We start from the raw sequence: 140,104 nt of genomic DNA, 5'->3' as shown, positions 1-140,104 counted from the left end.
TTATGCTGTGCTTGGTCTTCAAGATGGCACGGCAGGTTCAGGTCTAGGTTAGGGGGCCTCACAGTGTTTTACCTTGTGGTTGGGCTCCACTATGGCACAGCAGGTACAGGTCTAGGTTGGGGGTCTCACAGTGTGTTATGCTGTGCTTGGGCTCCACTATGGCACAGCAGGTTCAGGTCTAGATTAGCGGGTCTCGCAGTGTTTTACGCTATGCTTGGGCTCCACTATGGCAAAGCAGGTTCAGGTCTAGGTTAGGGGGTTTCACAGTGTTTTATGCTGTGCTTGGGCTCCACTATGGCACAGCAGGTTCAGGTCTAGGTTAGGGGGTCTCGCAGTGTTTTACCTTGTGCTCCACTATGGCACAGCAGGTTCAGGTCTAGGTTAGGGGTTCTCACAGTGTTTTATGCTGTGCTTGGGCTCCACTATGGCACAATAGGTTCAGGTTTAGGTTAGGGGGTCTCTCAGTGTTTTATGCTGTGCTTGGGCTCCACTATGCCGCAGCAGGTTCAGGTCTAGGTTAGGGGGTCTCATGTTTTTATGCTGTGCTTGGGCTCCACTATGGCACAGCAGGTACAGGTCTAGGTTGGGGGTCTCACAGTGTGTTATGCTGTGCTTGGGCTCCACTATGGCACAGCAGGTTCAGGTCTAGGTTAGGGGGTCTCATTGTTTTATGCTGTGCTTGGGCTCCACTATGGCACAGCAGGTACAGGTCTAGGTTGGGGGTCTCACAGTGTGTTATGCTGTGCTTGGGCTCCACTATGGCACAGCAGGTTCAGGTCTAGATTAGCGGGTCTCGCAGTGTTTTACGCTATGCTTGGGCTCCACTATGGCAAAGCAGGTTCAGGTCTAGGTTGGGGGGTCTCACATTGTTTTATGAAGTGCTTGGACTCCACTATGGCACAGCAGATGCAGTTCTAGGTTAGGGGGTCTCACAGTGTTTTATGCTGTGCTTGGGCTCCACTATGGCACAGCAGGTTCAGTTCTAGGTAAGGGGGTCTCACAGTGTTTAATGCTGTGCTTGGGCTCCACTATGGCGCAGCAGGTTCAGGTCTAGGTTTGGGGGTCTCTCTGTGTTTTATGCTGTGCTTGGGCTCCACTATGGCACAGCAGGTTCAGGTCTAGGTTAGGGGGTCTCTCAGTGTTTTATGCTGTGCTTTGGCTCCAGTATGACACAGCAGGTTCAGGTCTAGGGTAGGGGGTCTCACAGTGTTTTACGCCGTGCTTGGGCTCCACTATGGCACAGCAGGTTCAGGTCTAGGTTAGGGGCTCTCACAGTGTGTTACCTTGTGCTCCACTATGGCACAGCAGGTTCAGGTCTAGGTTAGGGGGTCTCCCAGGGTTTTATGCTGTGCTTGGGCTCCACTGTGGCACAGCAGATTCAGGTCTAGGTTAGGGGGTCTCACAGTGTTTTATGCTGTGCTTGGGCTCCACTATGGTGCAGCAGCTTCAGGTCTAGGCTCGGTCGTCTCATAGTGTTTTATACTGTGCTTTGGCTCCACTATGGCGCAGCAGGTTCAGGTCTAGGTGAGGGAGTCTCACAGTGTTTTGTGCTGTGCGTGGGCTCCACTATGGCACAGCAGGTTCAGGTCTAGGATAGAGGGCCTCACAGTGTTTTATGCTGTTCTTGGACTCCACTATCGCGCAGCAGGTTCAGGTCTAGGTGAGGGGGTCTCATACTGTTTTATGCTGTGCATGGGCACCACTATGGCACAGCAGGTTCAGGTCTAGGTTAGGGGGTTTCACAGTGTTTTATGCTGTGCTTGGGCTCCACTATGGCACAGCAGATTCAGGTCTAGGTTAGGGGGTCTCATAGTGTTTTATGCTGTGCCTGGGCTCCACTAGGGCACAGCAGGTTCAGGTCTAGGATAGAGGGTCTCACAGTGTTTTATGTTGTGCTTGGACTCCACTATGGCGCAGCAGGTTCAGGTCTAGGTTAGAGGGTCTCATAGTGTTTTATGCTGTGTATGAGCTCCACTATGGCACAGCAGGTTCAGGTCTAGGTTAGGGGGTCTCACAGTGTTTTATGCTGTGCTTGGGCTCCACTATGGCACAATAGGTTCAGGTTTAGGTTAGGGGGTCTCTCAGTGTTTTAAGCTGTGCTTGGGCTCCACTATGCCGCAGCAGGTTCAGGTCTAGGTTAGGGGGTCTCACAGTGTTTTATGCTGTGCTTGGGCTCCACTATGGCGCAGCAGGTTCAGGTCTAGGTTAGGGGGTCTCACAGTGTTTTATGCTGTGCTTGGGCTCCACTATGGAGCAGCAGGTTCAGGTCTAGGTTAGGGGATCTCACAGTGTTTTATGCTGTGCTTGGGCTCCACTATGGCACAGCAGGTTCAGGTCTAGGTTTGGGGGTCTCTCTGTGTTTTATGCTGTGCTTGGGCTCCACTATGGCAGCAGGTTCAGGTCTAGGTTAGGGGGTCTCTCAGTGTTTTATGCTGTGCTTTGGCTCCAGTATGACACAGCAGGTTCAGGTCTAGGGTAGGGGGTCTCACAGTATTTTACGCCATGCTTGGGCTCCACTATGGCACAGCAGGTTCAGGTCTAGGTTAGGGGGTCTCACAGTGTTTTACCTTGTGCTCCACTATGGCACAGCAGGTTCAGGTCTAGGTTAGGGGGTCTCCCAGGGTTTTATGCTGTGCTTGGGCTCCACTGTAGCACAGCAGATTCAGGTCTAGGTTAGGGGGTCTCACAGTGTTTTATGCTGTGCTTGAGCTCCACTATGGTGCAGCAGCTTCAGGTCTAGGGTCGGTCGTCTCATAGTGTTTTATACTGTGCTTTGGCTCCACTATGGCGCAGCAGGTTCAGGTCTAGGTGAGGGAGTCTCACAGTGTTTTGTGCTGTGCTTGGGCTCCACTATGGCACAGCAGGTTCAGGTCTAGGATAGAGGGCCTCACAGTGTTTTATGCTGTGCTTGGACTCCACTATCGCGCAGCAGGTTCAGGTCTAGGTTAGGGGGTCTCATACTTTTTTATGCTGTGCATGGGCTCCACTATGGCACAGCAGGTTCAGGTCTAGGTTAGGGGGTTTCACAGTGTTTTATGCTGTGCTTGGGCTCCACTATGGCACAGCAGATTCAGGTCTAGGTTAGGGGGTCTCATAGTGTTTTATGCTGTGCTTGGGCTCCACTATGGCGCAGCAGGTCCATGTCTAGGTTAGGGAGACTCATAGTGTTTTATGCTGTGCCTGGGCTCCACTAGGGCACAGCAGGTTCAGGTCTAGGATAGAGGGTCTCACAGTGTTTTATACTGTGCTTGGACTCCACTATGGCGCAGCAAGTTCAGGTCTAGGTTCGGGGGTCTCATAGTGTTTTATGCTGTGCATGAGCTCCACTATGGCACAGCACGTTCAGGTCTAGGTTAGGGGGTCTCACAGTATGTTATGCTGTGCTTGGGCTCCACTATGGCACAGCAGATTCAGGTCTAGGTTATGGGGCCTCATAGTGTTTTATGCTGTGCTTGGTCTTCAAGATGGCACGGCAGGTTCAGGTCTAGGTTAAGGGGCCTCACAGTGTTTTACCTTGTGGTTGGGCTCCACTATGGCACAGCAGGTACAGGTCTAGGTTGGGGGTCTCACAGTGTGTTATGCTGTGCTTGGGCTCCACTATGGCACAGCAGGTTCAGGTCTAGATTAGCGGGTCTCGCAGTGTTTTACGCTATGCTTGGGCTCCACTATGGCAAAGCAGGTTCAGGTCTAGGTTAGGGGGTTTCACAGTGTTTTATGCTGTGCTTGGGCTCCACTATGGCACAGCAGGTTCAGGTCTAGGTTAGGGGGTCTCGCAGTGTTTTACCTTGTGCTCCACTATGGCACAGCAGGTTCAGGTCTAGATTAGGGGGTCTCACAGTGTTTTATGCTGTGCTTGGGCTCCACTATGGCACAATAGGTTCAGGTTTAGGTTAGGGGGTCTCTCAGTGTTTTATGCTGTGCTTGGGCTCCACTATGCCGCAGCAGGTTCAGGTCTAGACTAGGGGGTCTCATTGTTTTATGCTGTGCTTGGGCTCCACTATGGCACAGCAGGTACAGGTCTAGGTTGGGGGTCTCACAGTGTGTTATGCTGTGCTTGGGCTCCACTATGGCACAGCAGGTTCAGGTCTAGGTTAGGGGGTCTCATTGTTTTATGCTGTGCTTGGGCTCCACTATGGCACAGCAGGTACAGGTCTAGGTTGGGGGTCTCACAGTGTGTTATGCTGTGCTTGGGCTCCACTATGGCACAGCAGGTTCAGGTCTAGATTAGCGGGTCTCGCAGTGTTTTACGCTATGCTTGGGCTCCACTATGGCAAAGCAGGTTCAGGTCTAGGTTAGGGGGTCTCCCAGGGTTTTATGCTGTGCTTGGGCTCCACTGTGGCACAGCAGATTCAGGTCTAGGTTAGGGGGTCTCACAGTGTTTTATGCTGTGCTTGGGCTCCACTATGGTGCAGCAGCTTCAGGTCTAGGCTCGGTCGTCTCATAGTGTTTTATACTGTGCTTTGGCTCCACTATGGCGCAGCAGGTTCAGGTCTAGGTGAGGGAGTCTCACAGTGTTTTGTGCTGTGCTTGGGCTCCACTATGGCACAGCAGGTTCAGGTCTAGGATAGAGGGCCTCACAGTGTTTTATGCTGTGCATGGGCTCCACTATGGCACAGCAGGTTCAGGTCTAGGTTAAGGGGTTTCACAGTGTTTTATGCTGTGCTTGGGCTCCACTATGGCACAGCAGATTCAGGTCTAGGTTAGGGGTCTCATAGTGTTTTATGCTGTGTTTGGGCTTCAAGATGGCACAGCAGGTTCAGGTCTAGGTTAGGGGGCCTCACAGTGTTTTACCTTGTGGTTGGGCTCCACTATGGCACAGCATGTTCAGGTCTAGGTTAGGGGGTCTCACAGTTATTTATGCTGTGCTTGGGCTCCACTATGGCGCAGCAGGTTCAGTTCTAGGTTAGGGAGTCTCACAGTGTTTTATGCAGTACTTGGGCTCCACTATGGCGCAGCAGGTTCAGTTCTAGGTTAGGGGGTCTCACAGTGTTTTATGCTGTGCTTGGGCTCCACTATGGCACAACAGATTCAGGTCTAGGTTAGGGGGTCTCATAGTGTTTTATGCTGTGCTTGGGCTTCAAGATGGCACAGCAGGTTCAGGTCTAGGTTAGGGGGTCTCACAGTGTTTTATGATGTGCTTTGGCTCCACTATGGCTCAGCAGGTTCAGGTCTAGGTTAGGGGGTCTCACAGTGTTTGATGCTGTGCTTGGGTTCCACTATGGCACAGCAGGTTCAGGTCTAGGTTAGCGGGTCTCACAGTGTTTTATGCTGTGCTTGGGCTCCAGCATGGCACAGCAGGTTCAGGTCTAGGTTAGGGGGTCTCTCAGTGTTTTATGCTGTGCTTGGGCTCCAGTATGGCACAGCAGGTTCAGGTCTAGGGTAGGGGGTCTCACAATGTTTTATGCTGTGCTTGGGCGCCTCTATGGCACAGCAGGTTCAGGTCTAGGTTAGGGGGTCTCACAGTGTTTTACCTTGTGCAAAACTATGGCACAGCAAGTTCAGGTCTAGGTCAGGGGGTCTCACATTGTTTTATGAAGTGCTTGGACTCCACTATGGCACAGCAGGTGCAGTTCTAGGTTAGGGGTCTCACAGTGTTTTATGCTGTGCTTGGGCTCCACTATGGCACAGCAGGTTCAGTTCTAGGTAAGGGGGTCTCACAGTGTTTAATGCTGTGCTTGGGCTCCACTATGGCGCAGCAGGTTCAGGTCTAGGTTTGGGGGTCTCTCTGTGTTTTATGCTGTGCTTGGGCTCCACTATGGCACAGCAGGTTCAGGTCTAGGTTAGGGGGTCTCTCAGTGTTTTATGCTGTGCTTTGGCTCCAGTATGACACAGCAGGTTCAGGTCTAGGGTAGGGGGTCTCACAGTGTTTTACGCCGTGCTTGGGCTCCACTATGGCACAGCAGGTTCAGGTCTAGGTTAGGGGCTCTCACAGTGTGTTACCTTGTGCTCCACTATGGCACAGCAGGTTCAGGTCTAGGTTAGGGGGTCTCCCAGGGTTTTATGCTGTGCTTGGGCTCCACTGTGGCACAGCAGATTCAGGTCTAGGTTAGGGGGTCTCACAGTGTTTTATGCTGTGCTTGGGCTCCACTATGGTGCAGCAGCTTCAGGTCTAGGCTTGGTCGTCTCATAGTGTTTTATACTGTGCTTTGGCTCCACTATGGCGCAGCAGGTTCAGGTCTAGGTGAGGGAGTCTCACAGTGTTTTGTGCTGTGCTTGGGCTCCACTATGGCATAGCAGGTTCAGGTCTAGGATAGAGGGCCTCACAGTGTTTTATGCTGTGCTTGGACTCCACTATCGCGCAGCAGGTTCAGGTCTAGGTTAGGGGGTCTCATACTGTTTTATGCTGTGCATGGGCTCCACTATGGCACAGCAGGTTCAGGTCTAGGTTAGGGGGTCTCATACTGTTTTATGCTGTGCATGGGCTCCACTATGGCACAGCAGGTTCAGGTCTAGGTTAGGGGGTTTCACAGTGTTTTATGCTGTGCTTGGGCTCCACTATGGCACAGCAGATTCAGGTCTAGGTTAGGGGGTCTCATAGTGTTTTATGCTGTGCCTGGGCTCCACTAGGGCACAGCAGGTTCAGGTCTAGGATAGAGGGTCTCACAGTGTTTTATGTTGTGCTTGGACTCCACTATGGCACAGCAGGTTCAGGGCTAGGTTAGGGGGTCTCATAGTGTTTTATGCTGTGCATGAGCTCCACTATGGCACAGCAGGTTCAGGTCTAGGTTAGGGGGTCTCACATTGTTTTATGCTGTGCTTGGGCTCCACTATGGCACAATAGGTTCAGGTTTAGGTTAGGGGGTCTCTCAGTGTTTTAAGCTGTGCTTGGGCTCCACTATGCCGCAGCAGGTTCAGGTCTAGGTTAGGGGGTCTCACAGTGTTTTATGCTGTGCTTGGGCTCCACTATGGCGCAGCAGGTTCAGGTCTAGGTTAGGGGGTCTCACAGTGTTTTATGCTGTGCTTGGGCTCCACTATGGAGCAGCAGGTTCAGGTCTAGGTTAGGGGATCTCACAGTGTTTTATGCTGTGCTTGGGATCCACTATGGCACAGCAGGTTCAGGTCTAGGTTTGGGGGTCTCTCTGTGTTTTATGCTGTGCTTGGGCTCCACTATGGCACAGCAGGTTCAGGTCTAGGTTAGGGGATCTCTCAGTGTTTTATGCTGTGCTTTGGCTCCAGTATGACACAGCAGGTTCAGGTCTAGGGTAGGGGGTCTCACAGTATTTTACGCCATGCTTGGGCTCCACTATGGCACAGCAGGTTCAGGTCTAGGTTAGGGGGTCTCACAGTGTTTTACCTTGTGCTCCACTATGGCACAGCAGGTTCAGGTCTAGGTTAGGGGGTCTCCCAGGGTTTTATGCTGTGCTTGGGCTCCACTGTGGCACAGCAGATTCAGGTCTAGGTTAGGGGGTCTCACAGTGTTTTATGCTGTGCTTGAGCTCCACTATGGTGCAGCAGCTTCAGGTCTAGGTTCGGTCGTCTCATAGTGTTTTATACTGTGCTTTGGCTCCACTATGGCGCAGCAGGTACAGGTCTAGGTGAGGGAGTCTCACAGTGTTTTGTGCTGTGCTTGGGCTCCACTATGGCACAGCAGGTTCAGGTCTAGGATAGAGGGCCTCACAGGGTTTTATGCTGTGCTTGGACTCCACTATGGCACAGCAGGTTCAGGTCTAGGTTAGGGGGTCTCACAGTGTTTTATGATGTGCTTGGGCTCCAATATGGCACAATAGGTTCAGGTTTAGGTTAGGGGGTCTCTCAGTGTTTTAAGCTGTGCTTGGGCTTCACTATGCCGCAGCAGGTTCAGGTCTAGGTTAGGGGGTCTCACAGTGTTTTATGCTGTGCTTGGGCTCCACTATGGCGCAGCAGGTTCAGGTCTAGGTTAGGGGGTCTCACAGTGTTTTATGCTGTGCTTGGGCTCCACTATGGAGCAGCAGGTTCAGGTCTAGGTTAGGGGATCTCACAGTGTTTTATGCTGTGCTTGGGCTCCACTATGGCACAGCAGGTTCAGGTCTAGGTTAGGGGGTCTCTCAGTGTTTTATGCTGTGCTTTGGCTCCAGTATGACACAGCAGGTTCAGGTCTAGGGTAGGGGGTCTCACAGTATTTTACGCCATGCTTGGGCTCCACTATGGCACAGCAGGTTCAGGTCTAGGTTAGGGGGGCTCACAGTGCTTTACCTTGTGCTCCACTATGGCACAGCAGGTTCAGGTCTAGGTTAGGGGGTCTCCCAGGGTTTTATGCTGTGCTTGGGCTCCACTGTGGCACAGCAGATTCAGGTCTAGGTTAGGGGGTCTCACAGTGTTTTACCTTGTGCTCCACTATGGCACAGCAGGTTCAGGTCTAGGTTAGGGGGTCTCCCAGGGTTTTATGCTGTGCTTGGGCTCCACTGTGGCACAGCAGATTCAGGTCTAGGTTAGGGGGTCTCACAGTGTTTTATGCTGTGCTTGAGCTCCACTATGGTGCAGCAGCTTCAGGTCTAGGCTCGGTCGTCTCATAGTGTTTTATACTGTGCTTTGGCTCCACTATGGCGCAGCAGGTTCAGGTCTAGGTGAGGGAGTCTCACAGTGTTTTGTGCTGTGCTTGGGCTCCACTATGGCACAGCAGGTTCAGGTCTAGGATAGAGGGCCTCACAGGGTTTTATGCTGTGCTTAGACTCCACTATGGCACAGCAGGTTCAGGTCTAGGTTAGGGGGTCTCACAGTGTTTTATGCTGTGCTTGGGCTCCACTATGGCACAATAGGTTCAGGTTTAGGTTAGGGGGTCTCTCAGTGTTTTAAGCTGTGCTTGGGCTTCACTATGCCGCAACAGGTTCAGGTCTAGGTTAGGGGGTCTCACAGTGTTTTATGCTGTGCTTGGGCTCCACTATGGCGCAGCAGGTTCAGGTCTAGGTTAGGGGGTCTCACAGTGTTTTATGCTGTGCTTGGGCTCCACTATGGAGCAGCAGGTTCAGGTCTAGGTTAGGGGATCTCACAGTGTTTTATGCTGTGCTTGGGCTCCACTATGGCACAGCAGGTTCAGGTCTAGGTTAGGGGGTCTCACAGTGTTTTGTGCTGTGCTTGGGCTCCACTATGGCACAGCAGGTTCAGGTCTAGGATAGAGGGCCTCACAGTGTTTTATGCTGTGCTTGGACTCCACTATCGCGCAGCAGGTTCAGGTCTAGGTTAGGGGGTCTCATACTTTTTTATGCTGTGCTTTGGCTCCAGTATGACACAGCAGGTTCAGGTCTAGGGTAGGGGGTCTCAAAGTATTTTACGCCATGCTTGGGCTCCACTATGGCACAGCAGGTTCAGGTCTAGGTTAGGGGGCCTCACAGTGTTTTACCTTGTGCTCCACTATGGCACAGCAGGTTCAGGTCTAGGTTAGGGGGTCTCCCAGGGTTTTATGCTGTGCTTGGGCTCCACTGTGGCACAGCAGATTCAGGTCTAGGTTAGGGGGTCTCACAGTGTTTTATGCTGTGCTTGAGCTCCACTATGGTGCAGCAGCTTCAGGTCTAGGCTCGGTCGTCTCATAGTGTTTTATACTGTGCTTTGGCTCCACTATGGCGCAGCAGGTTCAGGTCTAGGTGAGGGAGTCTCACAGTGTTTTGTGCTGTGCTTGGGCTCCACTATGGCACAGCAGGTTCAGGTCTAGGATAGAGGGCCTCACAGTGTTTTATGCTGTGCTTGGACTCCACTATCGAGCAGCAGGTTCAGGTCTAGGTTAGGGGGTCTCATACTTTTTTATGCTGTGCATGGGCTCCACTATGGCACAGCAGGTTCAGGTCTAGGTTAGGGGGTTTCACAGTGTTTTATGCTGTGCTTGGGCTCCACTATGGCACAGCAGATTCAGGTCTAGGTTAGGGGGTCTCATAGTGTTTTATGCTGTGCTTGGGCTCCACTATGGCGCAGCAGGTCCAGGTCTAGGTTAGGGAGACTCATAGTGTTTTATGCTGTGCCTGGGCTCCACTAGGGCACAGCAGGTTCAGGTCTAGGATAGAGGGTCTCACAGTGTTTTATGCTGTGCTTGGACTCCACTATGGCGCAGCAAGTTCAGGTCTAGGTTCGGGGGTCTCATAGTGTTTTATGCTGTGCATGAGCTCCACTATGGCACAGCAGGTTCAGGTCTAGGTTAGGGGGTCTCACAGTATGTTATGCTGTGCTTGGGCTCCACTATGGCACAGCAGATTCAGGTCTAGGTTACGGGGCCTCATAGTGTTTTATGCTGTGCTTGGTCTTCAAGATGGCACGGCAGGTTCAGGTCTAGGTTAGGGGGCCTCACAGTGTTTTACCTTGTGGTTGGGCTCCACTATGGCACAGCAGGTACAGGTCTAGGTTGGGGGTCTCACAGTGTGTTATGCTGTGCTTGGGCTCCACTATGGCACAGCAGGTTCAGGTCTAGATTAGCGGGTCTCGCAGTGTTTTACGCTATGCTTGGGCTCCACTATGGCAAAGCAGGTTCAGGTCTAGGTTAGGGGGTTTCACAGTGTTTTATGCTGTGCTTGGGCTCCACTATGGCACAGCAGGTTCAGGTCTAGGTTAGGGGGTCTCGCAGTGTTTTACCTTGTGCTCCACTATGGCACAGCAGGTTCAGGTCTAGGTTAGGGGTTCTCACAGTGTTTTATGCTGTGCTTGGGCTCCACTATGGCACAATAGGTTCAGGTTTAGGTTTGGGGGTCTCTCAGTGTTTTATGCTGTGCTTGGGCTCCACTATGCCGCAGCAGGTTCAGGTCTAGGTTAGGGGGTCTCATGTTTTTATGCTGTGCTTGGGCTCCACTATGGCACAGCAGGTACAGGTCTAGGTTGGGGGTCTCACAGTGTGTTATGCTGTGCTTGGGCTCCACTATGGCACAGCAGGTTCAGGTCTAGGTTAGGGGGTCTCATTGTTTTATGCTGTGCTTGGGCTCCACTATGGCACAGCAGGTACAGGTCTAGGTTGGGGGTCTCACAGTGTGTTATGCTGTGCTTGGGCTCCACTATGGCACAGCAGGTTCAGGTCTAGATTAGCGGGTCTCGCAGTGTTTTACGCTATGCTTGGGCTCCACTATGGCAAAGCAGGTTCAGGTCTAGGTTAGGGGGTCTCACATTGTTTTATGAAGTGCTTGGACTCCACTATGGCACAGCAGATGCAGTTCTAGGTTAGGGGGTCTCACAGTGTTTTATGCTGTGCTTGGGCTCCACTATGGCACAGCAGGTTCAGTTCTAGGTAAGGGTGTCTCACAGTGTTTAATGCTGTGCTTGGGCTCCACTATGGCGCAGCAGGTTCAGGTCTAGGTTTGGGGGTCTCTCTGTGTTTTATGCTGTGCTTGGGCTCCACTATGGCACAGCAGGTTCAGGTCTAGGTTAGGGGGTCTCTCAGTGTTTTATGCTGTGCTTTGGCTCCAGTATGACACAGCAGGTTCAGGTCTAGGGTAGGGGGTCTCACAGTGTTTTACGCCGTGCTTGGGCTCCACTATGGCACAGCAGGTTCAGGTCTAGGTTAGGGGCTCTCACAGTGTGTTACCTTGTGCTCCACTATGGCACAGCAGGTTCAGGTCTAGGTTAGGGGGTCTCCCAGGGTTTTATGCTGTGCTTGGGCTCCACTGTGGCACAGCAGATTCAGGTCTAGGTTAGGGGGTCTCACAGTGTTTTATGCTGTGCTTGGGCTCCACTATGGTGCAGCAGCTTCAGGTCTAGGCTCGGTCGTCTCATAGTGTTTTATACTGTGCTTTGGCTCCACTATGGCGCAGCAGGTTCAGGTCTAGGTGAGGGAGTCTCACAGTGTTTTGTGCTGTGCGTGGGCTCCACTATGGCACAGCAGGTTCAGGTCTAGGATAGAGGGCCTCACAGTGTTTTATGCTGTTCTTGGACTCCACTATCGCGCAGCAGGTTCAGGTCTAGGTTAGGGGGTCTCATACTGTTTTATGCTGTGCATGGGCACCACTATGGCACAGCAGGTTCAGGTCTAGGTTAGGGGGTTTCACAGTGTTTTATGCTGTGCTTGGGCTCCACTATGGCACAGCAGATTCAGGTCTAGGTTAGGGGGTCTCATAGTGTTTTATGCTGTGCCTGGGCTCCACTAGGGCACAGCAGGTTCAGGTCTAGGATAGAGGGTCTCACAGTGTTTTATGTTGTGCTTGGACTCCACTATGGCGCAGCAGGTTCAGGTCTAGGTTAGAGGGTCTCATAGTGTTTTATGCTGTGTATGAGCTCCACTATGGCACAGCAGGTTCAGGTCTAGGTTAGGGGGTCTCACAGTGTTTTATGCTGTGCTTGGGCTCCACTATGGCACAATAGGTTCAGGTTTAGGTTAGGGGGTCTCTCAGTGTTTTAAGCTGTGCTTGGGCTCCACTATGCCGCAGCAGGTTCAGGTCTAGGTTAGGGGGTCTCACAGTGTTTTATGCTGTGCTTGGGCTCCACTATGGCGCAGCAGGTTCAGGTCTAGGTTAGGGGGTCTCACAGTGTTTTATGCTGTGCTTGGGCTCCACTATGGAGCAGCAGGTTCAGGTCTAGGTTAGGGGATCTCACAGTGTTTTATGCTGTGCTTGGGCTCCACTATGGCACAGAAGGTTCAGGTCTAGGTTTGGGGGTCTCTCTGTGTTTTATGCTGTGCTTGGGCTCCACTATGGCAGCAGGTTCAGGTCTAGGTTAGGGGGTCTCTCAGTGTTTTATGCTGTGCTTTGGCTCCAGTATGACACAGCAGGTTCAGGTCTAGGGTAGGGGGTCTCACAGTATTTTACGCCATGCTTGGGCTCCACTATGGCACAGCAGGTTCAGGTCTAGGTTAGGGGGTCTCACAGTGTTTTACCTTGTGCTCCACTATGGCACAGCAGGTTCAGGTCTAGGTTAGGGGGTTTCCCAGGGTTTTATGCTGTGCTTGGGCTCCACTGTAGCACAGCAGATTCAGGTCTAGGTTAGGGGGTCTCACAGTGTTTTATGCTGTGCTTGAGCTCCACTATGGTGCAGCAGCTTCAGGTCTAGGGTCGGTCGTCTCATAGTGTTTTATACTGTGCTTTGGCTCCACTATGGCGCAGCAGGTTCAGGTCTAGGTGAGGGAGTCTCACAGTGTTTTGTGCTGTGCTTGGGCTCCACTATGGCACAGCAGGTTCAGGTCTAGGATAGAGGGCCTCACAGTGTTTTATGCTGTGCTTGGACTCCACTATCGCGCAGCAGGTTCAGGTCTAGGTTAGGGGGTCTCATACTTTTTTATGCTGTGCATGGGCTCCACTATGGCACAGCAGGTTCAGGTCTAGGTTAGGGGGTTTCACAGTGTTTTATGCTGTGCTTGGGCTCCACTATGGCACAGCAGATTCAGGTCTAGGTTAGGGGGTCTCATAGTGTTTTATGCTGTGCTTGGGCTCCACTATGGCGCAGCAGGTCCAGGTCTAGGTTAGGGAGACTCATAGTGTTTTATGCTGTGCCTGGGCTCCACTAGGGCACAGCAGGTTCAGGTTTAGGATAGAGGGTCTCACAGTGTTTTATACTGTGCTTGGACTCCACTATGGCGCAGCAAGTTCAGGTCTAGGTTCGGGGGTCTCATAGTGTTTTATGCTGTGCATGAGCTCCACTATGGCACAGCAGGTTCAGGTCTAGGTTAGGGGGTCTCACAGTATGTTATGCTGTGCTTGGGCTCCACTATGGCACAGCAGATTCAGGTCTAGGTTACGGGGCCTCATAGTGTTTTATGCTGTGCTTGGTCTTCAAGATGGCACGGCAGGTTCAGGTCTAGGTTAGGGGGCCTCACAGTGTTTTACCTTGTGGTTGGGCTCCACTATGGCACAGCAGGTACAGGTCTAGGTTGGGGGTCTCACAGTGTGTTATGCTGTGCTTGGGCTCCACTATGGCACAGCAGGTTCAGGTCTAGATTAGCGGGTCTCGCAGTGTTTTACGCTATGCTTGGGCTCCACTATGGCAAAGCAGGTTCAGGTCTAGGTTAGGGGGTTTCACAGTGTTTTATGCTGTGCTTGGGCTCCACTATGGCACAGCAGGTTCAGGTCTAGGTTAGGGGGTCTCGCAGTGTTTTACCTTGTGCTCCACTATGGCACAGCAGGTTCAGGTCTAGGTTAGGGGGTCTCACAGTGTTTTATGCTGTGCTTGGGCTCCACTATGGCACAATAGGTTCAGGTTTAGGTTAGGGGGTCTCTCAGTGTTTTATGCTGTGCTTGGGCTCCACTATGCCGCAGCAGGTTCAGGTCTAGACTAGGGGGTCTCATTGTTTTATGCTGTGCTTGGGCTCCACTATGGCACAGCAGGTACAGGTCTAGGTTGGGGGTCTCACAGTGTGTTATGCTGTGCTTGGGCTCCACTATGGCACAGCAGGTTCAGGTCTAGGTTAGGGGGTCTCATTGTTTTATGCTGTGCTTGGGCTCCACTATGGCACAGCAGGTACAGGTCTAGGTTGGGGGTCTCACAGTGTGTTATGCTGTGCTTGGGCTCCACTATGGCACAGCAGTTTCAGGTCTAGATTAGCGGGTCTCGCAGTGTTTTACGCTATGCTTGGGCTCCACTATTGCAAAGCAGGTTCAGGTCTAGGTTAGGGGGTCTCCCAGGGTTTTATGCTGTGCTTGGGCTCCACTGTGGCACAGCAGATTCAGGTCTAGGTTAGGGGGTCTCACAGTGTTTTATGCTGTGCTTGGGCTCCACTATGGTGCAGCAGCTTCAGGTCTAGGCTCGGTCGTCTCATAGTGTTTTATACTGTGCTTTGGCTCCACTATGGCGCAGCAGGTTCAGGTCTAGGTGAGGGAGTCTCACAGTGTTTTGTGCTGTGCTTGGGCTCCACTATGGCACAGCAGGTTCAGGTCTAGGATAGAGGGCCTCACAGTGTTTTATGCTGTGCTTGGACTCCACTATCGCGCAGCAGGTTCAGGTCTAGGTTAGGGGGTCTCATACTGTTTTATGCTGTGCATGGGCTCCACTATGGCACAGCAGGTTCAGGTCTAGGTTAGGGGGTTTCACAGTGTTTTATGCTGTGCTTGGGCTCCACTATGGCACAGCAGATTCAGGTCTAGGTTAGGGGGTCTCATAGTGTTTTATGCTGTGTTTGGGCTTCAAGATGGCACAGCAGGTTCAGGTCTAGGTTAGGGGGCCTCACAGTGTTTTACCTTGTGGTTGGGCTCCACTATGGCACAGCATGTTCAGGTCTAGGTTAGGGGGTCTCACAGTTATTTATGCTGTGCTTGGGCTCCACTATGGCGCAGCAGGTTCAGTTCTAGGTTAGGGAGTCTCACAGTGTTTTATGCAGTACTTGGGCTCCACTATGGCGCAGCAGGTTCAGTTCTAGGTTAGGGGGTCTCACAGTGTTTTATGCTGTGCTTGGGCTCCACTATGGCACAACAGATTCAGGTCTAGGTTAGGGGGTCTCATAGTGTTTTATGCTGTGCTTGGGCTTCAAGATGGCACAGCAGGTTCAGGTCTAGGTTAGGGGGTCTCACAGTGTTTTATGATGTGCTTCGGCTCCACTATGGCTCAGCAGGTTCAGGTCTAGGTTAGGGGGTCTCACAGTGTTTGATGCTGTGCTTGGGTTCCACTATGGCACAGCAGGTTCAGGTCTAGGTTAGCGGGTCTCACAGTGTTTTATGCTGTGCTTGGGCTCCAGCATGGCACAGCAGGTTCAGGTCTAGGTTAGGGGGTCTCTCAGTGTTTTATGCTGTGCTTGGGCTCCAGTATGGCACAGCAGGTTCAGGTCTAGGGTAGGGGGTCTCACAATGTTTTATGCTGTGCTTGGGCGCCTCTATGGCACAGCAGGTTCAGGTCTAGGTTAGGGGGTCTCACAGTGTTTTACCTTGTGCAAAACTATGGCACAGCAAGTTCAGGTCTAGGTCAGGGGGTCTCACATTGTTTTATGAAGTGCTTGGACTCCACTATGGCACAGCAGGTGCAGTTCTAGGTTAGGGGGTCTCACAGTGTTTTATGCTGTGCTTGGGCTCCACTATGGCACAGCAGGTTCAGTTCTAGGTAAGGGGGTCTCACAGTGTTTAATGCTGTGCTTGGGCTCCACTATGGCGCAGCAGGTTCAGGTCTAGGTTTGGGGGTCTCTCTGTGTTTTATGCTGTGCTTGGGCTCCACTATGGCACAGCAGGTTCAGGTCTAGGTTAGGGGGTCTCTCAGTGTTTTATGCTGTGCTTTGGCTCCAGTATGACACAGCAGGTTCAGGTCTAGGGTAGGGGGTCTCACAGTGTTTTACGCCGTGCTTGGGCTCCACTATGGCACAGCAGGTTCAGGTCTAGGTTAGGGGCTCTCACAGTGTGTTACCTTGTGCTCCACTATGGCACAGCAGGTTCAGGTCTAGGTTAGGGGGTCTCCCAGGGTTTTATGCTGTTCTTGGGCTCCACTGTGGCACAGCAGATTCAGGTCTAGGTTAGGGGGTCTCACAGTGTTTTATGCTGTGCTTGGGCTCCACTATGGTGCAGCAGCTTCAGGTCTAGGCTCGGTCATCTCATAGTGTTTTATACTGTGCTTTGGCTCCACTATGGCGCAGCAGGTTCAGGTCTAGGTGAGGGAGTCTCACAGTGTTTTGTGCTGTGCTTGGGCTCCACTATGGCATAGCAGGTTCAGGTCTAGGATAGAGGGCCTCACAGTGTTTTATGCTGTGCTTGGACTCCACTATCGCGCAGCAGGTTCAGGTCTAGGTTAGGGGGTCTCATACTGTTTTATGCTGTGCATGGGCTCCACTATGGCACAGCAGGTTCAGGTCTAGGTTAGGGGGTCTCATACTGTTTTATGCTGTGCATGGGCTCCACTATGGCACAGCAGGTTCAGGTCTAGGTTAGGGGGTTTCACAGTGTTTTATGTAGGCCTGGGCGGTAAATTCCGTTCCGCTCGCGGAATTTGCGGAATTTGGGTAATTTCGCGTTCCGCGGAGAACGCGAAATTGCCCAAAAATATGCGTTCCGCGATTTCGCGAAATTTTTTGCTTGTTCGCGTTCTCAATATGCGTGTTCGCGAGATATTTTACCCCGAGCACGCAAACAGCGATCGCGAACAGGAAAAAAGTACCGCGAACAAGCAATTCCGCGTGTTCGCGGAATTTCTGCGTGTTCGCGGAGATTTTTTACCGTTTCGCGGAGATTTGCGTAACGCGATTACGCAAATTCCGCCCACCCCTAGTTTTATGCTGTGCTTGGGCTCCACTATGGCACAGCAGATTCAGGTCTAGGTTAGGGGGTCTCATAGTGTTTTATGCTGTGCCTGGGCTCCACTAGGGCACAGCAGGTTCAGGTCTAGGATAGAGGGTCTCACAGTGTTTTATGTTGTGCTTGGACTCCACTATGGCACAGCAGGTTCAGGGCTAGGTTAGGGGGTCTCATAGTGTTTTATGCTGTGCATGAGCTCCACTATGGCACAGCAGGTTCAGGTCTAGGTTAGGGGGTCTCACATTGTTTTATGCTGTGCTTGGGCTCCACTATGGCACAATAGGTTCAGGTTTAGGTTAGGGGGTCTCTCAGTGTTTTAAGCTGTGCTTGGGCTCCACTATGCCGCAGCAGGTTCAGGTCTAGGTTAGGGGATCTCACAGTGTTTTATGCTGTGCTTGGGATCCACTATGGCACAGCAGGTTCAGGTCTAGGTTTGGGGGTCTCTCTGTGTTTTATGCTGTGCTTGGGCTCCACTATGGCACAGCAGGTTCAGGTCTAGGTTAGGGGGTCTCTCAGTGTTTTATGCTGTGCTTTGGCTCCAGTATGACACAGCAGGTTCAGGTCTAGGGTAGGGGGTCTCACAGTATTTTACGCCATGCTTGGGCTCCACTATGGCACAGCAGGTTCAGGTCTAGGTTAGGGGGTCTCACAGTGTTTTACCTTGTGCTCCACTATGGCACAGCAGGTTCAGGTCTAGGTTAGGGGGTCTCCCAGGGTTTTATGCTGTGCTTGGGCTCCACTGTGGCACAGCAGATTCAGGTCTAGGTTAGGGGGTCTCACAGTGTTTTATGCTGTGCTTGAGCTCCACTATGGTGCAGCAGCTTCAGGTCTAGGTTCGGTCGTCTCATAGTGTTTTATACTGTGCTTTGGCTCCACTATGGCGCAGCAGGTACAGGTCTAGGTGAGGGAGTCTCACAGTGTTTTGTGCTGTGCTTGGGCTCCACTATGGCACAGCAGGTTCAGGTCTAGGATAGAGGGCCTCACAGTGTTTTATGCTGTGCTTGGACTCCACTATGGCACAGCAGGTTCAGGTCTAGGTTAGGGGGTCTCACAGTGTTTTATGCTGTGCTTGGGCTCCACTATGGCACAATAGGTTCAGGTTTAGGTTAGGGGGTCTCTCAGTGTTTTAAGCTGTGCTTGGGCTTCACTATGCCGCAGCAGGTTCAGGTCTAGGTTAGGGGGTCTCACAGTGTTTTATGCTGTGCTTGGGCTCCACTATGGCGCAGCAGGTTCAGGTCTAGGTTAGGGGGTCTCACAGTGTTTTATGCTGTGCTTGGGCTCCACTATGGAGCAGCAGGTTCAGGTCTAGGTTAGGGGATCTCACAGTGTTTTATGCTGTGCTTGGGCTCCACTATGGCACAGCAGGTTCAGGTCTAGGTTAGGGGGTCTCTCAGTGTTTTATGCTGTGCTTTGGCTCCAGTATGACACAGCAGGTTCAGGTCTAGGGTAGGGGGTCTCACAGTATTTTACGCCATGCTTGGGCTCCACTATGGCACAGCAGGTTCAGGTCTAGGTTAGGGGGGCTCACAGTTTTTACCTTGTGCTCCACTATGGCACAGCAGGTTCAGGTCTAGGTTAGGGGGTCTCCCAGGGTTTTATGCTGTGCTTGGGCTCCACTGTGGCACAGCAGATTCAGGTCTAGGTTAGGGGGTCTCACAGTGTTTTATGCTGTGCTTGAGCTCCACTATGGTGCAGCAGCTTCAGGTCTAGGCTCGGTCGTCTCATAGTGTTTTATACTGTGCTTTGGCTCCACTATGGCGCAGCAGGTTCAGGTCTAGGTGAGGGAGTCTCACAGTGTTTTGTGCTGTGCTTGGGCTCCACTATGGCACAGCAGGATCAGGTCTAGGATAGAGGGCCTCACAGTGTTTTATGCTGTGCTTGGACTCCACTATCGCGCAGCAGGTTCAGGTCTAGGTTAGGGGGTCTCATACTTTTTTATGCTGTGCATGGGCTCCACTATGGCACAGCAGGTTCAGGTCTAGGTTAGGGGGTTTCACAGTGTTTTATGCTGTGCTTGGGCTCCACTATGGCACAGCAGATTCAGGTCTAGGTTAGGGGGTCTCATAGTGTTTTATGCTGTGCTTGGGCTCCACTATGGCGCAGCAGGTCCAGGTCTAGGTTAGGGAGACTCATAGTGTTTTATGCTGTGCCTGGGCTCCACTAGGGCACAGCAGGTTCAGGTCTAGGATAGAGGGTCTCACAGTGTTTTATGCTGTGCTTGGACTCCACTATGGCGCAGCAAGTTCAGGTCTAGGTTCGGGGGTCTCATAGTGTTTTATGCTGTACATGAGCTCCACTATGGCACAGCAGGTTCAGGTCTAGGTTAGGGGGTCTCACAGTATGTTATGCTGTGCTTGGGCTCCACTATGGCACAGCAGATTCAGGTCTAGGTTACGGGGCCTCATAGTGTTTTATGCTGTGCTTGGTCTTCAAGATGGCACGGCAGGTTCAGGTCTAGGTTAGGGGGCCTCACAGTGTTTTACCTTGTGGTTGGGCTCCACTATGGCACAGCAGGTACAGGTCTAGGTTGGGGGTCTCACAGTGTGTTATGCTGTGCTTGGGCTCCACTATGGCACAGCAGGTTCAGGTCTAGATTAGAGGGTCTCGCAGTGTTTTACGGTATGCTTGGGCTCCACTATGGCAAAGCAGGTTCAGGTCTAGGTTAGGGGGTTTCACAGTGTTTTATGCTGTGCTTGGGCTCCACTACGGCACAGCAGGTTCAGGTCTAGGTTAGGGGGTCTCGCAGTGTTTTACCTTGTGCTCCACTATGGCACAGCAGGTTCAGGTCTAGGTTAGGGGGGTCTCACAGTGTTTTATGCTGTGCTTGGGCTCCACTATGGCACAATAGGTTCAGGTTTAGGTTAGGGGGTCTCTCAGTGTTTTATGCTGTGCTTGGGCTCCACTATGCCGCAGCAGGTTCAGGTCTAGGTTAGGGGGTCTCATTGTTTTATGCTGTGCTTGGGCTCCACTATGGCACAGCAGGTACAGGTCTAGGTTGGGGGTCTCACAGTGTGTTATGCTGTGCTTGGGCTCCACTATGGCACAGCAGGTTCAGGTCTAGATTAGCGGGTCTCGCAGTGTTTTATGCTATGCTTGGGCTCCACTATGGCAAAGCAGGTTCAGGTCTAGGTTAGGGGGTCTCCCAGGGTTTTATGCTGTGCTTGGGCTCCACTGTGGCACAGCAGATTCAGGTCTAGGTTAGGGGGTCTCACAGTGTTTTATGCTGTGCTTGGGCTCCACTATGGTGCAGCAGCTTCAGGTCTAGGCTCGGTCGTCTCATAGTGTTTTATACTGTGCTTTGGCTCCACTATGGCGCAGCAGGTTCAGGTCTAGGTGAGGGAGTCTCACAGTGTTTTGTGCTGTGCTTGGGCTCCACTATGGCACAGCAGGTTCAGGTCTAGGATAGAGGGCCTCACAGTGTTTTATGCTGTGCTTGGACTCCACTATCGCGCAGCAGGTTCAGGTCTAGGTTAGGGGGTCTCATACTGTTTTATGCTGTGCATGGGCTCCACTATGGCACAGCAGGTTCAGGTCTAGGTTAGGGGGTTTCACAGTGTTTTATGCTGTGCTTGGGCTCCACTATGGCACAGCAGATTCAGGTCTAGGTTAGGGGGTCTCATAGTGTTTTATGCTGTGTTTGGGCTTCAGGATGGCACAGCAGGTTCAGGTCTAGGTTAGGGGGCCTCACAGTGTTTTACCTTGTGGTTGAGCTCCACTATGGCACAGCATGTTCAGGTCTAGGTTAGGGGGTCTCACAGTTATTTATGCTGTGCTTGGGCTCCACTATGGCGCAGCAGGTTCAGTTCTAGGTTAGGGAGTCTCACAGTGTTTTATGCAGTACTTGGGCTCCACTATGGCGCAGCAGGTTCAGTTCTAGGTTAGGGGGTCTCACAGTGTTTTATGCTGTGCTTGGGCTCCACTATGGCACAGCAGATTCAGGTCTAGGTTAGGGGGTCTCATAGTGTTTTATGCTGTGCTTGGGCTTCAAGATGGCACAGCAGGTTCAGGTCTAGGTTAGGGGGTCTCACAGTGTTTTATGATGTGCTTGGGCTCCACTATGGCTCAGCAGGTTCAGGTCTAGGTTAGGGGGTCTCACAGTGTTTGATGCTGTGCTTGGGTTCCACTATGGCACAGCAGGTTCAGGTCTAGGTTAGCGGGTCTCACAGTGTTTTATGCTGTGCTTGGGCTCCAGCATGGCACAGCAGGTTCAGGTCTAGGTTAGGGGGTCTCTCAGTGTTTTATGCTGTGCTTGGGCTCCAGTATGGCACAGCAGGTTCAGGTCTAGGGTAGGGGGTCTCACAATGTTTTATGCTGTGCTTGGGCGCCACTATGGCACAGCAGGTTCAGGTCTAGGTTAGGGGGTCTCACAGTGTTTTACCTTGTACTCCACTATGGCACAGCAAGTTCAGGTCTAGGTCAGGGGGTCTCACATTGTTTTATGAAGTGCTTGGACTCCACTATGGCACAGCAGGTGCAGTTCTAGGTTAGGGGGTCTCACAGTGTTTTATGCTGTGCTTGGGCTCCACTATGGCACAGCAGGTTCAGTTCTAGGTAAGGGGGTCTCACAGTGTTTAATGCTGTGCTTGGGCTCCACTATGGCGCAGCAGGTTCAGGTCTAGGTTTGGGGGTCTCTCTGTGTTTTATGCTGTGCTTGGGCTCCACTATGGCACAGCAGGTTCAGGTCTAGGTTAGGGGGTCTCTCAGTGTTTTATGCTGTGCTTTGGCTCCAGTATGACACAGCAGGTTCAGGTCTAGGGTAGGGGGTCTCACAGTGTTTTACGCCGTGCTTGGGCTCCACTATGGCACAGCAGGTTCAGGTCTAGGTTAGGGGCTCTCACAGTGTGTTACCTTGTGCTCCACTATGGCACAGCAGGTTCAGGTCTAGGTTAGGGGGTCTCCCAGGGTTTTATGCTGTGCTTGGGCTCCACTGTGGCACAGCAGATTCAGGTCTAGGTTAGGGGGTCTCACAGTGTTTTATGCTGTGCTTGGGCTCCACTATGGTGCAGCAGCTTCAGGTCTAGGCTCGGTCGTCTCATAGTGTTTTATACTGTGCTTTGGCTCCACTATGGCGCAGCAGGTTCAGGTCTAGGTGAGGGAGTCTCACAGTGTTTTGTGCTGTGCTTGGGCTCCACTATGGCACAGCAGGTTCAGGTCTAGGATAGAGGGCCTCACAGTGTTTTATGCTGTGCTTGGACTCCACTATCGCGCAGCAGGTTCAGGTCTAGGTTAGGGGGTCTCATACTGTTTTATGCTGTGCATGGGCTCCACTATGGCACAGCAGGTTCAGGTCTAGGTTAGGGGGTTTCACAGTGTTTTATGCTGTGCTTGGGCTCCACTATGGCACAGCAGATTCAGGTCTAGGTTAGGGGGTCTCATAGTGTTTTATGCTGTGCCTGGGCTCCACTAGGGCACAGCAGGTTCAGGTCTAGGATAGAGGGTCTCACAGTGTTTTATGTTGTGCTTGGACTCCACTATGGCGCAGCAGGTTCAGGTCTAGGTTAGGGGGTCTCATAGTGTTTTATGCTGTGCATGAGCTCCACTATGGCACAGCAGGTTCAGGTCTAGGTTAGGGGGTCTCACAGTGTTTTATGCTGTGCTTGGGCTCCACTATGGCACAATAGGTTCAGGTTTAGGTTAGGGGGTCTCTCAGTGTTTTAAGCTGTGCTTGGGCTCCACTATGCCGCAGCAGGTTCAGGTCTAGGTTAGGGGGTCTCACAGTGTTTTATGCTGTGCTTGGGCTCCACTATGGCGCAGCAGGTTCAGGTCTAGGTTAGGGGGTCTCACAGTGTTTTATGCTGTGCTTGGGCTCCACTATGGAGCAGCAGGTTCAGGTCTAGGTTAGGGGATCTCACAGTGTTTTATGCTGTGCTTGGGCTCCACTATGGCACAGCAGGTTCAGGTCTAGGTTTGGGGGTGTCTCTGTGTTTTATGCTGTGCTTGGGCTCCACTATGGCAGCAGGTTCAGGTCTAGGTTAGGGGGTCTCTCAGTGTTTTATGCTGTGCTTTGGCTCCAGTATGACACAGCAGGTTCAGGTCTAGGGTAGGGGGTCTCACAGTATTTTACGCCATGCTTGGGCTCCACTATGGCACAGCAGGTTCAGGTCTAGGTTAGGGGGTCTCACAGTGTTTTACCTTGTGCTCCACTATGGCACAGCAGGTTCAGGTCTAGGTTAGGGGGTCTCCCAGGGTTTTATGCTGTGCTTGGGCTCCACTGTGGCACAGCAGATTCAGGTCTAGGTTAGGGGGTCTCACAGTGTTTTATGCTGTGCTTGAGCTCCACTATGGTGCAGCAGCTTCAGGTCTAGGCTCGGTCGTCTCATAGTGTTTTATACTGTGCTTTGGCTCCACTATGGCGCAGCAGGTTCAGGTCTAGGTGAGGGAGTCTCACAGTGTTTTGTGCTGTGCTTGGTCTCTACTATGTCACAGCAGGTTCAGGTCTAGGATAGAGGGCCTCACAGTGTTTTATGCTGTGCTTGGACTCCACTATCGCGCAGCAGGTTCAGGTCTAGGTTAGGGGGTCTCATACTGTTTTATGCTGTGCATGGGCTCCACTATGGCACAGCAGGTTCAGGTCTAGGTTAGGGGGTTTCACAGTGTTTTATGCTGTGCTTGGGCTCCACTATGGCACAGCAGATTCAGGTCTAGGTTAGGGGGTCTCATAGTGTTTTATGCTGTGTTTGGGCTTCAGGATGGCACAGCAGGTTCAGGTCTAGGTTAGGGGGCCTCACAGTGTTTTACCTTGTGGTTGGGCTCCACTATGGCACAGCATGTTCAGGTCTAGGTTAGGGGGTCTCACAGTTATTTATGCTGTGCTTGGGCTCCACTATGGCGCAGCAGGTTCAGTTCTAGGTTAGGGAGTCTCACAGTGTTTTATGCAGTACTTGGGCTCCACTATGGCGCAGCAGGTTCAGTTCTAGGTTAGGGGGTCTCACAGTGTTTTATGCTGTGCTTGGGCTCCACTATGGCACAGCAGATTCAGGTCTAGGTTAGGGGGTCTCATAGTGTTTTATGCTGTGCTTGGGCTTCAAGATGGCACAGCAGGTTCAGGTCTAGGTTAGGGGGTCTCACAGTGTTTTATGATGTGCTTGGGCTCCACTATGGCTCAGCAGGTTCAGGTCTAGGTTAGGGGGTCTCACAGTGTTTGATGCTGTGCTTGGGTTCCACTATGGCACAGCAGGTTCAGGTCTAGGTTAGCGGGTCTCACAGTGTTTTATGCTGTGCTTGGGCTCCAGCATGGCACAGCAGGTTCAGGTCTAGGTTAGGGGGTCTCTCAGTGTTTTATGCTGTGCTTGGGCTCCAGTATGGCACAGCAGGTTCAGGTCTAGGGTAGGGGGTCTCACAATGTTTTATGCTGTGCTTGGGCGCCACTATGGCACAGCAGGTTCAGGTCTAGGTTAGGGGGTCTCACAGTGTTTTACCTTGTACTCCACTATGGCACAGCAAGTTCAGGTCTAGGTCAGGGGGTCTCACATTGTTTTATGAAGTGCTTGGACTCCACTATGGCACAGCAGGTGCAGTTCTAGGTTAGGGGGTCTCACAGTGTTTTATGCTGTGCTTGGGCTCCACTATGGCACAGCAGGTTCAGTTCTAGGTAAGGGGGTCTCACAGTGTTTAATGCTGTGCTTGGGCTCCACTATGGCGCAGCAGGTTCAGGTCTAGGTTTGGGGGTCTCTCTGTGTTTTATGCTGTGCTTGGGCTCCACTATGGCACAGCAGGTTCAGGTCTAGGTTAGGGGGTCTCTCAGTGTTTTATGCTGTGCTTTGGCTCCAGTATGACACAGCAGGTTCAGGTCTAGGGTAGGGGGTCTCACAGTGTTTTACGCCGTGCTTGGGCTCCACTATGGCACAGCAGGTTCAGGTCTAGGTTAGGGGCTCTCACAGTGTGTTACCTTGTGCTCCACTATGGCACAGCAGGTTCAGGTCTAGGTTAGGGGGTCTCCCAGGGTTTTATGCTGTGCTTGGGCTCCACTGTGGCACAGCAGATTCAGGTCTAGGTTAGGGGGTCTCACAGTGTTTTATGCTGTGCTTGGGCTCCACTATGGTGCAGCAGCTTCAGGTCTAGGCTCGGTCGTCTCATAGTGTTTTATACTGTGCTTTGGCTCCACTATGGCGCAGCAGGTTCAGGTCTAGGTGAGGGAGTCTCACAGTGTTTGGTGCTGTGCTTGGGCTCCACTATGGCACAGCAGGTTCAGGTCTAGGATAGAGGGCCTCACAGTGTTTTATGCTGTGCTTGGACTCCACTATCGCGCAGCAGGTTCAGGTCTAGGTTAGGGGGTCTCATACTGTTTTATGCTGTGCATGGGCTCCACTATGGCACAGCAGGTTCAGGTCTAGGTTAGGGGGTTTCACAGTGTTTTATGCTGTGCTTGGGCTCCACTATGGCACAGCAGATTCAGGTCTAGGTTAGGGGGTCTCATAGTGTTTTATGCTGTGCCTGGGCTCCACTAGGGCACAGCAGGTTCAGGTCTAGGATAGAGGGTCTCACAGTGTTTTATGTTGTGCTTGGACTCCACTATGGCGCAGCAGGTTCAGGTCTAGGTTAGGGGGTCTCATAGTGTTTTATGCTGTGCATGAGCTCCACTATGGCACAGCAGGTTCAGGTCTAGGTTAGGGGGTCTCACAGTGTTTTATGCTGTGCTTGGGCTCCACTATGGCACAATAGGTTCAGGTTTAGGTTAGGGGGTCTCTCAGTGTTTTAAGCTGTGCTTGGGCTCCACTATGCCGCAGCAGGTTCAGGTCTAGGTTAGGGGGTCTCACAGTGTTTTATGCTGTGCTTGGGCTCCACTATGGCGCAGCAGGTTCAGGTCTAGGTTAGGGGGTCTCACAGTGTTTTATGCTGTGCTTGGGCTCCACTATGGAGCAGCAGGTTCAGGTCTAGGTTAGGGGATCTCACAGTGTTTTATGCTGTGCTTGGGCTCCACTATGGCACAGCAGGTTCAGGTCTAGGTTTGGGGGTGTCTCTGTGTTTTATGCTGTGCTTGGGCTCCACTATGGCAGCAGGTTCAGGTCTAGGTTAGGGGGTCTCTCAGTGTTTTATGCTGTGCTTTGGCTCCAGTATGACACAGCAGGTTCAGGTCTAGGGTAGGGGGTCTCACAGTATTTTACGCCATGCTTGGGCTCCACTATGGCACAGCAGGTTCAGGTCTAGGTTAGGGGGTCTCACAGTGTTTTACCTTGTGCTCCACTATGGCACAGCAGGTTCAGGTCTAGGTTAGGGGGTCTCCCAGGGTTTTATGCTGTGCTTGGGCTCCACTGTGGCACAGCAGATTCAGGTCTAGGTTAGGGGGTCTCACAGTGTTTTATGCTGTGCTTGAGCTCCACTATGGTGCAGCAGCTTCAGGTCTAGGCTCGGTCGTCTCATAGTGTTTTATACTGTGCTTTGGCTCCACTATGGCGCAGCAGGTTCAGGTCTAGGTGAGGGAGTCTCACAGTGTTTTGTGCTGTGCTTGGTCTCTACTATGTCACAGCAGGTTCAGGTCTAGGATAGAGGGCCTCACAGTGTTTTATGCTGTGCTTGGACTCCACTATCGCGCAGCAGGTTCAGGTCTAGGTTAGGGGGTCTCATACTTTTTTATGCTGTGCATGGGCTCCACTATGGTACAGCAGGTTCAGGTCTAGGTTAGGGGGTTTCACAGTGTTTTATGCTGTGCTTGGGCTCCACTATGGCACAGCAGATTCAGGTCTAGGTTAGGGGGTCTCATAGTGTTTTATGCTGTGCTTGGGCTCCACTATGGCGCAGCAGGTCCAGGTCTAGGTTAGGGAGACTCATAGTGTTTTATGCTGTGCCTGGGCTCCACTAGGGCACAGCAGGTTCAGGTCTAGGATAGAGGGTCTCACAGTGTTTTATGCTGTGCTTGGACTCCACTATGGCGCAGCAAGTTCAGGTCTAGGTTCGGGGGTCTCATAGTGTTTTATGCTGTGCATGAGCTCCACTATGGCACAGCAGGTTCAGGTCTAGGTTAGGGGGTCTCACAGTATGTTATGCTGTGCTTGGGCTCCACTATGGCACAGCAGATTCAGGTCTAGGTTACGGGGCCTCATAGTGTTTTATGCTGTGCTTGGTCTTCAAGATGGCACGGCAGGTTCAGGTCTAGGTTAGGGGGCCTCACAGTGTTTTACCTTGTGGTTGGGCTCCACTATGGCACAGCAGGTTCAGGTCTAGGTTAGGGGGTGTCCCAGGGTTTTATGCTGTGCTTGGGCTCCACTGTGGCACAGCAGATTCAGGTCTAGGTTAGGGGGTCTCACAGTGTTTTATGCTGTGCTTGGGCTCCACTATGGCACAGCAGGTTCAGGTCTAGGTTAGGGGGTCTCGCAGTGTTTTACCTTGTGCTCCACTATGGCACAGCAGGTTCAGGTCTAGGTTAGGGGGTCTCACAGTGTTTTACCTTGTGGTTGGGCTCCACTATGGCACAGCAGGTACAGGTCTAGGTTGGGGGTCTCACAGTGTGTTATGCTGTGCTTGGGCTCCACTATGGCACAGCAGGTTCAGGTCTAGATTAGCGGGTCTCACAGTATTTTACGCTATGCTTGGGCTCCACTATGGCAAAGCAGGTTCAGGTCTAGGTTAGGGGGTTTCACAGTGTTTTATGCTGTGCTTGGGCTCCACTATGGCACAGCAGGTTCAGGTCTAGGTTAGGGGGTCTCGCAGTGTTTTACCTTGTGCTCCACTATGGCACAGCAGGTTCAGGTCTAGGTTAGGGGGTCTCACAGTGTTTTATGCTGTGCTTGGGCTCCACTATGGCACAATAGGTTCAGGTTTAGGTTAGGGGGTCTCTCAGTGTTTTATGCTGTGCTTGGGCTCCACTATGCCGCAGCAGGTTCAGGTCTAGGTTAGGGGGTCTCATTGTTTTATGCTGTGCTTGGGCTCCACTATGGCACAGCAGGTACAGGTCTAGGTTGGGGGTCTCACAGTGTGTTATGCTGTGCTTGGGCTCCACTATGGCACAGCAGGTTTAGGTCTAGATTAGCGGGTCTCGCAGTGTTTTACGCTATGCTTGGGCTCCACTATGGCAAAGCAGGATCAGGTCTAGGTTAGGGGGTCTCACAGTGTTTTATGCTGTGCTTGGGCTCCACTATGGCACAGCAGGTTCAGGTCTAGGTTAGGGGGTCTCGCAGTGTTTTACCTTGTGCTCCACTATGGCACAGCAGGTTCAGGTCTAGGTTAGGGGGTCTCACAGTGTTTTATGCTGTGCTTGGGCTCCACTGTGGCACAGCAGGTTCAGGTCTAGGTTAGGGGGCCTCACAGTGTTTTACCTTGTGGTTGGGCTCCACTATGGCACAGCATGTTCAGGTCTAGGTTAGGGGGTCTCACAGTTATTTATGCTGTGCTTGGGCTCCACTATGGCGCAGCAGGTTCAGTTCTAGGTTAGGGAGTCTCACAGTGTTTTATGCAGTACTTGGGCTCCACTAAGGCGCAGCAGGTTCAGTTCTAGGTTAGGGGGTCTCACAGTGTTTTATGCTGTGCTTGGGCTCCACTATGGCACAGCAGATTCAGGTCTAGGTTAGGGGGTCTCATAGTGTTTTATGCTGTGCTTGGGCTTCAAGATGGCACAGCAGGTTCAGGTCTAGGTTAGGGGGTCTCACAGTGTTTTATGATGTGCTTGGGCTCCACTATGGCTCAGCAGGTTCAGGTCTAGGTTAGGGGGTCTCACAGTGTTTGATGCTGTGCTTGGGTTCCACTATGGCACAGCAGGTGCAGGTCTAGGTTAGCGGGTCTCACAGTGTTTTATGCTGTGCTTGGGCTCCACTATGCTGCAGCAGGTTCAGGTCTAGGTTAGGGGGTCTCACAGTGTTTTATGCTGTGCTTGGGCTCCACTATGGCGCAGCAGGTTCAGGTCTAGGTTAGGGGGCCTCACAGTGTTTTACCTTGTGGTTGGGCTCCACTATGGCACAGCATGTTCAGGTCTAGGTTAGGGGGTCTCACAGTTATTTATGCTGTGCTTGGGCTCCACTATGGCGCAGCAGGTTCAGTTCTAGGTTAGGGAGTCTCACAGTGTTTTATGCAGTACTTGGGCTCCACTATGGCGCAGCAGGTTCAGTTCTAGGTTAGGGGGTCTCAGAGTATTTTATGCTGTGCTTGGGCTCCACTATGGCACAGCCGATTCAGGTCTAGGTTAGGGGGTCTTATAGTGTTTTATGCTGTGCTTGGGCTTCAAGATGGCACAGCAGGTTCAGGTCTAGGTTAGGGGGTCTCACAGTGTTTTATGATGTGCTTGGGCTCCACTATGGCTCAGCAGGTTCAGGTCTAGGTTAGGGGGTCTCACAGTGTTTGATGCTGTGCTTGGGTTCCACTATGGCACAGCAGGTTCAGGTCTAGGTTAGCGGGTCTCACAGTGTTTTATGCTGTGCTTGGGCTCCACCATGGCACAGCAGGTTTAGGTCTAGGTTAGGGGGTCTCTCAGTGTTTTATGCTGTGCTTGGGCTCCAGTATGGCACAGTAGGTTCAGGTCTAGGGTAGGGGGTCTCACAATGTTTTATGCTGTGCTTGGGCGCCACTATGGCACAGCAGGTTCAGGTCTAGGTTAGGGGGTCTCAGAGTGTTTTACCTTGTGCTCCACTATGGCACAGCAAGTTCAGGTCTAGGTCAGGGGGTCTCACATTGTTTTATGAAGTGCTTGGACTCCACTATGGCACAGCAGGTGCAGTTCTAGGTTAGGGGGTCTCACAGTGTTTTATGCTGTGCTTGGGCTCCACTATGGCACAGCAGGTTCAGTTCTAGGTAAGGGGGTCTCACAGTGTTTAATGCTGTGCTTGGGCTCCACTATGGCGCAGCAGGTTCAGCTCTAGGTTTGGGGGTCTCTCTGTGTTTTATGCTGTGCTTGGGCTCCACTATGGCACAGCAGGTTCAGGTCTAGGTTAGGGGGTCTCTCAGTGTTTTATGCTGTGCTTTGGCTCCAGTATGACACAGCAGGTTCAGGTCTAGGGTAGGGGGTCTCACAGTGTTTTACGGCGTGCTTGGGCTCCACTATGGCACAGCAGGTTCAGGTCTAGGTTAGGGGCTCTCACAGGGTGTTACCTTGTGCTCCACTATGGCACAGCAGGTTCAGGTCTAGGTTAGGGGGTCTCCCAGGGTTTTATGCTGTGCTTGGGCTCCACTGTGGCACAGCAGATTCAGGTCTAGGTTAGGGGGTCTCACAGTGTTTTATGCTGTGCTTGGGCTCCACTATGGTGCAGCAGCTTCAGGTCTAGGCTCGGTCGTCTCATAGTGTTTTATACTGTGCTTTGGCTCCACTATGGCGCAGCAGGTTCAGGTCTAGGTGAGGGAGTCTCACAGTGTTTTGTGCTGTGCTTGGGCTCCACTATGGCACAGCAGGTTCAGGTCTAGGATAGAGGGCCTCACAGTGTTTTATGCTGTGCTTGGACTCCACTATCGCGCAGCAGGTTCAGGTCTAGGTTAGGGGGTCTCATACTGTTTTATGCTGTGCATGGGCTCCACTATGGCACAGCAGGTTCAGGTCTAGGTTAGGGGGTTTCACAGTGTTTTATGCTGTGCTTGGGCTCCACTATGGCACAGCAGATTCAGGTCTAGGTTAGGGGGTCTCATAGTGTTTTATGCTGTGCCTGGGCTCCACTAGGGCACAGCAGGTTCAGGTCTAGGATAGAGGGTCTCACAGTGTTTTATGCTGTGCTTGGACTCCACTATGGCGCAGCAGGTTCAGGTCTAGGTTAGGGGGTCTCATAGTGTTTTATGCTGTGCATGAGCTCCACTATGGCACAGCAGGTTCAGGTCTAGGTTAGGGGATCTCACAGTGTTTTATGCTGTGCTTGGGCTCCACTATGGCACAATAGGTTCAGGTTTAGGTTAGGGGGTCTCTCAGTGTTTTAAGCTGTGCTTGGGCTCCACTATGCCGCAGCAGGTTCAGGTCTAGGTTAGGGGGTCTCACAGTGTTTCATGCTGTGCTTGGGCTCCACTATGGCGCAGCAGGTTCAGGTCCAGGTTAGGGGGTCTCACAGTGTTTTATGCTGTGCTTGGGCTCCACTATGGAGCAGCAGGTTCAGGTCTAGGTTAGGGGATCTCACAGTGTTTTATGCTGTGCTTGGGCTCCACTATGGCGCAGCAGGTTCAGGTCTAGGTTTGGGGGTCTCTCTGTGTTTTATGCTGTGCTTGGGCTCCACTATGGCACAGCAGGTTCAGGTCTAGGTTAGGGGGTCTCTCAGTGTTTTATGCTGTGCTTTGGCTCCAGTATGACACAGCAGGTTCAGGTCTAGGGTAGGGGGTCTCACAGTGTTTTACGCCGTGCTTGGGCTCCACTATGGCACAGCAGGTTCAGGTCTAGGTTAGGGGGTCTCAAAGTGTTTTACCTTGTGCTCCACTATGGCACAGCAGGTTCAGGTCTAGGTTAGGGGGTCTCCCATGGTTTTATGCTGTGCTTGGGCTCCACTGTGGCACAGCAGATTCAGGTCTAGGTTAGGGGGTCTCAAAGTGTTTTATGCTGTGCTTGAGCTCCACTATGGTGCAGCAGCTTCAGGTCTAGGCTCGGTCGTCTCATAGTGTTTTATACTGTGCTTTGGCTCCACTATGGCGCAGCAGGTTCAGGTCTAGGTGAGGGAGTCTCACAGTGTTTTGTGCTGTGCTTGGGCTCCACTATGGCACAGCAGGTTCAGGTCTAGGATAGAGGGCCTCACAGTGTTTTATGCTGTGCTTGGACTCCACTATCGAGCAGCAGGTTCAGGTCTAGGTTAGGGGGTCTCATACTTTTTTATGCTGTGCATGGGCTCCACTATGGCACAGCAGGTTCAGGTCTAGGTTAGGGGGTTTCACAGTGTTTTATGCTGTGCTTGGGCTCCACTATGGCACAGCAGATTCAGGTCTAGGTTAGGGGGCCTCATAGTGTTTTATGCTGTGCTTGGTCTTCAAGATGGCACGGCAGGTTCAGGTCTAGGTTAGGGGGCCTCACAGTGTTTTACCTTGTGGTTGGGCTCCACTATGGCACAGCATGTTCAGGTCTAGGTTAGGGGGTCTCACAGTTTTTTATGCTGTGCTTGGGCTCCACTATGGCACAGCAGGTACAGGTCTAGGTTGGGGGTCTGACAGTGTGTTATGCTGTGCTTGGGCTCCACTATGGCACAGCAGGTTCAGGTCTAGATTAGGGGGTCTCGCAGTGTTTTACGCTATGCTTGGGCTCCACTATGGCAAAGCAGGTTCAGGTCTAGGTTAGGGGGTCTCACAGTGTTTTATGCTGTGCTTGGGCTCCACTATGGCACAGCAGGTTCAGGTCTAGGTTAGGGGGTCTCGCAGTGTTTTACCTTGTGCTCCACTATGGCACAGCAGGTTCAGGTCTAGGTTAGGGGGTCTCACAGTGTTTTATGCTGTGCTTGGGCTCCTCTATGGCACAATAGGTTCAGGTTTAGGTTAGGGGGTCTCTCAGTGTTTTATGCTGTGCTTGGGCTCCACTATGCCGCAGCAGGTTCAGGTCTAGGTTAGGGGGTCTCACAGTGTTTTATGCTGTGCTTGGGCTCCACTATGGCGCAGCAGGTTCAGGTCTAGGTTAGGGGGTCTCACAGTGTTTTATGCTGTGCTTGGGCTCCACTATGGAGCAGCAGGTTCAGGTCTAGGTTAGGGGATCTCACAGTGTTTTATGCTGTGCTTGGGCTCCACTATGGCGCATCAGGTTCAGGTCTAGGTTTGGGGGTCTCTCTGTGTTTTATGCTGTGCTTGGGCTCCACTATGGCACAGCATGTTCAGGTCTAGGTTAGGGGGTCTCACAGTTATTTATGCTGTGCTTGGGCTCCACTATGGCGCAGCAGGTTCAGTTCTAGGTTAGGGAGTCTCACAGTGTTTTATGCAGTACTTGGGCTCCACTATGGCGCAGCAGGTTCAGTTCTAGGTTAGGGGGTCTCAGAGTGTTTTATGCTGTGCTTGGGCTCCACTATGGCACAGCAGATTCAGGTCTAGGTTAGGGGGTCTTATAGTGTTTTATGCTGTGCTTGGGCTTCAAGATGGCACAGCAGGTTCAGGTCTAGGTTAGGGGGTCTCACAGTGTTTTATGATGTGCTTGGGCTCCACTATGGCTCAGCAGGTTCAGGTCTAGGTTAGGGGGTCTCACAGTGTTTGATGCTGTGCTTGGGTTCCACTATGGCACAGCAGGTTCAGGTCTAGGTTAGCGGGTCTCACGGTGTTTTATGCTGTGCTTGGGCTCCACCATGGCACAGCAGGTTCAGGTCTAGGTTAGGGGGTCTCTCAGTGTTTTATGCTGTGCTTGGGCTCCAGTATGGCACAGTAGGTTCAGGTCTAGGGTAGGGGGTCTCACAATGTTTTATGCTGTGCTTGGGAGCCACTATGGCACAGCAGGTTCAGGTCTAGGTTAGGGGGTCTCACAGTGTTTTACCTTGTGCTCCACTATGGCACAGCAAGTTCAGGTCTAGGTCAGGGGGTCTCACATTGTTTTATGAAGTGCTTGGACTCCACTATGGCACAGCAGGTGCAGTTCTAGGTTAGGGGGTCTCACAGTGTTTGATGCTGTGCTTGGGCTCCACTATGGCACAGCAGGTTCAGTTCTAGGTAAGGGGGTCTCACAGTGTTTAATGCTGTGCTTGGGCTCCACTATGGCGCAGCAGGTTCAGGTCTAGGTTTGGGGGTCTCTCTGTGTTTTTTGCTGTGCTTGGGCTCCACTATGGCACAGCAGGTTCAGGTCTAGGTTAGGGGGTCTCTCAGTGTTTTATGCTGTGCTTTGGCTCCAGTATGACACAGCAGGTTCAGGTCTAGGGTAGGGGGTCTCACAGTGTTTTACGGCGTGCTTGGGCTCCACTATGGCACAGCAGGTTCAGGTCTAGGTTAGGGGCTCTCACAGGGTGTTACCTTGTGCTCCACTATGGCACAGCAGGTTCAGGTCTAGGTTAGGGGGTCTCCCAGGGTTTTATGCTGTGCTTGGGCTCCACTGTGGCACAGCAGATTCAGGTCTAGGTTAGGGGGTCTCACAGTGTTTTATGCTGTGCTTGGGCTCCACTATGGTGCAGCAGCTTCAGGTCTAGGCTCGGTCGTCTCATAGTGTTTTATACTGTGCTTTGGCTCCACTATGGCGCAGCAGGTTCAGGTCTAGGTGAGGGAGTCTCACAGTGTTTTGTGCTGTGCTTGGGCTCCACTATGGCACAGCAGGTTCAGGTCTAGGATAGAGGGCCTCACAGTGTTTTATGCTGTGCTTGGACTCCACTATCGCGCAGCAGGTTCAGGTCTAGGAGGGGGTCTCATACTGTTTTATGCTGTGCATGGGCTCCACTATGGCACAGCAGGTTCAGGTCTAGGTTAGGGGGTTTCACAGTGTTTTATGCTGTGCTTGGGCTCCACTATGGCACAGCAGATTCAGGTCTAGGTTAGGGGGTCTCATAGTGTTTTATGCTGTGCCTGGGCTCCACTAGGGCACAGCAGGTTCAGGTCTAGGATAGAGGGTCTCACAGTGTTTTATGCTGTGCTTGGACTCCACTATGGCGCAGCAGGTTCAGGTCTAGGTTAGGGGGTCTCATAGTGTTTTATGCTGTGCATGAGCTCCACTATGGCACAGCAGGTTCAGGTCTAGGTTAGGGGGTCTCACAGTGTTTTATGCTGTGCTTGGGCTCCACTATGGCACAATAGGTTCAGGTTTAGGTTAGGGGGTCTCTCAGTGTTTTAAGCTGTGCTTGGGCTCCACTATGCCGCAGCAGGTTCAGGTCTAGGTTAGGGGGTCTCACAGTGTTTTATGCTGTGCTTGGGCTCCACTATGGCGTAGCAGGTTCAGGTCCAGGTTAGGGGGTCTCACAGTGTTTTATGCTGTGCTTGGGCTCCACTATGAAGCAGCAGGTTCAGGTCTAGGTTAGGGGATCTCACAGTGTTTTATGCTGTGCTTGGGCTCCACTATGGCGCAGCAGGTTCAGGTCTAGGTTTGGGGGTCTCTCTGTGTTTTATGCTGTGCTTGGGCTCCACTATGGCACAGCAGGTTCAGGTCTAGGTTAGGGGGTCTCTCAGTGTTTTATGCTGTGCTTTGGCTCCAGTATGACACAGCAGGTTCAGGTCTAGGGTAGGGGGTCTCACAGTGTTTTACGCCGTGCTTGGGCTCCACTATGGCACAGCAGGTTCAGGTCTAGGTTAGGGGGTCTCACAGTGTTTTACCTTGTGCTCCACTATGGCACAGCAGGTTCAGGTCTAGGTTAGGGGGTCTCCCATGGTTTTATGCTGTGCTTGGGCTCCACTGTGGCACAGCAGATTCAGGTCTAGGTTAGGGGGTCTCAAAGTGTTTTATGCTGTGCTTGAGCTCCACTATGGTGCAGCAGCTTCAGGTCTAGGCTCGGTCGTCTCATAGTGTTTTATACTGTGCTTTGGCTCCACTATGGCGCAGCAGGTTCAGGTCTAGGTGAGGGAGTCTCACAGTGTTTTGTGCTGTGCTTGGGCTCCACTATGGCACAGCAGGGTCAGGTCTAGGATAGAGGGCCTCACAGTGTTTTATGCTGTGCTTGGACTCCACTATCGAGCAGCATGTTCAGGTCTAGGTTAGGGGGTCTCATACTTTTTTATGCTGTGCATGGGCTCCACTATGGCACAGCAGGTTCAGGTCTAGGTTAGGGGGTTTCACAGTGTTTTATGCTGTGCTTGGGCTCCACTATGGCACAGCAGATTCAGGTCTAGGTTAGGGGGTCTCATAGTGTTTTATGCTGTGCTTGGGCTCCACTATGGCGCAGCAGGTCCAGGTCTAGGTTAGGGAGACTCATAGTGTTTTATGCTGTGCCTGGGCTCCACTAGGGCACAGCACGTTCAGGTCTCGGATAGAGGGTCTCACAGTGTTTTATGCTGTGCTTGGACTCCACTATGGCGCAGCAGGTTCAGGTCTAGGTTAGGGGGTCTCATAGTGTTTTATGCTGTGCATGAGCTCCACTATGGCACAGCAGGTTCAGGTCTAGGTTAGGGGGTCTCACAGTATGTTATGCTGTGCTTGGGCTCCACTATGGCACAGCAGATTCAGGTCTAGGTTAGGGGGCCTCATAGTGTTTTATGCTGTGCTTGGTCTTCAAGATGGCACGGCAGGTTCAGGTCTAGGTTAGGGGGCCTCACAGTGTTTTATGATGTGCTTCGGCTCCACTATGGCTCAGCAGGTTCAGGTCTAGGTTAGGGGGTCTCACAGTGTTTGATGCTGTGCTTGGGTTCCACTATGGCACAGCAGGTTCAGGTCTAGGTTAGCGGGTCTCACAATGTTTTATGCTGTGCTTGGGCTCCACTATGGCACAGCAGATTCAGGTCTAGGTTAGGGGGCCTCATAGTGTTTTATGCTGTGCTTGGTCTTCAAGATGGCACGGCAGGTTCAGGTCTAGGTTAGGGGGCCTCACAGTGTTTTATGCTGTGCTTGGGCTCCAAATTGGCACAGCAGGTTCAGGTCTAGGTTAGGGGGTCTCTCAGTGTTTTATGCTGTGCTTGGGCTCCAGTATGGCACAGCAGGTTCAGGTCTAGGGTACGGGGTCTCACAATGTTTTATGCTGTGCTTGGGCGCCACTATGGCACAGCAAGTTCAGGTCTAGGTCAGGGGGTCTCACATTGTTTTATGAAGTGCTTGGACTCCACTATGGCACAGCAGGTGCAGTTCTAGGTTAGGGGGTCTCACAGTGTTTTATGCTGTGCTTGGGCTCCACTATGGCACAGCAGGTTCAGTTCTAGGTAAGGGGGTCTCACAGTGTTTTATGCTGTGCTTGGGCTCCACTATGGCGCAGCAGGTTCAGGTCTAGGTTAGCGGGTATCACAGTGTTTTATGCTGTGCTTGGGCTCCACTATGGCGCAGCAGGTTCAGTTCTAGGTTAGGGGGTCTCACAGTGTTTTATGCTGTGCTTGGGCTCCACTGTGGCGCAGCAGGTTCAGGTCTAGGTTAGCGGGTCTCACAGTGTTTTATGCTGTGCTTGGGCTCCACTATGGCACAGCAGGTTCAGGTCTAGGTTAGGGGGTCTCTCAGTGTTTTATGCTGTGCTTGGGCTCCAGGATGGCACAGCAGGTCCAGGTCTAGGTCAGGGGGTCTCACATTGTTTCATGAAGTGCTTGGACTCCACTATGGCACAGCAGGTTCAGGTCTAGGTGAGGGGGTCTCACAGTGTTTTATGCTGTGCTTGGGCTCCACTATGGCACAGCAGGTTCAGGTCTAGGTCAGGGGTTCTCACAGGGTTTTATGCTGTGCTTGGGCTCCACTGTGGCACAGCAGGTTCAGGTCTAGGTTAGGGGGTCTTACAGTATTTTATGCTGTGCATGAGCTCCACTATGGCACAGCAGGTTCAGGTCTAGGTTAGGGGGTCTCACAGTATATTATGCTGTGCTTGGGCTCCACTATGGCGCAGCAGATTCAGGTCTAGGTTAGGGAGTCTCACAGTGTTTTATGCTGTGCTTGGGCTCCACTAGGGCACAGCAGGTTCAGGTCTAGGATAGAGGGTCTCACAGTGTTTTATGCTGTGCTTGGACTCCACTATGGCGCAGCAGGTTCAGGTCTAGGTTAGGGGGTCTCGTAGTGTTTTATGCTGTGCATGAGCTCCACTGTGGCACAGCAGGTTCAGGTCTAGGTTAGAGGGTCTCAAAGTAGTTTATGCTGTGATTGGGCTCCACTATGGCACAGCAGATTCAGGTCTAGGTTAGGGGGCCTCATAGTGTTTTATGCTGTGCTTGGTCTTCAAGATGGCACGGCAGGTTCAGGTCTAGGTTAGGGGGCCTCACAGTGTTTTACCTTGTGGTTGGGCTCCGCTATGGCACAGCATGTTCAGGTCTAGGTTAGGGGGTCTCACAGTTATTTATGCTGTTCTTGGGCTCACTATGGCACAGCAGGTACAGGTCTAGGTTGGGGGTCTCACAGTGTGTTATGCTGTGCTTGGGCTCCCACTATGGCACAGCAGGTTCAGGTCTAGGTTAGGGGGTATTGCAGTGTATTACGCTGTGCTTGGGCTCTACTATGGCACAGCAGGTTCAGGTCTAGGTTCGGGGGTCTCACAGTGTTTTATGCTGTGCTTGGGCTCCACTATGGCACAGCAGGTTCAGGTCTAGGTGAGGGGGTCTCGCAGAGTTTTACCTTGTGCTCCACTATGGCACAGCAGGTTCAGGTCTAGGTTAGGGGGTCTCACAGGTTTTTATGCTGTGCTTGGGCTCCACTATGGCACAATAGGTTCAGGTTTAGGTTAGGGGGTCTCTCAGTGTTTTATGCTGTGCTTGGGCTCCACTATGCCGCAGCAGGTTCAGGTCTAGGTTAGGGGGTCTCACAGTGTTTTATGCTGTGCTTGGGCTCCACTATGGCGCAGCAGGTTCAGGTCTAGGTTAGGGGGTCTCACAGTGTTTTATGCTGTGCTTGGGCTCCACTATGGAGCAGCAGGTTCAGGTCTAGGTTAGCGGATCTCACAGTGTTTTATGCTGGGTCTTGGGCTCCACTATGGCACAGCAGGTTCAGGTCTAGGGTAGGGGGTCTCACAGTGTTTTACGCCGTGCTTGGGCTCCACTATGGCATAGCAGGTTCAGGTCTAGGTTAGGGGGTCTCACAGTGTTTTACCTTGTGCTCCACTATGGCACAGCAGGTTCAGGTCTAGGTTAGGGGGTATTGCAGTGTATTACGCTGTGCTTTGGCTCCACTATGGCGCAGCAGGTTCAGGTCTAGGTTAGGGAGTCTCACAGTGTTTTATGCTGTGCTTGGGCTCCACTATGGCACAGCAGGTTCAGGTCTAGGATAGAGGGCCTCACAGTGTTTTATGCTGTGCTTGGACTCCACTATCGCGCAGCAGGTTCAGGTCTAGGTTAGGAGGTCTCATACTGTTTTATGCTGTGCATGGGCTCCACTATGGCACAGCAGGTTCAGGTCTAGGTTAGGGGGTCTCACAGTGTTTTATGCTGTGTTTGGGCTCCACTATGGCACAGCAGATTCAGGTCTAGGTTAGGGGGTCTCATAGTGTTTTATGCTGTGTTTGGGCTTCAAGATGGCACAGCAGGTTCAGGTCTAGGTTAGGGGGCCTCACAGTGTTTTACCTTGTGGTTGGGCTCCGCTATGGCACAGCATGTTCAGGTCTAGGTTAGGGGGTCTCACAGTTATTTATGCTGTTCTTGGGCTCCACTATGGCACAGCAGGTACAGGTCTAGGTTGGGGGTCTCACAGTGTGTTATGCTGTGCTTGGGCTCCACTATGGCACAGCAGGTTCAGGTCTAGGTTAGGGGGTATTGCAGTGTATTACGCTGTGCTTGGGCTCTACTATGGCACAGCAGGTTCAGGTCTAGGTTCGGGGGTCTCACAGTGTTTTATGCTGTGCTTGGGCTCCACTATGGCACAGCAGGTTCAGGTCTAGGTGAGGGGGTCTCGCAGAGTTTTACCTTGTGCTCCACTATGGCACAGCAGGTTCAGGTCTAGGTTAGGGGGTCTCACAGTGTTTTATGCTGTGCTTGGGCTCCACTATGGCACAATAGGTTCAGGTTTAGGTTAGGGGGTCTCTCAGTGTTTTATGCTGTGCTTGGGCTCCACTATGCCGCAGCAGGTTCAGGTCTAGGTTAGGGGGTCTCACAGTGTTTTATGCTGTGCTTGGGCTCCACTATGGCGCAGCAGGTTCAGGTCTAGGTTAGGGGGTCTCACAGTGTTTTATGCTGTGTTTGGGCTCCACTATGGCACAGCAGATTCAGGTCTAGGTTAGGGGGTCTCATAGTGTTTTATGCTGTGTTTGGGCTTCAAGATGGCACAGCAGGTTCAGGTCTAGGTTAGGGGGCCTCACAGTGTTTTACCTTGTGGTTGGGCTCCGCTATGGCACAGCATGTTCAGGTCTAGGTTAGGGGGTCTCACAGTTATTTATGCTGTTCTTGGGCTCCACTATGGCACAGCAGGTACAGGTCTAGGTTGGGGGTCTCACAGTGTGTTATGCTGTGCTTGGGCTCCACTATGGCACAGCAGGTTCAGGTCTAGGTTAGGGGGTATTGCAGTGTATTACGCTGTGCTTGGGCTCTACTATGGCACAGCAGGTTCAGGTCTAGGTTCGGGGGTCTCACAGTGTTTTATGCTGTGCTTGGGCTCCACTATGGCACAGCAGGTTCAGGTCTAGGTGAGGGGGTCTCGCAGAGTTTTACCTTGTGCTCCACTATGGCACAGCAGGTTCAGGTCTAGGTTAGGGGGTCTCACAGTGTTTTATGCTGTGCTTGGGCTCCACTATGGCACAATAGGTTCAGGTTTAGGTTAGGGGGTCTCTCAGTGTTTTATGCTGTGCTTGGGCTCCACTATGCCGCAGCAGGTTCAGGTCTAGGTTAGGGGGTCTCACAGTGTTTTATGCTGTGCTTGGGCTCCACTATGGCGCAGCAGGTTCAGGTCTAGGTTAGGGGGTCTCACAGTGTTTTATGCTGTGTTTGGGCTCCACTATGGCACAGCAGATTCAGGTCTAGGTTAGGGGGTCTCATAGTGTTTTATGCTGTGTTTGGGCTTCAAGATGGCACAGCAGGTTCAGGTCTAGGTTAGGGGGCCTCACAGTGTTTTACCTTGTGGTTGGGCTCCGCTATGGCACAGCATGTTCAGGTCTAGGTTAGGGGGTCTCACAGTTATTTATGCTGTTCTTGGGCTCCACTATGGCACAGCAGGTACAGGTCTAGGTTGGGGGTCTCACAGTGTGTTATGCTGTGCTTGGGCTCCACTATGGCACAGCAAGTTCAGGTCTAGGTTAGGGGGTATTGCAGTGTATTACGCTGTGCTTGGGCTCTACTATGGCACAGCAGGTTCAGGTCTAGGTTCGGGGGTCTCACAGTGTTTTATGCTGTGCTTGGGCTCCACTATGGCACAGCAGGTTCAGGTCTAGGTGAGGGGGTCTCGCAGAGTTTTACCTTGTGCTCCACTATGGCACAGCAGGTTCAGGTCTAGGTTAGGGGGTCTCACAGTGTTTTATGCTGTGCTTGGGCTCCACTATGGCACAATAGGTTCAGGTTTAGGTTAGGGGGTCTCTCAGTGTTTTATGCTGTGCTTGGGCTCCACTATGCCGCAGCAGGTTCAGGTCTAGGTTAGGGGGTCTCACAGTGTTTTATGCTGTGCTTGGGCTCCACTATGGGGCAGCAGGTTCAGATCTAGGTTAGGGGGTCTCACAGTGTTTTATGCTGTGCTTGGGCTCCACTATGGAGCAGCAGGTTCAGGTCTAGGTTAGGGGATCTCACAGTGTTTTATGCTGTGCTTGGGCTCCACTATGGAGCAGCAGGTTCAGGTCTAGGTTAGGGGGTCTCTCTGTGTTTTATGCTGTGCTTAGGCTCCACTATGGCACAGCAGGTTCAGGTCTAGGTTAGGGGGTCTCTCAGTGTTTTATGCTGTGCTTTGGCTCCAGTATGACACAGCAGGTTCAGGTCTAGGGTAGGGGGTCTCACAGTGTTTTACGCCGTGCTTGGGCTCCACTATGGCATAGCAGGTTCAGGTCTAGGTTAGGGGGTCTCACAGTGTTTTACCTTGTGCTCCACTATGGCACAGCAGGTTCAGGTCTAGGTTAGGGGGTCTCCCAGGGTTTTATGCTGTGCTTGGGCTCCACTGTGGCACAGCAGGTTCAGGTCTAGGTTAGGGGGTCTCACAGTGTTTGATGCTGTGCTTGGGCTCCACTATGGTGCAGCAGCTTCAGGTCTAGGCTCGGTCGTCTCATAGTGTTTTATACTGTGCTTTGGCTCCACTATGGCGCAGCAGGTTCAGGTCTAGGTTAGGGAGTCTCACAGTGTTTTATGCTGTGCTTGGGCTCCACTATGGCACCGCAGGTTCAGGTCTAGGATAGAGGGCCTCACAGTGTTTTATGCTGTGCTTGGACTCCACTATCGCGCAGCAGGTTCAGGTCTAGGTTAGGGGGTCTCATACTGTTTTATGCTGTGCATGGGCTCCACTATGGCACAGCAGGTTCAGGTCTAGGTTAGGGGGTCTCACAGTGTTTTATGCTGTGTTTGGGCTCCACTATGGCACAGCAGATTCAGGTCTAGGTTAGGGGGTCTCATAGTGTTTTATGCTGTGTTTGGGCTTCAAGATGGCACAGCAGGTTCAGGTCTAGGTTAGGGGGCCTCACAGTGTTTTACCTTGTGGTTGGGCTCCACTATGGCACAGCATGTTCAGGTCTAGGTTAGGGGGTCTCACAGTTATTTATGCTGTGCTTTGGCTCCACTATAGCACAGCAGGTACAGGTCTAGGTTGGGCTCTCACAGTGTGTTATGCTGTGCTTGGGCTCCACTATGGCACAGCAGGTTCAGGTCTAGGTTAGGGGGTCTCAGAGTGTTTGTATGCTGTGCTTGGGCTTCAAGATGGCACGGCAGGTTCAGGTCTAGGTTAGGGGGCCTCACAGTGTTTTAGCTTGTGCTTGGGCTCCACTATGGCACAGCATGGTCAGGTCTAGATTAGTGGGTCTCACAGTTATTTATGCTGTGCTTAGGCTCCACTATGGCACACAGGTACAGGTCTAGGGTGGGGGTCTCACAGTTTGTACTGCTGTGCTTGGGCTCCACTGTGGCACAGCATGTTCAGGTCTAGGTTAGGGGGTCTCACAATGTTTTATGCTGTGCTTGGGCTCCACTGTGGCACAGCAGGTTCAGGTCTAGGTTAGGGGGTCTCACAGTCTTTTGCCTTGTGCTTGGGCTCCACTATGGAACAGAAGGTTCAGGTCTAGGTTAGGGCGTCTCACGGTGTTTTATGCTGTGCTTCGGCTCCACTATGGCACAGCAAGGTCAGGTCTAGGTTAAGAGGTCTCAAAGTGTTTTATCTTGTGCTTGGGTTCTAGTATTGCACAGCAGGTTCAGGACTAGGTTGGGGGTCTCACAGTGTGTTATGCTGTGCTTGGGCTCCACTATGGCACAGCAGGTTCAGGTCTAGATTAGGGGGTCTCGCAGTGTTTTACGCTATGCTTGGGCTCCACTATGGCACAGCAGGTTCAGGTCTAGGTTAGGGGGTCTCACAGTGTTTTATGCTGTGCTTGTGCTCCACTATGGCACAGCAGGTTCAGGTCTAGGTTAGGGGGTCTCACAGTGTTTTATGCTGTGCTTGGGCTCCACTATGGCACAATAGGTTCAGGTTTAGGTTAGGGGGTGTCTCAGTGTTTTATGCTGTGCTTGGGCTCCACTATGCCGCAGCAGGTTCAGGTCTAGGTTAGGGGGTCTCACAGTGTTTTATGCTGTGCTTGGGCTCCACTATGGCGCAGCAGGTTCAGGTCTAGGTTAGGGGGTCTCACAGTGTTTTATGCTGTGCTTGGGCTCCACTATGGAGCAGCAGGTTCAGGTCTAGGTTAGGGGATCTCACAGTGTTTTATGCTGTGCTTGGGCTCCACTATGGCGCAGCAGGTTCAGGTCTAGGTTTGGGGGTCTCTCTGTGTTTTATGCTGTGCTTGGGCTCCACTATGGCACAGCAGGTTCAGGTCTAGGTTAGGGGGTCTCTCAGCGTTTTATGCTGTGCTTTGGCTCCAGTATGACACAGCAGGTTCAGGTCTAGGGTAGGGGGTCTCACAGTGTTTTATGCTGTGCTTGGGGTCCACTATGGTGCAGCAGCTTCAGGTCTAGGCTCGGTCGTCTCATAGTGTTTTATACTGTGCTTTGGCTCCACTATGGCGCAGCCGGTTCAGGTCTAGGTGAGGGAGTCTCACAGTGTTTTGTGCTGTGCTTGGGCTCCACTATGGCACAGCAGGTTCAGGTCTAGGATAGAGGGCCTCACAGTGTTTTATGCTGTGCTTGGACTCCACTATCGCGCAGCAGGTTCAGGTCTAGGTTAGGGGGTCTCATACTGTTTTATGCTGTGCATGGGCTCCACTGTGGCACAGCAGGTTCAGGTCTAGGTTAGGGGGTCTCACAGTGTTTTATGCTGTGTTTGGGCTCCACTATGGCACAGCAGATTCAGGTCTAGGTTAGGGGGTCTCATAGTGTTTTATGCTGTGTTTGGGCTTCAAGATGGCACAGCAGGTTCAGGTCTAGGTTAGGGGGCCTCACAGTGTTTTACCTTGTGGTTGGGCTCCACTATGGCACAGCATGTTCAGGTCTAGGTTAGGGGGTCTCACAGTTATTTATGCTGTGCTTTGGCTCCACTATGGCACAGCAGGTACAGGTCTAGGTTGGGGGTCTCACAGTGTGTTATGCTGTGCTTGGGCTCCACTATGGCACAGCAGGTTCAGGTCTAGGTTAGGGGGTCTCAGAGTGTTTGTATGCTGTGCTTGGGCTTCAAGATGGCACGGCAGGTTCAGGTCTAGGTTAGGGGGCCTCACAGTGTTTTACCTTGTGCTTGGGCTCCACTATGGCACAGCATGGTCAGGTCTAGATTAGTGGGTCTCACAGTTATTTATGCTGTGCTTAGGCTCCACTATGGCACACAGGTACAGGTCTAGGGTGGGGGTCTCACAGTTTGTACTGCTGTGCTTGGGCTCCACTGTGGCACAGCATGTTCAGGTCTAGGTTAGGGGGTCTCACAATGTTTTATGCTGTGCTTGGGCTCCACTGTGGCACAGCAGGTTCAGGTCTAGGTTAGGGGGTCTCACAGTCTTTTGCCTTGTGCTTGGGCTCCACTATGGAACAGAAGGTTCAGGTCTAGGTTAGGGCGTCTCACGGTGTTTTATGCTGTGCTTCGGCTCCACTATGGCACAGCAAGGTCAGGTCTAGGTTAAGAGGTCTCAAAGTGTTTTATCTTGTGCTTGGGTTCTAGTATTGCACAGCAGGTTCAGGACTAGGTTGGGGGTCTCACAGTGTGTTATGCTGTGCTTGGGCTCCACTATGGCACAGCAGGTTCAGGTCTAGATTAGGGGGTCTCGCAGTGTTTTACGCTATGCTTGGGCTCCACTATGGCACAGCAGGTTCAGGTCTAGGTTAGGGGGTCTCACAGTGTTTTATGCTGTGCTTGGGCTCCACTATGGCACAGCAGGTTCAGGTCTAGGTTAGGGGGTCTCGCAGTGTTTTACCTTGTGCTCCACTATGGCACAGCAGGTTCAGGTCTAGGTTAGGGGGTCTCACAGTGTTTTATGCTGTGCTTTGGCTCCAGTATGACACAGCAGGTTCAGGTCTAGGGTAGGGGGTCTCACAGTGTTTTATGCTGTGCTTGGGCTCCACTATGGCACAATAGGTTCAGGTTTAGGTTAGGGGGTGTCTCAGTGTTTTATGCTGTGCTTGGGCTCCACTATGCCGCAGCAGGTTCAGGTCTAGGTTAGGGGGTCTCACAGTGTTTTATGCTGTGCTTGGGCTCCACTATGGCGCAGCAGGTTCAGGTCTAGGTTAGGGGGTCTCACAGTGTTTTATGCTGTGCTTGGGCTCCACTATGGAGCAGCAGGTTCAGGTCTAGGTTAGGGGATCTCACAGTGTTTTATGCTGTGCTTGGGCTCCACTATGGCGCAGCAGGTTCAGGTCTAGGTTTGGGGGTCTCTCTGTGTTTTATGCTGTGCTTGGGCTCCACTATGGCACAGCAGGTTCAGGTCTAGGTTAGGGGGTCTCTTAGCGTTTTATGCTGTGCTTTGGCTCCAGTATGACACAGCAGGTTCAGGTCTAGGGTAGGGGGTCTCACAGTGTTTTATGCTGTGCTTGGGGTCCACTATGGTGCAGCAGCTTCAGGTCTAGGCTCGGTCGTCTCATAGTGTTTTATACTGTGCTTTGGCTCCACTATGGCGCAGCCGGTTCAGGTCTAGGTGAGGGAGTCTCACAGTGTTTTGTGCTGTGCTTGGGCTCCACTATGGCACAGCAGGTTCAGGTCTAGGATAGAGGGCCTCACAGTGTTTTATGCTGTGCTTGGACTCCACTATCGCGCAGCAGGTTCAGGTCTAGGTTAGGGGGTCTCATACTGTTTTATGCTGTGCATGGGCTCCACTATGGCACAGCAGATTCAGGTCTAGGATAGAGGGCCTCACAGTGTTTTATGCTGTGCTTGGACTCCACTATCGCGCAGCAGGTTCAGGTCTAGGTTAGGGGGTCTCATACTGTTTTATGCTGTGCATGGGCTCCACTATGGCACAGCAGGTTAAGGTCTAGGTTAGGGGGTTTCACAGTGTTTTATGCTGTGCTTGGGCTCCACTATGGCACAGCAGATTCAGGTCTAGGTTAGGGGGTCTCATGGTGTTTTATGCTGTGTTTGGGCTTCAAGATGGCACAGCAGGTTCAAGTCTAGGTTAGGGGGCCTCACAGTGTTTTACCTTGTGGTTGGGCTCCACTATGGCACAGCATGTTCAGGTCTAGGTTAGGGGGTCTCACAGTTATTTATGCTGTGCTTGGGCTCCACTATGGCGCAGCAGGTTCAGTTCTAGGTTAGGGAGTCTCACAGTGTTTTATGCAGTACTTGGGCTCCACTATGGCGCAGCAGGTTCAGGTCTAGGTTAGGGGGTCTCACAGTGTTTTATGCTGTGCTTGGGCTCCACTATGGCACAGCAGGTTCAGGTCTAGGTTAGGGGGTCTCGCAGTGTTTTACCTTGTGCTCCACTATGGCACAGCAGGTTCAGGTCTAGGTTAGGGGGTCTCACAGTGTTTTATGCTGTGCTTGGGCTCCACTATGGCACAATAGGTTCAGGTTTAGGTTAGGGGGTGTCTCAGTGTTTTATGCTGTGCTTGGGCTCCACTATGCCGCAGCAGGTTCAGGTCTACGTTAGGGGGTCTCACAGTGTTTTATGCTGTGCTTGGGCTCCACTATGGCGCAGCAGGTTCAGGTCTAGGTTAGGGGGTCTCACAGTGTTTTATGCTGTGCTTGGGCTCCACTATGGAGCAGCAGGTTCAGGTCTAGGTTAGGAGATCTCACAGTGTTTTATGCTGTGCTTGGGCTCCACTATGGCGCAGCAGGTTCAGGTCTAGGTTAGGGGGTCTCACAGTGTTTTATGATGTGCTTGGGCTCCACTATGGCACAGCAGATTCAGGTCTAGGTTAGGGGGTCTCATAGAGTTTTATGCTGTGCTTGGGCTTCAAGATGGCACAGCAGGTTCAGGTCTAGGTTAGGGGGTCTCACAGTGTTTTATGATGTGCTTGGGCTCCACTATGGCTCAGCAGGTTCAGGTCTAGGTTAGGGGGTCTCACAGTGTTTGATGCTGTGCTTGGGTTCCACTATGGCACAGCAGGTTCAGGTCTAGGTTAGCGGGTCTCACAGTGTTTTATGCTGTGCTTGGGCTCCACCATGGCACAGCAGGTTCAGGTCTAGGTTAGGGGGTCTCTCAGTGTTTTATGCTGTGCTTGGGCTCCAGTATGGCACAGCAGGTTCAGGTCTAGGGTAGGGGGTCTCACAATGTTTTATGCTGTGCTTGGGCGCCACTATGGCACAGCAGGTTCAGGTCTAGGTTAGGGGGTCTCACAGTGTTTTACCTTGTGCTCCACTATTGCACAGCAAGTTCAGGTCTAGGTCAGGGGGTCTCACATTGTTTTATGAAGTGCTTGGACTCCACTATGGCACAGCAGGTGCAGTTCTAGGTTAGGGGGTCTCACAGTGTTTTATGCTGTGCTTGGGCTCCACTATGGCACAGCAGGTTCAGGTCTAGGTTAGGGGGTCTCACAGTGTTTTATGCTGTGCTTGGGCTCCACTATGGCACAATAGGTTCAGGTTTAGGTTAGGGGGTCTCTCAGTGTTTTAAGCTGTGCTTGGGCTCCACTATGCCGCAGCAGGTTCAGGTCTAGGTTAGGGGGTCTCACAGTGTTTTATGCTGTGCTTGGGCTCCACTATGGCGCAGCAGGTTCAGGTCTAGGTTAGGGGGTCTCACAGTGTTTTATGCTGTGCTTGGGCTCCACTATGGAGCAGCAGGTTCAGGTCTAAGTTAGGGGATCTCACAGTGTTTTATGCTGTGCTTGGGCTCCACTATGGCGCAGCAGGTTCAGGTCTAGGTTTGGGGGTCTCTCTGTGTTTTATGCTGTGCTTGGTCTCCACTATGGCACAGCAGGTTCAGGTCTAGGTTAGGGGGTCTCTCAGTGTTTTATGCTGTGCTTTGGCTCCAGTATGACACAGCAGGTTCAGGTCTAGGGTAGGGGGTCTCACAGTGTTTTACGCCGTGCTTGGGCTCCACTATGGCACAGCAGGTTCAGGTCTAGGTTAGGGGGTCTCACAGGGTTTTATGCTGTGCTTGGGCTCCACTGTGGCACAGCAGATTCAGGTCTAGGTTAGGGGGTCTCACAGTGTTTTATGCTGTGCTTGAGCTCCACTATGGTGCAGCAGCTTCAGGTCTAGGCTCGGTCGTCTCATAGTGTTTTATACTGTGCTTTGGCTCCACTATGGCGCAGCAGGTTCAGGTCTAGGTGAGGGAGTCTCACAGTGTTTTGTGCTGTGCTTGGGCTCCACTATGGCACAGCAGGTTCAGGTCTAGGATAGAGGGCCTCACAGTGTTTTATGCTGTGCTTGGACTCCACTATCGCGCAGCAGGTTCAGGTATAGGTTAGGGGGTCTCATACTGTTTTATGCTGTGCATGGGCTCCACTATGGCACAGCAGGTTCAGGTCTAGGTTAGGGGGTTTCACAGTGTTTTATGCTGTGCTTGGGCTCCACTATGGCACAGCAGATTCAGGTCTAGGTTAGGGGGTCTCATAGTGTTTTATGCTGTGCTTGGGCTCCACTATGGCGCAGCAGGTCCAGGTCTAGGTTAGGGAGACTCATAGTGTTTTATGCTGTGCCTGGGCTCCACTAGGGCACAGCAGGTTCAGGTCTAGGATAGAGGGTCTCACAGTGTTTTATGCTGTGCTTGGACTCCACTATGGCGCAGCAGGTTCAGGTCTAGGTTAGGGGGTCTCATAGTGTTTTATGCTGTGCATGAGCTCCACTATGGCACAGCAGGTTCAGGTCTAGGTTAGGGGGTCTCACAGTATGTTATGCTGTGCTTGGGCTCCACTATGGCACAGCAGATTCAGGTCTAGGTTAGGGGGCCTCATAGTGTTTTATGCTGTGCTTGGTCTTCAAGATGGCACGGCAGGTTCAGGTCTAGGTTAGGGGGCCTCACAGTGTTTTACCTTGTGGTTGGGCTCCACTATGGCACAGCATGTTCAGGTCTAGGTTAGGGGGTCTCACAGTTTTTTATGCTGTGCTTGGGCTCCACTATGGCACAGCAGGTACAGGTCTAGGTTGGGGGTCTGACAGTGTGTTATGCTGTGCTTGGGCTCCACTATGGCACAGCAGGTTCAGGTCTAGATTAGGGGGTCTCGCAGTGTTTTACGCTATGCTTGGGCTCCACTATGGCACAGCAGGTTCAGGTCTAGGTTAGGGGGTCTCACAGTGTTTTATGCTGTGCTTGGGCTCCACTATGGCACAGCAGGTTCAGGTCTAGGTTAGGGGGTCTCGCAGTGTTTTACCTTGTGCTCCACTATGGCACAGCAGGTTCAGGTCTAGGTTAGGGGGTCTCACAGTGTTTTATGCTGTGCTTAGGCTCCACTATGGCACAATAGGTTCAGGTTTAGGTTAGGGGGTCTCTCAGTGTTTTATGCTGTGCTTGGGCTCCACTATGCCGCAGCAGGTTCAGGTCTAGGTTAGGGGTCTCACAGTGTTTTATGCTGTGCTTGGGCTCCACTATGGCGCAGCAGGTTCAGGTCTAGGTTAGGGGGTCTCACAGTGTTTTATGCTGTGCTTGGGCTCCACTATGGAGCAGCAGGTTCAGGTCTAGGTTAGGGGATCTCACAGTGTTTTATGCTGTGCTTGGGCTCCACTATGGCGCAGCAGGTTCAGGTCTAGGTTTGGGGGTCTCTCTGTGTTTTATGCTGTGCTTGGGCTTCACTATGGCACAGCAGGTTCAGGTCTAGGTTAGGGGGTCTCTCAGTGTTTTATGCTGTGCTTTGGCTCCAGTATGACACAGCAGGTTCAGGTCTAGGGTAGGGGGTCTCACAGTGTTTTACGCCGTGCTTGGGCTCCACTATGGCACAGCAGGTTCAGGTCTAGGTTAGGGGGTCTCACAGTGTTTTACCTTGTGCTCCACTATGGCACAGCAGGTTCAGGTCTAGGTTAGGGGGTCTCCCAGGGTTTTATGCTGTGCTTGGGCTCCACTGTGGCACAGCAGATTCAGGTCTAGGTTAGGGGGTCTCACAGTGTTTTATGCTGTGCTTGGGCTCCACTATGGTGCAGCAGCTTCAGGTCTAGGCTCGGTCGTCTCATAGTGTTTTATACTGTGCTTTGGCTCCACTTTGGCGCAGCAGGTTCAGGTCTAGGTGAGGGAGTCTCACAGTGTTTTTATGCTGTGCTTGGGCTCCACTATGGCACAGCAGGTTCAGGTCTAGGATAGAGGGCCTCACAGTGTTTTATGCTGTGCTTGGACTCCACTATCGCGCAGCAGGTTCAGGTCTAGGTTAGGGGGTCTCATACTGTTTTATGCTGTGCATGGGCTCCACTATGGCACAGCAGGTTCAGGTCTAGGTTAGGGGGTTTCACAGTGTTTTATGCTGTGCTTGGGCTCCTCTATGGCACAGCAGATTCAGGTCTAGGTTAGGGGGTCTCACAGTGTTTTATGCTGTGCTTGGGCTCCACTATGGCACAGCAGATTCAGGTCTAGGTTAGGGGGTCTCATAGTGTTTTATGCTGTGTTTGGGCTTCAAGATGGCACAGCAGGTTCAGGTCTAGGTTAGGGGGCCTCACAGTGTTTTACCTTGTGGTTGGGCTCCACTATGGCACAGCATGTTCAGGTCTAGGTTAGGGGGTCTCACAGTTATTTATGCTGTGCTTGGGCTCCACTATGGCGCAGCAGGTTCAGTTCTAGGTTAGGGGGTCTCACAGTGTTTTATGATGTGCTTGGGCTCCACTATGGCTCAGCAGGTTCAGGTCTAGGTTAGGGGGTCTCACAGTGTTTGATGCTGTGCTTGGGTTCCACTATGGCACAGCAGGTTCAGGTCTAGGTTAGCGGGTCTCACAGTGTTTTATGCTCTGCTTGGGCTCCACTATGGCACAGCAGGTTCAGGTCTAGGTTAGGGGGTCTCTCAGTGTTTTATGCTGTGCTTGGGCTCCAGTATGGCACAGCAGGTTGAGGTCTAGGTTAGGGGGTCTCATAGTCTTTTTTGCTGTGCTTGGGCTTCAAGATGGCACAGCAGGTTCAGGTCTAGGTTAGGGGGTCTCACAGTGTTTTATGATGTGCTTGGGCTCCACTATGGCTCAGCAGGTTCAGGTCTAGGTTAGGGGGGTCTCACAGTGTTTGATGCTGTGCTTGGGTTCCACTATGGCACAGCAGGTTCAGGTCTAGGTTAGGGGGTCTCCCAGGGTTTTATGCTGTGCTTGGGCTCCACTGTGGCACAGCAGATTCAGGTCTAGGTTAGGGGGTCTCACAGTGTTTTACCTTGTGCTCCACTATGGCACAGCAGGTTCAGGTCTAGGTTAGGGGGTCTCCCAGGGTTTTATGCTGTGCTTGGGCTCCACTGTGGCACAGCAGATTCAGGTCTAGGTTAGGGGGTCTCACAGTGTTTTATGCTGTGCTTGGGCTCCACTATGGTGCAGCAGCTTCAGGTCTAGGCTCGGTCGTCTCATAGTGTTTTATACTGTGCTTTGGCTCCACTTTGGCGCAGCAGGTTCAGGTCTAGGTGAGGGAGTCTCACAGTGTTTTTATGCTGTGCTTGGGCTCCACTATGGCACAGCAGGTTCAGGTCTAGGATAGAGGGCCTCACAGTGTTTTATGCTGTGCTTGGACTCCACTATCGCGCAGCAGGTTCAGGTCTAGGTTAGGGGGTCTCATACTGTTTTATGCTGTGCATGGGCTCCACTATGGCACAGCAGGTTCAGGTCTAGGTTAGGGGGTTTCACAGTGTTTTATGCTGTGCTTGGGCTCCTCTATGGCACAGCAGATTCAGGTCTAGGTTAGGGGGTCTCACAGTGTTTTATGCTGTGCTTGGGCTCCACTATGGCACAGCAGATTCAGGTCTAGGTTAGGGGGTCTCATAGTGTTTTATGCTGTGTTTGGGCTTCAAGATGGCACAGCAGGTTCAGGTCTAGGTTAGGGGGCCTCACAGTGTTTTACCTTGTGGTTGGGCTCCACTATGGCACAGCATGTTCAGGTCTAGGTTAGGGGGTCTCACAGTTATTTATGCTGTGCTTGGGCTCCACTATGGCGCAGCAGGTTCAGTTCTAGGTTAGGGGGTCTCACAGTGTTTTATGATGTGCTTGGGCTCCACTATGGCTCAGCAGGTTCAGGTCTAGGTTAGGGGGTCTCACAGTGTTTGATGCTGTGCTTGGGTTCCACTATGGCACAGCAGGTTCAGGTCTAGGTTAGCGGGTCTCACAGTGTTTTATGCTGTGCTTGGGCTCCACTATGGCACAGCAGGTTCAGGTCTAGGTTAGGGGGTCTCTCAGTGTTTTATGCTGTGCTTGGGCTCCAGTATGGCACAGCAGGTTGAGGTCTAGGTTAGGGGGTCTCATAGTCTTTTTTGCTGTGCTTGGGCTTCAAGATGGCACAGCAGGTTCAGGTCTAGGTTAGGGGGTCTCACAGTGTTTTATGATGTGCTTGGGCTCCACTATGGCTCAGCAGGTTCAGGTCTAGGTTAGGGGGGTCTCACAGTGTTTGATGCTGTGCTTGGGTTCCACTATGGCACAGCAGGTTCAGGTCTAGGTTAGCGGGTCTCACAGTGTTTTATGCTGTGCTTGGGCTCCACTATGGCACAGCAGGTTCAGGTCTAGGTTAGGGGGTCTCTCAGTGTTTTATGCTGTGCTTGGGCTCCAGTATGGCACAGCAGGTTCAGGTCTAGGGTAGGGGGTCTCACAATGTTTTATGCTGTGCTTGGGCGCCACTATGGCACAGCAGGTTCAGGTCTAGGTTAGGGGGTCTCACAGTGTTTTACCTTGTGCTCCACTATGGCACAGCAAGTTCAGGTCTATGTCAGGGGGTCTCACATTGTTTTATGAAGTGCTTGGGCTCCTCTATGGCACAGCAGATTCAGGTCTAGGTTAGGGGGTCTCACAGTGTTTTATGCTGTGCTTGGGCTCCACTATGGCACAGCAGATTCAGGTCTAGGTTAGGGGGTCTCATAGTGTTTTATGCTGTGTTTGGGCTTCAAGATGGCACAGCAGGTTCAGGTCTAGGTTAGGGGGCCTCACAGTGTTTTACCTTGTGGTTGGGCTCCACTATGGCACAGCATGTTCAGGTCTAGGTTAGGGGGTCTCACAGTTATTTATGCTGTGCTTGGGCTCCACTATGGCGCAGCAGGTTCAGTTCTAGGTTAGGGGGTCTCACAGTGTTTTATGCTGTGCTTGGGCTCCAGTATGGCACAGCAGGTTCAGGTCTAGGTCAGGGGGTCTCAAATTGTTTCATGAAGTGCTTGGACTCCACTATGGCACAGCAGGTTCAGGTCTAGGTCAGGGGGTCTCACAGGGTTTTATGCTGTGCTTGGGCTCCACTGTGGCACAGCAGGTTCAGGTCTAGGTTAGGGGGTCTCACAGTATTTTATGCTGTGCATAAGCTCCACTATGGCACAGCAGGTTCAGGTCTAGGTTAGGGGGTCTCACAGTATATTATGCTGTGCTTGGGCTCCACTATGGCGCAGCAGATTCAGGTCTAGGTTAGGGAGTCTCACAGTGTTTTATGCTGTGCTTGGGCTCCACTAGGGCACAGCAGGTTCAGGTCTAGGATAGAGGGTCTCACAGTGTTTTATGCTGTGCTTGGACTCCACTATGGCGCAGCAGGTTGAGGTCTAGGTTAGGGGGTCTCACAGTGTTTATGCTATGATTGGGCTCCACTATGGCGCAGCAGGTTCAGGTCTAGGTTAGGGGGTCTCGTAGTGTATTATGCTGTGCATGAGCTCCACTATGGCACAGCAGGTTCAGGTCTAGGTTAGGGGGTCTCACAGTGTTTTATGCTGTGCTTGGGCTCCACTATGGCACAGGAGGTTCAGGTCTAGGTTAGGGGGTCTCGCAGTGTTTTACGCTGTGCTTGGGCTCCACTATGGCACAGCAGGTTGAGGTCTAGGTTAGGGGGTCTCACAGTGTTTATGCTATGATTGGGCTCCACTATGGCGCAGCAGGTTCAGGTCTAGGTTAGGGGGTCTCGTAGTGTATTATGCTGTGCATGAGCTCCACTATGGCACAGCAGGTTCAGGTCTAGGTTAGGGGGTCTCAAAGTAGTTTATGCTGTGCTTGGGCTCCACTATGGCACAGCAGATTCAGGTCTAGGTTAGGGGGTCTCATAGTGTTTTATGCTGTGCTTGGTCTTCAAGATGGCACGGCAGGTTCAGGTCTAGGTTAGGGGGCCTCACAGTGTTTTACCTTGTGGTTGGGCTCCACTATGGCACAGCATGTTCAGGTCTAGGTTAGGGGGTCTCACAGTTATTTATGCTGTTCTTGGGCTCCACTATGGCACAGCAGGTACAGGTCTAGGTTGGGGGTCTCACAGTGTGTTATGCTGTGCTTGGGCTGCACTATGGCACAGCAGGTTCAGGTCTAGGTTAGGGGGTCTTGCAGTGTATTACGCTGTGCTTGGGCTCTACTATGGCACAGCAGGTTCAGGTCTAGGTTCGGGGGTCTCAGTGTTTTATGCTGTGCTTGGGCTCCACTATGGCACAGCAGGTTCAGGTCTAGGTGAGGGGGTCTCGCAGTGTTTTACCTTGTGCTCCACTATGGCACAGCAGGTTCAGGTCTAGGTTAGGTGGTCTCACAGTGTTTTATGCTGTGCTTGGGCTCCGCTATGGCACAATAGGTTCAGGTTTAGGTTAGGGGGTCTCTCAGTGTTTTATGCTGTGCTTGGGCTCCACTATGCCGCAGCAGGTTCAGGTCTAGGTTAGGGGGTCTCACAGTGTTTTATGCTGTGCTTTGGCTCCAGTATGACACAGCAGGTTCAGGTCTAGGGTAGGGGGTCTCACAGTGTTTTACGCCGTGCTTGGGCTCCACTATGGCATAGCAGGTTCAGGTCTAGGTTAGGGGGTCTCACAGTGTTTTACCTTGTGCTCCACTATGGCACAGCAGGTTCAGGTCTAGGTTAGGGGGTCTCCCAGGGTTTTATGCTGTGCTTGGGCTCCACTGTGGCACAGCAGGTTCAGGTCTAGGTTAGGGGGTCTCCCAGTGTTTTATGCTGTGCTTGGGCTCCACTATGGTGCAGCAGCTTCAGGTCTAGGCTCGGTCGTCTCATAGTGTTTTATACTGTGCTTTGGCTCCACTATGGCGCAGCAGGTTCAGGTCTAGGTTAGGGAGTCTCACAGTGTTTTATGCTGTGCTTGGGCTCCACTATGGCACAGCAGGTTCAGGTCTAGGATAGAGGGCCTCACAGTGTTTTATGCTGTGCTTGGACTCCACTATCGCGCAGCAGGTTCAGGTCTAGGTTAGGGGGTCTCATACTGTTTTATGCTGTGCATGGGCTCCACTATGGCACAGCAGGTTCAGGTCTAGGTTAGGGAGTCTCACAGTGTTTTATGCTGTGTTTGGGCTCCACTATGGCACAGCAGATTCAGGTCTAGGTTAGGGGGTCTCATAGTGTTTTATGCTGTGTTTGGGCTTCAAGATGGCACAGCAGGTTCAGGTCTAGGTTAGGGGGCCTCACAGTGTTTTACCTTGGGTTGGGCTCCACTATGGCACAGCATGTTCAGGTCTAGGTTAGGGGGTCTCACAGTTATTTATGCTGTGCTTTGGCTCCACTATGGCACAGCAGGTACAGGTCTAGGTTGGGGGTCTCACAGTGTGTTATGCTGTGCTTGGGCTCCACTATGGCACACAGGTACAGGTCTAGGGTGGGGGTCTCACAGTGTGTACTGCTGTGCTTGGGCTCCACTGTGGCACAGCATGTTCAGGTCTAGGTTAGGGGGTCTCACAATGTTTTATGCTGTGCTTGGGCTCCACTGTGGCACAGCAGGTTCAGGTCTAGGTTAGGGGGTCTCACAGTCTTTTGCCTTGTGCTTGGGCTCCACTATGGAACAGAAGGTTCAGGTCTAGGTTAGGGCGTCTCACGGTGTTTTATGCTGTGCTTCGGCTCCACTATGGCACAGCAAGGTCAGGTCTAGGTTAAGAGGTCTCAAAGTGTTTTATCTTGTGCTTGGGTTCTAGTATTGCACAGCAGGTTCAGGTCTAGGTTAGGGGGTCTCACAGTGTTTTATGCTGTGCTTGGGCTCCACTATGGCACAGGAGGTTCAGGTCTAGGTTAGGGGGTCTCGCAGTGTTTTACGCTGTGCTTGGGCTCCACTATGGCACAGCAGGTTGAGGTCTAGGTTAGGGGGTCTCACAGTGTTTATGCTATGATTGGGCTCCACTATGGCGCAGCAGGATCAGGTCTAGGTTAGAGGGTCTCGCAGTGTTTTACCTTGTGCTCCACTATGGCACGGCAGGTTCCGGTGTAGGTTAGGGGGTCTCACAGGGTTTTATGCTGTGCTTGGGCTCCACTATGGCACAATAGGTTCAGTTCTAGGTTAGGGGGTCTCTCAGTGATTTATGTTGTGAATGGGCTCCACTATGGCACAGCCGGTTCAGTTCTAGCTTAGGGGGTCTCACAGTGTTTTATGCTGTGCTTTGGCTCCACTATGACGCAGCAGGATCGGGTCTAGGTTAGGGGGTCTCACAGTGTTTTTTGATGTGCTTGGGCTCTACTATGGCGCAGCAGGTTCAGTTCTAGATTAGGGGGTCTCACAGTGTTTTATGCTGTGCTTGGGCTCCACTATGGCGCTGCAGGTTCAGGTCTAGGTTAGGGGGTCTCACAGTGTTTTATGCTGTGCTTGGGCTCCACTATGGCACAGCAGGTTCAGGTCTAGGTCAGGGGGTCTCACAGGGTTTTATGCTGTGCTTCGGCTCCACTGTGGCACAGCAGATTCAGGTCTAGGTTAGGGGGCCTCATAGTGTTTTATGCTGTGCTTGGTCTTCAAGATGGCATGGCAGGTTCAGGTCTAGGTTAGTGGGCCTCACAGTGTTTTACCTTGTGGTTGGGTTCCACTATGGCACAGCATGTTCAGGTCTAGGTTAGGTGGTCTCACAGTTATTTATGCTGTGCTTGGGCTCCACTATGGCACAGCAGGTACAGGTCTAGGTTGGGGGTCTCACAGTGTGTTATGCTGTGCTTGGGCTCCACTATGGCACAGTAGGTTCAGGTCTAGGTTAGGGGGTCTCACAGTGTTTTACGCTGTGCTTGGGCTCCACTATGGCACAGCAGGTTCAGGTCTAGGTTAGGGGGTCTCACAGTGTTTTATGCTGTGCATGGGCTCTACTATGGCACAGCAGGTTCAGGTCTAGGTTCGGGGGTCTCACAGTGTTTTATGCTGTGCTTGGGCTCCACTATGGCACAGCAGGTTCAGGTCTAGGTTAGGGGGTCTCGCAGTGTTTTACCTTGTGCTCCACTATGGCACAGCAGGTTCAGGTCTAGGTTAGGGGGTCTCACAGTGTTTTATGCTGTGCTTGGGCTCCACTATGGTACAATAGGTTCAGGTTTAGGTTACGGGGTCTCTCAGTGTTTTATGCTGTGCTTGGGCTCCACTATGCCGCAGCAGGTTCAGGTCTAGGTTAGGGGGTCTTGCAGTGTATTACGCTGTGTTTGGGCTCTACTATGGCACAGCAGGTTCAGGTCTAGGTTCGGAGGTCTCACGGTGTTTTATGCTGTGCTTGGGCTCCACTATGGCGCAGCAGGTTCAGGTCTAGGTTAGGTGGTCTCACAGTGTTTTATGCTGTGCTTGGGCTCCACTATGGAGCAGCAGGTTCAGGTCTAGGTTAGGAGATCTCACAGTCTTTTATGCTGTGCTTGGGCTCCACTATGGCACAGCAGGTTCAGGTCTAGGTTAGGGGGTCTCTCAGTTTTTTATGCTGTGCTTTGGCTCCAGTATGACACAGCAGGTTCAGGTCTAGGGTAGGGGGTCTCACAGTGTTTTACGCCGTGCTTGGGCTCCACTATGGCACAGCAGGTTCAGGTCTAGGTTAGGGAGTCTCACAGTGTTTTACCTTGTGCTCCACTATGGCACAGCAGGTTCAGGTCTAGGTTAGGGGTCTCCCAGGGTTTTATGCTGTGCTTGGGCTCCACTGTGGCACAGCAGGTTCAGGTCTAGGTTAGGGGGTCTCACAGTGTTTTATGCTGTGCTTGGGCTCCACTATGGTGCAGCAGCTTCAGGTCTAGGCTCGGTCGTCTCATAGTATTTTATAATGTGCTTTGGCTCCACTATGGCGCAGCAGGTTCAGGTCTAGGTTAGGGAGTCTCACAGTGTTATATGCTGTGCTTGGGCTCCACTATTGCACAGCAGGTTCAGGTCTAGGATAGAGGGCATCACAGTGTTTTATGCTGTGATTGGACTCCACTATCGCGCAGCAGGTTCAGGTCTAGGTTAGGGGGTCTCATACTGTTTTATGCTGTGCATGGGCTCCACTATGGCACAGCAGGTTGAGGTCTAGGTTAGGGGGTCTCACAGTGTTTTATGCTGTGCTTGGGCTCCACTATGGCACAGCAGATTCAGGTCTAGGTTAGGGGGTCTCATAGTGTTTTATGCTGTGTTTGGGCTTCAAGATGGCACAGCAGGTTCAGGTCTAGGTTAGGGGGCCTCACAGTGTTTTACCTTGTGGTTGGGCTCCACTATGGCACAGCATGTTCAGGTCTAGGTTAGGGGGTCTCACAGTTATTTATGCTGTGCTTGGGCTCCACTATGGCGCAGCAGGTTCAGTTCTAGGTTAGGGAGTCTCACAGTGTTTTATGCAGTGCTTGGGCTCCACTATGGCGCAGCAGGTTCAGTTCTAGGTTAAGGGGTCTCACAGTGTCTTATGCTGTGCTTGGGCTCCACTATGACGCAGCAGGTTCAGGTCTAGGCTAGGGGGTCTCACAGTGTTTTATGATGTGCTTGGGCTCCACTATGGCTCAGCAGGTTCGGGTCTAGGTTAGGGGGTCTCACAGTGTTTTATGCTGTGCTTGGGCTCCACTATGACGCAGCAGGTTCAGGTCTAGGTTAGGGGGCCTCACAGTGTTTTATGCTGTGCTTGGGCTCCACTATGAAGCAGCAGGTTCAGGTCTAGGTTAGGGGATCTCACAGTGTTTTATGCTGTGCTTGGGCTCCACTATGGCGCAGCAGGTTCATGTCTAGGTTAGGGGGTCTCTCTGTGTTTTATGCTGTGCTTGGGCTCCACTATGGCACAGCAGGTTCAGGTCTAGGTTAGGGGGTCTCTCAGTGTTTTATGCTGTGCTTTGGCTCTAGTATGACACAGCAGGTTCAGGTCTAGGGTAGGGTGTCTCACAGTGTTTTACGCCGTGCTTGGGCTCCACTATGGCACAGCAGGTTCAGGTCTAGGTTAGGGAGTCTCACAATGTTTTACCTTGTGCTCCACTATGGCACAGCAGGTTCAGGTCTAGGTTAGAGGGTCTCCCAGGGTTTTATGCTGTGCTTGGGCTCCACTGTGGCACAGCAGGTTCAGGTCTAGGTTAGGGGATCTCACAGTGTTTTATGCTGTGCTTGGGCTCCACTATGGTGCAGCAGCTTCAGGTCTAGGCTCGGTCGTCTCATAGTGTTTTATACTGTGCTTTGCCTCCACTATGGCGCAGCAGGTTCAGGTCTAGGTTAGGGAGTCTCACAGTGTTTTATGCTGTGCTTGGGCTCCACTATGGCACAGCAGGTTCAGGTCTAGGATAGAGGGCCTCACAGTGTTTTATGCTGTGCTTGGACTCCACTATCGCGCAGCAGGTTCAGGTCTAGGTTAGGGGGTCTCATACTGTTTTATGCTGTGCATGGGCTCCACTATGGCACAGCAGGTTCAGGTCTAGGCTAGGGGGTCTCACAGTGTTTTATGCTGTGCTTGGGCTCCACTATGGCACAGCAGATTCAGGTCTAGGTTAGGGGGTCTCATAGTTTTTTATGCTGTGTTTGGGCTTCAAGATGGCACAGCAGGTTCAGGTCTAGGTTAGGGGGCCTCACAGTGTTTTACCTTGTGGTTGGGCTCCACTATGGCACAGCATGTTCAGGTCTAGGTTAGGGGGTCTCACAGTTATTTATGCTGTGCTTGGGCTCCACTATGGCGCAGCAGGTTCTGTTCTAGGTTAGGGAGTCTCACAGTGTTTTATGCAGTGCTTGGGCTCCACTATGGCGCAGCAGGTTCAGTTCTAGGTTAAGGGTTCTTACAGTGTCTTATGCTATGCTTGGGCTCCACTATGGCGCAGCAGGTTCAGGTCTAGGTTAGGGGGTCCCACAGTGTTTTATGATGTGCTTGGGCTCTACTATGGCTCAGCAGGTTCAGGTCTAGGTTAGCGGGTCTCACAGTGTTTTATGCTGTGCTTGTGTTCCACTATGACACAGCAGGTTCAGGTCTAGGTTAGCGGGTCTCACAGTGTTTTATGCTGTGCTTGGGCTCCACTATGGCACAGCAGGTTCAGGTCTAGGTTAGGGGGTCTCACAGTCTTTTACCTTGTGCTCCACTATGGCACAGCAAGTTCAGGTCTAGGTCAGGGGGTCTCACAGTGTTTTATGCTGTGCTTGGGCTCCACTATGGCACAGCAGGTTCAATTCTAGGTAAGGGGGTCTCACAGTGTTTTATGCTGTGCTTGGGCTCCACTATGGCGCAGCAGGTTCAGGTCTAGGTTAGCGGGTCTCACAGTGTTTTATGCTGTGCTTGGGCTCCACTATGGCGCAGCAGGTTCAGTTCTTGGTTAGGGGGTCTCACTGTTTTTATGCTGTGCTTGGGCTCCACTATGGCGCAGCAGGTTCAGTTCTAGGTTAGCGGGTCTCACAGTGTTTTATGCTGTGCTTGGGCTCCACTATGGCACAGCAGGTTCAGGTCTAGGTTAGGGGGTCTCTCAGTGTTTTATGCTGTGCTTGGGCTCCAGTATGGCACAGCAGGTACAGGTCTAGGTCAGGGGGTCTCACATTGTTTTGTGAAGTGCTTGGACTCCACTATGGCACAGCAGGTTCAGGTCTAGGTGAGGGGGTCTCACAGTATTTTATGCTCTGCATGAGCTCCACTATGGCACAGCAGGTTCAGGTCTAGGTTAGGGGGTCTCACAGTATATTATGCTGTGCTTGGGCTCCACTATGGCGCAGCAGATTCAGGTCTAGGTTAGGGAGTCTCACAGTGTTTTATGCTGTGCTTGGGCTCCACTAGGGCACAGCAGGTTCAGGTCTAGGATAGAGGGTCTCACAGTGTTTTATGCTGTGCTTGGACTCCACTATGGCTCAGCAGGTTCAGGTCTAGGTTAGGGGGTCTCGTAGTGTTTTATGCTGTGCATGAGCTCCACTATGGCACAGCAGGTTCAGGTCTAGGTTAGGGGGTCTCAAAGTAGTTTATGCTGTGCTTGGGCTCCACTATGGCACAGCAGATTCAGGTCTAGGTTAGGGGGCCTCATAGTGTTTTATGCTGTGCTTGGTCTTCAAGATGGCACGGCAGGTTCAGGTCTAGGTTAGGGGGCCTCACAGTGTTTTACCTTGTGGTTGGGCTCCACTATGGCACAGCATGTTCAGGTCTAGGTTAGGGGGTCTCACAGTTATTTATGCTGTTCTTGGGCTCCACTATGGCACAGCAGGTACAGGTCTAGGTTGGGGGTCTCACAGTGTGTTATGCTGTGCTTGGACTCCACTATGGCACAGCAGGTTCAGGTCTAGGTTAGGGGGTCTTGCAGTGTATTACGCTGTGCTTGGGCTCTACTATGGCACAGCAGGTTCAGGTCTAGGTTCGGGGGTCTCACAGTGTTTTATGCTGTGCTTGGGCTCCACTATGGCACAGCAGGTTCAGGTCTAGGTTAGGGGGTCTCGCAGTGTTTTACCTTGTGCTCCACTATGGCACAGCAGGTTCAGGTCTAGGTTAGGGGGTCTCACAGTGTTTTATGCTGTGCTTGGGCTCCACTATGGTACAATAGGTTCAGGTTTAGGTTACGGGGTCTCTCAGTGTTTTATGCTGTGCTTGGGCTCCACTATACCGCAGCAGGTTCAGGTCTAGGTTAGGGGGTCTTGCAGTGTATTACGCTGTGCTTGGGCTCTACTATGGCACAGCAGGTTCAGGTCTAGGTTCGGGGGTCTCACAGTGTTTTATGCTGTGCTTGGGCTCCACTATGGCGCAGCAGGTTCAGGTCTAGGTTAGGTGGTCTCACAGTGTTTTATGCTGTGCTTGGGCTCCACTATGGAGCAGCAGGTTCAGGTCTAGGTTAGGAGATCTCACAGTCTTTTATGCTGTGCTTGGGCTCCACTATGGCGCAGCAGGTTCAGGTCTATGTTAGGGGGTCTCTCAGTGTTTTATGCTGTGCTTGGGCTCCACTATGGCACAGCAGGTTCAGGTCTAGGTTAGGGAGTCTCACAGTGTTTTACCTTGTGCTCCACTATGGCACAGCAGGTTCAGGTCTAGGTTAGGGGTCTCCCAGGGTTTTATGCTGTGCTTGGGCTCCACTGTGGCACAGCAGGTTCAGGTCTAGGTTAGGGGGTCTCACAGTGTTTTATGCTGTGCTTGAGCTCCACTATGGTGCAGCAGCTTCAGGTCTAGGCTCGGTCGTCTCATAGTATTTTATAATGTGCTTTGGCTCCACTATGGCGCAGCAGGTTCAGGTCTAGGTTAGGGAGTCTCACAGTGTTATATGCTGTGCTTGGGCTCCACTATGGCACAGCAGGTTCAGGTCTAGGATAGAGGGCATCACAGTGTTTTATGCTGTGATTGGACTCCACTATCGTTCAGCAGGTTCAGGTCTAGGTTAGGGGGTTTCATACTGTTTTATGCTGTGCATGGGCTCCACTATGGCACAGCAGGTTGAGGTCTAGGTTAGGGGGTCTCACAGTGTTTTATGCTGTGCTTGGGCTCCACTATGGCACAGCAGATTCAGGTCTAGGTTAGGGGGTCTCATAGTGTTTTATGCTGTGTTTGGGCTTCAAGATGGCACAGCAGGTTCAGGTCTAGGTTAGGGGGCCTCACAGTGTTTTACCTTGTGGTTGGGCTCCACTATGGCACAGCATGTTCAGGTCTAGGTTAGGGGGTCTCACAGTTATTTATGCTGTGCTTGGGCTCCACTATGGCGCAGCAGGTTCAGTTCTAGGTTAGGGAGTCTCACAGTGTTTTATGCAGTGCTTGGGCTCCACTATGGCGCAGCAGGTTCAGTTCTAGGTTAAGGGGTCTCACAGTGTCTTATGCTGTGCTTGGGCTCCACTATGACGCAGCAGGTTCAGGTCTAGGCTAGGGGGTCTCACAGTGTTTTATGATGTGCTTGGGCTCCACTATGGCTCAGCAGGTTCGGGTCTAGGTTAGGGGGTCTCACAGTGTTTTATGCTGTGCTTGGGCTCCACTATGAAGCAGCAGGTTCAGGTCTAGGTTAGGGGATCTCACAGTGTTTTATGCTGTGCTTGGGCTCCACTATGGCGCAGCAGGTTCATGTCTAGGTTAGGGGGTCTCTCTGTGTTTTATGCTGTGCTTGGGCTCCACTATGGCACAGCAGGTTCAGGTCTAGGTTAGGGGGTCTCTCAGTGTTTTATGCTGTGCTTTGGCTCTAGTATGGCACAGCAGGTTCAGGTCTAGGGTAGGGTGTCTCACAGTGTTTTACGCCGTGCTTGGGCTCCACTATGGCACAGCAGGTTCAGGTCTAGGTTAGGGAGTCTCACAATGTTTTACCTTGTGCTCCACTATGGCACAGCAGGTTCAGGTCTAGGTTAGGGGGTCTCCCAGGGTTTTATGCTGTGCTTGGGCTCCACTGTGGCACAGCAGGTTCAGGTCTAGGTTAGGGGATCTCACAGTGTTTTATGCTGTGCTTGGGCTCCACTATGGTGCAGCAGCTTCAGGTCTAGGCTCGGTCGTCTCATAGTGTTTTATACTGTGCTTTGCCTCCACTATGGCGCAGCAGGTTCAGGTCTAGGTTAGGGAGTCTCACAGTGTTTTATGCTGTGCTTGGGCTCCACTATGGCACAGCAGGTTCAGGTCTAGGATAGAGGGCCTCACAGTGTTTTATGCTGTGCTTGGACTCCACTATCGCGCAGCAGGTTCAGGTCTAGGTTAGGGGGTCTCATACTGTTTTATGCTGTGCATGGGCTCCACTATGGCACAGCAGGTTCAGGTCTAGGCTAGGGGGTCTCACAGTGTTTTATGCTGTGCTTGGGCTCCACTATGGCACAGCAGATTCAGGTCTAGGTTAGGGGGTCTCATAGTTTTTTATGCTGTGTTTGGGCTTCAAGATGGCACAGCAGGTTCAGGTCTAGGTTAGGGGGCCTCACAGTGTTTTACCTTGTGGTTGGGCTCCACTATGGCACAGCATGTTCAGGTCTAGGTTAGGGGGTCTCACAGTTATTTATGCTGTGCTTGGGCTCCACTATGGCGCAGCAGGTTCTGTTCTAGGTTAGGGAGTCTCACAGTGTTTTATGCAGTGCTTGGGCTCCACTATGGCGCAGCAGGTTCAGTTCTAGGTTAAGGGGTCTTACAGTGTCTTATGCTATGCTTGGGCTCCACTATGGCGCAGCAGGTTCAGGTCTAGGTTAGGGGGTCCCACAGTGTTTTATGATGTGCTTGGGCTCTACTATGGCTCAGCAGGTTCAGGTCTAGGTTAGCGGGTCTCACAGTGTTTTATGCTGTGCTTGTGTTCCACTATGACACAGCAGGTTCAGGTCTAGGTTAGCGGGTCTCACAGTGTTTTATGCTGTGCTTGGGCTCCACTATGGCACAGCAGGTTCAGGTCTAGGTTAGGGGGTCTCACAGTCTTTTACCTTGTGCTCCACTATGGCACAGCAAGTTCAGGTCTAGGTCAGGGGGTCTCACAGTGTTTTATGCTGTGCTTGGGCTCCACTATGGCACAGCAGGTTCAATTCTAGGTAAGGGGGTCTCACAGTGTTTTATGCTGTGCTTGGGCTCCACTATGGCGCAGCAGGTTCAGGTCTAGGTTAGCGGGTCTCACAGTGTTTTATGCTGTGCTTGGGCTCCACTATGGCGCAGCAGGTTCAGTTCTTGGTTAGGGGGTCTCACAGTTTTTATGCTGTGCTTGGGCTCCACTATGGCGCAGCAGGTTCAGTTCTAGGTTAGCGGGTCTCACAGTGTTTTATGCTGTGCTTGGGCTCCACTATGGCACAGCAGGTTCAGGTCTAGGTTAGGGGGTCTCTCAGTGTTTTATGCTGTGCTTGGGCTCCAGTATGGCACAGCAGGTACAGGTCTAGGTCAGGGGGTCTCACATTGTTTTATGAAGTGCTTGGACTCCACTATGGCACAGCAGGTTCAGGTCTAGGTGAGGGGGTCTCACAGTATTTTATGCTCTGCATGAGCTCCACTATGGCACAGCAGGTTCAGGTCTAGGTTAGGGGGTCTCACAGTATATTATGCTGTGCTTGGGCTCCACTATGGCGCAGCAGATTCAGGTCTAGGTTAGGGAGTCTCACAGTGTTTTATGCTGTGCTTGGGCTCCACTAGGGCACAGCAGGTTCAGGTCTAGGATAGAGGGTCTCACAGTGTTTTATGCTGTGCTTGGACTCCACTATGGCGCAGCAGGTTCAGGTCTAGGTTAGGGGGTCTCGTAGTGTTTTATGCTGTGCATGAGCTCCACTATGGCACAGCAGGTTCAGGTCTAGGTTAGGGGGTCTCAAAGTAGTTTATGCTGTGCTTGGGCTCCACTATGGCACAGCAGATTCAGGTCTAGGTTAGGGGGCCTCATAGTGTTTTATGCTGTGCTTGGTCTTCAAGATGGCACGGAAGGTTCAGGTCTAGGTTAGGGGGCCTCACAGTGTTTTATGCTGTGCTTGGGCTCCACTATGGCGCAGCAGGTTCAGTTCTTGGTTAGGGGGTCTCACAGTTTTTATGCTGTGCTTGGGCTCCACTATGGCGCAGCAGGTTCAGTTCTAGGTTAGCGGGTCTCACAGTGTTTTATGCTGTGCTTGGGCTCCACTATGGCACAGCAGGTTCAGGTCTAGGTTAGGGGGTCTCTCAGTGTTTTATGCTGTGCTTGGGCTCCAGTATGGCACAGCAGGTACAGGTCTAGGTCAGGGGGTCTCACATTGTTTTATGAAGTGCTTGGACTCCACTATGGCACAGCAGGTTCAGGTCTAGGTGAGGGGGTCTCACAGTATTTTATGCTCTGCATGAGCTCCACTATGGCACAGCAGGTTCAGGTCTAGGTTAGGGGGTCTCACAGTATATTATGCTGTGCTTGGGCTCCACTATGGCGCAGCAGATTCAGGTCTAGGTTAGGGAGTCTCACAGTGTTTTATGCTGTGCTTGGGCTCCACTAAGGCACAGCAGGTTCAGGTCTAGGATAGAGGGTCTCACAGTGTTTTATGCTGTGCTTGGACTCCACTATGGCGCAGCAGGTTCAGGTCTAGGTTAGGGGGTCTCGTAGTGTTTTATGCTGTGCATGAGCTCCACTATGGCACAGCAGGTTCAGGTCTAGGTTAGGGGGTCTCAAAGTAGTTTATGCTGTGCTTGGGCTCCACTATGGCACAGCAGATTCAGGTCTAGGTTAGGGGGCCTCATAGTGTTTTATGCTGTGCTTGGTCTTCAAGATGGCACGGCAGGTTCAGGTCTAGGTTAGGGGGCCTCACAGTGTTTTACCTTGTGGGTGGGCTCCACTATGGCACAGCATGTTCAGGTCTAGGTTAGGGGGTCTCACAGTTATTTATGCTGTTCTTGGGCTCCACTATGGAACAGCAGGTACAGGTCTAGGTTGGGGGTCTCACAGTGTGTTATGCTGTGCTTGGGCTCCACTATGGCACAGCAGGTTCAGGTCTAGGTTAGGGGGTCTTGCAGTGTATTACGCTGTGCTTGGGCTCTACTATGGCACAGCAGGTTCAGGTCTAGGTTCGGGGGTCTCACAGTGTTTTATGCTGTGCTTGGGCTCCACTATGGCACAGCAGGTTCAGGTCTAGGTGAGGGGGTCTCGCAGTGTTTTACCTTGTGCTCCACTATGGCACAGCAGGTTCAGGTCTAGGTTAGGGGGTCTCACAGTGTTTTATGCTGTGCTTGGGCTCCACTATGGCACAATAGGTTCAGGTTTAGGTTAGGGGGTCTCTCAGTGTTTTATGCTGTGCTTGGGCTCCACTATGCCGCAGCAGGTTCAGGTCTAGGTTAGGGGGTCTCACAGTGTTTTATGCTGTGCTTGGGCTCCACTATGGCGCAGCAGGTTCAGGTCTAGGGTAGGGGGTCTCACAGTGTTTTATGCTGTGCTTGGGCTCCACTATGGAGCAGCAGGTTCAGGTCTAGGTTAGGGGATCTCACAGTGTTTTATGCTGTGCTTGGGCTCCACTATGGCGCAACAGGTTCAGGTCTAGGTTAGGGGGTCTCTCTGTGTTTTATGCTGTGCTTGGGCTCCACTATGGCACAGCAGGTTCAGGTCTAGGTTAGGGGGTCTCTCAGTGTTTTATGCTGTGCTTTGGCTCCAGTATGACACAGCAGGTTCAGGTCTAGGGTAGGGGGTCTCACAGTGTTTTACGCCGTGCTTGGGCTCCACTATGGCATAGCAGGTTCAGGTCTAGGTTAGTGGGTCTCACAGTGTGTTACCTTGTGCTCCACGATGGCACAGCAGGTTCAGGTCTAGGTTAGGGGGTCTCCCAGGGTTTTATGCTGTGCTTGGGCTCCACTGTGGCACAGCAGGTTCAGGTCTAGGTTAGGGGGTCTCACAGTGTTTTATGCTGTGCTTGGGCTCCACTATGGTGCAGCAGCTTCAGGTCTAGGCTCAGTCGTCTCATAGTGTTTTATACTGTGCTTTGGCTCCACTATGGCGCAGCAGGTTCAGGTCTAGGTTAGGGAGTCTCACAGTGTTTTATGCTGTGCTTGGGCTCCACTATGGCACAGCAGGTTCAGGTCTAGGATAGAGGGCCTCACAGTGTTTTATGCTGTGCTTGGACTCCACTATCGCGCAGCAGGTTCAGGTCTAGGTTAGGGGGTCTCATACTGTTTTATGCTGTGCATGGGCTCCACTATGGCACAGCAGGTTCAGGTCTAGGTTAGGGGGTCTCACAGTGTTTTATGCTGTGTTTGGGCTCCACTATGGCACAGCAGATTCAGGTCTAGGTTAGGGGGTCTCATAGTGTTTTATGCTGTGTTTGGGCTTCAAGATGGCACAGCAGGTTCAGGTCTAGGTTAGGGGGCCTCACAGTGTTTTACCTTGTGGTTGGGCTCCACTATGGCACAGCATGTTCAGGTCTAGGTTAGGGGGTCTCACAGTTATTTATGCTGTGCTTTGGCTCCACTATGGCACAGCAGGTACAGGTCTAGGTTGGGGGTCTCACAGTGTGTTATGCTGTGCTTGGGCTCCACTATGGCACAGCAGGTTCAGGTCTAGGTTAGGGGGTCTCAGAGTGTTTGTATGCTGTGCTTGGGCTTCAAGATGGCACGGCAGGTTCAGGTCTAGGTTAGGGGGCCTCACAGTGTTTTACCTTGTGCTTGGGCTCCACTATGGCACAGCATGGTCAGGTCTAGATTAGTGGGTCTCACAGTTATTTATGCTGTACTTGGGCTCCACTATGGCACACAGGTACAGGTCTAGGGTGGGGGTCTCACAGTGTGTACTGCTGTGCATGGGCTCCACTGTGGCACAGCATGTTCAGGTCTAGGTTAGGGGGTCTCACAATGTTTTATGCTGTGCTTGGGCTCCACTGTGGCACAGCAGGTTCAGGTCTAGGTTAGGGGGTCTCACAGTCTTTTGCCTGGTGCTTGGGCTCCACTATGGAACAGAAGGTTCAGGTCTAGGTTAGGGCGTCTCACGGTGTTTTATGCTGTGCTTCGGCTCCACTATGGCAGAGCAAGGTCAGGTCTAGGTTAAGAGGTCTCACAGTGTTTTATGCTGTGCTTGGGCTCCACTATGGCACAGGAGGTTCAGGTCTAGGTTAGGGGGTCTCGCAGTGTTTTACGCTGTGCTTGGGCTCCACTATGGCACAGCAGGTTGAGGTCTAGGTTAGGGGGTCTGACAGTGTTTATGCTATGATTGGGCTCCACTATGGCGCAGCAGGATCAGGTCTAGGTTAGAGGGTCTCGCAGTGTTTTACCTTGTGCTCCACTATGGCACGGCAGGTTCCGGTCTAGGTTAGGGGGTCTCACAGGGGTTTATGCTGTGCTTGGGCTCCACTATGGCACAATAGGTTCAGTTCTAGGTTAGGGGGTCTCTCAGTGATTTATGTTGTGAATGGGCTCCACTATGGCACAGCCGGTTCAGTTCTAGCTTAGGGGGTCTCACAGTGTTTTATGCTGTGCTTTGGCTCCGCTATGACGCAGCAGGATCAGGTCTAGGTTATGGGGTCTCACAGTGTTTTTTGATGTGCTTGGGCTCTACTATGGCGCAGCAGGTTCAGTTCTAGGTTAGGGGGTCTCACAGTGTTTTATGCTGTGCTTGGGCTCCACTATGGCGCTGCAGGTTCAGGTCTAGGTTAGGGGGCCTCACAGTGTTTTACCTTGTGGTTGGGCTCCACTATGGCACAGCATGTTCAGGTCTAGGTTAGGGGGTCTCACAGTTATTTATGCTGTTCTTGGGCTCCACTATGGCACAGCAGGTACAGGTCTAGGTTGGGGGTCTCACAGTGTGTTATGCTGTGCTTGGGCTCCACTATGGCACAGCAGGTTCAGGTCTAGGTTAGGGGGTCTTGCAGTGTATTACGCTGTGCTTGGGCTCTACTATGGCACAGCAGGTTCAGGTCTAGGTTCGGGGGTCTCACAGTGTTTTATGCTGTGCTTGGGCTCCACTATGGCACAGCAGGTTCAGGTCTAGGTGAGGGGGTCTCGCAGTGTTTTACCTTGTGCTCCACTATGGCACAGCAGGTTCAGGTCTAGGTTAGGGGGTCTCACAGTGTTTTATGCTGTGCTTGGGCTCCACTATGGCACAATAGGTTCAGGTTTAGGTTAGGGGGTCTCTCAGTGTTTTATGCTGTGCTTGGGCTCCACTATGCCGCAGCAGGTTCAGGTCTAGGTTAGGGGGTCTCACAGTGTTTTATGCTGTGCTTGGGCTCCACTATGGCGCAGCAGGTTCAGGTCTAGGTTAGGGGGTCTCACAGTGTTTTATGCTGTGCTTGGGCTCCACTATGGAGCAGCAGGTTCAGGTCTAGGTTAGGGGATCTCACAGTGTTTTATGCTGTGCTTGGGCTCCACTATGGCGCAACAGGTTCAGGTCTAGGTTAGGGGGTCTCTCTGTGTTTTATGCTGTGCTTGGGCTCCACTATGGCACAGCAGGTTCAGGTCTAGGTTAGGGGGTCTCTCAGTGTTTTATGCTGTGCTTTGGCTCCAGTATGACACAGCAGGTTCAGGTCTAGGGTAGGGGGTCTCACAGTGTTTTACGCCGTGCCTGGGCTCCACTATGGCATAGCAGGTTCAGGTCTAGGTTAGTGGGTCTCACAGTGTGTTACCTTGTGCTCCACGATGGCACAGCAGGTTCAGGTCTAGGTTAGGGGGTCTCCCGGGGTTTTATGCTGTGCTTGGGCTCCACTGTGGCACAGCAGGTTCAGGTCTAGGTAAGGGGGTCTCACAGTGTTTTATGCTGTGCTTGGGCTCCACTATGGTGCAGGAGCTTCAGGTCTAGGCTCGGTCGTCTCATAGTGTTTTATACTGTGCTTTGGCTCCACTATGGCGCAGCAGGTTCAGGTCTAGGTTAGGGAGTCTCACAGTGTTTTATGCTGTGCTTGGGCTCCACTATGGCACAGCAGGTTCAGGTCTAGGATAGAGGGCCTCACAGTGTTTTATGCTGTGCTTGGACTCCACTATCGCGCAGCAGGTTCAGGTCTAGGTTCGGGGGTCTCATACTGTTTTATGCTGTGCATGGGCTCCACTATGGCACAGCAGGTTCAGGTCTAGGTTAGGGGGTCTCACAGTGTTTTATGCTGTGTTTGGGCTCCACTATGGCACAGCAGATTCAGGTCTAGGTTAGGGGGTCTCATAGTGTTTTATGCTGTGTTTGGGCTTCAAGATGGCACAGCAGGTTCAGGTCTAGGTTAGGGGGCCTCACAGTGTTTTACCTTGTGGTTGGGCTCCACTATGGCACAGCATGTTCAGGTCTAGGTTAGGGGGTCTCACAGTTATTTATGCTGTGCTTTGGCTCCACTATGGCACAGCAGGTACAGGTCTAGGTTGGGGGTCTCACAGTGTGTTATGCTGTGCTTGGGCTCCACTATGGCACAGCAGGTTCAGGTCTAGGTTAGGGGGTCTCAGAGTGTTTGTATGCTGTGCTTGGGCTTCAAGATGGCACGGCAGGTTCAGGTCTAGGTTAGGGGGCCTCACAGTGTTTTACCTTGTGCTTGGGCTCCACTATGGCACAGCATGGTCAGGTCTAGATTAGTGGGTCTCACAGTTATTTATGCTGTGCTTGGGCTCCACTATGGCACACAGGTACAGGTCTAGGGTGGGGGTCTCACAGTGTGTACTGCTGTGCATGGGCTCCACTGTGGCACAGCATGTTCAGGTCTAGGTTAGGGGGTCTCAGAATGTTTTATGCTGTGCTTGGGCTCCACTGTGGCACAGCAGGTTCAGGTCTAGGTTAGGGGGTCTCACAGTCTTTTGCCTTGTGCTTGGGCTCCACTATGGAACAGAAGGTTCAGGTCTAGGTTAGGGCGTCTCACGGTGTTTTATGCTGTGCTTCGGCTCCACTATGGCACAGCAAGGTCAGGTCTAGGTTAAGAGGTCTCAAAGTGTTCTATCTTGTGCTTGGGCTCTAGTATTGCACAGCAGGTTCAGGTCTAGGTTAGGGGGTCTCACAGTGTTTTATGCTGTGCTTGGACTCCACTATGGCACAGGAGGTTCAGGTCTAGGTTAGGGGGTCTCGCAGTGTTTTACGCTGTGCTTGGGCTCCACTATGGCACAGCAGGTTGAGGTCTAGGTTAGGGGGTCTCACAGTGTTTATGCTATGATTGGGCTCCACTATGGCGCAGCAGGATCAGGTCTAGGTTAGAGGGTCTCGCAGTGTTTTACCTTGTGCTCCACTATGGCACGGCAGGTTCCGGTCTAGGTTAGGGGGTCTCACAGGGTTTTATGCTGTGCTTGGGCTCCACTATGGCACAATAGGTTCAGTTCTAGGTTAGGGGCTCTCTCAGTGATTTATGTTGTGAATGGGCTCCACTATGGCACAGCCGGTTCAGTTCTAGCTTAGGGGGTCTCACAGTGTTTTATGCTGTGCTTTGGCTCCACTATGACGCAGCAGGATCAGGTCTAGGTTAGGGGGTCTCACAGTGTTTTTTGATGTGCTTGGGCTCTACTATGGCGCAGCAGGTTCAGTTCTAGGTTAGGGGGTCTCACAGTGTTTTATGCTGTGCTTGGGCTCCACTATGGCGCTGCAGGTTCAGGTCTAGGTTAGGGGGTCTCACAGTGTTTTATGCTGTGCTTGGGCTCCACTATGGCACAGCAGGTTCAGGTCTAGGTCAGGGGGTCTCACAGGGTTTTATGCTGTGCATCGGCTTCACTGTGGCACAGCAGATTCAGGTCTAGGTTAGGGGGCCTCATAGTGTTTTATGCTGTGCTTGGTCTTCAAGATGGCATGGCAGGTTCAGGTCTAGGTTAGTGGGCCTCACAGTGTTTTACCTTGTGGTTGGGCTCCACTATGGCACAGCATGTTCAGGTCTAGGTTAGGGGGCCTCACAGTTATTTATGCTGTGCTTGGGCTCCACTATGGCACAGCAGGTACAGGTCTAGGTTGGGGGTCTCACAGTGTGTTATGCTGTGCTTGGGCTCCACTATGGCACAGTAGGTTCAGGTCTAGGTTAGGGGGTCTCACAGTGTTTTACGCTGTGCTTGGGCTCCACTATGGCACAGCAGGTTCAGGTCTAGGTTAGGGGGTCTCACAGTGTTTTATGCTGTGCTTGGGCTCCACTATGGCACAGCAGGTTCAGGTCTAGGTTAGGGGGTCTCGCAGTGTTTTACCTTGTGCTCCACTATGGCACAGCAGGTTCAGGTCTAGGTTAGGGGGTCTCACAGTGTTTTATGCTGTGCTTGGGCTCCACTATGGTACAATAGGTTCAGGTTTAGGTTAGGGGGTCTCTCAGTGTTTTATGCTGTGCTTGGGCTCCACTATGCCGCAGCAGGTTCAGGTCTAGGTTAGGGGGTCTCACAGTGTTTTATGCTGTGCTTGGGCTCCACCATGGCGCAGCAGGTTCAGGTCTAGGTTAGGGGGTCTCACAGTGTTTTATGCTGTGCTTGGGCTCCACTATGGAGCAGCAGGTTCAGGTCTAGGTTAGGAGATCTCACAGTCTTTTATGCTGTGCTTGGGCTCCACTATGGCGCAGCAGATTCAGGTCTATGTTAGGGGGTCTCTCTGTGTTTTATGCTGTGCTTGGGCTCCACTATGGCACAGCAGGTTCAGGTCTAGGTTAGGGGGTCTCTCAGTGTTTTATGCTTTGCTTTGGCTCCAGTATGACACAGCAGGTTCAGGTCTAGGGTAGGGGGTCTCACAGTGTTTTACGCCGTGCTTGGGCTCCACTATGGCACAGCAGGTTCAGGTCTAGGTTAGGGAGTCTCACAGTGTTTTACCTTGTGCTCCACTATGGCACAGCAGGTTCAGGTCTAGGTTAGGGGTCTCCCAGGGTTTTATGCTGTGCTTGGGCTCCACTGTGGCACAGCAGGTTCAGGTCTAGGTTAGGGGGTCTCACAGTGTTTTATGCTGTGCTTGGGCTCCACTATGGTGAAGCAGCTTCAGGTCTAGGCTCGGTCGTCTCATAGTATTTTATAATGTGCTTTGGCTCCACTATGGCGCAGCAGGTTCAGGTCTAGGTTAGGGAGTCTCACAGTGTTATATGCTGTGCTTGGGCTCCACTATGGCACAGCAGGTTCAGGTCTAGGATAGAGGGCATCACAGTGTTTTATGCTGTGATTGGACTCCACTATCGCGCAGCAGGTTCAGGTCTAGGTTAGGGGGTCTCATACTGTTTTATGCTGTGCATGGGCTCCACTATGGCACAGCAGGTTGAGGTCTAGGTTAGGGGGTCTCACAGTGTTTTATGCTGTGCTTGGGCTCCACTATGGCACAGCAGATTCAGGTCTAGGTTAGGGGGTCTCATAGTGTTTTATGCTGTGTTTGGGCTTCAAGATGGCACAGCAGGTTCAGGTCTAGGTTAGGGGGCCTCACAGTGTTTTACCTTGTGGTTGGGCTCCACTATGGCACAGCTTGTTCAGGTCTAGGTTAGGGGGTCTCACAGTTATTTATGCTGTGCTTGGGCTCCACTATGGCGCAGCAGATTCAGTTCTAGGTTAGGGAGTCTCACAGTGTTTTATGCAGTGCTTGGGCTCCACTATGGCGCAGCAGGTTCAGTTCTAGGTTAAGGGGTCTCACAGTGTCTTATGCTGTGCTTGGGCTCCACTATGACGCAGCAGGTTCAGGTCTAGGCTAGGGGGTCTCACAGTGTTTTATGATGTGCTTGGGCTCCACTATGGCTCAGCAGGTTCGGGTCTAGGTTAGGGGGTCTCACAGTGTTTTATGCTGTGCTTGGGCTCCACTATGGCGCAGCAGGTTCAGGTCTAGGTTAGGGGGTCTCACAGTGTTTTATGCTGTGCTTGGGCTCCACTATGAAGCAGCAGGTTCAGGTCTAGGTTAGGGGATCTCACAGTGTTTTATGCTGTGCTTGGGCTCCACTATGGCGCAGCAGGTTCATGTCTAGGTTAGGGGGTCTCTCTGTGTTTTATGCTGTGCTTGGGCTCCACTATGGCGCAGCAGGTTCAGGTCTAGGTTAGGGGGTCTCTCAGTGTTTTATGCTGTGCTTTGGCTCTAGTATGACACAGCAGGTTCAGGTCTAGGGTAGGGTGTCTCACAGTGTTTTACGCCGTGCTTGGGCTCCACTATGGCACAGCAGGTTCAGGTCTAGGTTAGGGAGTCTCACAATGTTTTACCTTGTGCTCCACTATGGCACAGCAGGTTCAGGTCTAGGTTAGGGGGTCTCCCAGGGTTTTATGCTGTGCTTGGGCTCCACTGTGGCACAGCAGGTTCAGGTCGAGGTTAGGGGATCTCACAGTGTTTTATGCTGTGCTTGGGCTCCACTATGGTGCAGCAGCTTCAGGTCTAGGCTCGGTCGTCTCATAGTGTTTTATACTGTGCTTTGCCTCCACTATGGCGCAGCAGGTTCAGGTCTAGGTTAGGGAGTCTCACAGTGTTTTATGCTGTGCTTGGGCTCCACTATGGCACAGCAGGTTCAGGTCTAGGATAGAGGGCCTCACAGTGTTTTATGCTGTGCTTGGACTCCACTATCGCGCAGCAGGTTCAGGTCTAGGTTAGGGGGTTTCATACTGTTTTATGCTGTGCATGGGCTCCACTATGGCACAGCAGGTTCAGGTCTAGGCTAGGGGGTCTCACAGTGTTTTATGCTGTGCTTGGGCTCCACTATGGCACAGCAGATTCAGGTCTAGGTTAGGGGGTCTCATAGTTTTTTATGCTGTGTTTGGGCTTCAAGATGGCACAGCAGGTTCAGGTCTAGGTTAGGGGGCCTCACAGTGTTTTACCTTGTGGTTGGGCTCCACTATGGCACAGCATGTTCAGGTCTAGGTTAGGGGGTCTCACAGTTATTTATGCTGTGCTTGGGCTCCACTATGGCGCAGCAGGTTCTGTTCTAGGTTAGGGAGTCTCACAGTGTTTTATGCAGTGCTTGGGCTCCACTATGGCGCAGCAGGTTCAGTTCTAGGTTAAGGGGTCTTACAGTGTCTTATGCTATGCTTGGGCTCCACTATGGCGCAGCAGGTTCAGGTCTAGGTTAGGGGGTCCCACAGTGTTTTATGATGTGCTTGGGCTCCACTATGGCTCAGCAGGTTCAGGTCTAGGCTAGGGGGTCTCTCAGTGTTTTATGCTGTGCTTTGGCTCCAGTATGACACAGCAGGTTCAGGTCTAGGGTAGGGGGTCTCACAGTGTTTTACGCTGTGCTTGGGCTCCACTATGGCACAGCAGGTTCAGGTCTAGGTTAGGGGGTCTCACAGTGTTTTACCTTGTGCTCCACTATGGCACAGCAGGTTCAGGTCTAGGTTAGGGGGTCTCCCAGGGTTTTATGCTGTGCTTGGGCTCCACTGTGGCACAGCAGATTCAGGTCTAGGTTAGGGGGTCTCACAGTGTTTTATGCTGTGCTTGGGCTCCACTATGGTGCAGCAGCTTCAGGTCTAGGCTCGGTCGTCTCATAGTGTTTTATACTGTGCTTTGGCTCCACTTTGGCGCAGCAGGTTCAGGTCTAGGTGAGGGAGTCTCACAGTGTTTTTATGCTGTGCTTGGGCTCCACTATGGCACAGCAGGTTCAGGTCTAGGATAGAGGGCCTCACAGTGTTTTATGCTGTGCTTGGACTCCACTATCGCGCAGCAGGTTCAGGTCTAGGTTAGGGGGTCTCATACTGTTTTATGCTGTGCATGGGCTCCACTATGGCACAGCAGGTTCAGGTCTAGGTTAGGGGGTTTCACAGGTTCAGGTCTAGGTTAGGGAGTCTCACAGTGTTATATGCTGTGCTTGGGCTCCACTATGGCACAGCAGGTTGAGGTCTAGGTTAGGGGGTCTCACAGTGTTTATGCTATGATTGGGCTCCACTATGGCGCAGCAGGATCAGGTCTAGGTTAGAGGGTCTCGCAGTGTTTTACCTTGTGCTCCACTATGGCACGGCAGGTTCCGGTGTAGGTTAGGGGGTCTCACAGGGTTTTATGCTGTGCTTGGGCTCCACTATGGCACAATAGGTTCAGTTCTAGGTTAGGGGGTCTCTCAGTGATTTATGTTGTGAATGGGCTCCACTATGGCACAGCCGGTTCAGTTCTAGCTTAGGGGGTCTCACAGTGTTTTATGCTGTGCTTTGGCTCCACTATGACGCAGCAGGATCGGGTCTAGGTTAGGGGGTCTCACAGTGTTTTTTGATGTGCTTGGGCTCTACTATGGCGCAGCAGGTTCAGTTCTAGATTAGGGGGTCTCACAGTGTTTTATGCTGTGCTTGGGCTCCACTATGGCGCTGCAGGTTCAGGTCTAGGTTAGGGGGTCTCACAGTGTTTTATGCTGTGCTTGGGCTCCACTATGGCACAGCAGGTTCAGGTCTAGGTCAGGGGGTCTCACAGGGTTTTATGCTGTGCTTCGGCTCCACTGTGGCACAGCAGATTCAGGTCTAGGTTAGGGGGCCTCATAGTGTTTTATGCTGTGCTTGGTCTTCAAGATGGCATGGCAGGTTCAGGTCTAGGTTAGTGGGCCTCACAGTGTTTTACCTTGTGGTTGGGTTCCACTATGGCACAGCATGTTCAGGTCTAGGTTAGGTGGTCTCACAGTTATTTATGCTGTGCTTGGGCTCCACTATGGCACAGCAGGTACAGGTCTAGGTTGGGGGTCTCACAGTGTGTTATGCTGTGCTTGGGCTCCACTATGGCACAGTAGGTTCAGGTCTAGGTTAGGGGGTCTCACAGTGTTTTACGCTGTGCTTGGGCTCCACTATGGCACAGCAGGTTCAGGTCTAGGTTAGGGGGTCTCACAGTGTTTTATGCTGTGCATGGGCTCTACTATGGCACAGCAGGTTCAGGTCTAGGTTCGGGGGTCTCACAGTGTTTTATGCTGTGCTTGGGCTCCACTATGGCACAGCAGGTTCAGGTCTAGGTTAGGGGGTCTCGCAGTGTTTTACCTTGTGCTCCACTATGGCACAGCAGGTTCAGGTCTAGGTTAGGGGGTCTCACAGTGTTTTATGCTGTGCTTGGGCTCCACTATGGTACAATAGGTTCAGGTTTAGGTTACGGGGTCTCTCAGTGTTTTATGCTGTGCTTGGGCTCCACTATGCCGCAGCAGGTTCAGGTCTAGGTTAGGGGGTCTTGCAGTGTATTACGCTGTGTTTGGGCTCTACTATGGCACAGCAGGTTCAGGTCTAGGTTCGGAGGTCTCACGGTGTTTTATGCTGTGCTTGGGCTCCACTATGGCGCAGCAGGTTCAGGTCTAGGTTAGGTGGTCTCACAGTGTTTTATGCTGTGCTTGGGCTCCACTATGGAGCAGCAGGTTCAGGTCTAGGTTAGGAGATCTCACAGTCTTTTATGCTGTGCTTGGGCTCCACTATGGCACAGCAGGTTCAGGTCTAGGTTAGGGGGTCTCTCAGTTTTTTATGCTGTGCTTTGGCTCCAGTATGACACAGCAGGTTCAGGTCTAGGGTAGGGGGTCTCACAGTGTTTTACGCCGTGCTTGGGCTCCACTATGGCACAGCAGGTTCAGGTCTAGGTTAGGGAGTCTCACAGTGTTTTACCTTGTGCTCCACTATGGCACAGCAGGTTCAGGTCTAGGTTAGGGGTCTCCCAGGGTTTTATGCTGTGCTTGGGCTCCACTGTGGCACAGCAGGTTCAGGTCTAGGTTAGGGGGTCTCACAGTGTTTTATGCTGTGCTTGGGCTCCACTATGGTGCAGCAGCTTCAGGTCTAGGCTCGGTCGTCTCATAGTATTTTATAATGTGCTTTGGCTCCACTATGGCGCAGCAGGTTCAGGTCTAGGTTAGGGAGTCTCACAGTGTTATATGCTGTGCTTGGGCTCCACTATTGCACAGCAGGTTCAGGTCTAGGATAGAGGGCATCACAGTGTTTTATGCTGTGATTGGACTCCACTATCGCGCAGCAGGTTCAGGTCTAGGTTAGGGGGTCTCATACTGTTTTATGCTGTGCATGGGCTCCACTATGGCACAGCAGGTTGAGGTCTAGGTTAGGGGGTCTCACAGTGTTTTATGCTGTGCTTGGGCTCCACTATGGCACAGCAGATTCAGGTCTAGGTTAGGGGGTCTCATAGTGTTTTATGCTGTGTTTGGGCTTCAAGATGGCACAGCAGGTTCAGGTCTAGGTTAGGGGGCCTCACAGTGTTTTACCTTGTGGTTGGGCTCCACTATGGCACAGCATGTTCAGGTCTAGGTTAGGGGGTCTCACAGTTATTTATGCTGTGCTTGGGCTCCACTATGGCGCAGCAGGTTCAGTTCTAGGTTAGGGAGTCTCACAGTGTTTTATGCAGTGCTTGGGCTCCACTATGGCGCAGCAGGTTCAGTTCTAGGTTAAGGGGTCTCACAGTGTCTTATGCTGTGCTTGGGCTCCACTATGACGCAGCAGGTTCAGGTCTAGGCTAGGGGGTCTCACAGTGTTTTATGATGTGCTTGGGCTCCACTATGGCTCAGCAGGTTCGGGTCTAGGTTAGGGGGTCTCACAGTGTTTTATGCTGTGCTTGGGCTCCACTATGACGCAGCAGGTTCAGGTCTAGGTTAGGGGGCCTCACAGTGTTTTATGCTGTGCTTGGGCTCCACTATGAAGCAGCAGGTTCAGGTCTAGGTTAGGGGATCTCACAGTGTTTTATGCTGTGCTTGGGCTCCACTATGGCGCAGCAGGTTCATGTCTAGGTTAGGGGGTCTCTCTGTGTTTTATGCTGTGCTTGGGCTCCACTATGGCACAGCAGGTTCAGGTCTAGGTTAGGGGGTCTCTCAGTGTTTTATGCTGTGCTTTGGCTCTAGTATGACACAGCAGGTTCAGGTCTAGGGTAGGGTGTCTCACAGTGTTTTACGCCGTGCTTGGGCTCCACTATGGCACAGCAGGTTCAGGTCTAGGTTAGGGAGTCTCACAATGTTTTACCTTGTGCTCCACTATGGCACAGCAGGTTCAGGTCTAGGTTAGAGGGTCTCCCAGGGTTTTATGCTGTGCTTGGGCTCCACTGTGGCACAGCAGGTTCAGGTCTAGGTTAGGGGATCTCACAGTGTTTTATGCTGTGCTTGGGCTCCACTATGGTGCAGCAGCTTCAGGTCTAGGCTCGGTCGTCTCATAGTGTTTTATACTGTGCTTTGCCTCCACTATGGCGCAGCAGGTTCAGGTCTAGGTTAGGGAGTCTCACAGTGTTTTATGCTGTGCTTGGGCTCCACTATGGCACAGCAGGTTCAGGTCTAGGATAGAGGGCCTCACAGTGTTTTATGCTGTGCTTGGACTCCACTATCGCGCAGCAGGTTCAGGTCTAGGTTAGGGGGTCTCATACTGTTTTATGCTGTGCATGGGCTCCACTATGGCACAGCAGGTTCAGGTCTAGGCTAGGGGGTCTCACAGTGTTTTATGCTGTGCTTGGGCTCCACTATGGCACAGCAGATTCAGGTCTAGGTTAGGGGGTCTCATAGTTTTTTATGCTGTGTTTGGGCTTCAAGATGGCACAGCAGGTTCAGGTCTAGGTTAGGGGGCCTCACAGTGTTTTACCTTGTGGTTGGGCTCCACTATGGCACAGCATGTTCAGGTCTAGGTTAGGGGGTCTCACAGTTATTTATGCTGTGCTTGGGCTCCACTATGGCGCAGCAGGTTCTGTTCTAGGTTAGGGAGTCTCACAGTGTTTTATGCAGTGCTTGGGCTCCACTATGGCGCAGCAGGTTCAGTTCTAGGTTAAGGGTTCTTACAGTGTCTTATGCTATGCTTGGGCTCCACTATGGCGCAGCAGGTTCAGGTCTAGGTTAGGGGGTCCCACAGTGTTTTATGATGTGCTTGGGCTCTACTATGGCTCAGCAGGTTCAGGTCTAGGTTAGCGGGTCTCACAGTGTTTTATGCTGTGCTTGTGTTCCACTATGACACAGCAGGTTCAGGTCTAGGTTAGCGGGTCTCACAGTGTTTTATGCTGTGCTTGGGCTCCACTATGGCACAGCAGGTTCAGGTCTAGGTTAGGGGGTCTCACAGTCTTTTACCTTGTGCTCCACTATGGCACAGCAAGTTCAGGTCTAGGTCAGGGGGTCTCACAGTGTTTTATGCTGTGCTTGGGCTCCACTATGGCACAGCAGGTTCAATTCTAGGTAAGGGGGTCGCACAGTGTTTTATGCTGTGCTTGGGCTCCACTATGGCGCAGCAGGTTCAGGTCTAGGTTAGCGGGTCTCACAGTGTTTTATGCTGTGCTTGGGCTCCACTATGGCGCAGCAGGTTCAGTTCTTGGTTAGGGGGTCTCACTGTTTTTATGCTGTGCTTGGGCTCCACTATGGCGCAGCAGGTTCAGTTCTAGGTTAGCGGGTCTCACAGTGTTTTATGCTGTGCTTGGGCTCCACTATGGCACAGCAGGTTCAGGTCTAGGTTAGGGGGTCTCTCAGTGTTTTATGCTGTGCTTGGGCTCCAGTATGGCACAGCAGGTACAGGTCTAGGTCAGGGGGTCTCACATTGTTTTGTGAAGTGCTTGGACTCCACTATGGCACAGCAGGTTCAGGTCTAGGTGAGGGGGTCTCACAGTATTTTATGCTCTGCATGAGCTCCACTATGGCACAGCAGGTTCAGGTCTAGGTTAGGGGGTCTCACAGTATATTATGCTGTGCTTGGGCTCCACTATGGCGCAGCAGATTCAGGTCTAGGTTAGGGAGTCTCACAGTGTTTTATGCTGTGCTTGGGCTCCACTAGGGCACAGCAGGTTCAGGTCTAGGATAGAGGGTCTCACAGTGTTTTATGCTGTGCTTGGACTCCACTATGGCTCAGCAGGTTCAGGTCTAGGTTAGGGGGTCTCGTAGTGTTTTATGCTGTGCATGAGCTCCACTATGGCACAGCAGGTTCAGGTCTAGGTTAGGGGGTCTCAAAGTAGTTTATGCTGTGCTTGGGCTCCACTATGGCACAGCAGATTCAGGTCTAGGTTAGGGGGCCTCATAGTGTTTTATGCTGTGCTTGGTCTTCAAGATGGCACGGCAGGTTCAGGTCTAGGTTAGGGGGCCTCACAGTGTTTTACCTTGTGGTTGGGCTCCACTATGGCACAGCATGTTCAGGTCTAGGTTAGGGGGTCTCACAGTTATTTATGCTGTTCTTGGGCTCCACTATGGCACAGCAGGTACAGGTCTAGGTTGGGGGTCTCACAGTGTGTTATGCTGTGCTTGGACTCCACTATGGCACAGCAGGTTCAGGTCTAGGTTAGGGGGTCTTGCAGTGTATTACGCTGTGCTTGGGCTCTACTATGGCACAGCAGGTTCAGGTCTAGGTTCGGGGGTCTCACAGTGTTTTATGCTGTGCTTGGGCTCCACTATGGCACAGCAGGTTCAGGTCTAGGTTAGGGGGTCTCGCAGTGTTTTACCTTGTGCTCCACTATGGCACAGCAGGTTCAGGTCTAGGTTAGGGGGTCTCACAGTGTTTTATGCTGTGCTTGGGCTCCACTATGGTACAATAGGTTCAGGTTTAGGTTACGGGGTCTCTCAGTGTTTTATGCTGTGCTTGGGCTCCACTATACCGCAGCAGGTTCAGGTCTAGGTTAGGGGGTCTTGCAGTGTATTACGCTGTGCTTGGGCTCTACTATGGCACAGCAGGTTCAGGTCTAGGTTCGGGGGTCTCACAGTGTTTTATGCTGTGCTTGGGCTCCACTATGGCGCAGCAGGTTCAGGTCTAGGTTAGGTGGTCTCACAGTGTTTTATGCTGTGCTTGGGCTCCACTATGGAGCAGCAGGTTCAGGTCTAGGTTAGGAGATCTCACAGTCTTTTATGCTGTGCTTGGGCTCCACTATGGCGCAGCAGGTTCAGGTCTATGTTAGGGGGTCTCTCAGTGTTTTATGCTGTGCTTGGGCTCCACTATGGCACAGCAGGTTCAGGTCTAGGTTAGGGAGTCTCACAGTGTTTTACCTTGTGCTCCACTATGGCACAGCAGGTTCAGGTCTAGGTTAGGGGTCTCCCAGGGTTTTATGCTGTGCTTGGGCTCCACTGTGGCACAGCAGGTTCAGGTCTAGGTTAGGGGGTCTCACAGTGTTTTATGCTGTGCTTGAGCTCCACTATGGTGCAGCAGCTTCAGGTCTAGGCTCGGTCGTCTCATAGTATTTTATAATGTGCTTTGGCTCCACTATGGCGCAGCAGGTTCAGGTCTAGGTTAGGGAGTCTCACAGTGTTATATGCTGTGCTTGGGCTCCACTATGGCACAGCAGGTTCAGGTCTAGGATAGAGGGCATCACAGTGTTTTATGCTGTGATTGGACTCCACTATCGTTCAGCAGGTTCAGGTCTAGGTTAGGGGGTTTCATACTGTTTTATGCTGTGCATGGGCTCCACTATGGCACAGCAGGTTGAGGTCTAGGTTAGGGGGTCTCACAGTGTTTTATGCTGTGCTTGGGCTCCACTATGGCACAGCAGATTCAGGTCTAGGTTAGGGGGTCTCATAGTGTTTTATGCTGTGTTTGGGCTTCAAGATGGCACAGCAGGTTCAGGTCTAGGTTAGGGGGCCTCACAGTGTTTTACCTTGTGGTTGGGCTCCACTATGGCACAGCATGTTCAGGTCTAGGTTAGGGGGTCTCACAGTTATTTATGCTGTGCTTGGGCTCCACTATGGCGCAGCAGGTTCAGTTCTAGGTTAGGGAGTCTCACAGTGTTTTATGCAGTGCTTGGGCTCCACTATGGCGCAGCAGGTTCAGTTCTAGGTTAAGGGGTCTCACAGTGTCTTATGCTGTGCTTGGGCTCCACTATGACGCAGCAGGTTCAGGTCTAGGCTAGGGGGTCTCACAGTGTTTTATGATGTGCTTGGGCTCCACTATGGCTCAGCAGGTTCGGGTCTAGGTTAGGGGGTCTCACAGTGTTTTATGCTGTGCTTGGGCTCCACTATGGCGCAGCAGGTTCAGGTCTAGGTTAGGGGGTCTCACAGTGTTTTATGCTGTGCTTGGGCTCCACTATGAAGCAGCAGGTTCAGGTCTAGGTTAGGGGATCTCACAGTGTTTTATGCTGTGCTTGGGCTCCACTATGGCGCAGCAGGTTCATGTCTAGGTTAGGGGGTCTCTCTGTGTTTTATGCTGTGCTTGGGCTCCACTATGGCACAGCAGGTTCAGGTCTAGGTTAGGGGGTCTCTCAGTGTTTTATGCTGTGCTTTGGCTCTAGTATGGCACAGCAGGTTCAGGTCTAGGGTAGGGTGTCTCACAGTGTTTTACGCCGTGCTTGGGCTCCACTATGGCACAGCAGGTTCAGGTCTAGGTTAGGGAGTCTCACAATGTTTTACCTTGTGCTCCACTATGGCACAGCAGGTTCAGGTCTAGGTTAGGGGGTCTCCCAGGGTTTTATGCTGTGCTTGGGCTCCACTGTGGCACAGCAGGTTCAGGTCTAGGTTAGGGGATCTCACAGTGTTTTATGCTGTGCTTGGGCTCCACTATGGTGCAGCAGCTTCAGGTCTAGGCTCGGTCGTCTCATAGTGTTTTATACTGTGCTTTGCCTCCACTATGGCGCAGCAGGTTCAGGTCTAGGTTAGGGAGTCTCACAGTGTTTTATGCTGTGCTTGGGCTCCACTATGGCACAGCAGGTTCAGGTCTAGGATAGAGGGCCTCACAGTGTTTTATGCTGTGCTTGGACTCCACTATCGCGCAGCAGGTTCAGGTCTAGGTTAGGGGGTCTCATACTGTTTTATGCTGTGCATGGGCTCCACTATGGCACAGCAGGTTCAGGTCTAGGCTAGGGGGTCTCACAGTGTTTTATGCTGTGCTTGGGCTCCACTATGGCACAGCAGATTCAGGTCTAGGTTAGGGGGTCTCATAGTTTTTTATGCTGTGTTTGGGCTTCAAGATGGCACAGCAGGTTCAGGTCTAGGTTAGGGGGCCTCACAGTGTTTTACCTTGTGGTTGGGCTCCACTATGGCACAGCATGTTCAGGTCTAGGTTAGGGGGTCTCACAGTTATTTATGCTGTGCTTGGGCTCCACTATGGCGCAGCAGGTTCTGTTCTAGGTTAGGGAGTCTCACAGTGTTTTATGCAGTGCTTGGGCTCCACTATGGCGCAGCAGGTTCAGTTCTAGGTTAAGGGGTCTTACAGTGTCTTATGCTATGCTTGGGCTCCACTATGGCGCAGCAGGTTCAGGTCTAGGTTAGGGGGTCCCACAGTGTTTTATGATGTGCTTGGGCTCTACTATGGCTCAGCAGGTTCAGGTCTAGGTTAGCGGGTCTCACAGTGTTTTATGCTGTGCTTGTGTTCCACTATGACACAGCAGGTTCAGGTCTAGGTTAGCGGGTCTCACAGTGTTTTATGCTGTGCTTGGGCTCCACTATGGCACAGCAGGTTCAGGTCTAGGTTAGGGGGTCTCACAGTCTTTTACCTTGTGCTCCACTATGGCACAGCAAGTTCAGGTCTAGGTCAGGGGGTCTCACAGTGTTTTATGCTGTGCTTGGGCTCCACTATGGCACAGCAGGTTCAATTCTAGGTAAGGGGGTCTCACAGTGTTTTATGCTGTGCTTGGGCTCCACTATGGCGCAGCAGGTTCAGGTCTAGGTTAGCGGGTCTCACAGTGTTTTATGCTGTGCTTGGGCTCCACTATGGCGCAGCAGGTTCAGTTCTTGGTTAGGGGGTCTCACAGTTTTTATGCTGTGCTTGGGCTCCACTATGGCGCAGCAGGTTCAGTTCTAGGTTAGCGGGTCTCACAGTGTTTTATGCTGTGCTTGGGCTCCACTATGGCACAGCAGGTTCAGGTCTAGGTTAGGGGGTCTCTCAGTGTTTTATGCTGTGCTTGGGCTCCAGTATGGCACAGCAGGTACAGGTCTAGGTCAGGGGGTCTCACATTGTTTTATGAAGTGCTTGGACTCCACTATGGCACAGCAGGTTCAGGTCTAGGTGAGGGGGTCTCACAGTATTTTATGCTCTGCATGAGCTCCACTATGGCACAGCAGGTTCAGGTCTAGGTTAGGGGGTCTCACAGTATATTATGCTGTGCTTGGGCTCCACTATGGCGCAGCAGATTCAGGTCTAGGTTAGGGAGTCTCACAGTGTTTTATGCTGTGCTTGGGCTCCACTAGGGCACAGCAGGTTCAGGTCTAGGATAGAGGGTCTCACAGTGTTTTATGCTGTGCTTGGACTCCACTATGGCGCAGCAGGTTCAGGTCTAGGTTAGGGGGTCTCGTAGTGTTTTATGCTGTGCATGAGCTCCACTATGGCACAGCAGGTTCAGGTCTAGGTTAGGGGGTCTCAAAGTAGTTTATGCTGTGCTTGGGCTCCACTATGGCACAGCAGATTCAGGTCTAGGTTAGGGGGCCTCATAGTGTTTTATGCTGTGCTTGGTCTTCAAGATGGCACGGAAGGTTCAGGTCTAGGTTAGGGGGCCTCACAGTGTTTTATGCTGTGCTTGGGCTCCACTATGGCGCAGCAGGTTCAGTTCTTGGTTAGGGGGTCTCACAGTTTTTATGCTGTGCTTGGGCTCCACTATGGCGCAGCAGGTTCAGTTCTAGGTTAGCGGGTCTCACAGTGTTTTATGCTGTGCTTGGGCTCCACTATGGCACAGCAGGTTCAGGTCTAGGTTAGGGGGTCTCTCAGTGTTTTATGCTGTGCTTGGGCTCCAGTATGGCACAGCAGGTACAGGTCTAGGTCAGGGGGTCTCACATTGTTTTATGAAGTGCTTGGACTCCACTATGGCACAGCAGGTTCAGGTCTAGGTGAGGGGGTCTCACAGTATTTTATGCTCTGCATGAGCTCCACTATGGCACAGCAGGTTCAGGTCTAGGTTAGGGGGTCTCACAGTATATTATGCTGTGCTTGGGCTCCACTATGGCGCAGCAGATTCAGGTCTAGGTTAGGGAGTCTCACAGTGTTTTATGCTGTGCTTGGGCTCCACTAAGGCACAGCAGGTTCAGGTCTAGGATAGAGGGTCTCACAGTGTTTTATGCTGTGCTTGGACTCCACTATGGCGCAGCAGGTTCAGGTCTAGGTTAGGGGGTCTCGTAGTGTTTTATGCTGTGCATGAGCTCCACTATGGCACAGCAGGTTCAGGTCTAGGTTAGGGGGTCTCAAAGTAGTTTATGCTGTGCTTGGGCTCCACTATGGCACAGCAGATTCAGGTCTAGGTTAGGGGGCCTCATAGTGTTTTATGCTGTGCTTGGTCTTCAAGATGGCACGGCAGGTTCAGGTCTAGGTTAGGGGGCCTCACAGTGTTTTACCTTGTGGTTGGGCTCCACTATGGCACAGCATGTTCAGGTCTAGGTTAGGGGGTCTCACAGTTATTTATGCTGTTCTTGGGCTCCACTATGGAACAGCAGGTACAGGTCTAGGTTGGGGGTCTCACAGTGTGTTATGCTGTGCTTGGGCTCCACTATGGCACAGCAGGTTCAGGTCTAGGTTAGGGGGTCTTGCAGTGTATTACGCTGTGCTTGGGCTCTACTATGGCACAGCAGGTTCAGGTCTAGGTTCGGGGGTCTCACAGTGTTTTATGCTGTGCTTGGGCTCCACTATGGCACAGCAGGTTCAGGTCTAGGTGAGGGGGTCTCGCAGTGTTTTACCTTGTGCTCCACTATGGCACAGCAGGTTCAGGTCTAGGTTAGGGGGTCTCACAGTGTTTTATGCTGTGCTTGGGCTCCACTATGGCACAATAGGTTCAGGTTTAGGTTAGGGGGTCTCTCAGTGTTTTATGCTGTGCTTGGGCTCCACTATGCCGCAGCAGGTTCAGGTCTAGGTTAGGGGGTCTCACAGTGTTTTATGCTGTGCTTGGGCTCCACTATGGCGCAGCAGGTTCAGGTCTAGGGTAGGGGGTCTCACAGTGTTTTATGCTGTGCTTGGGCTCCACTATGGAGCAGCAGGTTCAGGTCTAGGTTAGGGGATCTCACAGTGTTTTATGCTGTGCTTGGGCTCCACTATGGCGCAACAGGTTCAGGTCTAGGTTAGGGGGTCTCTCTGTGTTTTATGCTGTGCTTGGGCTCCACTATGGCACAGCAGGTTCAGGTCTAGGTTAGGGGGTCTCTCAGTGTTTTATGCTGTGCTTTGGCTCCAGTATGACACAGCAGGTTCAGGTCTAGGGTAGGGGGTCTCACAGTGTTTTACGCCGTGCTTGGGCTCCACTATGGCATAGCAGGTTCAGGTCTAGGTTAGTGGGTCTCACAGTGTGTTACCTTGTGCTCCACGATGGCACAGCAGGTTCAGGTCTAGGTTAGGGGGTCTCCCAGGGTTTTATGCTGTGCTTGGGCTCCACTGTGGCACAGCAGGTTCAGGTCTAGGTTAGGGGGTCTCACAGTGTTTTATGCTGTGCTTGGGCTCCACTATGGTGCAGCAGCTTCAGGTCTAGGCTCAGTCGTCTCATAGTGTTTTATACTGTGCTTTGGCTCCACTATGGCGCAGCAGGTTCAGGTCTAGGTTAGGGAGTCTCACAGTGTTTTATGCTGTGCTTGGGCTCCACTATGGCACAGCAGGTTCAGGTCTAGGATAGAGGGCCTCACAGTGTTTTATGCTGTGCTTGGACTCCACTATCGCGCAGCAGGTTCAGGTCTAGGTTAGGGGGTCTCATACTGTTTTATGCTGTGCATGGGCTCCACTATGGCACAGCAGGTTCAGGTCTAGGTTAGGGGGTCTCACAGTGTTTTATGCTGTGTTTGGGCTCCACTATGGCACAGCAGATTCAGGTCTAGGTTAGGGGGTCTCATAGTGTTTTATGCTGTGTTTGGGCTTCAAGATGGCACAGCAGGTTCAGGTCTAGGTTAGGGGGCCTCACAGTGTTTTACCTTGTGGTTGGGCTCCACTATGGCACAGCATGTTCAGGTCTAGGTTAGGGGGTCTCACAGTTATTTATGCTGTGCTTTGGCTCCACTATGGCACAGCAGGTACAGGTCTAGGTTGGGGGTCTCACAGTGTGTTATGCTGTGCTTGGGCTCCACTATGGCACAGCAGGTTCAGGTCTAGGTTAGGGGGTCTCAGAGTGTTTGTATGCTGTGCTTGGGCTTCAAGATGGCACGGCAGGTTCAGGTCTAGGTTAGGGGGCCTCACAGTGTTTTACCTTGTGCTTGGGCTCCACTATGGCACAGCATGGTCAGGTCTAGATTAGTGGGTCTCACAGTTATTTATGCTGTACTTGGGCTCCACTATGGCACACAGGTACAGGTCTAGGGTGGGGGTCTCACAGTGTGTACTGCTGTGCATGGGCTCCACTGTGGCACAGCATGTTCAGGTCTAGGTTAGGGGGTCTCACAATGTTTTATGCTGTGCTTGGGCTCCACTGTGGCACAGCAGGTTCAGGTCTAGGTTAGGGGGTCTCACAGTCTTTTGCCTGGTGCTTGGGCTCCACTATGGAACAGAAGGTTCAGGTCTAGGTTAGGGCGTCTCACGGTGTTTTATGCTGTGCTTCGGCTCCACTATGGCAGAGCAAGGTCAGGTCTAGGTTAAGAGGTCTCACAGTGTTTTATGCTGTGCTTGGGCTCCACTATGGCACAGGAGGTTCAGGTCTAGGTTAGGGGGTCTCGCAGTGTTTTACGCTGTGCTTGGGCTCCACTATGGCACAGCAGGTTGAGGTCTAGGTTAGGGGGTCTGACAGTGTTTATGCTATGATTGGGCTCCACTATGGCGCAGCAGGATCAGGTCTAGGTTAGAGGGTCTCGCAGTGTTTTACCTTGTGCTCCACTATGGCACGGCAGGTTCCGGTCTAGGTTAGGGGGTCTCACAGGGGTTTATGCTGTGCTTGGGCTCCACTATGGCACAATAGGTTCAGTTCTAGGTTAGGGGGTCTCTCAGTGATTTATGTTGTGAATGGGCTCCACTATGGCACAGCCGGTTCAGTTCTAGCTTAGGGGGTCTCACAGTGTTTTATGCTGTGCTTTGGCTCCGCTATGACGCAGCAGGATCAGGTCTAGGTTATGGGGTCTCACAGTGTTTTTTGATGTGCTTGGGCTCTACTATGGCGCAGCAGGTTCAGTTCTAGGTTAGGGGGTCTCACAGTGTTTTATGCTGTGCTTGGGCTCCACTATGGCGCTGCAGGTTCAGGTCTAGGTTAGGGGGCCTCACAGTGTTTTACCTTGTGGTTGGGCTCCACTATGGCACAGCATGTTCAGGTCTAGGTTAGGGGGTCTCACAGTTATTTATGCTGTTCTTGGGCTCCACTATGGCACAGCAGGTACAGGTCTAGGTTGGGGGTCTCACAGTGTGTTATGCTGTGCTTGGGCTCCACTATGGCACAGCAGGTTCAGGTCTAGGTTAGGGGGTCTTGCAGTGTATTACGCTGTGCTTGGGCTCTACTATGGCACAGCAGGTTCAGGTCTAGGTTCGGGGGTCTCACAGTGTTTTATGCTGTGCTTGGGCTCCACTATGGCACAGCAGGTTCAGGTCTAGGTGAGGGGGTCTCGCAGTGTTTTACCTTGTGCTCCACTATGGCACAGCAGGTTCAGGTCTAGGTTAGGGGGTCTCACAGTGTTTTATGCTGTGCTTGGGCTCCACTATGGCACAATAGGTTCAGGTTTAGGTTAGGGGGTCTCTCAGTGTTTTATGCTGTGCTTGGGCTCCACTATGCCGCAGCAGGTTCAGGTCTAGGTTAGGGGGTCTCACAGTGTTTTATGCTGTGCTTGGGCTCCACTATGGCGCAGCAGGTTCAGGTCTAGGTTAGGGGGTCTCACAGTGTTTTATGCTGTGCTTGGGCTCCACTATGGAGCAGCAGGTTCAGGTCTAGGTTAGGGGATCTCACAGTGTTTTATGCTGTGCTTGGGCTCCACTATGGCGCAACAGGTTCAGGTCTAGGTTAGGGGGTCTCTCTGTGTTTTATGCTGTGCTTGGGCTCCACTATGGCACAGCAGGTTCAGGTCTAGGTTAGGGGGTCTCTCAGTGTTTTATGCTGTGCTTTGGCTCCAGTATGACACAGCAGGTTCAGGTCTAGGGTAGGGGGTCTCACAGTGTTTTACGCCGTGCCTGGGCTCCACTATGGCATAGCAGGTTCAGGTCTAGGTTAGTGGGTCTCACAGTGTGTTACCTTGTGCTCCACGATGGCACAGCAGGTTCAGGTCTAGGTTAGGGGGTCTCCCGGGGTTTTATGCTGTGCTTGGGCTCCACTGTGGCACAGCAGGTTCAGGTCTAGGTAAGGGGGTCTCACAGTGTTTTATGCTGTGCTTGGGCTCCACTATGGTGCAGGAGCTTCAGGTCTAGGCTCGGTCGTCTCATAGTGTTTTATACTGTGCTTTGGCTCCACTATGGCGCAGCAGGTTCAGGTCTAGGTTAGGGAGTCTCACAGTGTTTTATGCTGTGCTTGGGCTCCACTATGGCACAGCAGGTTCAGGTCTAGGATAGAGGGCCTCACAGTGTTTTATGCTGTGCTTGGACTCCACTATCGCGCAGCAGGTTCAGGTCTAGGTTCGGGGGTCTCATACTGTTTTATGCTGTGCATGGGCTCCACTATGGCACAGCAGGTTCAGGTCTAGGTTAGGGGGTCTCACAGTGTTTTATGCTGTGTTTGGGCTCCACTATGGCACAGCAGATTCAGGTCTAGGTTAGGGGGTCTCATAGTGTTTTATGCTGTGTTTGGGCTTCAAGATGGCACAGCAGGTTCAGGTCTAGGTTAGGGGGCCTCACAGTGTTTTACCTTGTGGTTGGGCTCCACTATGGCACAGCATGTTCAGGTCTAGGTTAGGGGGTCTCACAGTTATTTATGCTGTGCTTTGGCTCCACTATGGCACAGCAGGTACAGGTCTAGGTTGGGGGTCTCACAGTGTGTTATGCTGTGCTTGGGCTCCACTATGGCACAGCAGGTTCAGGTCTAGGTTAGGGGGTCTCAGAGTGTTTGTATGCTGTGCTTGGGCTTCAAGATGGCACGGCAGGTTCAGGTCTAGGTTAGGGGGCCTCACAGTGTTTTACCTTGTGCTTGGGCTCCACTATGGCACAGCATGGTCAGGTCTAGATTAGTGGGTCTCACAGTTATTTATGCTGTGCTTGGGCTCCACTATGGCACACAGGTACAGGTCTAGGGTGGGGGTCTCACAGTGTGTACTGCTGTGCATGGGCTCCACTGTGGCACAGCATGTTCAGGTCTAGGTTAGGGGGTCTCAGAATGTTTTATGCTGTGCTTGGGCTCCACTGTGGCACAGCAGGTTCAGGTCTAGGTTAGGGGGTCTCACAGTCTTTTGCCTTGTGCTTGGGCTCCACTATGGAACAGAAGGTTCAGGTCTAGGTTAGGGCGTCTCACGGTGTTTTATGCTGTGCTTCGGCTCCACTATGGCACAGCAAGGTCAGGTCTAGGTTAAGAGGTCTCAAAGTGTTCTATCTTGTGCTTGGGCTCTAGTATTGCACAGCAGGTTCAGGTCTAGGTTAGGGGGTCTCACAGTGTTTTATGCTGTGCTTGGACTCCACTATGGCACAGGAGGTTCAGGTCTAGGTTAGGGGGTCTCGCAGTGTTTTACGCTGTGCTTGGGCTCCACTATGGCACAGCAGGTTGAGGTCTAGGTTAGGGGGTCTCACAGTGTTTATGCTATGATTGGGCTCCACTATGGCGCAGCAGGATCAGGTCTAGGTTAGAGGGTCTCGCAGTGTTTTACCTTGTGCTCCACTATGGCACGGCAGGTTCCGGTCTAGGTTAGGGGGTCTCACAGGGTTTTATGCTGTGCTTGGGCTCCACTATGGCACAATAGGTTCAGTTCTAGGTTAGGGGCTCTCTCAGTGATTTATGTTGTGAATGGGCTCCACTATGGCACAGCCGGTTCAGTTCTAGCTTAGGGGGTCTCACAGTGTTTTATGCTGTGCTTTGGCTCCACTATGACGCAGCAGGATCAGGTCTAGGTTAGGGGGTCTCACAGTGTTTTTTGATGTGCTTGGGCTCTACTATGGCGCAGCAGGTTCAGTTCTAGGTTAGGGGGTCTCACAGTGTTTTATGCTGTGCTTGGGCTCCACTATGGCGCTGCAGGTTCAGGTCTAGGTTAGGGGGTCTCACAGTGTTTTATGCTGTGCTTGGGCTCCACTATGGCACAGCAGGTTCAGGTCTAGGTCAGGGGGTCTCACAGGGTTTTATGCTGTGCATCGGCTTCACTGTGGCACAGCAGATTCAGGTCTAGGTTAGGGGGCCTCATAGTGTTTTATGCTGTGCTTGGTCTTCAAGATGGCATGGCAGGTTCAGGTCTAGGTTAGTGGGCCTCACAGTGTTTTACCTTGTGGTTGGGCTCCACTATGGCACAGCATGTTCAGGTCTAGGTTAGGGGGCCTCACAGTTATTTATGCTGTGCTTGGGCTCCACTATGGCACAGCAGGTACAGGTCTAGGTTGGGGGTCTCACAGTGTGTTATGCTGTGCTTGGGCTCCACTATGGCACAGTAGGTTCAGGTCTAGGTTAGGGGGTCTCACAGTGTTTTACGCTGTGCTTGGGCTCCACTATGGCACAGCAGGTTCAGGTCTAGGTTAGGGGGTCTCACAGTGTTTTATGCTGTGCTTGGGCTCCACTATGGCACAGCAGGTTCAGGTCTAGGTTAGGGGGTCTCGCAGTGTTTTACCTTGTGCTCCACTATGGCACAGCAGGTTCAGGTCTAGGTTAGGGGGTCTCACAGTGTTTTATGCTGTGCTTGGGCTCCACTATGGTACAATAGGTTCAGGTTTAGGTTAGGGGGTCTCTCAGTGTTTTATGCTGTGCTTGGGCTCCACTATGCCGCAGCAGGTTCAGGTCTAGGTTAGGGGGTCTCACAGTGTTTTATGCTGTGCTTGGGCTCCACCATGGCGCAGCAGGTTCAGGTCTAGGTTAGGGGGTCTCACAGTGTTTTATGCTGTGCTTGGGCTCCACTATGGAGCAGCAGGTTCAGGTCTAGGTTAGGAGATCTCACAGTCTTTTATGCTGTGCTTGGGCTCCACTATGGCGCAGCAGATTCAGGTCTATGTTAGGGGGTCTCTCTGTGTTTTATGCTGTGCTTGGGCTCCACTATGGCACAGCAGGTTCAGGTCTAGGTTAGGGGGTCTCTCAGTGTTTTATGCTTTGCTTTGGCTCCAGTATGACACAGCAGGTTCAGGTCTAGGGTAGGGGGTCTCACAGTGTTTTACGCCGTGCTTGGGCTCCACTATGGCACAGCAGGTTCAGGTCTAGGTTAGGGAGTCTCACAGTGTTTTACCTTGTGCTCCACTATGGCACAGCAGGTTCAGGTCTAGGTTAGGGGTCTCCCAGGGTTTTATGCTGTGCTTGGGCTCCACTGTGGCACAGCAGGTTCAGGTCTAGGTTAGGGGGTCTCACAGTGTTTTATGCTGTGCTTGGGCTCCACTATGGTGAAGCAGCTTCAGGTCTAGGCTCGGTCGTCTCATAGTATTTTATAATGTGCTTTGGCTCCACTATGGCGCAGCAGGTTCAGGTCTAGGTTAGGGAGTCTCACAGTGTTATATGCTGTGCTTGGGCTCCACTATGGCACAGCAGGTTCAGGTCTAGGATAGAGGGCATCACAGTGTTTTATGCTGTGATTGGACTCCACTATCGCGCAGCAGGTTCAGGTCTAGGTTAGGGGGTCTCATACTGTTTTATGCTGTGCATGGGCTCCACTATGGCACAGCAGGTTGAGGTCTAGGTTAGGGGGTCTCACAGTGTTTTATGCTGTGCTTGGGCTCCACTATGGCACAGCAGATTCAGGTCTAGGTTAGGGGGTCTCATAGTGTTTTATGCTGTGTTTGGGCTTCAAGATGGCACAGCAGGTTCAGGTCTAGGTTAGGGGGCCTCACAGTGTTTTACCTTGTGGTTGGGCTCCACTATGGCACAGCTTGTTCAGGTCTAGGTTAGGGGGTCTCACAGTTATTTATGCTGTGCTTGGGCTCCACTATGGCGCAGCAGATTCAGTTCTAGGTTAGGGAGTCTCACAGTGTTTTATGCAGTGCTTGGGCTCCACTATGGCGCAGCAGGTTCAGTTCTAGGTTAAGGGGTCTCACAGTGTCTTATGCTGTGCTTGGGCTCCACTATGACGCAGCAGGTTCAGGTCTAGGCTAGGGGGTCTCACAGTGTTTTATGATGTGCTTGGGCTCCACTATGGCTCAGCAGGTTCGGGTCTAGGTTAGGGGGTCTCACAGTGTTTTATGCTGTGCTTGGGCTCCACTATGGCGCAGCAGGTTCAGGTCTAGGTTAGGGGGTCTCACAGTGTTTTATGCTGTGCTTGGGCTCCACTATGAAGCAGCAGGTTCAGGTCTAGGTTAGGGGATCTCACAGTGTTTTATGCTGTGCTTGGGCTCCACTATGGCGCAGCAGGTTCATGTCTAGGTTAGGGGGTCTCTCTGTGTTTTATGCTGTGCTTGGGCTCCACTATGGCGCAGCAGGTTCAGGTCTAGGTTAGGGGGTCTCTCAGTGTTTTATGCTGTGCTTTGGCTCTAGTATGACACAGCAGGTTCAGGTCTAGGGTAGGGTGTCTCACAGTGTTTTACGCCGTGCTTGGGCTCCACTATGGCACAGCAGGTTCAGGTCTAGGTTAGGGAGTCTCACAATGTTTTACCTTGTGCTCCACTATGGCACAGCAGGTTCAGGTCTAGGTTAGGGGGTCTCCCAGGGTTTTATGCTGTGCTTGGGCTCCACTGTGGCACAGCAGGTTCAGGTCGAGGTTAGGGGATCTCACAGTGTTTTATGCTGTGCTTGGGCTCCACTATGGTGCAGCAGCTTCAGGTCTAGGCTCGGTCGTCTCATAGTGTTTTATACTGTGCTTTGCCTCCACTATGGCGCAGCAGGTTCAGGTCTAGGTTAGGGAGTCTCACAGTGTTTTATGCTGTGCTTGGGCTCCACTATGGCACAGCAGGTTCAGGTCTAGGATAGAGGGCCTCACAGTGTTTTATGCTGTGCTTGGACTCCACTATCGCGCAGCAGGTTCAGGTCTAGGTTAGGGGGTTTCATACTGTTTTATGCTGTGCATGGGCTCCACTATGGCACAGCAGGTTCAGGTCTAGGCTAGGGGGTCTCACAGTGTTTTATGCTGTGCTTGGGCTCCACTATGGCACAGCAGATTCAGGTCTAGGTTAGGGGGTCTCATAGTTTTTTATGCTGTGTTTGGGCTTCAAGATGGCACAGCAGGTTCAGGTCTAGGTTAGGGGGCCTCACAGTGTTTTACCTTGTGGTTGGGCTCCACTATGGCACAGCATGTTCAGGTCTAGGTTAGGGGGTCTCACAGTTATTTATGCTGTGCTTGGGCTCCACTATGGCGCAGCAGGTTCTGTTCTAGGTTAGGGAGTCTCACAGTGTTTTATGCAGTGCTTGGGCTCCACTATGGCGCAGCAGGTTCAGTTCTAGGTTAAGGGGTCTTACAGTGTCTTATGCTATGCTTGGGCTCCACTATGGCGCAGCAGGTTCAGGTCTAGGTTAGGGGGTCCCACAGTGTTTTATGATGTGCTTGGGCTCCACTATGGCTCAGCAGGTTCAGGTCTAGGCTAGGGGGTCTCTCAGTGTTTTATGCTGTGCTTTGGCTCCAGTATGACACAGCAGGTTCAGGTCTAGGGTAGGGGGTCTCACAGTGTTTTACGCTGTGCTTGGGCTCCACTATGGCACAGCAGGTTCAGGTCTAGGTTAGGGGGTCTCACAGTGTTTTACCTTGTGCTCCACTATGGCACAGCAGGTTCAGGTCTAGGTTAGGGGGTCTCCCAGGGTTTTATGCTGTGCTTGGGCTCCACTGTGGCACAGCAGATTCAGGTCTAGGTTAGGGGGTCTCACAGTGTTTTATGCTGTGCTTGGGCTCCACTATGGTGCAGCAGCTTCAGGTCTAGGCTCGGTCGTCTCATAGTGTTTTATACTGTGCTTTGGCTCCACTTTGGCGCAGCAGGTTCAGGTCTAGGTGAGGGAGTCTCACAGTGTTTTTATGCTGTGCTTGGGCTCCACTATGGCACAGCAGGTTCAGGTCTAGGATAGAGGGCCTCACAGTGTTTTATGCTGTGCTTGGACTCCACTATCGCGCAGCAGGTTCAGGTCTAGGTTAGGGGGTCTCATACTGTTTTATGCTGTGCATGGGCTCCACTATGGCACAGCAGGTTCAGGTCTAGGTTAGGGGGTTTCACAGGTTCAGGTCTAGGTTAGGGAGTCTCACAGTGTTATATGCTGTGCTTGGGCTCCACTATGGCACAGCAGGTTCAGGTCTAGGATAGAGGGCATCACAGTGTTTTATGCTGTGATTGGACTCCACTATCGCGCAGCAGGTTCAGGTCTAGGTTAGGGGGTCTCATACTGTTTTATGCTGTGCATGGGCTCCACTATGGCACAGCAGGTTGAGGTCTAGGTTAGGGGGTCTCACAGTGTTTTATGCTGTGCTTGGGCTCCACTATGGCACAGCAGATTCAGGTCTAGGTTAGGGGGTCTCATAGTGTTTTATGCTGTGTTTGGGCTTCAAGATGGCACAGCAGGTTCAGGTCTAGGTTAGGGGGCCTCACAGTGTTTTACCTTGTGGTTGGGCTCCACTATGGCACAGCATGTTCAGGTCTAGGTTAGGGGGTCTCACAGTTATTTATGCTGTGCTTGGGCTCCACTATGGCGCAGCAGGTTCAGTTCTAGGTTAGGGAGTCTCACAGTGTTTTATGCAGTGCTTGGGCTCCACTATGGCGCAGCAGGTTCAGTTCTAGGTTAAGGGGTCTCACAGTGTCTTATGCTGTGCTTGGGCTCCACTATGACGCAGCAGGTTCAGGTCTAGGCTAGGGGGTCTCACAGTGTTTTATGATGTGCTTGGGCTCCACTATGGCTCAGCAGGTTCGGGTCTAGGTTAGGGGGTCTCACAGTGTTTTATGCTGTGCTTGGGCTCCACTATGGCGCAGCAGGTTCAGGTCTAGGTTAGGGGGTCTCACAGTGTTTTATGCTGTGCTTGGGCTCCACTATGAAGCCGCAGGTTCAGGTCTAGGTTAGGGGATCTCACAGTGTTTTATGCTGTGCTTGGGCTCCACTATGGCGCAACAGGTTCATGTCTAGGTTAGGGGGTCTCTCTGTGTTTTATGCTGTGCTTGGGCTCCACTATGGCACAGCAGGTTCAGGTCTAGGTTAGGGGGTCTCTCAGTGTTTTATGCTGTGCTTTGGCTCTAGTATGACACAGCAGGTTCAGGTCTAGGGTAGGGTGTCTCACAGTGTTTTACGCCGTGCTTGGGCTCCACTATGGCACAGCAGGTTCAGGTCTAGGTTAGGGAGTCTCACAATGTTTTACCTTGTGCTCCACTATGGCACAGCAGGTTCAGGTCTAGGTTAGGGGGTCTCCCAGGGTTTTATGCTGTGCTTGGGCTCCACTGTGGCACAGCAGGTTCAGATCGAGGTTAGTGGATCTCACAGTGTTTTATGCTGTGCTTGGGCTCCACTATGGTGCAGCAGCTTCAGGTCTAGGCTCGGTCGTCTCATAGTGTTTTATACTGTGCTTTGCCTCCACTATGGCGCAGCAGGTTCAGGTCTAGGTTATGGAGTCTCACAGTGTTTTATGCTGTGCTTGGGCTCCACTATGGCACAGCAGGTTCAGGTCTAGGATAGAGGGCCTCACAGTGTTTTATGCTGTGCTTGGACTCCACTATCGCGCAGCAGGTTCAGGTCTAGGTTAGGGGGTCTCATACTGTTTTATGCTGTGCATGGGCTCCACTATGGCACAGCAGGTTCAGGTCTAGGCTAGGGGGTCTCACAGTGTTTTATGCTGTGCTTGGGCTCCACTATGGCACAGCAGATTCAGGTCTAGGTTAGGGGGTCTCATAGTTTTTTATGCTGTGTTTGGGCTTCAAGATGGCACAGCAGGTTCAGGTCTAGGTTAGGGGGCCTCACAGTGTTTTACCTTGTGGTTGGGCTCCACTATGGCACAGCATGTTCAGGTCTAGGTTAGGGGGTCTCACAGTTATTTATGCTGTGCTTGGGCTCCACTATGGCGCAGCAGGTTCTGTTCTAGGTTAGGGAGTCTCACAGTGTTTTATGCAGTGCTTGGGCTCCACTATGGCGCAGCAGGTTCAGTTCTAGGTTAAGGGGTCTTACAGTGTCTTATGCTATGCTTGGGCTCCACTATGGCGCAGCAGCTTCAGGTCTAGGTTAGGGGGTCCCACAGTGTTTTATGATGTGCTTGGGCTCCACTATGGCTCAGCAGGTTCAGGTCTAGGTTAGCGGGTCTCACAGTGTTTTATGCTGTGCTTGTGTTCCACTATGACACAGCAGGTTCAGGTCTAGGTTAGCGGGTCTCACAGTGTTTTATGCTGTGCTTGGGCTCCACTATGGCACAGCAGGTTCAGGTCTAGATTAGGGGGTCTCACAGTCTTTTACCTTGTGCTCCACTATGGCACAGCAAGTTCAGGTCTAGGTCAGGGGGTCTCACAGTGTTTTATGCTGTGCTTGGGCTCCACTATGGCACAGCAGGTTCAATTCTAGGTAAGGGGGTCTCACAGTGTTTTATGCTGTGCTTGGGCTCCACTATGGCGCAGCAGGTTCAGGTCTAGGTTAGGGGGTCTCGTAGTGTTTTATGCTGTGCATGAGCTCCACTATGGCACAGCAGGTTCAGGTCTAGGTTAGGGGGTCTCAAAGTAGTTTATGCTGTGCTTGGGCTCCACTATGGCACAGCAGATTCAGGTCTAGGTTAGGGGGCCTCATAGTGTTTTATGCTGTGCTTGGTCTTCAAGATGGCACGGCAGGTTCAGGTCTAGGTTAGGGGGCCTCACAGTGTTTTACCTTGTGGTTGGGCTCCACTATGGCACAGCATGTTCAGGTCTAGGTTAGGGGGTCTCACAGTTATTTATGCTGTTCTTGGGCTCCACTATGGCACAGCAGGTACAGGTCTAGGTTGGGGGTCTCACAGTGTGTTATGCTGTGCTTGGGCTCCACTATGGCACAGCAGGTTCAGGTCTAGGTTAGGGGGTCTTGCAGTGTATTACGCTGTGCTCCACTATGGCACAGCAGGTTCAGGTCTAGGTTAGGGGGTCTCACAGTGTTTTATGCTGTGCTTGGGCTCCACTATGGCACAATAGGTTCAGGTTTAGGTTAGGGGGTCTCTCAGTGTTTTATGCTGTGCTTGGGCTCCACTATGCCGCAGCAGGTTCAGGTCTAGGTTAGGGGGTCTCTCAGTGTTTTATGCTGTGCTTGGGCTCCACTATGGCGCAGCAGGTTCAGGTCTAGGTTAGGGGGTCTCACAGTGTTTTATGCTGTGCTTGGGCTCCACTATGGAGCAGCAGGTTCAGGTCTAGGTTAGGGGATCTCACAGTATTTTATGCTGTGCTTGGGCTCCACTATGGCGCAACAGGTTCAGGTCTAGGTTAGGGGGTCTCTCTGTGCTTTATGCTGTGCTTGGGCTCCACTATGGCACAGCAGGTTCAGGTCTAGGTTAGGGGGTCTCTCAGTGTTTTATGCTGTGCTTTGGCTCCAGCATGACCCAGCGGTTCAGGTCTAGGGTAGGGGGTCTCACAGTGTTTTACGCCGTGCTTGGGCTCCACTATGGCATAGCAGGTTCAGGTCTAGGTTAGTGGGTCTCACAGTGTGTTACCTTGTGCTCCACGATGGCACAGCAGGTTCAGGTCTAGGTTAGGGGGTCTCCCGGGGTTTTATGCTGTGCTTGGGCTCCACTATGGCACAGCAGGTTCAGGTCTAGGTTAGGGGGTCTCACAGTGTTTTATGCTGTGCTTGGGATCCACTATGGTGCAGCAGCTTCAGGTCTAGGCTCGGTCGTCTCATAGTGTTTTATACTGTGCTTTGGCTCCACTATGGCGCAGCTGGTTCAGGTCTAGGTTAGGGAGTCTCACAGTGTTTTATGCTGTGCTTGGGCTCCACTATGGCACAGCAGGTTCAGGTCTAGGATAGAGGGCCTCACAGTGTTTTATGCTGTGCTTGGACTCCACTATCGCGCAGCAGGTTCAGGTCTAGGTTAGGGGGTCTCATACTGTTTTATGCTGTGCATGGGCTCCACTATGGCACAGCAGGTTCAGGTCTAGGTTAGGGGGTCTCACAGTTATTTATGCTGTGCTTGGGCTCCACTATGGCGCAGCAGGTTCATGTCTAGGTTAGGGGGTCTCTCTGTGTTTTATGCAGTGCTTGGGCTCCACTATGGCGCAGCAGGTTCAGTTCTAGGTTAAGGGGTCTTACAGTGTCTTATGCTATGCTTGGGCTCCACTATGGCGCAGCAGCTTCAGGTCTAGGTTAGGGGGTCCCACAGTGTTTTATGATGTGCTTGGGCTCCACTATGGCTCAGCAGGTTCAGGTCTAGGTTAGCGGGTCTCACAGTGTTTTATGCTGTGCTTGTGTTCCACTATGACACAGCAGGTTCAGGTCTAGGTTAGCGGGTCTCACAGTGTTTTATGCTGTGCTTGGGCTCCACTATGGCACAGCAGGTTCAGGTCTAGGTTAGGGGGTCTCACAGTCTTTTACCTTGTGCTCCACTATGGCACAGCAAGTTCAGGTCTAGGTCAGGGGGTCTCACAGTGTTTTATGCTGTGCTTGGGCTCCACTATGGCACAGCAGGTTCAATTCTAGGTAAGGGGGTCTCACAGTGTTTTATGCTGTGCTTGGGCTCCACTATGGCGCAGCAGGTTCAGGTCTAGGTTAGGGGGTCTCGTAGTGTTTTATGCTGTGCATGAGCTCCACTATGGCACAGCAGGTTCAGGTCTAGGTTAGGGGGTCTCAAAGTAGTTTATGCTGTGCTTGGGCTCCACTATGGCACAGCAGATTCAGGTCTAGGTTAGGGGGCCTCATAGTGTTTTATGCTGTGCTTGGTCTTCAAGATGGCACGGCAGGTTCAGGTCTAGGTTAGGGGGCCTCACAGTGTTTTACCTTGTGGTTGGGCTCCACTATGGCACAGCATGTTCAGGTCTAGGTTAGGGGGTCTCACAGTTATTTATGCTGTTCTTGGGCTCCACTATGGCACAGCAGGTACAGGTCTAGGTTGGGGGTCTCACAGTGTGTTATGCTGTGCTTGGGCTCCACTATGGCACAGCAGGTTCAGGTCTAGGTTAGGGGGTCTTGCAGTGTATTACGCTGTGCTCCACTATGGCACAGCAGGTTCAGGTCTAGGTTAGGGGGTCTCACAGTGTTTTATGCTGTGCTTGGGCTCCACTATGGCACAATAGGTTCAGGTTTAGGTTAGGGGGTCTCTCAGTGTTTTATGCTGTGCTTGGGCTCCACTATGCCGCAGCAGGTTCAGGTCTAGGTTAGGGGGTCTCTCAGTGTTTTATGCTGTGCTTGGGCTCCACTATGGCGCAGCAGGTTCAGGTCTAGGTTAGGGGGTCTCACAGTGTTTTATGCTGTGCTTGGGCTCCACTATGGAGCAGCAGGTTCAGGTCTAGGTTAGGGGATCTCACAGTATTTTATGCTGTGCTTGGGCTCCACTATGGCGCAACAGGCTCAGGTCTAGGTTAGGGGGTCTCTCTGTGCTTTATGCTGTGCTTGGGCTCCACTATGGCACAGCAGGTTCAGGTCTAGGTTAGGGGGTCTCTCAGTGTTTTATGCTGTGCTTTGGCTCCAGCATGACCCAGCGGTTCAGGTCTAGGGTAGGGGGTCTCACAGTGTTTTACGCCGTGCTTGGGCTCCACTATGGCATAGCAGGTTCAGGTCTAGGTTAGTGGGTCTCACAGTGTGTTACCTTGTGCTCCACGATGGCACAGCAGGTTCAGGTCTAGGTTAGGGGGTCTCCCGGGGTTTTATGCTGTGCTTGGGCTCCACTATGGCACAGCAGGTTCAGGTCTAGGTTAGGGGGTCTCACAGTGTTTTATGCTGTGCTTGGGCTCCACTATGGTGCAGCAGCTTCAGGTCTAGGCTCGGTCGTCTCATAGTGTTTTATACTGTGCTTTGGCTCCACTATGGCGCAGCTGGTTCAGGTCTAGGTTAGGGAGTCTCACAGTGTTTTATGCTGTGCTTGGGCTCCACTATGGCACAGCAGGTTCAGGTCTAGGATAGAGGGCCTCACAGTGTTTTATGCTGTGCTTGGACTCCACTATCGCGCAGCAGGTTCAGGTCTAGGTTAGGGGGTCTCATACTGTTTTATGCTGTGCATGGGCTCCACTATGGCACAGCAGGTTCAGGTCTAGGTTAGGGGGTCTCACAGTGTTTTATGCTGTGTTTGGGCTCCACTATGGCACAGCAGATTCAGGTCTAGGTTAGGGGGTCTCATAGTGTTTTATGCTGTGTTTGGGCTTCAAGATGGCACAGCAGGTTCAGGTCTAGGTTAGGGGGCCTCACAGTGTTTTACCTTGTGGTTGGGCTCCACTATGGCACAGCATGTTCAGGTCTAGGTTAGGGGGTCTCACAGTTATTTATGCTGTGCTTTGGCTCCACTATGGCACAGCAGGTACAGGTCTAGGTGTGGGGTCTCACAGTGTGTTATGCTGTGCTTGGGCTCCACTATGGCACAGCAGGTTCAGGTCTAGGTTAGGGGGTCTCAGAGTGTTTGTATGCTGTGCTTGGGCTTCAAGATGGCACGGCAGGTTCAGGTCTAGGTTAGGGGGCCTCACAGTGTTTTACCTTGTGCTTGGGCTCCACCATGGCACAGCATGGTCAGGTCTAGATTAGTGGGTCTCACAGTTATTTATGCTGTGCTTGGGCTCCACTATGGCACACAGGTACAGGTCTAGGGTGGGGGTCTCACAGTGTGTACTGCTGTGCATGGGCTCCACTGTGGCACAGCATGTTCAGGTCTAGGTTAGGGGGTCTCACAATGTTTTATGCTGTGCTTGGGCTCCACTGTGGCACAGCAGGTTCAGGTCTAGGTTAGGGGGTCTCACAGTCTTTTGCCTTGTGCTTGGGCTCCACTATGGAACAGAAGGTTCAGGTCTAGGTTAGGGCGTCTCACGGTGTTTTATGCTGTGCTTCGGCTCCACTATGGCACAGCAAGGTCAGGTCTAGGTTAAGAGGTCTCAAAGTGTTTTATCTTGTGCTTGGGTTCTAGTATTGCACAGCAGGTTCAGGTCTAGGTTAGGGGGTCTCACCGTGTTTTATGCTGTGCTTGGGCTCCACTATGGCACAGGAGGTTCAGGTCTAGGTTAGGGGGTCTCGCAGTGTTTTACACTGTGCTTGGGCTCCACTATGGCACAGCAGGTTGAGGTCTAGGTTAGGGGGTCTCACAGTGTTTATGCTATGATTGGGCTCCACTATGGCGCAGCAGGATCAGGTCTAGGTTAGAGGGTCTCGCAGTGTTTTACCTTGTGCTCCACTATGGCACGGCAGGTTCCGGTCTAGGTTAGGGGGTCTCACAGGGTTTTATGCTGTGCTTGGGCTCCACTATGGCACAATAGGTTCAGTTCTAGGTTAGGGGGTCTCTCAGTGATTTATGTTGTGAATGGGCTCCACTATGGCACAGCCGGTTCAGTTCTAGCTTAGGGGGTCTCACAGTGTTTTATGCTGTGCTTTGGCTCCACTATGACGCAGCAGGATCAGGTCTAGGTTAGGGGGTCTCACAGTGTTTTTTGATGTGCTTGGGCTCTACTATGGCGCAGCAGGTTCAGTTCTAGGTTAGGGGGTCTCACAGTGTTTTATGCTGTGCTTGGGCTCCACTATGGCGCTGCAGGTTCAGGTCTAGGTTAGGGGGTCTCCCAGTGTTTTTTTTTTTTTTTTTTTTGAAAACCTTTATTGACAGTTCAATAGAGAACAAGTATGGGCCTACAACCCCCCGGGGCCGGCCGCTAAGCAATCAGAGCAAAAACAGGCAAGTATAAACACAGGCAGCACATCGGGGAGCAGAATCGTGGTGCTAATACTGTGAACAGCGTAGGTAGGGCAACAGGAGAAAAAGGTTTTCGTTTTATAATGAAACAAGGCAGAAGGATCAGGTGCCAGACAATTTTCAAACAGCAATTACAGGTACGCAGAGTAATAGAAGTAAACGATTTACAGCAATCTATTAGGTCAATGGCGCAAACACAAGAACATCAGGATGAGGAAGAGTATCATAAGCAGTTGCGCCTGCAGTCCCCCGCCAGAACTCCCGGAGAGCACCCCGGAAATTGTGGTACACATAGAGCGGCAACGAGTCATAGCAAAGGAGGTGTATCACACTGATCCCAGAAAAAGAAAAAACAAAAAGAATCAGAGAAGAAAAAGGAGGCCATGGAAAAAGAGATAAAAGACGAAAGAATCCCCTCCCCCAACCCCCCACCCTGCACCTCTGCAGATGAGTACGGCCCCCCCCCCCAGCAGTGTGCCTGTCACCCTGGAACCAGACCCGAAATATAGGAGAAGAGGGAAAAAGAAGTAGGAAAAGAACCCCACCAGACGGGGGGGTGGAGAAAGTATTAATAAAACTGGAGGAGGGCCTTCAAAACATACCCCCGGCTTCTCCCTCCCGCACGGTAAGTTTCCCCCAAAGTGGACAATAAACAGCACAAAAGCGATCTTCTCAAAACAAGATGGGGAGCACTATGCACCTATTATGCTGTTAGCTATGCCAGGAGAGCACGCAACCCCTGAGCCCGCCCGTCCACTAGATGACCACCCCTGAAGGATCAGCCTTATCCCTGACCACTCTTCGGAATTCTGCCCATGCCTACCCCTCGACCCAGCACCATATCCAACGTTCCAAGGTAGAGAATAGTCCAAAAACGTCCGAGAAGCGACGCACACAGGTGGGGTGGAAGTCTCTGAGCATCAACACAGTCCGCAGCGTGGAGAAACAGGCTTCCCAGTGCTGCCCCAGGATGTGCACTGCACTCAAGGTCCAGGAAGGCAGAAGCAGCCAAAGCAGACAATAGTTGCTGGAGTTGTCCCTGGGTCGCAGGAGGGCACGTACGGGACGAGGCTACCACACCCCACTCAGGTCCGACGCCTCCGGGACAGATCAGGCCCTCAGCTGGACGAACACACTGTAGCATACTGGCTGGAGTGTCCAGCCGTGCACTAACCTCAGGGGTGGCCGCCAAATTGTCCCCCTGTACGCAGTGTGGGTAGGCCCTATGTACGTGCGAACAGGCGGGCCGCCTTTGCCCCAACGCCGACGCCACACCGTCGAGCTTACTCCCCAAGACCCCGACACCATGAATCAAGGAGGAGTGAAGAGCACCAAGGGCCTCGAGGAGGTCGCCGTACCCCAGCACAGCTCTCTGCGCTCGCGCCGCCACACTCCCAAAAGTCGCACTCTCACAATCCCGCTGCGACCCAGCGGACAGGATGGTAGGCTTCATCGCAGCAAGATGGCCGCCAAGTACGCCCGACCCCCACCGGGGCCGGGACCCTGGGACAAGCGTCCCGATGGCCACGTCGCTGGTGACCGGGTTCCGGGGGCAGGCGAAAAGTTATCCGTTGCGTGGTCACGGGCAACAGTCGTCCCCACTACGGACCCGCTCCCGTAAAAAGCCGGGGGCGGCCCGCAAGGATCAGGGCAGGATACGGGCGGCAGCCGGGCAGCTCACCATCAAAGGCAGGGGCAGCCACCGGAGGATCTGAGAATTGCGCCCACGGGCATGCACCCGGACCGCTACACTTGACAGTAGAAACGACCACGACGAAATGTAGGCCGAGTTTGGCACCGCTCCGGTGGACCGCCTCCGCCCAGTCACAACAGGCCGCTGTTGTTGAACTGCCACCCGGCCACGGCGTCCACTTGAGGTCCCGGCTCCAGGGCCGCACAGGCCGCAAAGTTCAAATGCTCGTTTCTCCGGCGATACCGCAGCCAGAAACCTCGGAGTCACACAGTCGGGTGCCACTCTCCTTCAGAACCACAACCGCGTAGCACAGGTTGAGGATCTCGTGCAGGATATCCGCGCGGGATGCGGAGGTTCACGGAGCCGGGAGTCTACGCTGCCGTCCCGGTCGCCATCTTGGCTCCTCCCATCTCTCCCAGTGTTTTATGCTGTGCTTGGGCTCTACTATGGCGCAGCAGGTTCAGTTCTAGGTTAGGGGGTCTCACAGTGTTTTATGCTGTGCTTGGGCTCCACTATGGCGCTGCAGGTTCAGGTCTAGGTTAGGGGGTCTCCCAGTGTTTTATGCTGTGCTAGGGCTCCACTATGGCACAGCAGGTTCAGGTCTAGGTCAGGGGGTCTCACAGGGTTTTATGCTGTGCTTCGGCTCCACTGTGGCACAGCAGATTCAGGTCTAGGTTAGGGGGCCTCATAGTGTTTTATGCTGTGCTTGGTCTTCAAGATGGCATGGCAGGTTCAGGTCTAGGTTAGTGGGCCTCACAGTGTTTTACCTTGTGGTTGGGCTCCACTATGGCACAGCATGTTCAGGTCTAGGTTAGGGGGTCTCACAGTTATTTATGTTGTGCTTGGGCTCCACTATGGCACAGCAGGTACAGGTCTAGGTTGGGGGTCTCACAGTGTGTTATGCTGTGCTTGGGCTCCACTATGGCACAGTAGGTTCAGGTCTAGGTTAGGGGGTCTCACAGTGTTTTACGCTGTGCTTGGGCTCCACTATGGCACAGCAGGTTCAGGTCTAGGTTAGGGGGTCTCACAGTGTTTTATGCTGTGCTTGGGCTCCACTATGGCACAGCAGGTTCAGGTCTAGGTTAGGGGGTCTCGCAGTGTTTTACCTTGTGCTCCACTATGGCACAGCAGGTTCAGGTCTAGGTTAGGGGGTCTCACAGTGTTTTATGCTGTGCTTGGGCTCCACTATGGTAAAATAGGTTCAGGTTTAGGTTAGGGGGTCTCTCAGTGTTTTATGCTGTGCTTGGGCTCCACTATGCCGCAGCAGGTTCAGGTCTAGGTTAGGGGGTCTCACAGTGTTTTATGCTGTGCTTGGGCTCCACTATGGCGCAGCAGGTTCAGGTCTAGGTTAGGGGGTCTCACAGTGTTTTATGCTGTGCTTGGGCTCCACTATGGAGCAGCAGGTTCAGGTCTAGGTTAGGAGATCTCACAGTCTTTTATGCTGTGCTTGGGCTCCACTATGGCGCAGCAGGTTCAGGTCTATGTTAGGGGGTCTCTCTGTGTTTTATGCTGTGCTTGGGCTCCACTATGGCACAGCAGGTTCAGGTCTAGGTTAGGGGGTCTCTCAGTGTTTTATGCTTTGCTTTGGCTCCAGTATGACGCAGCAGGTTCAGGTCTAGGGTAGGGGGTCTCACAGTGTTTTACGCCGTGCTTGGGCTCCACTATGGCACAGCAGGTTCAGGTCTAGGTTAGGGAGTCTCACAGTGTTTTACCTTGTGCTCCACTATGGCACAGCAGGTTCAGGTCTAGGTTAGGGGTCTCCCAGGGTTTTATGCTGTGCTTGGGCTCCACTGTGGCACAGCAGGTTCAGGTCTAGGTTAGGGGGTCTCACAGTGTTTTATGCTGTGCTTGGGCTCCACTATGGTGCAGCAGCTTCAGGTCTAGGCTCGGTCGTCTCATAGTATTTTATAATGTGCTTTGGCTCCACTATGGCGCAGCAGGTTCAGGTCTAGGTTAGGGAGTCTCACAGTGTTATATGCTGTGCTTGGGCTCCACTATGGCACAGCAGGTTCAGGTCTAGGATAGAGGGCATCACAGTGTTTTATGCTGTGATTGGACTCCACTATCGCGCAGCAGGTTCAGGTCTAGGTTAGGGGGTCTCATACTGTTGTATGCTGTGCATGGGCTCCACTATGGCACAGCAGGTTGAGGTCTAGGTTAGGGGGTCTCACAGTGTTTTATGCTGTGCTTGGGCTCCACTATGGCACAGCAGATTCATGTCTAGGTTAGGGGGTCTCATAGTGTTTTATGCTGTGTTTGGGCTTCAAGATGGCACAGCAGGTTCAGGTCTAGGTTAGGGGGCCTCACAGTGTTTTACCTTGTGGTTGGGCTCCACTATGGCACAGCATGTTCAGGTCTAGGTTAGGGGGTCTCACAGTTATTTATGCTGTGCTTGGGCTCCACTATGGCGCAGCAGGTTCAGTTCTAGGTTAGGGAGTCTCACAGTGTTTTATGCAGTGCTTGGGCTCCACTATGGCGCAGCAGGTTCAGTTCTAGGTTAAGGGGTCTCACAGTGTCTTATGCTGTGCTTGGGCTCCACTATGACGCAGCAGGTTCAGGTCTAGGCTAGGGGGTCTCACAGTGTTTTATGATGTGCTTGGGCTCCACTATGGCTCAGCAGGTTCGGGTCTAGGTTAGGGGGTCTCACAGAGTTTTATGCTGTGCTTGGGCTCCACTATGGCGCAGCAGGTTCAGGTCTAGGTTAGGGGGTCTCACAGTGTTTTATGCTGTGCTTGGGCTCCACTATGAAGCAGCAGGTTCAGGTCTAGGTTAGGGGATCTCACAGTGTTTTATGCTGTGCTTGGGCTCCACTATGGCGCAGCAGGTTCATGTCTAGGTTAGGGGGTCTCTCTGTGTTTTATGCTGTGCTTGGGCTCCACTATGGCACAGCAGGTTCAGGTCTAGGTTAGGGGGTCTCTCAGTGTTTTATGCTGTGCTTTGGCTCTAGTATGACACAGCAGGTTCAGGTCTAGGGTAGGGTGTCTCACAGTGTTTTACGCCGTGCTTGGGCTCCACTATGGCACAGCAGGTTCAGGTCTAGGTTAGGGAGTCTCACAATGTTTTACCTTGTGCTCCACTATGGCACAGCAGGTTCAGGTCTAGGTTAGGGGGTCTCCCAGGGTTTTATGCTGTGCTTGGGCTCCACTGTGGCACAGCAGGTTCAGGTCTAGGTTAGGGGATCTCACAGTGTTTTATGCTGTGCTTGGGCTCCACTATGGTGCAGCAGCTTCAGGTCTAGGCTCGGTCGTCTCATAGTGTTTTATACTGTGCTTTGCCTCCACTATGGCGCAGCAGGTTCAGGTCTAGGTTAGGGAGTCTCACAGTGTTTTATGCTGTGCTTGGGCTCCACTATGGCACAGCAGGTTCAGGTCTAGGATAGAGGGCCTCACAGTGTTTTATGCTGTGCTTGGACTCCACTATCGCGCAGCAGGTTCAGGTCTAGGTTAGGGGGTCTCATACTGTTTTATGCTGTGCATGGGCTCCACTATGGCACAGCAGGTTCAGGTCTAGGCTAGGGGGTCTCACAGTGTTTTATGCTGAGCTTGGGCTCCACTATGGCACAGCAGATTCAGGTCTAGGTTAGGGGGTCTCATAGTTTTTTATGCTGTGTTTGGGCTTCAAGATGGCACAGCAGGTTCAGGTCTAGGTTAGGGTGCCTCACAGTGTTTTACCTTGTGGTTGGGCTCCACTATGGCACAGCATGTTCAGGTCTAGGTTAGGGGGTCTCACAGTTATTTATGCTGTGCTTGGGCTCCACTATGGCGCAGCAGGTTCTGTTCTAGGTTAGGGAGTCTCACAGTGTTTTATGCAGTGCTTGGGCTCCACTATGGCGCAGCAGGTTCAGTTCTAGGTTAAGGGGTCTTACAGTGTCTTATGCTATGCTTGGGCTCCACTATGGCGCAGCAGGTTCAGGTCTAGGTTAGGGGGTCCCACAGTGTTTTATGATGTGCTTGGGCTCCACTATGGCTCAGCAGGTTCAGGTCTAGGTTAGCGGGTCTCACAGTGTTTTATGCTGTGCTTGTGTTCCACTATGACACAGCAGGTTCAGGTCTAGGTTAGCGGGTCTCACAGTGTTTTATGCTGTGCTTGGGCTCCACTATGGCACAGCAGGTTCAGGTCTAGGTTAGGGGGTCTCACAGTCTTTTACCTTGTGCTCCACTATGGCACAGCAAGTTCAGGTCTAGGTCAGGGGGTCTCACAGTGTTTTATGCTGTGCTTGGGCTCCACTATGGCACAGCAGGTTCAATTCTAGGTAAGGGGGTCTCACAGTGTTTTATGCTGTGGTTGGGCTCCACTATGGCGCAGCAGGTTCAGGTCTAGGTTAGGGGGTCTCGTAGTGTTTTATGCTGTGCATGAGCTCCACTATGGCACAGCAGGTTCAGGTCTAGGTTAGGGGGTCTCAAAGTAGTTTATGCTGTGCTTGGGCTCCACTATGGCACAGCAGATTCAGGTCTAGGTTAGGGGGCCTCATAGTGTTTTATGCTGTGCTTGGTCTTCAAGATGGCACGGCAGGTTCAGGTCTAGGTTAGGGGGCCTCACAGTGTTTTACCTTGTGGTTGGGCTCCACTATGGCACAGCATGTTCAGGTCTAGGTTAGGGGGTCTCACAGTTATTTATGCTGTTCTTGGGCTCCACTATGGCACAGCAGGTACAGGTCTAGGTTGGGGGTCTCACAGTGTGTTATGCTGTGCTTGGGCTCCACTATGGCACAGCAGGTTCAGGTCTAGGTTAGGGGGTCTTGCAGTGTATTACGCTGTGCTTGGGCTCTACTATGGCACAGCAGGTTCAGGTCTAGGTGAGGGGGTCTCGCAGTGTTTTACCTTGTGCTCCACTATGGCACAGCAGGTTCAGGTCTAGGTTAGGGGGTCTCACAGTGTTTTATGCTGTGCTTGGGCTCCACTATGGCACAATAGGTTCAGGTTTAGGTTAGGGGGTCTCTCAGTGTTTTATGCTGTGCTTGGGCTCCACTATGCCGCAGCAGGTTCAGGTCTAGGTTAGGGGGTCTCACAGTGTTTTATGCTGTGCTTGGGCTCCACTATGGCGCAGCAGGTTCAGGTCTAGGTTAGGGGGTCTCACGGTGTTTTATGCTGTGCTTGGGCTCCACTATGGAGCAGCAGGTTCAGGTCTAGGTTAGGGGATCTCACAGTGTTTTATGCTGTGCTTGGGCTCCACTATGGCGCAACAGGGTCAGGTCTAGGTTAGGGGGTCTCTCCGTGTTTTATGCTGTGCTTGGGCTCCACTATGGCACAGCAGGTTCAGGTCTAGGTTAGGGGGTCTCTCAGTGTTTTATGCTGTGCTTTGGCTCCAGCATGACACAGCAGGTTCAGGTCTAGGGTAGGGGGTCTCACAGTGTTTTACGCCGTGCTTGGGCTCCACTATGGCATAGCAGGTTCAGGTCTAGGTTAGTGGGTCTCACAGTGTGTTACCTTGTGCTCCACGATGACACAGCAGGTTCAGGTCTAGGTTAGGGGGTCTCCGGGGGTTTTATGCTGTGCTTGGGCTCCACTGTGGCACAGCAGGTTCAGGTCTAGGTTAGGGGGTCTCACAGTGTTTTATGCTGTGCTTGGGCTCCACTATGGTGCAGCAGCTTCAGGTCTAGGTTAGGGAGTCTCACAGTGTTTTATGCTGTGCTTGGGCTCCACTATGGCACAGCAGGTTCAGGTCTAGGATAGAGGGCCTCACAGTGTTTTATGCTGTGCTTGGACTCCACTATCGCGCAGCAGGTTCAGGTCTAGGTTAGGGGGTCTCATACTGTTTTATGCTGTGCATGGGCTCCACTATGGCACAGCAGGTTCAGGTCTAGGTTAGGGGGTCTCACAGTGTTTTATGCTGTGTTTGGGCTCCACTATGGCACAGCAGATTCAGGTCTAGGTTAGGGGGTCTCATAGTGTTTTATGCTGTGTTTGGGCTTCAAGATGGCACAGCAGGTTCAGGTCTAGGTTAGGGGGCCTCACAGTGTTTTACCTTGGGGTTGGGCTCCACTATGGCACAGCATGTTCAGGTCTAGGTTAGGGGGTCTCACAGTTATTTATGCTTTGCTTTGGCTCCACTATGGCACAGCAGGTACAGGTCTAGGTTGGGGGTCTCACAGTGTGTTATGCTGTGCTTGGGCTCCACTATGGCACAGCAGGTTCAGGTCTAGGTTAGGGGGTCTCAGAGTGTTTGTATGCTGTGCTTGGGCTTCAAGATGGCACGGCAGGTTCAGGTCTAGGTTAGGGGGCCTCACAGTGTTTTACCTTGTGCTTGGGCTCCACTATGGCACAGCATGGTCAGGTCTAGATTAGTGGGTCTCACAGTTATTTATGCTGTGCTTGGGCTCCACTATGGCACACAGGTACAGGTCTAGGGTGGGGGTCTCACAGTGTGTACTGCTGTGCATGGGCTCCACTGTGGCACAGCATGTTCAGGTCTAGGTTAGGGGGTCTCACAGTGTTTTATGCTGTGCTTGGGCTCCACTGTGGCACAGCAGGTTCAGGTCTAGGTTAGGGGGTCTCACAGTCTTTTGCCTTGTGCTTGGGCTCCACTATGGAACAGAAGGTTCAGGTCTAGGTTAGGGCGTCTCACGGTGTTTTATGCTGTGCTTCGGCTCCACTATGGCACAGCAAGGTCAGGTCTAGGTTAAGAGGTCTCAAAGTGTTTTATCTTGTGCTTGGGTTCTAGTATTGCACAGCAGGTTCAGGACTAGGTTGGGGGTCTCACAGTGTGTTATGCTGTGCTTGGGCTCCACTATGGCACAGCAGGTTCAGGTCTAGATTAGGGGGTCTCGCAGTGTTTTACGCTATGCTTGGGCTCCACTATGGCACAGCAGGTTCAGGTCTAGGTTAGGGGGTCTCACAGTGTTTTATGCTGTGCTTGGGCTCCACTATGGCACAGCAGGTTCAGGTCTAGGTTAGGGGGTCTCGCAGTGTTTTACCTTGTGCTCCACTATGGCACAGCAGGTTCAGGTCTAGGTTAGGGGGTCTCACAGTGTTTTATGCTGTGCTTGGGCTCCACTATGGCACAATAGGTTCAGGTTTAGGTTAGGGGGTGTCTCAGTGTTTTATGCTGTGCTTGGGCTCCACTATGCCGCAGCAGGTTCAGGTCTAGGTTAGGGGGTCTCACAGTGTTTTATGCTGTGCTTTGGCTCCAGTATGACACAGCAGGTTCAGGTCTAGGGTAGGGGGTCTCACAGTGTTTTACGCCGTGCTTGGGCTCCACTATGGCACAGCAGGTTCAGGTCTAGGTTAGGGGGTCTCACAGTGTTTTACCTTGTGCTCCACTATGGCACAGCAGGTTCAGGTCTAGGTTAGGGGGTCTTCCAGGGTTTTATGCTGTGCTTGGGCTCCACTGTGGCACAGCAGATTCAGGTCTAGGTTAGGGGGTCTCACAGTGTTTTATGCTGTGCTTGAGCTCCACTATGGTGCAGCAGCTTCAGGTCTAGGCTCGGTCGTCTCATAGTGTTTTATACTGTGCTTTGGCTCCACTATGGCGCAGCAGGTTCAGGTCTAGGTGAGGGAGTCTCACAGTGTTTTGTGCTGTGCTTGGGCTCCACTATGGCACAGCAGGTTCAGGTCTAGGTTAGGGGTCTCATAGTGTTTTATGCTGTGCTTGGGCTCCACTATGGCGCAGCAGGTCCAGGTCTAGGTTAGGGAGACTCATAGTGTTTTATGCTGTGCCTGGGCTCCACTAGGGCACAGCAGGTTCAGGTCTAGGATAGAGGGTCTCACAGTGTTTTATGCTGTGCTTGGACTCCACTATGGCGCAGCAGGTTCAGGTCTAGGTTAGGGGGTCTCATAGTGTTTTATGCTGTGCATGAGCTCCACTATGGCACAGCAGGTTCAGGTCTAGGTTAGGGGGTCTCACAGTATGTTATGCTGTGCTTGGGCTCCACTATGGCACAGCAGATTCAGGTCTAGGTTAGGGGGCCTCATAGTGTTTTATGCTGTGCTTGGTCTTCAAGATGGCACGGCAGGTTCAGGTCTAGGTTAGGGGGCCTCACAGTGTTTTACCTTGTGGTTGGGCTCCACTATGGCACAGCATGTTCAGGTCTAGGTTAGGGGGGTCTCACAGTTATTTATGCTGTGCTTGGGCTCCACTATGGCGCAGCAGGTTCAGTTCTAGGTTAGGGGGTCTCACAGTGTTTTATGATGTGCTTGGGCTCCACTATGGCTCAGCAGGTTCAGGTCTTGGTTAGGGGGGTCTCACAGTGTTTTATGCTGTGCTTGGGCTCCACTATGGCACAGCAGGTTCAGGTCTAGGTTAGGGGGTCTCTCAGTGTTTTATGCTGTGCTTGGGCTCCAGTATGGCACAGCAGGTTGAGGTCTAGGTTAGGGGGTCTCATAGTGTTTTATGCTGTGCTTGGGCTTCAAGATGGCACAGCAGGTACAGGTCTAGGTTGGGGGTCTCACAGTGTGTTATGCTGTGCTTGGGCTCCACTATGGCACAGCAGGTTCAGGTCTAGGTTAGGGGGTCTTGCAGTGTATTACGCTGTGCTTGGGCTCTACTATGGCACAGCAAGTTCAGGTCTAGGTTCGGGGGTCTCACAGTGTTTTATGCTGTGCTTGGGCTCCACTATGGCACAGCAGGTTCAGGTCTAGGTGAGGGGGTCTCGCAGTGTTTTACCTTGTGCTCCACTATGGCACAGCAGGTTCAGGTCTAGGTTAGGGGGTCTCACAGTGTTTTATGCTGTGCTTGGGCTCCACTATGGCACAATAGGTTCAGGTTTAGGTTAGGGGGTCTCTCAGTGTTTATGCTGTGCTTGGGCTCCACTATGCAGCAGCAGGTTCAGGTCTAGGTTAGGGGGTCTCACAGTGTTTTATGCTGTGCTTGGGCTACACTATGGCGCAGCAGGTTCAGGTCTAGGTTAGGGGGTCTCACAGTGTTTTATGCTGTGCTTGGGCTCCACTATGGAGCAGCAGGTTCAGGTCTAGGTTAGGGGATCTCGCAGTGTTTTATGCTGTGCTTGGGCTCCACTATGGCGCAGCAGGTTCAGGTCTAGGTTAGGGGGTCTCTCTGTGTTTTATGCTGTGCTTGGGCTCCACTATGGCACAGCAGGTTCAGGTCGGGGTTAGGGGGTCTCTCAGTGTTTAATGCTGTGCTTTGGCTCCAGTATGACACAGCAGGTTCAGGTCTAGGGTAGGGGGTCTCACAGTGTTTTACGCCGTGCTTGGGCTCCACTATGGCATAGCAGGTTCAGGTCTAGGTTAGGGGGTCTCACAGTGTTTTACCTTGTGCTCCACGATGGCACAGCAGGTTCAGGTCTAGGTTAGGGGGTCTCCCAGGGTTTTATGCTGTGCTTGGGCTCCACTGTGGCACAGCAATTCAATTCAATTCAAATATCTTTATTCGATTGTAGACTTTACAATCATAAAAGTTCATGTCACAAATATACAATCATAAACCAAATTTCATAAAGAAGCAATTAAAAAAGTTCATATCACAAACATACAATCATGAGCAAGATTTCACAAATAAACAATAAAAAGGATAAATCCTCCAGTTCCGATTTAGGACAGCAAAGTTATGAGACAAGATAAATTACGAAGTTATTATAAAACCAGAACAGCAGACAAATTGAACCAGTTAAAAATATAAATAAGTATACAAGATTAAAAATAAGGGAGAAGTACAACAATAAAAAACAGCATAATTATCCCTCCATACTATTCCTAAAAATAAAGGCTAATTTCAAGAAGCTGCATATATATAAAGTGCAGTCACTATTTAGGAGTTGAAGGTAATAAAGAGCTGGTTTAATCTGTATAAAGTTCAACTTTTTTAAGCAGGGCTTTAGATATAACTTCCGTGGTACTGTATAATAAGGACAAATAAATAAAAAGTGCACCAAGTCTTGCGGAGACTTCCCGTCGCAGCCGCAAGCAGGAAGCACTTGACCTCGGTGTGCCCCTTTCGGAGTTGCCAACAGGAGGTGAAAAAGATCAAAACGGAACCTTGTCAATAAAAAGCGTTCAAAGCCAGACATAGGCCATGTTAGGTACGGTTCCATACTTAGGCTTGTTTGGAGTAAAGCATGTTTCCTAACGCTAGCTTTCAACAATTCGCCCTCCTCCCGGGCAAAATTCCTAATGGACGAAAATGATTTTTTCACAAAGGTAACATCAGCTCGAGTTATAATCCCTGGGGCTGAGAACAAATCAGGCCGTCCCAATTCCGTAAGGCGGTCATTTATATACCTCAACCATGGTACCTTAGACCTGCCGTCCCAAGTTAAGGCTTCTTTTAATATATCATGTGTGAGAGGTATATCTTTGTTTAGCCAGGAGGTCAGCCAGCATATCAGGGGGCTTGCTGCTAATCTATCACTGAGAAAAGGTACACCTAGCTCCTCGTGCACCGAGAAGTTTCCAGTACCCCTTGGCAGCCTCAAAACCTTCTTTAGAAAATTGTTTTCTGCAATCTCCAGGGCTTGCGTTTGACTATAGCCCCAGAGCTCGCTGCCATAGCAGGTAATGGCAACACTCTTAGCTTGATAAAGTTTAAGTAAAGCAGCCACCGGGCTGTTGCCCATTTTTCTAGCAAACCCGGGAATGGCTGCATTTGTGCGTGTTACCTCGCCCTTCTTTTTTATAACAGCTGGGCCCCAGGTTAATTGGTTATCAAGTAGAACCCCGAGGTATGAGAAGGTTTTAGAGTTTGGAATTTTTTCCCCATTTATGGAAAACACATTAGGCTTTCGTGACCCTTGACCTATTTTCATCACATATGACTTTGAGTTGTTAATACTCAAGCCTCGAGAACTCATAAAATCATGAAATGAGTTTAAGAGTAACTGAAGGCCATTTGCCGTCCTAGAAATAAGGACGGCGTCGTCCGCATATAGCAGAACCGGGACGCCTTTTCGGCCGACATAGGGGTAATCGGCTCCTGTTTTTATCAGGTAATCCTCTAGCTCATTAATATATAAATTGAACAAAAATGGTGCTAGGATACACCCTTGGCGGACAACCCGATTGATTTTAATGTCACTTGTTACTTTCAGATCTTGGGTGTAACAAACATTAGCTCTGGTATCTGAGTGCAAGTCAGCCAAAACATAAATTAAATTCTGCTCGACGCCCATCTTTAACATGATGTCCCACAGTTTACATCTATCAACACAATCAAAAGCGGACGATAGGTCCATAAAAGCCATGTGAATGGTTCCCTGTCGGGCCATAGTGTATTTGCCTACAATCAGATATAGATTCAGGCATTGAGTTATTGTAGAATGACCAGATCTGAAGCCATATTGTATAGAGGATATGACTTTATTATCTGACGCCCATGTTATTAACCTATTCAAGATTACGCCACCTACCACTTTAGCTACAGAATTAATTAACGATATTGGCCTGTAGCATAGTGGACTACTACGGTCGCCCTTCTTGAATACAGGGACTATGGTAGATTGTCCCCAAGACTTTGGACATCCAGAGATTACAGCTGCATTTATCACCTTTGTGAGAACAGGTGCCCATACCGAGATACACGATTTAAAAAGGTCCGGTGGCAAGCCATCTGGACCTGGAGCCTTATTTCCAGTTAAACCTTGGATAGCCTTTTCTATTTCATTGTCAGAAAAAGGTAAAAAATTCTCCTTTGGTGTTAAAAAATCATATGCTGTCTGTTGGTCATCACTTTTAAAAATTGCACTAAAATGAGTAACCCAATCTTTCTCTGGGATGTTTGTACCAAGTGCAGTATCACTCGGGTTGTCAAACATAGGTTTATTTATAATTTCCCAGAATTTGCTACTGTTGCCCAGAACTGAGGGGTCAAGTAAAGACTCCCAGATATGGGCTTTTATTTCCTTTTTCCGTTTAGCAAGAGTTTTTTTATATATCAGACGGAGGTTTTTAATATTACCTGAGTCTCTGGGTTTATTTTTTAACGCCTTTCTTAAGTTTTTACTTGCCGAGGAACATGCATTATCGAACCATTTAGGAATATTTTTAACCTGCCCCTTCACTGGAACTGATAACAGCGACCCTATTGTTGTCACTATGCCTTCAAAAATAACTAATATTTGCTCTGGGGGCAAACATGTCGATACACAGTCCATTAGATCCCTGCCGCATGTTTTGTTAATTTCTTTATAGAGATTTTCCTGATTTACCATATGCCATTTCAAGCGTCGTTTTCCATTGGTGCATTTTAATATGCCCACGTCTTCACAGTGCTTTCGCTGTTCAAATATACCCCCACTCAATTTAATGGAAAGTGGGTTATGGTCACTGTGGATGTTTGTTTGAATCGTGAAATTAGAAGCCTGATTGGCAAGATCGGCAGATAGTAATATGTAATCTATGAATGACCCAGGCCCAGAGCCTTTGAATGTTGGAACGTCATAGACTTTGGTCTCAGGGGCCAGTGACATAGCTACAAACAGGTTATTTTCATTTATCAAGTCATTTAGATGTGACCCTTGCCTAGTGTGACGAAAATGGAATCCATCAATGCTATTACACCCCAGGTCACCCATAGGGGTGTCTCGGGGGTTACCGCAAGGATGAACATTAAAATCTCCTACAATTAAAACGTTACACGGCAATGTACCTGGACCATCTTTCAACAGTTCATTCAATGATAGTATATTACTCTCCCCTTCGTCAGTTATAGCATTATAAAAATTAACTAGGGTTAGAGCGTGTTTACCTCGCTTCAGTACAAGCAATTGAATATTACAGTTTACAGTTTTATGGCAAGTTAAATTACACAAAAGAGACAGATTAACAAAAATAGCAAGACCCCCCTTTGCTCTGCCACTAGCTGAGGGGGCTGCAGGCCTAAGGAAGCTTTGATATCCATCTATGAAGGCATTATTTCCTTCCATCCAAGTCTCTTGGAGGCATATAATTGCAAATTTTTTAACAAAGGCAAGCCAGCTTGGATCACTTATTTTATCAGCCAGGCCTGCTACGTTCCAAGAGACTAAATTCATATTACATACAACAGCATTCTCAGTATCGGGTGCAGCCTCGATGACGATGGGAACTAATGTTCGATCAAAATGTTCAACGTTAATAGCACCCGTAGTATTTGCTGCAATGGGTTCTGGGTCTATATGGATTGGATGAATATTAAAAGCTTCTAACTGATGTTGCATTGTACTGATGTGCTCAAAGCCATCAAATTCAGAACTAACCAAAAACGGATCTGTAACTATTTCTGTAGGGTCGTTACTATCTGAATTAATATGGGCGTGGGAAAGGTTCTTGTCATGGACAGGGTTACTAGATTTAAAATCAATACACATAGATGTGGCTGGTAAATCATACAGTCAGTCAACACCCTCTAAACCATTACGCTCATAGAGGGCGTTGAATCTATTAGAGATAGGAACATTATATTGGATGTTAGGATATGTCGACCGGGGAGTATTATGATTATTATATAATCCATTTAAATCCTCCCAATTCTCAGGATGGAATGTTGAGAAGTTAGCTTTGCTGGACATACCTAGTAAATCATTTCTAGAGTGACTTCGATCCTTTATGATAAAGGGTTCATAATTCCTCGGAATTGCACCATTGTAAATTGAATTATGCATGGTGTAATTTGCCTCAACCTCAATGTTAGGATGTATGTTGCTATGATTCCTTGAAGGGTAGAAATAGCTTAAGTCCTTAGTACGAATTAGACTGTGGATCAAATTGTCCTTCCAACTGGTAATATGCCTGACCGCTCGTTTGTCAATAAACGTAACAATAATACAGTCACCCTCGGTTGATTTAAATCTATGGCCCACCCAATCGACTCTCCTGACATTTGTGATCTTACCATTGATGTGACGAGGGAGCGGCCTATGGCTGGTTAGCCAATGACTAACTTTGTTCTTCAAATCACCATATCTCTCCGTCTTTCCCAATTCTAATTGCGGTACACCTATCATCACTATGGTGTAAAATTGGGATTCAGGGGGAAGATTAATGTGAATGGGTTTCTTATTTTGTTGGGGCTGCATGTACTTTTGCGCTGGTCGTATATTATGAGTTGATGGTACTGTGAGAGTAGACCTATCAGGCTCAGCCTGGACGTCAGGTATTGTGGTAGATGTGCCTTCCGTGGCCCATTCACTTTCATCACTACCGGATGAGAGTCCCATCGTGGTAATAGGCATAGCCGGAGAGATTAAGGCGGTATTACATATACTTATATGTTGATTAGGGTTAATCTGGGCTTTAGAATTCAATAGCAAGGAAGTTTTTAAGTTATGACCCATGGTTTCTAAGTTATCTGTCTGAGTGGAGGTATTAGTACATTTAGGCAAGTTGGTAAAATCCTTAGGTTGAAATTTATCTAAATTCATTAAGGTTTGTTCTATTCTAGATATTTTCTCATTTATAGGGTGGAGAAGGGATTTAATCATCTGTTCCAATCTCGATAAATATGATTTATCAATTACACACACCTCATCAGTCTGTTTTATCTCATTTATAGCAACTTTGCTAGTCATAAACGAATTTTCATTAGGCAATATTACCACTTGCTCAACGGCTGTTGTAGTTAAGTTAGAGGTACTGGATGTTTGTTTAGCCAATCTAAAGTTTGACCATACATCTTTAGCTGAAGATTTATGTTTGCCTATAGGTTTATATGTCTTCCTCATGATTGATTTTGGTTTCGTTTTTTTCCTTCCATAGCGCAGACTCTTTAATTTTGGAGAAGGAGATTTATCTGCACTTATGGTGTTAGTTAAAGGAGAGCTTTCTGCAAGAACAACCCCTGGGGGGGTCAGTGACTTGTTTCCTAGGTATAATGCACATGGAATAACCCCACCGGTAGGGGCAGATTGGGGGCTGCCTTCATTACTGGTAGGTACAATGGGAGGGATTGGAGACGTATTTCTTCTACAGCTATTACCGTTAGGCAGTCCCGAGAAGGACTGCAGTAATAACGAGTCCTCTACACTAATGATAGACTCCACGGTGTTATTCTGCACAGAAGTGTGCATAGACAGATTAGGGAAACACAAATTAGGAGTAAGTGAGAGGCGTCTCTCCGTGTTTTGGATTGCATCGGCGACCACTCCAATGGTTTTTTGCAACATTAGATCTATGGCTGTAAGAGATGGTAATGGTGTTACTGGCACGGACTTATTTCTTGTTGTTGATCTAGTCGCCATAGTGGTCTTTCTAGACTTGGTCATATCGAACTAGATATTCACCTAGTTAGGTATACATGGGATACAGGTGTCGAGATAAAACAAATTAGGGTTTCCTAGACACACACATCTGCCCAGTGGCATTTAAGTCTCACGATGATATCACCTTACAGCGGTGGCACCCGGATGCAAGTTGTTAGGGGAGTTGCCCGTCCCGTCTCCTTCAGTCCCCTGAGGGCCACAGAGGGCCCGCCCTTTGCCCGGGCTTAGCCCGGCGCCACCCGCGCGCGTCCCGCGACGCGGGGGAGGACCTCTCAGATTTAAACGCCTCCTGGCGCGAAATGGGTTTCCCCGATGACGGCTTCCTGCCGCAAGGGATCGTGGGTACTGTAGTTCCTCCCTCACTGCGGCCGCGCTACTGGAAGAAGGCGCGGCGGCGGGGAGAGACCTTCGGCGGGACCAGGATTTAGCTCACAAGCACCAGCCAGGTAGGATTCGAATGTTTGTTCAGCAAAGCGCCCACTCTGCCGGGGAGGACCTCTCAGATTTAAACGCCTCCTGGCGCGAAATGGGTTTCCCCGATGACGGCTTCCTGCCGCAAGGGATCGTGGGTACTGTAGTTCCTCCCTCACTGCGGCCGCGCTACTGGAAGAAGGCGCGGCGGCGGGGAGAGACCTTCGGCGGGACCAGGATTTAGCTCACAAGCACCAGCCAGGTAGGATTCGAATGTTTGTTCAGCAAAGCGCCCACTCTGCCGGGGAGGACCTCTCAGATTTAAACGCCTCCTGGCGCGAAATGGGTTTCCCCGATGACGGCTTCCTGCCGCAAGGGATCGTGGGTACTGTAGTTCCTCCCTCACTGCGGCCGCGCTACTGGAAGAAGGCGCGGCGGCGGGGAGAGACCTTCGGCGGGACCAGGATTTAGCTCACAAGCACCAGCCAGGTAGGATTCGAATGTTTGTTCAGCAAAGCGCCCACTCTGCCGGGGAGGACCTCTCAGATTTAAACGCCTCCTGGCGCGAAATGGGTTTCCCCGATGACGGCTTCCTGCCGCAAGGGATCGTGGGTACTGTAGTTCCTCCCTCACTGCGGCCGCGCTACTGGAAGAAGGCGCGGCGGCGGGGAGAGACCTTCGGCGGGACCAGGATTTAGCTCACAAGCACCAGCCAGGTAGGATTCGAATGTTTGTTCAGCAAAGCGCCCACTCTGCCGGGGAGGACCTCTCAGATTTAAACGCCTCCTGGCGCGAAATGGGTTTCCCCGATGACGGCTTCCTGCCGCAAGGGATCGTGGGTACGGTAGTTCCTCCCTCACTGCGGCCGCGCTACTGGAAGAAGGCGCGGCGGCGGGGAGAGACCTTCGGCGGGACCAGGATTTAGCTCACAAGCACCAGCCAGGTAGGATTCGAATGTTTGTTCAGCAAAGCGCCCACTCTGCCGGGGAGGACCTCTCAGATTTAAACGCCTCCTGGCGCGAAATGGGTTTCCCCGATGACGGCTTCCTGCCGCAAGGGATCGTGGGTACTGTAGTTCCTCCCTCACTGCGGCCGCGCTACTGGAAGAAGGCGCGGCGGCGGGGAGAGACCTTCGGCGGGACCAGGATTTAGCTCACAAGCACCAGCCAGGTAGGATTCGAATGTTTGTTCAGCAAAGCGCCGCTTACTGTGGCACAGCAGGTTCAGGTCTAGGTTAGGGGGTCTCACAGTGTTTTATGCTGTGCTTGGGCTCCACTATGGTGCAGCAGCTTCAGGTCTAGGCTCGGTCGTCTCATAGTGTTTTATACTGTGCTTTGGCTCCACTATGGCGCAGCAGGTTCAGGTCTAGGTTAGGGAGTCTCACAGTGTTTTATGCTGTGCTTGGGCTCCACTATGGCACAGCAGGTTCAGGTCTAGGATAGAGGGCCTCACAGTGTTTTATGCTGTGCTTGGACTCCACTATCGCGCAGCAGGTTCAGGTCTAGGTTAGGGGGTCTCATAATGTTTTATGCTGTGCATGGGCTCCACTATGGCACAGCAGGTTCAGGTCTAGGTTAGGGGGTCTCACAGTGTTTTATGCTGTGTTTGGGCTCCACTATGGCACAGCAGATTCAGGTCTAGGTTAGGGGGTCTCATAGTGTTTTATGCTGTGTTTGGGCTTCAAGATGGCACAGCAGGTTCAGGTCTAGGTTAGGGGGCCTCACAGTGTTTTACCTTGTGGTTGGGCTCCACTATGGCACAGCATGTTCAGGTCTAGGTTAGGGGGTCTCACAGTTATTTATGCTGTGCTTTGGCTCCACTATGGCACAGCAGGTACAGGTCTAGGTTGGGGGTCTCACAGTGTGTTATGCTGTGCTTGGGCTCCACTGTGGCACAGCAGGTTCAGGTCTAGGTTAGGGGGTCTCACAGTGTTTTATGCTGTGCTTGGGCTCCACTATGGTGCAGCAGCTTCAGGTCTAGGCTCGGTCGTCTCATAGTGTTTTATACTGTGCTTTGGCTCCACTATGGCGCAGCAGGTTCAGGTCTAGGTTAGGGAGTCTCACAGTGTTTTATGCTGTGCTTGGGCTCCACTATGGCACAGCAGGTTCAGGTCTAGGATAGAGGGCCTCACAGTGTTTTATGCTGTGCTTGGACTCCACTATCGCGCAGCAGGTTCAGGTCTAGGTTAGGGGGTCTCATACTGTTTTATGCTGTGCATGGGCTCCACTATGGCACAGCAGGTTCAGGTCTAGGTTAGGGGGTCTCACAGTGTTTTATGCTGTGTTTGGGCTCCACTATGGCACAGCAGATTCAGGTCTAGGTTAGGGGGTCTCATAGTGTTTTATGCTGTGTTTGGGCTTCAAGATGGCACAGCAGGTTCAGGTCTAGGTTAGGGGGCCTCACAGTGTTTTACCTTGTGGTTGGGCTCCACTATGGCACAGCATGTTCAGGTCTAGGTTAGGGGGTCTCACAGTTATTTATGCTGTGCTTTGGCTCCACTATGGCACAGCAGGTACAGGTCTAGGTTGGGGGTCTCACAGTGTGTTATGCTGTGCTTGGGCTCCACTATGGCACAGCAGGTTCAGGTCTAGGTTAGGGGGTCTCAGAGTGTTTGTATGCTGTGCTTGGGCTTCAAGATGGCACGGCAGGTTAATGTCTAGGTTAGGGGGCCTCACAGTGTTTTACCTTGTGCTTGGGCTCCACTATGGCACAGCATGGTCAGGTCTAGATTAGTGGGTCTCACAGTTATTTATGCTGTGCTTGGGCTCCACTATGGCACACAGGTACAGGTCTAGGGTGGGGGTCTCACAGTGTGTACTGCTGTGCTTGGGCTCCACTGTGGCACAGCATGTTCAGGTCTAGGTTAGGGGGTCTCACAGTGTTTTATGCTGTGCTTGGGCTCCACTGTGGCACAGCAGGTTCAGGTCTAGGTTAGGGGGTCATACAGTCTTTTGCCTTGTGCTTGGGCTCCACTATGGAACAGAAGGTTCAGGTCTAGGTTAGGGCGTCTCACGGTGTTTTATGCTGTGCTTCGGCTCCACTATGGCACAGCAAGGTCAGGTCTAGGTTAAGAGGTCTCAAAGTGTTTTATCTTGTGCTTGGGTTCTAGTATTGCACAGCAGGTTCAGGACTAGGTTGGGGGTCTCACAGTGTGTTATGCTGTGCTTGGGCTCCACTATGGCACAGCAGGTTCAGGTCTAGATTAGGGGGTCTCGCAGTGTTTTACGCTATGCTTGGGCTCCACTATGGCACAGCAGGTTCAGGTCTAGGTTAGGGGTCTCACAGTGTTTTATGCTGTGCTTGGGCTCCACTATGGCACAGCAGGTTCAGGTCTAGGTTCGGGGGTCTCGCAGTGTTTTACCTTGTGCTCCACTATGGCACAGCAGGTTCAGGTCTAGGTTAGGGGGTCTCACAGTGTTTTATGCTGTGCTTGGGCTCCACTATGGCACAATAGGTTCAGGTTTAGGTTAGGGGGTGTCTCAGTGTTTTATGCTGTGCTTGGGGTCCACTATGCCGCAGCAGGTTCAGGTCTAGGTTAGGGGGTCTCACAGTGTTTTATGCTGCGCTTGGGCTCCACTATGGCGCAGCAGGTTCAGGTCTAGGTTAGGGGGTCTCACAGTGTTTTATGCTGTGCTTGGGCTCCACTATGGAGCAGCAGGTTCAGGTCTAGGTTAGGGGATCTCACAGTGTTTTATGCTGTGCTTGGGCTCCACTATGGCGCAGCAGGTTCAGGTCTAGGTTTGGGGGTCTCTCTGTGTTTTATGCTGTGCTTGGGCTCCACTATGGCACAGCAGGTTCAGGTCTAGGTTAGGGGGTCTCTCAGTGTTTTATGCTGTGCTTTGGCTCCAGTATGACACAGCAGGTTCAGGTCTAGGGTAGGGGGTCTCACAGTGTTTTATGCTGTGCTTGGGCTCCACTATGGTGCAGCAGCTTCAGGTCTAGGCTCGGTCATCTCATAGTGTTTTATACTGTGCTTTGGCTCCACTATGGCGCAGCAGGTTCAGGTCTAGGTGAGGGAGTCTCACAGTGTTTTGTGCTGTGCTTGGGCTCCACTATGGCACAGCAGGTTCAGGTCTAGGATAGAGGGCCTCACAGTGTTTTATGCTGTGCTTGGACTCCACTATCGCGCAGCAGGTTCAGGTCTAGGTTAGGGGGTCTCATACTGTTTTATGCTGTGCATGGGCTCCACTATGGCACAGCAGGTTCAGGTCTAGGTTAGGGGGTTTCACAGTGTTTTATGCTGTGCTTGGGCTCCACTATGGCACAGCAGATTCAGGTCTAGGGTAGGGGGTCTCATGGTGTTTTATGCTGTGTTTGGGCTTCAAGATGGCACAGCAGGTTCAGGTCTAGGTTAGGGGGCCTCTCAGTGTTTTACCTTGTGGTTGGGCTCCACTATGGCACAGCATGTTCAGGTCTAGGTTAGGGGGTCTCACAGTTATTTATGCTGTGCTTGGGCTCCACTATGGCGCAGCAGGTTCAGTTCTAGGTTAGGGAGTCTCACAGTGTTTTATGCAGTACTTGGGCTCCACTATGGCGCAGCAGGTTCAGTTCTAGGTTAGGGGGTCTCACAGTGTTTTATGCTGTGCTTGGGCTCCACTATGGCACAGCAGATTCAGGTCTAGGTTAGGGGGTCTCATAGTGTTTTATGCTGTGCTTGGGCTTCAAGATGGCACAGCAGGTTCAGGTCTAGGTTAGGGGATCTCACAGTGTTTTATGATGTGCTTGGGCTCCACTATGGCTCAGCAGGTTCAGGTCTAGGTTAGGGGGTCTCACAGTGTTTGATGCTGTGCTTGGGTTCCACTATGGCACAGCAGGTTCAGGTCTAGGTTAGCGGGTCTCACAGTGTTTTATGCTGTGCTTGGGCTCCACCATGGCACAGCAGGTTCAGGTCTAGGTTAGGGGGTCTCTCAGTGTTTTATGCTGTGCTTGGGCTCCAGTATGGCACAGCAGGTTCAGGTCTAGGGTAGGGGGTCTCACAATGTTTTATGCTGTGCTTGGGCGCCACTATGGTACAGCAGGTTCAGGTCTAGGTTAGGGGGTCTCACAGTGTTTTACCTTGTGCTCCACTATTGCACAGCAAGTTCAGGTCTAGGTCAGGGGGTCTCACATTGTTTTATGAAGTGCTTGGACTCCACTATGGCACAGCAGGTGCAGTTCTAGGTTAGGGGGTCTCACAGTGTTTTATGCTGTGCTTGGGCTCCACTATGGCACAGCAGGTTCAGTTCTAGGTAAGGGGGTCTCACAGTGTTTTATGCTGTGCTTGGGCTCCACTATGGCGCAGCAGGTTCAGGTCTAGGTTTGGGTGTCTCTCTGTGTTTTATGCTGTGCTTGGGCTCCACTATGGCACAACAGGTTCAGGTCTAGGTTAGGGTGTCTCTCAGTGTTTTATGCTGTGCTTTGGCTCCAGTATGACACAGCAGGTTCAGGTCTAGGGTAGGGGGTCTCACAGTGTTTTACGCCGTGCTTGGGCTCCACTATGGCACAGCAGGTTCAGGTCTAGATTAGGGGGTCTCACAGTGTGTTACCTTGTGCTCCACTATGGCACAGCAGGTTCAGGTCTAGGTTAGGGGGTCTCCCAGGGTTTTATGCTGTGCTTGGGCTCCACTGTGGCACAGCAGATTCAGGTCTAGGTTAGGGGGTCTCACAGTGTTTTATGCTGTGCTTGGGCTCCACTATGGTGCAGTAGCTTCAGGTCTAGGCTCGGTCGTCTCATAGTGTTTTATACTGTGCTTTGGCTCCACTATGGCGCAGCAGGTTCAGGTCTAGGTGAGGGAGTCTCACAGTGTTTTGTGCTGTGCTTGGGCTCCACTATGGCACAGCAGGTTCAGGTCTAGGATAGAGGGCCTCACAGTGTTTTATGCTGTGCTTGTACTCCACTATCGCGCAGCAGGTTCAGGTCTAGGTTAGGGGGTCTCATACTGTTTTATGCTGTGCATGGGCTCCACTATGGCACAGCAGGTTCAGGTCTAGGTTAGGGGGTTTCACAGTGTTTTATGCTGTGCTTGGGCTCCACTATGGCACAGCAGATTCAGGTCTAGGTTAGGGGGTCTCATAGTGTTTTATGCTGTGCCTGGGCTCCACTAGGGCAAAGCAGGTTCAGGTCTAGGATAGAGGGTCTCACAGTGTTTTATGCTGTGCTTGGACTCCACTATGGCGCAGCAGGTTCAGGTCTAGGTTAGGGGGTCTCATAGTGTTTTATGCTGTGCATGAGCTCCACTATGGCACAGCAGGTTCAGGTCTAGGTTAGGGGGTCTTACAGTGTTTTATGCTGTGCTTGGGCTCCACTATGGCACAATAGGTTCAGGTTTAGGTTAGGGGGTCTCTCAGTGTTTTAAGCTGTGCTTGGGCTCCACTATGCCGCAGCAGGTTCAGGTCTAGGTTAGGGGGTCTCACAGTGTTTTATGCTGTGCTTGGGCTCCACTATGGCGCAGCAGGTTCAGGTCTAGGTTAGGGGGTCTCATAGTGTTTTATGCTGTGCTTGGGCTCCACTATGGCGCAGCAGGTCCAGGTCTAGGTTAGGGAGACTCATAGTGTTTTATGCTGTGCCTGGGCTCCACTAGGGCACAGCAGGTTCAGGTCTAGGATAGAGGGTCTCACAGTGTTTTATGCTGTGCTTGGACTCCACTATGGCGCAGCAGGTTCAGGTCTAGGTTAGGGGGTCTCATAGTGTTTTATGCTGTGCATGAGCTCCACTATGGCACAGCAGGTTCAGGTCTAGGTTAGGGGGTCTCACAGTATGTTATGCTGTGCTTGGGCTCCACTATGGCACAGCAGATTCAGGTCTAGGTTAGGGGGCCTCATAGTGTTTTATGCTGTGCTTGGTCTTCAAGATGGCTCGGCAGGTTCAGGTCTAGGTTAGGGGGCCTCACAGTGTTTTACCTTGTGGTTGGGCTCCACTATGGCACAGCATGTTCAGGTCTAGGTTAGGGGGTCTCACAGTTTTTTATCCTGTGCTTGGGCTCCACTATGGCACAGCAGGTACAGGTCTAGGTTGGGGGTCTGACAGTGTGTTATGCTGTGCTTGGGCTCCACTATGGCACAGCAGGTTCAGGTCTAGATTAGGGGGTCTCGCAGTGTTTTACGCTATGCTTGGGCTCCACTATGGCACAGCAGGTTCAGGTCTAGGTTAGGGGGTCTCACAGTGTTTTATGCTGTGCTTGGGCTCCACTATGGCACAGCAGGTTCAGGTCTAGGTTAGGGGGTCTCGCAGTGTTTTACCTTGTGCTCCACTATGGCACAGCAGGTTCAGGTCTAGGTTAGGGGGTCTCACAGTGTTTTATGCTGTGCTTGGGCTCCACTATGGCACAATAGGTTCAGGTTTAGGTTAGGGGGTCTCTCAGTGTTTTATGCTGTGCTTGGGCTCCACTATGCCGCAGCAGGTTCAGGTCTAGGTTAGGGGGTCTCACAGTGTTTTATGCTGTGCTTGGGCTCCACTATGGCGCAGCAGGTTCAGGTCTAGGTTAGGGGGTCTCACAGTGTTTTATGCTGTGCTTGGGCTCCACTATGGAGCAGCAGGTTCAGGTCTAGGTTAGGGGATCTCACAGTGTTTTATGCTGTGCTTGGGCTCCACTATGGCGCAGCAGGTTCAGGTCTAGGTTTGGGGGTCTCTCTGTGATTTATGCTGTGCTTGGGCTCCACTATGGCACAGCAGGTTCAGGTCTAGGTTAGGGGGTCTCTCAGTGTTTTATGCTGTGCTTTGGCTCCAGTATGACACAGCAGGTTCAGGTCTAGGGTAGGGGGTCTCACAGTGTTTTACGCCGTGCTTGGGCTCCACTATGGCACAGCAGGTTCAGGTCTAGGTTAGGGGGTCTCACAGTGTTTTACCTTGTGCTCCACTATGGCACAGCAGCTTCAGGTCTAGGCTCGGTCGTCTCATAGTGTTTTATACTGTGCTTTGGCTCCACTATGGCGCAGCAGGTTCAGGTCTAGGTGAGGGAGTCTCACAGTGTTTTGTGCTGTGCTTGGGCTCCACTATGGCACAGCAGGTTCAGGTCTAGGTTAGGGGGTCTCATACTGTTTTATGCTGTGCATGGGCTCCACTATGGCACAGCAGGTTCAGGTCTAGGTTAGGAGGTTTCACAGTGTTTTATGCTGTGCTTGGGCTCCTCTATGGCACAGCAGATTCAGGTCTAGGTTAGGGGGTCTCACAGTGTTTTATGCTGTGCTTGGGCTCCACTATGGCACAGCAGATTCAGGTCTAGGTTAGGGGGTCTCATAGTGTTTTATGCTGTGTTTGGGCTTCAAGATGGCACAGCAGGTTCAGGTCTAGGTTAGGGGGCCTTACAGTATTTTACCTTGTGGTTGGGCTCCACTATGGCACAGCATGTTCAGGTCTAGGTTAGGGGGTCTCACAGTTATTTATGCTGTGCTTGGGCTCCACTATGGCGCAGCAGGTTCAGTTCTAGGTTAGGGGGTCTCACAGTGTTTTATGATGTGCTTGGGCTCCACTATGGCTCAGCAGGTTCAGGTCTAGGTTAGGGGGTCTCACAGTGTTTTATGCTGTGCTTGGGCTCCACTATGGCACAGCAGGTTCAGGTCTAGGTTAGGGGGTCTCTCAGTGTTTTATGCTGTGCTTGGGCTTCAAGATGGCACAGCAGGTTCAGGTCTAGGTTAGGGGGTCTCACAGTGTTTTATGATGTGCTTGGGCTCCACTATGGCTCAGCAGGTTCAGGTCTAGGTTAGGGGGTCTCACAGTGTTTGATGCTGTGCTTGGGTTCCACTATGGCACAGCAGGTTCAGGTCTAGGTTAGCGGGTCTCACAGTGTTTTATGCTGTGCTTGGGCTCCACCATGGCACAGCAGGTTCAGGTCTAGGTTAGGGGGTCTCTCAGTGTTTTATGCTGTGCTTGGGCTCCAGTATGGCACAGCAGGTTCAGGTCTAGGGTAGGGGGTCTCACAATGTTTTATGCTGTGCTTGGGCGCCACTATGGTACAGCAGGTTCAGGTCTAGGTTAGGGGGTCTCACAGTGTTTTACCTTGTGCTCCACTATTGCACAGCAAGTTCAGGTCTAGGTCAGGGGGTCTCACATTGTTTTATGAAGTGCTTGGACTCCACTATGGCACAGCAGGTGCAGTTCTAGGTTAGGGGGTCTCACAGTGTTTTATGCTGTGCTTGGGCTCCACTATGGCGCAGCAGGTTCAGGTCTAGGTTTGGGTGTCTCTCTGTGTTTTATGCTGTGCTTGGGCTCCACTATGGCACAACAGGTTCAGGTCTAGGTTAGGGTGTCTCTCAGTGTTTTATGCTGTGCTTTGGCTCCAGTATGACACAGCAGGTTCAGGTCTAGGGTAGGGGGTCTCACAGTGTTTTACGCCGTGCTTGGGCTCCACTATGGCACAGCAGGTTCAGGTCTAGATTAGGGGGTCTCACAGTGTGTTACCTTGTGCTCCACTATGGCACAGCAGGTTCAGGTCTAGGTTAGGGGGTCTCCCAGGGTTTTATGCTGTGCTTGGGCTCCACTGTGGCACAGCAGATTCAGGTCTAGGTTAGGGGGTCTCACAGTGTTTTATGCTGTGCTTGGGCTCCACTATGGTGCAGCAGCTTCAGGTCTAGGCTCGGTCGTCTCATAGTGTTTTATACTGTGCTTTGGCTCCACTATGGCGCAGCAGGTTCAGGTCTAGGTGAGGGAGTCTCACAGTGTTTTGTGCTGTGCTTGGGCTCCACTATGGCACAGCAGGTTCAGGTCTAGGATAGAGGGCCTCACAGTGTTTTATGCTGTGCTTGTACTCCACTATCGCGCAGCAGGTTCAGGTCTAGGTTAGGGGGTCTCATACTGTTTTATGCTGTGCATGGGCTCCACTATGGCACAGCAGGTTCAGGTCTAGGTTAGGGGGTTTCACAGTGTTTTATGCTGTGCTTGGGCTCCACTATGGCACAGCAGATTCAGGTCTAGGTTAGGGGGTCTCATAGTGTTTTATGCTGTGCCTGGGCTCCACTAGGGCAAAGCAGGTTCAGGTCTAGGATAGAGGGTCTCACAGTGTTTTATGCTGTGCTTGGACTCCACTATGGCGCAGCAGGTTCAGGTCTAGGTTAGGGGGTCTCATAGTGTTTTATGCTGTGCATGAGCTCCACTATGGCACAGCAGGTTCAGGTCTAGGTTAGGGGGTCTTACAGTGTTTTATGCTGTGCTTGGGCTCCACTATGGCACAATAGGTTCAGGTTTAGGTTAGGGGGTCTCTCAGTGTTTTAAGCTGTGCTTGGGCTCCACTATGCCGCAGCAGGTTCAGGTCTAGGTTAGGGGGTCTCACAGTGTTTTATGCTGTGCTTGGGCTCCACTATGGCGCAGCAGGTTCAGGTCTAGGTTAGGGGGTCTCATAGTGTTTTATGCTGTGCTTGGGCTCCACTATGGCGCAGCAGGTCCAGGTCTAGGTTAGGGAGACTCATAGTGTTTTATGCTGTGCCTGGGCTCCACTAGGGCACAGCAGGTTCAGGTCTAGGATAGAGGGTCTCACAGTGTTTTATGCTGTGCTTGGACTCCACTATGGCGCAGCAGGTTCAGGTCTAGGTTAGGGGGTCTCATAGTGTTTTATGCTGTGCATGAGCTCCACTATGGCACAGCAGGTTCAGGTCTAGGTTAGGGGGTCTCACAGTATGTTATGCTGTGCTTGGGCTCCACTATGGCACAGCAGATTCAGGTCTAGGTTAGGGGGCCTCATAGTGTTTTATGCTGTGCTTGGTCTTCAAGATGGCTCGGCAGGTTCAGGTCTAGGTTAGGGGGCCTCACAGTGTTTTACCTTGTGGTTGGGCTCCACTATGGCACAGCATGTTCAGGTCTAGGTTAGGGGGTCTCACAGTTTTTTATCCTGTGCTTGGGCTCCACTATGGCACAGCAGGTACAGGTCTAGGTTGGGGGTCTGACAGTGTGTTATGCTGTGCTTGGGCTCCACTATGGCACAGCAGGTTCAGGTCTAGATTAGGGGGTCTCGCAGTGTTTTACGCTATGCTTGGGCTCCACTATGGCACAGCAGGTTCAGGTCTAGGTTAGGGGGTCTCACAGTGTTTTATGCTGTGCTTGGGCTCCACTATGGCACAGCAGGTTCAGGTCTAGGTTAGGGGGTCTCGCAGTGTTTTACCTTGTGCTCCACTATGGCACAGCAGGTTCAGGTCTAGGTTAGGGGGTCTCACAGTGTTTTATGCTGTGCTTGGGCTCCACTATGGCACAATAGGTTCAGGTTTAGGTTAGGGGGTCTCTCAGTGTTTTATGCTGTGCTTGGGCTCCACTATGCCGCAGCAGGTTCAGGTCTAGGTTAGGGGGTCTCACAGTGTTTTATGCTGTGCTTGGGCTCCACTATGGCGCAGCAGGTTCAGGTCTAGGTTAGGGGGTCTCACAGTGTTTTATGCTGTGCTTGGGCTCCACTATGGAGCAGCAGGTTCAGGTCTAGGTTAGGGGATCTCACAGTGTTTTATGCTGTGCTTGGGCTCCACTATGGCGCAGCAGGTTCAGGTCTAGGTTTGGGGGTCTCTCTGTGATTTATGCTGTGCTTGGGCTCCACTATGGCACAGCAGGTTCAGGTCTAGGTTAGGGGGTCTCTCAGTGTTTTATGCTGTGCTTTGGCTCCAGTATGACACAGCAGGTTCAGGTCTAGGGTAGGGGGTCTCACAGTGTTTTACGCCGTGCTTGGGCTCCACTATGGCACAGCAGGTTCAGGTCTAGGTTAGGGGGTCTCACAGTGTTTTACCTTGTGCTCCACTATGGCACAGCAGCTTCAGGTCTAGGCTCGGTCGTCTCATAGTGTTTTATACTGTGCTTTGGCTCCACTATGGCGCAGCAGGTTCAGGTCTAGGTGAGGGAGTCTCACAGTGTTTTGTGCTGTGCTTGGGCTCCACTATTGCACAGCAGGTTCAGGTCTAGGTTAGGGGGTCTCATACTGTTTTATGCTGTGCATGGGCTCCACTATGGCACAGCAGGTTCAGGTCTAGGTTAGGAGGTTTCACAGTGTTTTATGCTGTGCTTGGGCTCCTCTATGGCACAGCAGATTCAGGTCTAGGTTAGGGGGTCTCACAGTGTTTTATGCTGTGCTTGGGCTCCACTATGGCACAGCAGGTTCAGGTCTAGGTTAGGGGGTCTCTCAGTGTTTTATGCTGTGCTTGGGCTTCAAGATGGCACAGCAGGTTCAGGTCTAGGTTAGGGGGTCTCACAGTGTTTTATGATGTGCTTGGGCTCCACTATGGCTCAGCAGGTTCAGGTCTAGGTTAGGGGGTCTCACAGTGTTTGATGCTGTGCTTGGGTTCCACTATGGCACAGCAGGTTCAGGTCTAGGTTAGCGGGTCTCACAGTGTGTTATGCTGTGCTTGGGCTCCACTATGGCACAGCAGGTTCAGGTCTAGGTTAGGGGGTCTCACAATGTTTTATGCTGTGCTTGGGCGCCACTATGGCACAGCAGGTTCAGGTCTAGGTTAGGGGGTCTCACAGTGTTTTACTTTGTGCTCCACTATGGCACAGCAAGTTCAGGTCTATGTCAGGGGGTCTCACATTGTTTTATGAAGTGCTTGGACTCCACTGTGGCACAGCAGGTGCAGTTCTAGGTTAGGGGGTCTCACAGTGTTTTATGCTGTGCTTGGGCTCCACTATGGCACAGCAGGTTCAGTTCTAGGTAAGGGGGGTCTCACAGTGTTTTATGCTGTGCTTGGGCTCCACTATGGCGCAGCAGGTTCAGGTCTAGGTTAGCGGGTATCACAGTGTTTTATGCTGTGCTTGGGCTCCACTATGGCGCAGCAGGTTCAGTTCTAGGTTAGGGGGTCTCACAGTGTTTTATGCTGTGCTTGGGCTCCACTGTGGCGCAGCAGGTTCAGGTCTAGGTTAGCGGGTCTAACAGTGTTTTATGCTGTGCTTGGGCTCCACTATGGCACAGCAGGTTCAGGTCTAGGTTAGGGGGTCTCTCAGTGTTTTATGCTGTGCTTGGGCTCCAGTATGGCACAGCAGGTTCAGGTCTAGGTCAGGGGGTCTCACATTGTTTCATGAAGTGCTTGGACTCCACTATGGCACAGCAGGTTCAGGTCTAGGTGAGGGGGTCTCACCGTGTTTTATGCTGTGCTTGGGCTCCACTATGGCACAGCAGGTTCAGGTCTAGGTCAGGGGGTCTCACAGGGTTTTATGCTGTGCTTGGGCTCTACTGTGGCACAGCAGGTTCAGGTCTAGGTTAGGGGGTCTCACAGTATTTTATGCTGTGCATGAGCTCCACTATGGCACAGCAGGTTCAGGTCTAGGTTAGGGGGTCTCATAGTATATTATGCTGTGCTTGGGCTCCACTATGGCGCAGCAGATTCAGGTCTAGGTTAGGAGATCTCACAGTCTTTTATGCTGTGCATGAGCTCCACTATGGCACAGCAGGTTCAGGTCTAGGTTAGGGGGTCTCATAGTATATTATGCTGTGCTTGGGCTCCACTATGGCGCAGCAGATTCAGGTCTAGGTTAGGAGATCTCACAGTCTTTTATGCTGTGCTTGGGCTCCACTAGGGCACAGCAGGTTCAGGTCTATGTTAGGGGGTCTCTCTGTGTTTTATGCTGTGCTTGGACTCCACTATGGCGCAGCAGGTTCAGGTCTAGGTTAGGGGGTCTCATAGTATATTATGCTGTGCTTGGGCTCCACTATGGCGCAGCAGATTCAGGTCTAGGTTAGGAGATCTCACAGTCTTTTATGCTGTGCATGAGCTCCACTATGGCACAGCAGGTTCAGGTCTAGGTTAGGGGGTCTCATAGTATATTATGCTGTGCTTGGGCTCCACTATGGCGCAGCAGATTCAGGTCTAGGTTAGGAGATCTCACAGTCTTTTATGCTGTGCTTGGGCTCCACTAGGGCACAGCAGGTTCAGGTCTAGGGTAGGGGGTCTCACAGTGTTTTACGCCGTGCTTGGGCTCCACTATGGCACAGCAGGTTCAGGTCTAGGTTAGGGAGTCTCACAGTGTTTTACCTTGTGCTCCACTATGGCACAGCAGGTTCAGGTCTAGGTTAGGGGGTCTCCCAGGGTTTTATGCTGTGCTTGGGCTCCACTGTGGCACAGCAGGTTCAGGTCTAGGTTAGGGGGTCTCACTGTGTTTTATGCTGTGCTTGGGCTCCACTATGGTGCAGCAGCTTCAGGTCTAGGCTCGGTCGTCTCATAGTATTTTATAATGTGCTTTGGCTCCACTATGGCGCAGCAGGTTCAGGTCTAGGTTAGGGAGTCTCACAGTGTTATATGCTGTGCTTGGGCTCCACTATGGCACAGCAGGTTCAGGTCTAGGATAGAGGGCATCACAGTGTTTTATGCTGTGATTGGACTCCACTATCGCGCAGCAGGTTCAGGTCTAGGTTAGGGGGTCTCATACTGTTTTATGCTGTGCATGGGCTCCACTATGGCACAGCAGGTTGAGGTCTAGGTTAGGGGGTCTCACAGTGTTTTATGCTGTGCTTGGGCTCCACTATGGCACAGCAGATTCAGGTCTAGGTTAGGGGGTCTCATAGTGTTTTATGCTGTGTTTGGGATTCAAGATGGCACAGCAGGTTCAGGTCTAGGTTAGGGGGCCTCACAGTGTTTTACCTTGTGGTTGGGCTCCACTATGGCACAGCATGTTCAGGTCTAGGTTAGGGGGCCTCACAGTGTTTTACCTTGTGGTTGGGCTCCACTATGGCGCAGCAGGTTCAGTTCTAGGTTAGGGAGTCTCACAGTGTTTTATGCAGCGCTTGGGCTCCACTATGGCGCAGCAGGTTCAGTTCTATGTTAAGGGGTCTCACAGTGTCTTATGCTGTGCTTGGGCTCCACTATGACGCAGCAGGTTCAGGTCTAGGCTAGGGGGTCTCACAGTGTTTTATGATGTGCTTGGGCTCCACTATGGCTCAGCAGGTTCAGGTCTAGGTTAGGGGGTCTCACAGTGTTTTATGCTGTGCTTGGGCTCCTCTATGGCGCAGCAGGTTCAGGTCTAGGTTAGGGGGTCTCACAGTGTTTTATGCTGTGCTTGGGCTCCACTATGAAGCAGCAGGTTCAGGTCTAGGTTAGGGGATCTCACAGTGTTTTATGCTGTGCTTGGGCTCCACTATGGCGCAGCAGGTTCATGTCTAGGTTAGGGGGTCTCTCTGTGTTTTATGCTGTGCTTGGGCTCCACTATGGCACAGCAGGTTCAGGTCTAGGTTAGGGGGTCTCTCAGTGTTTTATGCTGTGCTTTGGCTCCAGTATGACACAGCAGGTTCAGGTCTAGGGTAGGGTGTCTCACAGTGTTTTACGCCGTGCTTGGGCTCCACTATGGCACAGCAGGTTCAGGTCTAGGTTAGGGAGTCTCACAATGTTTTACCTTGTGCTCCACTATGGCACAGCAGGTTCAGGTCTAGGTTAGGGGGTCTCCCAGGGTTTTATGCTGTGCTTGGGCTCCACTGTGGCACAGCAGGTTCAGGTCTAGGTTAGGGGATCTCACAGTGTTTTATGCTGTGCTTGGGCTCCACTATGGTGCAGCAGCTTCAGGTCTAGGCTCGGTCGTCTCATAGTGTTTTATACTGTGCTTTGCCTCCACTATGGCGCAGCAGGTTCAGGTCTAGGTTAGGGAGTCTCACAGTGTTTTATGCTGTGCTTGGGCTCCACTATGGCACAGCAGGTTCAGGTCTAGGATAGAGGGCCTCACAGTGTTTTATGCTGTGCTTGGACTCCACTATCGCGCAGCAGGTTCAGGGCTAGGTTAGGGGGTCTCATACTGTTTTATGCTGTGCATGGGCTCCACTATGGCACAGCAGGTTCAGGTCTAGGCTAGGGGGTCTCACAGTGTTTTATGCTGTGCTTGGGCTCCACTATGGCACAGCAGATTCAGGTCTAGGTTAGGGGGTCTCATAGTTTTTTATGCTGTGTTTGGGCTTCAAGATGGCACAGCAGGTTCAGGTCTAGGGTAGGGGGCCTCACAGTGTTTTACCTTGTGGTTGGGCTCCACTATGGCACAGCATGTTCAGGTCTAGGTTAGGGGGTCTCACAGTTATTTATGCTGTGCTTGGGCTCCACTATGGCGCAGCAGGTTCTGTTCTAGGTTAGGGAGTCTCACAGTGTTTTATGCAGTGCTTGGGCTCCACTATGGCACAGCAGGTTCAGTTCTAGGTTAAGGGGTCTTACAGTGTCTTATGCTATGCTTGGGCTCCACTATGGCGCAGCAGGTTCAGGTCTAGGTTAGGGGGTCTCACAGTGTTTGATGCTGTGCTTGGGTTCCACTATGGCACAGCAGGTTCAGGTCTAGGTTAGCGGGTCTCACAGTGTTTTATGCTGTGCTTGGGCTCCACCATGGCACAGCAGGTTCAGGTCTAGGTTAGGGGGTCTCTCAGTGTTTTATGCTGTGCTTGGGCTCCAGTATGGCACAGCAGGTTCAGGTCTAGGGTAGGGGGTCTCACAATGTTTTATGCTGTGCTTGGGCGCCACTATGGTACAGCAGGTTCAGGTCTAGGTTAGGGGGTCTCACAGTGTTTTACCTTGTGCTCCACTATTGCACAGCAAGTTCAGGTCTAGGTCAGGGGGTCTCACATTGTTTTATGAAGTGCTTGGACTCCACTATGGCACAGCAGGTGCAGTTCTAGGTTAGGGGGTCTCACAGTGTTTTATGCTGTGCTTGGGCTCCACTATGGCACAGCAGGTTCAGTTCTAGGTAAGGGGGTCTCACAGTGTTTTATGCTGTGCTTGGGCTCCACTATGGCGCAGCAGGTTCAGGTCTAGGTTTGGGTGTCTCTCTGTGTTTTATGCTGTGCTTGGGCTCCACTATGGCACAACAGGTTCAGGTCTAGGTTAGGGTGTCTCTCAGTGTTTTATGCTGTGCTTTGGCTCCAGTATGACACAGCAGGTTCAGGTCTAGGGTAGGGGGTCTCACAGTGTTTTACGCCGTGCTTGGGCTCCACTATGGCACAGCAGGTTCAGGTCTAGGTTAGGGGGTCTCACAGTGTGTTACCTTGTGCTCCACTATGGCACAGCAGGTTCAGGTCTAGGTTAGGGGGTCTCCCAGGGTTTTATGCTGTGCTTGGGCTCCACTGTGGCACAGCAGATTCAGGTCTAGGTTAGGGGGTCTCACAGTGTTTTATGCTGTGCTTGGGCTCCACTATGGTGCAGCAGCTTCAGGTCTAGGCTCGGTCGTCTCATAGTGTTTTATACTGTGCTTTGGCTCCACTATGGCGCAGCAGGTTCAGGTCTAGGTGAGGGAGTCTCACAGTGTTTTGTGCTGTGCTTGGGCTCCACTATGGCACAGCAGGTTCAGGTCTAGGATAGAGGGCCTCACAGTGTTTTATGCTGTGCTTGGACTCCACTATCGCGCAGCAGGTTCAGGTCTAGGTTAGGGGGTCTCATACTGTTTTATGCTGTGCATGGGCTCCACTATGGCACAGCAGGTTCAGGTCTAGGTTAGGGGGTTTCACAGTGTTTTATGCTGTGCTTGGGCTCCACTATGGCACAGCAGATTCAGGTCTAGGTTAGGGGGTCTCATAGTGTTTTATGCTGTGCCTGGGCTCCACTAGGGCAAAGCAGGTTCAGGTCTAGGATAGAGGGTCTCACAGTGTTTTATGCTGTGCTTGGACTCCACTATGGCGCAGCAGGTTCAGGTCTAGGTTAGGGGGTCTCATAGTGTTTTATGCTGTGCATGAGCTCCACTATGGCACAGCAGGTTCAGGTCTAGGTTAGGGGGTCTTACAGTGTTTTATGCTGTGCTTGGGCTCCACTATGGCACAATAGGTTCAGGTTTAGGTTAGGGGGTCTCTCAGTGTTTTAAGCTGTGCTTGGGCTCCACTATGCCGCAGCAGGTTCAGGTCTAGGTTAGGGGGTCTCACAGTGTTTTATGCTGTGCTTGGGCTCCACTATGGCGCAGCAGGTTCAGGTCTAGGTTAGGGGGTCTCATAGTGTTTTATGCTGTGCTTGGGCTCCACTATGGCGCAGCAGGTCCAGGTCTAGGTTAGGGAGACTCATAGTGTTTTATGCTGTGCCTGGGCTCCACTAGGGCACAGCAGGTTCAGGTCTAGGATAGAGGGTCTCACAGTGTTTTATGCTGTGCTTGGACTCCACTATGGCGCAGCAGGTTCAGGTCTAGGTTAGGGGGTCTCATAGTGTTTTATGCTGTGCATGAGCTCCACTATGGCACAGCAGGTTCAGGTCTAGGTTAGGGGGTCTCACAGTATGTTATGCTGTGCTTGGGCTCCACTATGGCACAGCAGATTCAGGTCTAGGTTAGGGGGCCTCATAGTGTTTTATGCTGTGCTTGGTCTTCAAGATGGCTCGGCAGGTTCAGGTCTAGGTTAGGGGGCCTCACAGTGTTTTACCTTGTGGTTGGGCTCCACTATGGCACAGCATGTTCAGGTCTAGGTTAGGGGGTCTCACAGTTTTTTATCCTGTGCTTGGGCTCCACTATGGCACAGCAGGTACAGGTCTAGGTTGGGGGTCTGACAGTGTGTTATGCTGTGCTTGGGCTCCACTATGGCACAGCAGGTTCAGGTCTAGATTAGGGGGTCTCGCAGTGTTTTACGCTATGCTTGGGCTCCACTATGGCACAGCAGGTTCAGGTCTAGGTTAGGGGGTCTCACAGTGTTTTATGCTGTGCTTGGGCTCCACTATGGCACAGCAGGTTCAGGTCTAGGTTAGGGGGTCTCGCAGTGTTTTACCTTGTGCTCCACTATGGCACAGCAGGTTCAGGTCTAGGTTAGGGGGTCTCACAGTGTTTTATGCTGTGCTTGGGCTCCACTATGGCACAATAGGTTCAGGTTTAGGTTAGGGGGTCTCTCAGTGTTTTATGCTGTGCTTGGGCTCCACTATGCCGCAGCAGGTTCAGGTCTAGGTTAGGGGGTCTCACAGTGTTTTATGCTGTGCTTGGGCTCCACTATGGCGCAGCAGGTTCAGGTCTAGGTTAGGGGGTCTCACAGTGTTTTATGCTGTGCTTGGGCTCCACTATGGAGCAGCAGGTTCAGGTCTAGGTTAGGGGATCTCACAGTGTTTTATGCTGTGCTTGGGCTCCACTATGGCGCAGCAGGTTCAGGTCTAGGTTTGGGGGTCTCTCTGTGTTTTATGCTGTGCTTGGGCTCCACTATGGCACAGCAGGTTCAGGTCTAGGTTAGGGGGTCTCTCAGTGTTTTATGCTGTGCTTTGGCTCCAGTATGACACAGCAGGTTCAGG

The sequence above is a fragment of the Triturus cristatus genome, unplaced genomic scaffold (assembly GCF_964204655.1).
Source record: "Triturus cristatus unplaced genomic scaffold, aTriCri1.1 SCAFFOLD_230, whole genome shotgun sequence".
NCBI classification, from domain to species: domain Eukaryota; kingdom Metazoa; phylum Chordata; class Amphibia; order Caudata; family Salamandridae; genus Triturus; species Triturus cristatus.
This window is presented reverse-complemented; position numbering follows the sequence as displayed.